The 121,486-nt window shown below is 49.2% G+C and overlaps 6 protein-coding genes and 2 long non-coding RNA genes across 40 annotated transcripts; 3 read left to right on the top strand and 5 right to left on the bottom strand.

The window, feature by feature from the left end:
* Positions 1-1,917: 1,917 nt before the first annotated feature.
* Positions 1,918-7,975, bottom strand: CD19 (CD19 molecule; the record flags this gene model as incomplete). The annotated part of the gene is made up of 14 exons (XM_081299807.1): positions 7,873-7,975; positions 7,378-7,638; positions 6,858-7,061; positions 6,451-6,729; positions 4,707-4,814; positions 4,391-4,439; positions 4,002-4,090; positions 3,520-3,615; positions 3,300-3,395; positions 3,155-3,223; positions 2,995-3,051; positions 2,854-2,910; positions 2,111-2,197; positions 1,918-2,009 (listed from the first exon to the last, which is right to left on the bottom strand). The coding sequence occupies exons 1-14, from the start codon at positions 7,958-7,960 to the stop codon at positions 1,918-1,920; spliced, it is 1,632 nt and encodes a 543-aa protein (XP_081155933.1). The 5' UTR covers positions 7,961-7,975.
* Positions 7,976-14,779: 6,804 nt separating this feature from the next.
* Positions 14,780-26,894, top strand: RABEP2 (rabaptin, RAB GTPase binding effector protein 2). 3 transcript variants are annotated; one of them, XM_081299208.1, is made up of 13 exons: positions 14,780-15,248; positions 15,742-15,951; positions 18,956-19,113; positions 21,572-21,682; positions 21,764-22,105; positions 22,858-22,953; positions 23,052-23,150; positions 23,819-23,974; positions 24,778-24,955; positions 25,207-25,262; positions 25,356-25,409; positions 25,529-25,645; positions 26,048-26,894. In XM_081299208.1, the coding sequence occupies exons 1-13, from the start codon at positions 15,188-15,190 to the stop codon at positions 26,147-26,149; spliced, it is 1,740 nt and encodes a 579-aa protein (XP_081155334.1). In that variant the 5' UTR covers positions 14,780-15,187; the 3' UTR covers positions 26,150-26,894. The 3 variants fall into 3 exon arrangements, 2 of the variants coding, with proteins under 2 accessions (XP_081155334.1, XP_081155335.1); XR_014022658.1 differs by lacking the exon at positions 26,048-26,894 and having other exon boundaries at positions 15,057-15,248; positions 24,778-25,113; positions 25,529-25,555; XM_081299209.1 differs by lacking the exon at positions 25,356-25,409 and having other exon boundaries at positions 15,057-15,248; positions 25,207-25,291; positions 25,501-25,645.
* Positions 26,637-44,345, bottom strand: ATP2A1 (ATPase sarcoplasmic/endoplasmic reticulum Ca2+ transporting 1). Of its 2 annotated transcripts, XM_081299198.1 has the most exons (23): positions 44,037-44,345; positions 43,747-43,764; positions 43,295-43,377; positions 41,742-41,846; positions 40,913-41,051; positions 39,048-39,128; positions 38,180-38,265; positions 37,737-38,034; positions 37,167-37,333; positions 33,261-33,349; positions 32,934-33,036; positions 32,568-32,699; positions 30,723-30,848; positions 30,379-30,597; positions 29,307-29,642; positions 28,939-29,159; positions 28,656-28,858; positions 28,388-28,473; positions 28,170-28,303; positions 27,928-28,045; positions 27,622-27,739; positions 27,306-27,348; positions 26,637-26,885 (listed from the first exon to the last, which is right to left on the bottom strand). In XM_081299198.1, the coding sequence occupies exons 1-22, from the start codon at positions 44,152-44,154 to the stop codon at positions 27,344-27,346; spliced, it is 2,985 nt and encodes a 994-aa protein (XP_081155324.1). In that variant the 5' UTR covers positions 44,155-44,345; the 3' UTR covers positions 26,637-26,885; positions 27,306-27,343. The 2 variants fall into 2 exon arrangements, with proteins under 2 accessions (XP_081155324.1, XP_081155323.1); XM_081299197.1 differs by lacking the exon at positions 27,306-27,348.
* A 4,021-nt stretch (positions 44,346-48,366) lies between these two features.
* SH2B1 (SH2B adaptor protein 1) lies at positions 48,367-56,631 on the bottom strand. Of its 6 annotated transcripts, none has more exons than XM_081299205.1 (10): positions 56,484-56,631; positions 53,487-54,517; positions 53,094-53,195; positions 52,751-52,842; positions 52,465-52,640; positions 50,574-50,777; positions 50,157-50,368; positions 49,804-50,025; positions 49,307-49,406; positions 49,009-49,147 (listed from the first exon to the last, which is right to left on the bottom strand). In XM_081299205.1, coding segments are annotated over exons 2-10 (2,052 nt in total). In that variant the 5' UTR covers positions 54,429-54,517; positions 56,484-56,631; the 3' UTR covers positions 49,009-49,145. The 6 variants fall into 6 exon arrangements, with proteins under 6 accessions (XP_081155332.1, XP_081155333.1, XP_081155328.1 ...); XM_081299204.1 differs by lacking the exon at positions 56,484-56,631 and adding an exon at positions 56,169-56,449; XM_081299203.1 differs by lacking the exon at positions 56,484-56,631 and adding an exon at positions 56,093-56,449.
* A 486-nt stretch (positions 56,632-57,117) lies between these two features.
* Positions 57,118-65,749, top strand: LOC308651762. 2 transcript variants are annotated; one of them, XR_014022663.1, is made up of 3 exons: positions 57,118-57,502; positions 58,120-58,259; positions 65,342-65,749. It is a non-coding gene; the product is annotated as an uncharacterized lncRNA (long non-coding RNA). The 2 variants fall into 2 exon arrangements; XR_014022664.1 differs by lacking the exon at positions 58,120-58,259.
* Positions 63,999-67,379, bottom strand: LOC308651761. 2 transcript variants are annotated; one of them, XR_014022661.1, is made up of 3 exons: positions 67,052-67,379; positions 65,636-65,705; positions 63,999-64,038 (listed from the first exon to the last, which is right to left on the bottom strand). It is a non-coding gene; the product is annotated as an uncharacterized lncRNA (long non-coding RNA). The 2 variants fall into 2 exon arrangements; XR_014022662.1 differs by having other exon boundaries at positions 67,023-67,379.
* Positions 67,380-67,437: 58 nt separating this feature from the next.
* TUFM (Tu translation elongation factor, mitochondrial) lies at positions 67,438-71,138 on the top strand. The gene is made up of 10 exons (XM_081299210.1): positions 67,438-67,596; positions 67,697-67,891; positions 68,478-68,644; positions 68,817-68,921; positions 69,011-69,175; positions 69,305-69,437; positions 69,517-69,621; positions 69,755-69,906; positions 70,011-70,130; positions 70,833-71,138. Exons 1-10 carry the CDS (start codon positions 67,554-67,556, stop codon positions 71,004-71,006), a joined length of 1,359 nt encoding a protein of 452 aa, XP_081155336.1. The 5' UTR covers positions 67,438-67,553; the 3' UTR covers positions 71,007-71,138.
* Positions 71,139-73,315: 2,177 nt separating this feature from the next.
* ATXN2L (ataxin 2 like) lies at positions 73,316-86,008 on the bottom strand. Of its 23 annotated transcripts, none has more exons than XM_081299192.1 (24): positions 84,593-84,644; positions 84,251-84,407; positions 83,745-83,781; positions 83,477-83,533; positions 83,321-83,392; positions 82,859-83,009; positions 82,321-82,445; positions 80,963-81,054; positions 80,041-80,241; positions 78,981-79,156; positions 78,734-78,844; positions 78,009-78,221; positions 77,848-77,919; positions 77,541-77,611; positions 77,089-77,384; positions 76,941-77,010; positions 76,295-76,441; positions 76,096-76,168; positions 75,815-76,002; positions 75,341-75,470; positions 75,130-75,251; positions 74,760-74,972; positions 74,342-74,585; positions 73,316-74,192 (listed from the first exon to the last, which is right to left on the bottom strand). In XM_081299192.1, the coding sequence occupies exons 1-24, from the start codon at positions 84,627-84,629 to the stop codon at positions 74,038-74,040; spliced, it is 3,210 nt and encodes a 1,069-aa protein (XP_081155318.1). In that variant the 5' UTR covers positions 84,630-84,644; the 3' UTR covers positions 73,316-74,037. The 23 variants fall into 23 exon arrangements, with proteins under 23 accessions (XP_081155318.1, XP_081155298.1, XP_081155314.1 ...); XM_081299188.1 differs by lacking the exons at positions 84,251-84,407; positions 84,593-84,644 and adding an exon at positions 85,217-86,002 and having other exon boundaries at positions 73,317-73,772; positions 74,033-74,192; XM_081299183.1 differs by lacking the exons at positions 84,251-84,407; positions 84,593-84,644 and adding an exon at positions 85,217-86,002 and having other exon boundaries at positions 73,317-73,795; positions 74,033-74,192.
* Positions 86,009-121,486: the final 35,478 nt, after the last annotated feature.

The raw sequence follows: 121,486 nt of genomic DNA on the forward strand, positions 1-121,486 counted from the left end.
AGTGCCCCTGGGTTCAATCCCCACTACCACCCCCCCAAAAAAAAAAGATTGAGTAGGGGCTCAGAATTGGATTGGATGGACTCAGCACTTAATACCTTGGCAAGCCTTGGGCTTGTTATCTAACTTCTCTGCCTCAGTCTCCTCATCTATGAAATGGCCATAATGAAGTATACTTATCTCTTAAGTTTGTGAAGATGAAATGTGTTAATATAATCTTATTGATCCTGGGGATTGAACTCAGGAGACTAAAAGGACTTCTGAAAGGACTTCTCCCCATTGGCAAGCGAGCAATTAATTCTGCAGCAGATACCAATTGGGTGTCCCCTAATCCAGCTCTGTTCTGCACTACCTGGAGAGAGCATCAGATCCCACAGGTTAGGACACAGCCCCCCAAGACTGCTCCCCTCCTCCTTCTGATGTCGATGGCAGCCCCCAGCTTGCTGTACCTGTGCTTCTGACCACTGGCTACAAACCAGGGTTCCCACAACCCTCTCCTTGGATTCCATCAGCTTGCCAGAGTGGCTCACAGAACACAGGGAAACGGATTTACTAGTTTGTTACAGAAGACAGATGAAGAGAGGCACAGGGCAAGGCCTGTGGGACAGGGCACGAGGCTTCCACGGCCTCTTCAAGGTACCTTCCTCCAGGAACCTCCCCCTGTTCAGCTACCCTAAAGCTCTCCAAGCCCTGGCCTTTGGGGACTCAAGGAAGCTCTGTACGTGCACATGATTGATTACACCACTGGCCACTGGTGATCAACTGAACTTTAGCTCCTCTCTCCTCCCTGGAGGTTGAGGGGTGGGCTGAAAGTCCTAACCAGAGTTCTAATCCTGCTTTGTTCTTTCTTATGACCCCCATCCTGAAGTTCCCTGGGAGTTGACAACCATCCATCAAGTCAACTCGCTAGATAGAGTTCTGGAGACTCCGAGGATTTCAGGAGTTATTTGTATACCAGGAAACATGGATGAAGACCAAATATTTATTTCATGGAGCTGAGGGGGTAGATTGGTGATAGAACACATGCTTAGCATCCATCAGGCCACAGGTTCAATCCTCAACACCAAAAAAAAAAGGCATAGTGGTGAGTGCCTGTAGTCCAGCTACTCAGGAGGCTAAGACAGGACGATCACTTGAGCCCAGGAGTTGACCAGCCTGGATACATATAGTAGATGCTCAATAAATAAAGACTGTATGATGATGGAAGATGCGTCTAGGTAGTCTGCCAGTCCCTGCAGGGTTTCTTCCTTGTGCATACAACTGCCGAGTGAACAATAGTTGGATAACTGGGTTGTGGGAATGAAGCTGAAGGTGAGGAACAGGTAGATGAGGGCAATGAATGGAGCCACCCCACAGAAGGTACATGCCAAGCCACGCAGTACATGGAATTCAGCCCTCCTGCCTCTGGGGAACTCAAGAGGGGACAGGAGTGTGTCTATCTTCACCTTTCCTTCCCTCCCACAAAAAAGCACTACACTTCAGAGGACTGGAAGAGTTCATTGAGTTTATTTGGGGAAAGCAAAAGGGGTTGGAAGATTCAGTTGTACCGTCACAAAAACACACACATAAGCCTACATGCACGTACACGCACGCACGCACACACACACACACACACACACACACACACACCAATATCCCAAGCAACTTCACTCCAGGGTTTGACACTGTCTGCTGGGAGTCCCCAGATTTCCAAGTCAGGAGTAGGCAGGTGTTGGGGCCTCAGGACACGCAAGCTGTGTAGAAGAAATGGGGGTGAAAATGGGTCCAGGGGCCCTCCCCTGCCCGCCAGGCTCTGGGAACCGCTTTCCCTCTCCTTCTCAGAGTCAATGTCCTCTGCCATCCCTGCGTATCTCCCTCCTCCTCCTCCTCCTCCTCCTCATTTCCTAGCGGCCTTTCCCAGCTCACCTGGTCACCTGGGGGTCACCTGGTACTCCAGGCTCCCATGCGCCCTCCTCCTCCCCATGCTGGTTCTGGCTCGTCGGGATTATCCATGTTCTCATAAGAGTCTGCGTCTGCGAAGGACCAGAAAAAAGCAAAACGCAGGTGGGGGTGGAAGTAGGCTAGGAAGGGAAGTCCACCAGAGGACACCCAGGGACAGTGCAGAAGCCCGTACCTTCCTCATGGTTGGGACCAGTCCGAAGGGGGCGGAGCTGGGGGGCCGTATACAGGATCCCTCTCATATCTTCATAGGACTGGGACCCTGATTGGGCGGGGGATGGAGAATTGGAGGCCAGATCCATGCCCAGGACTTGGAAGGAAGTTGGCCTACCACTGGGAAGGTGGAGGCCCCACCCATGTTGGAATGATTGATTAGGTCACCACCAGGTTTGGGGTCCTGCTTGGTTGTAGGCTCAGGGTTAGGTATGGGTTAGATTATGGTCATGGTCAGAAAAACTGGAGCCAGGCACAGAAGCACATGCTCACCCTGCCTCTCGAAGGCTAAGGAGGAGAATCCCAAGTTTGAGACCAGCCTCAGCAACTTAGTGAGACCCTGTCTCCAAATAAAGTAGAGCTGGGGACGTAGCTCTGGTACAAGACTCCAGGTTCAATCCTGGGGTTTGGGGGTGGGGCAGTGAGCAGATTTGGGAAAAGTGAGAATGAAGAGGAAATTGAGCTAGGGTCAAGGTTGGCAGTGCATTGGGCTTGATGTTGATGTTTAAGATTAGTGACAGTGTAAATACTGAGGGTCCAAATTGGGGATGGGATCATTGTTGAGGTTACAGTTAGGAGTCAAATCTAAGGTCAGAGCTAAGCTTGAATTTGGGGTCAGAATCAGGTCAAGGTTGGGCCTGGTACCAGGGCTGAGGGCAGGTCACCCAGACTGGGCAAGGCAGGCTAGTCCCAAGCGTCTCTCACCAAGGGAGGTTGCTTCCCGGCTGGGGTCCCTGGCAGACCCATGGGGGCTCAGGAAGTCTGAAAAATGAAAAGGGACATCACTATTCCTCCCAGCTTCCAGACCTTTCCCCTTCCCAGGAGTGCGACCTTCTTCATACTCACCCATTGTCTTGGTGACCGGTGGGGCCAGCTCTTCATCCTCGTTCTCGTAAGACTCAGCTGAGGCACAAGGAAAGCTCCAGAGACCACTCCTACCCTGAGGAGCTCCACACTGTGCTGGCCCCTCCCCCATACCTGAAGCCCCACAAGGACCCTAAATTACCGTTGGAGAAGGAGTCTGCGTCCTCAGGACCCAGGGACCCATCCTCAGGGTTCTCATAGCCACTGCCATCTGGTGGAGAAGGAGGGACATCCAGCAGGGGTCCACAGCCCACAGAAGTGGGGAGACGGAGAGTGGGCAGCCTTACCCTGGGAAAGCTGGTCCCGCCCAAGGTTGGAGTCGTTCTCATAGAACTCGGACCCCTCCTCGCTGTCCGGCTCCTCATAGCCCTCCCCTTCTTCTTCTAGTCCTGCAGGTTTGGGGACAGGGGTGGGGAACTGAATCACTGTTGTCGTCCTCCAGCCCAGGCCAGAATGTGCCACAGACAGCTTCAACACCTCTGCGTGAGGAAGGACCCCCTCATTCACCTGCTTCTGGGGTGCCAGCCTCCTGGGCATCGCGGCGCGGGTTTCCGTAGGACAGGGAGGCGCTTCCCACGCCTGCCGCCCAGCGCTTGGTACGTCCTGGAGACGACAATGTGAGGGGGCAGGGGGAGATGGTGCTCTAGGTTCCAGGGATGGCCTCTGGGTTTAGGTACCTGGCCTTGAACCATGGAGGCCAGATCTATATCTGGGGTGGTGACCTCAAGTTCTGGGGCACGGTTTGGTGGTGGAACTGGACATCAGGAGGGGTCGTGGGGGTGGGGCTTTGTGTCCTGGAGGCGGGGCTTGACTCTGGGGGCGGAGCCACACCTGGGTGGGACTCTGCAGCCTCCGCCCACCTGCCTCTCGGGAAGGCCTGGCGCTCAGGGGATTGGAGGGATGAGGCAATGGGTGGAGCTCTCACGCTGGGGCGGAGCTACAGGCTGGAAGGGCTGGGCCTGGCCTGAAGGGCTGCTGGTGTCTCTTACCCGGGCCAGAGGTGGGCGTGGGAAGGGATAGCACGTTTCCATACTGATTCTGGGTCCCGTTTCCCTGAGGAGGCGTCACTTTGAAGAACCTGGTGGAAGCAGGGGACGTGCACTGAGGCTAGACCTGGCAAGGACCCCAGGACACACTTCAGATTCAGTTTGGGGCCTCAGAGGTTGAACGTGGTCACTCGTGATTAGCTAGCTCCTCTGTGGGACAAGCTACAGAGGAGTCGGGATCACTCCAGAGGACTTGACACAGCTTTGGAGCTGCACTTGGAGCCTGGGCAGTAATACTCCCGGTGGAGATGGGGCAAAGACCCCCTGGCGGAGGAAACAGTAAATGCATCACATAAGATAAAAGGGGGCTGAGGGTGCCCTTGCCAGATTACCTCCTGGTGGGGTCAATCATCCGCTTCCTTAACCTCCTCTGGATCAGGGCTGGTGGGAGTTAAGAAGAGGGATCAGAGGAGGAGTGCTTGGCAGAGTGGGGATTTAGGGGGTACTGAGGAGGTCCCCTGGGTCAACAGAGGAGATGAGTTCGAATTCCAAGGAGAATGGGAAGTTTGAAAGGAGTTAGAGAAGTGGGGGGACAGGGTTGTAGGATGGGGGAGGGGTGGGAAGAGAGAAAAAAACAGGTGTCATACTAGCCAGTGTGTGTTATCCTGAGGTAGGGTTCAAGCAAACTGGCTGGGGGACATAACTCACCTCTTCGAAGATGAAGAAAGGCCACCAGGGAACCCAGGCAGAAGATCAGATAAACCAAAGTTACAAGGGGGACTTTCCAGGCACCAGTAGTCAGCAGCCAGTGCCAAACTGCTAAGGAAAGGGTGCTGTGAGTCAAGGACCCCAGGCTGGCGTCTTCCTTCCCAGCCTCAAGAACACAAAGGAGCTGGCTGTGGCAGCACAAGTCTGTAATCCCAGTGACTTGGGAGGCTGAGACAGGAGGATTGCAAATTCAAGGCCAGCCCCAACTTAGTGAGGCCATGTCTCAAAATTTTAAAATTACAAAGGGCAGGGGCTGGGGCTGTAGCTCAGTGGTAGAGCGTTTGCCTAGCATGCGTGAGGCACTGGGTTCAATCCTCAGCATCACATAAAGTAAAATAAAGACATGGTGTCCACCTATAACTAAAAAATAAACATTAAAAAAAAATTACAAAGGGCTGAGGATGTGGCTCAGAGGTTAAGCATCCCTGGGTTCAAAGTCTGGTACCAACAAAACAAAAAAACCCATAAAACAAAAATCCAAAAGGACCATACACCTGGGGATTGAAGCATGACATAGTCTCTTAAGTCCCAAGCTATGAGGAAGACTATTCTCCCTCCCTCTAAGGAGCCATATCCTAGGAGGACAGGGACCATGCCACACAACCTGGTACCCCGCGTGAGGCAGTATTTATTGAGCAAACCAAGTAAAAAGCATGGGTGTGATCCAAGGGGATGTGGGGACTAAGCGGAGTTTAGCAATCAGCTTCTTGCTGCCGTTAAAACAATCAAGGTCAAAGTGAAGGGAAAAGGTAGGTCCACAAGGTTTGGGAGTTGGGATCTAGCGTGTCGCTGTGGTCAAGTGTGGGGTGGAAGCTGAGATGGTGTTTGAGTGTTTGGTTGGGGAGCATGGTGGGCAGGAATCAAGGAGACAGAACCAGCAGAATAACATGACCGAGTGGGTGGGGTGAAGGGGAGAGGATACTCACTCTCCCAGCTGGGGCAGGCGACAGGTGTTGGCATTTCTCATTTACGCAGGGCCACCCAGAAGTCCACACGTGGGAAAGATGCTGATTTTTATTTTATATATGTCGTGTCTAAGGTTTCCATGGGCCATCAAATGGCAATTGCAGGGGTAGCTGGGTATGAAACCCAGAAGAGAGTTACTAAGGCTTGGTGACACCAGGAGCCATGGGAATAAAGGTTCCAGGAGAAGAATGTGTTGTCAGGGATGCGAGTGGGAAGTCATGGAGGAGGAGAAGGCCCAGGGCTACAGCAGTGAGGGGCGGGGGAATAAGGCTCCTCCCAAAGCAGATGGCGAGGAACAGACAGCGTCAGTGGAAGACCCAGAAAATCAGCCTTAGAGACAGGGAGGGAAGAGCTGTGTGGAGAAACTGGGTTTCTGGTGCAGGCTGTCCGTCGCTGGGCACCATGGGGCACGCCTGTAATCCCAGCGGCAGGGGAGGCTGAGGCAGGAGGATCGCGAGTTCAAAGCCAGCCTCAGCAATGGCGAGGCGCTAAGCAACTCAGTGAGACCCCATCTCTAAATAAATTACAAAATAGGGCTGGGGATGGGCTTAGTGGTTGAGTGCCCCTGAGTTCAGTCCCTGACACTCCCACCCCCAAAAGGAAATTGGGTTTTGGGACCAGGCTTTTCGCAACTCTCAGGTCGGGGGTCTAAGATTGTCTGGCTTCCAACTCTTCCAGCAACCCCCACGCGATGACCTACAATGGGCGGTAACTCTACCTGGCTGGGCAGTGACCTTCACGCGTATCTCGATGGTCAGGTTGCCACGAAGACAATAATAGGTACCAGCATCTTGAGCTGTGGCCTGGGGCAGCGACAGAAGAGACTCCCGGACCCACATGTCTCTGGATGGGGCCTCCTTGCTGAGGCTTACGTTCAGCAATGAGATGTGAGATTTAAGAGGACGCCTGAAGATCCAGGAGAGGGGGCCACTGGCCACAGGGGTAGGGGGCACCCCACAGGATAGCCAGAGTGTGGAATTAGGGGCCACAGTGAGATCTGGAGCAGAGAGAGACAAGGAAAGCCCCATGCTTGGGGTCTGATCCCCCCAAACCTTCCAGTTTCCAGTCACCACCCCCCATCAGGGAACCCCACCTCCTGGCATCTCCCCAGCAGAGACCCTTTACCTTGGTTGAAGCTCTGTTTCAGACTCCCCCTTGGTGGGGCACACACCGGCTCTGTATTCCAGATCTTAGGGTGGTCCTTAGCCCACACATAGAGTTGGGAGGCGATGGGGAGATCAGAAGAGAGCCCAGTGCCCCCGGAGGACATGTTCCCCCGGCTACAGTTTAGGGCCTCTAAGTCTGAAGCATTCCAACGGAACAACTCCCCTGGGAAGAGACCCAGAAGCAGACACAGAGACATTAGGAGAGGAAGAGAGATACAGACCCAGAAATAAAGACTCAGAGAGATAGAGACAGAGATGAAGAAGGGCGGGCGGGGTGGGGCAGGTGGCAGAGAAATAGCAACCAATGAGAAGCGTGAGAGACCAGGGGCAGCTGTGTCAGTCGCAAAGCTGCAGGAAGACCTCCTCCAACTCCACTTTGGCCGAGGGCCCACTGTCCCTGGAGGCCTCCCTCTCCTTGGCCAGCCCCACTGCCCAGCCCCACTGCCCAGCCCCACTGCCCAGCCCGGCCTGGCCCTCACCACTGCCCTCCACGCTCACTGTCCAGCCAGGCCGCCAGGTGTCCTTGGAAGGGGGCCCCGACTGGCACAAGTAGAAGCCCCCCATCTGGTGAGAGACATTGAAGACGAGCAGCAGGATGCCCAGGTGCCCCACATGGATGCCCAGGTCTGGTAAGCCCAGGCTCAGCTCTAAGAAGGGTGCCGACTGGTTCCCCCGAGACCAGGCCAGCTGCTGGGAGGGAGCAGAATCCTGGAGGCACGGCAGCAGGATGTCTTTTCCCTCTGTGGAGAGAGAGAGAGAGAGAGAGAGAGAGAGAGAGAGAGAGGAGCCCCTAGTCCCCTTCCCTCCGAAAAACCAGAGGACCCCACGGACTGGGAGTGGATGAGCCTCAGAGTCCTTCTCACCCTCCCACAAGTTGACAACTAAGAAAATGGAGGCCCAGAGAGGGTAAGTACCCAGTCAAGGAACCCAGCCATCCAGACCCCACTCCTTCCCTCTCTGCCCTTCGGACATACCTTCCACCTCCACCAGCAGTGGCTTCTGGGGCCTGACTCCCACAGGGGTAAGAAAGAGGAGGAAGGACAGGAGCAGAGGAGGTGGCATGGTGGCCTGGCTCCTCCGGGCACCCAGCTTCCCCGCGCAGGGGATGCTGGGGCAGGCCCGGGCCTGGTGGGCAGTGAAGCATGGGTGTCTGTGGGGGTGGCAGGCGATCCCCCCAGAGAGGAAGGGGGCGGTCCCCCTCGGCCCTTCTCCACTCACCCTCCAACCTGTGAAGCTTGCCCTCTTCCTGCTGCAGCTCTGTTTTCATTGTCGCACTCACCACCTTGAGAAATGCCCTTATTTGTGCCTCTCCTTGTTCTAATTCCCCCACAAGCTCCTAAGCCCTTGGGAGCAGAGACTGTCCCCTTTGCTTTATGCCCTAAATCAAGTCACCTGACAGAATTTGTTGAGTGAAGAGATTCAGACTAAGGAGCTCCCTGAGACTTTCCCCCCTCCCTCTTTCCTCCTCCCAATCCCGGCCCTGAATCCATTTCCCTTCACGTGTACATCCTCCATTCATCCCACCAACATTTCTTGGGGTTTCTTCCACCTCCAGCGCACTTTGGGGTCTGACAGATCAAAATCTGTGTATTTTTCTTTTTTTGGAACCAGGGATCGAACCCAGGGACACTTAACCAATGAGCCACCTCCCCAGCACCACCTCCCCAGCCCTTTTTATATTTTCTTTTGAGACAGGGTCTCACCAAGTTGCTCAGGACCTTGCTAAATTGCTGAGGCTGGCCTTGAACTTGTGATCCTCCTGCCTCAGCTTCCTGAGCTGCTGGGATTATAGACCTGTGCCACTGCTCCTGGCATCAGAATTTGAAGTTTCTACCTTCACCACTCAGCTAAATTCCTTCATCATTCAAAGCCTCAGTTGTCTTATTAGCTAGGGAGAATATTCAAACTATAAAAAAAATGGTTTGTGGGCTGGGGATGTGGTTGAGTGGTATAGTGCTTGCCTAGCATGTGCAAGGCACCACAAGAAAAAAAAATAAATAAAATATATATATATAGTTTGTGAAGACTAAACAGGACAATATATGTACAGCATTTTTAGCCCTGCACCCAGTAGGCCCTCAGTTAAAGACAGTGTCAATTAATAGCTAAAAGCTGCCTGGGTTCAAAACCATGGACAATTTCCTTATCCACAAACTGGGCATGACAAGAGAATCTATCCCGCAGATCATTCTGGGGATAAATCAGTCACCGTACGTAAAGCTGGGTGGCGCTGGGCAGTTATGTGAGAAGGCAGGAGCCGCTGCAGCTCCTTTGCAGTGGTCCTTAGAAGTGACTAATGATTCAGGTCGCTTTTTCATCCAGTTCTTCCTCCAGGAAACCCCTGCTTCTGTTATAGAAAGGACCCATTTAGAAATGGGGAAATGAAGACCCTGAGAAGGGCAGGGCTTTGTGTGAGGTCACACATCAAGCATCGGGCGGGCTGGTGATACAAGGAGCACTAGAACCCGGGAGTCCCAACTCCTAAATCTCTCTTTCCCTTTCCCTCTGTCCCTCTCTCCGAGTGTGTGTGTGTGTGTGTGTGTGTGTGTGTGTGTGTGACTGCTGAAGGCACTCAGAAAAAGGGCTCAGGGACCCAAGAGACCTGCTTTCTCAGTTGTCAATTCCCAGGCCAGTCTCACTGGGCTGTAGCTTCCTGTTTGCCCTGGGCAAACCCCAGGGGACTCTACAGGTGGCAGGGCCCCCACTTCCCTTTGGCCAAGTTGAGGGGGCTGGGAGGGGACAGTGGGGCATTGGGGAATGGAGAGGGTGAGTAGCTGGATCCCCATTTGCTTCTCACTCAACAAAACAGCTCAAATCCCCAGCATTAGCTCCACAGCTGCCCCGTCCAGCTCTTGCCAGAGCATGGTCGTCCCCTTCTTAAAACACTGCAGTGGCTTTTCATCTCCCTAAAATAAAACTCCAGAGCATGGCTTCCCAAGGTCCAAATGATGCTGTATTTTCCATCTACTCCTCCATCATACTCCTCCTCTTCTCTCACTGTAAAGCGCCTCCCCCCACTTTGCACTTGCTCTTTTCCCGCTTGATCGGCTCCTTTCATCTCAGATTCTGCTCACATATGGCTCCCTCAGAAGGGCCTTCCTTGAGCCCGTGGGAAATTTTTTGATCTCACATTCTTGGTTTTTTTTTTTCTTTCCAGCACTTGACTTGTCTCAAATGACGTATGTGTGTTAGTGTTCTCACCTGCCTTCTGTGCCAAATGTTCACTCTTTGGCAACAGGGATCTTTACTATCCCTAGATGTACACTGGCACCTAGTAGGTGTTAAATAAAGGAAGGAAAGAAGTTACCAGAATGCAAGAAAAGTTTCTTCTCTTCCTGTGCATGTTCTCCGTCCCCAAGGCTGGTTCATTCTATAGTTAACTATTTCTAGAATCAATCTCCTCCTCTCTTTGGACCCTTCCAGAACCAATTCACCAGGCTCTCTCCTGGAGTCCTATGCCCTGAGTATTTTGTTCCCCAATTACGCACCATTTATCAAGAAAGCTTCTTTTGGACCAGGCATGGTGGCACACACCTGTAATTCCAGCAGCTCTGGAGGCTGAGGCAGGAGGACCACAGGTTTGAAGCCAGCCTCAGCAACTTAGCAAGGCTCTAAGGAACTTAGTGAGACCCTGTCTCAAAATAAAAAGGGCTGGGGATGTGGCTCAGTGGTAAAGCGCACTTGGATTCAGTCCCTGGTAGGAAAAAAAAAAAAAAAAAAGGAAAAGAGAAAAAGAAAAAAAGCTTTCTTTGGAAGAAAACAAGGGGGAGGGTGCTGAGGGTGTGCTGAGGGTGCGAGTTCAAGCTCCAGCACTGCAAAAAGCAATTTAAAAAAAAAATTTTTTTTTGGGGGGGTACTGGGGATAGAACCATGGGGCAGTTAACCACTGAGCCACATCCCCAGCCATTTGTATTTCGAGACAGGACCTCACTGAGTTGTTTAGTGCCTCGCATCAGTTGCTTATGTCACACCCACCTACTAGCACCTCTTTTTGCACAACCAAATATTTGCAATTATGTTCTCAGCTGGGCATTCTACACACACAGTAAAATGGGACATAACAACAACAAAAATGCCAGGCGCAGTGGTGCACACCTGTAATCCCAGCTGCTAGGGAGGCTGAGGCAGCAGGATCACGAGTTCAAAGCCAAACTCAGCAACTTAGCAAGGCCTCAAGGCAATTTAGCAAGACCCAGTCTCTAAATAAAATATTAAAAAGGGCTGGGGATGTGGGTCAGTGACTAAGTGCCCCTGGGTCAATCCTCAATACCAAAAAACAAACAAACAAATAAAACGGTGCTACTGCCTAAGTCCAAATGACTTAGAGATTTAGTTCTACAAGTATCTGGAGGAAGCCCTGGACTGCCTTGCCAGTGGACCTGCAATGTTGGCAAGATTCTGCCCACAGTGATGGAACTGGGGTGCCAATGGTCATACATGATTACAGTGAACCCCTTTTTCTTTTTCTTCCCCAGTCCTCTAAAGATATGATCTGGCTGGGACAAAGACAAATTTGTGCTTCTTAAAGATCAGTGGTCATTTGAATAGTCTAATGATTCTGATTCCCAAAGCTTCTTAATTAGTCATGTGCTTCTCTTTCTCAGCAGCCTTCAATGGCTCTCAGGGCCTACAGGATAAAAGCCAGGCCTGAGAGCTCCCCAAATTGATGGGAGGCTCATTTCTAGTCATCATTTTACCTTTTAGAAACCCTGCATGTGGGGCTGGTGCAGGGGCTCAGTGTAGAGTTCTTGGTTTGCATACAGGAGGCACTGGGTTCCATCCTCAGCACCATATAAGAATAAACAAATAAAATAAATGGATTCTGCCCATCTACAATTACAAAAGAAAGAAAGAAAGAAACCCTGCATGTATGTTAAGAATTAAGTCTAGACTTAATTCTGAGGGCAAGAAGCTATTGGGGATTTTTTTTTTTTCAAATAAGAATGCATTCTTTAATTATCATTAACCAAGACAAGATAATGAGTTCCATAATTACAATACAATGAAGTTTATCATTCCCAAGCCCAGGAGAAAATATAAAGAAATAGCTACTTTTTAAAATTTGTTTGTTTTTCTTTACAGTTTACTTTCAATTTATTTATTTATTTTTTTAGTTCTTTTTTTTTATTGGTTGTTCACAACATTACAAAGCTCTTGACATATCATATTTCATACATTAGATTGAAGTGGGTTATGAATTCCCAATTTTACCCCAAATGCAGATTGCAGAATCACGTCGGTTACACATCCACAATTTTACATAATGCCCTATTAGTAATTGTTGTAGTCTGCTACCTTTCCTATCCCCTACTATCCCCCCTCCCCTCCCCTCCCATCTTCTCTCTCTACCCCATCTACTGTAATTCATTTCTCTCCTTGTTTATTTTCCCATTCCCCTCACAACCTCTTATATGTAATTTTGTATAGCAATAAGGGTCTCCCTTCATTTCCATGCAATTTCCCTTTTCTCTCTCTTTCCCTCCCATCTCATGTCTCTGTTTAAAGTTAATCTTTTCTTCCTGCTCTTCCTCCCTACTCTGTTCATAGTTGCTCTCATTATATCAAAGAAGACATTTGGTATTTGTTTTTTAGGGATTGGCTAGCTTCACTAAGCATAATCTGCTCTAGTGCCATCCATTTCCCTGCAAATTCCATGATTTTGTCATTTTTTAGTGCTGCGTAATATTCCATGGTGTATAAATGCCACATTTTTTTTTTATCCATTCATCTATTGAAGGGCATCTGGGTTGGTTCCACAGTCTAGCTATTGTGAATTGTGCTGCTATGAACATCGATGTGGCAGTATCCCTGTAGCATGCTCTTTTAAGGTCTTCAGGGAATAGTCTGAGAAGGGCAATAGCAGGGTCAAATGGTGGTTCCATTCCCAGCTTTCCCAGGAATCTCCAAACTGCTTTCCAAATTGGCTGCACCAATTTGCAGTCCCACCAGCAATGTACAAGTGTACCCTTTTCTCCACATCCTCGCCGCTATTGGGGATTAATAAGCCTGGCCAGATTTATATTTCCCACAACTCCCCCTGGCTGCAACGTGGAGGGAGGCCAGACAGGCCTTTAAGGGAAGCACTTATTCATTCCTTTTCCTCCCAACAGATTTTGGGAAACACAAGACAAGAAAGACAGGGCTCCTAATCTCACAAAGCTTTTTTTTTTTTTTTTTTTTTTTTTTTAAAGAGGGAGAGAGGGGGGGGGGAGGGAGGGAGGGGGAGAGAAATTTTTTAATATTTATTTTATTTATTTTCTAGTTTTCAGCAGACACAACATCCTTGTTTGGATGTGGTGCTGAGGATCGAACCTGGGCTGCACGCATGCCAGGCGAGCTCGCTACTGCTTGAGCCACATCCCCAACCTGCTCTCACAAAACTTTGATGCAAGTTTTGGGGTCAGGGAAGGATAAAGAGAATGGTAATAAACAAGTTAACCAGTAAATAATTGCGGGTGGTGAGAAGTGCTCACCATATAGTAGCCAGGTGACAAAGGTGGCTTCTGTCTTTTTCTTTCTTTCTTGGTACCAGGGATTGAACCCAGGGATGCTTAACCACTGAGCCACATCCACAGCCCATTTTTTTATACTTTAACTAGAGATAGGGCCTCCATAGGTTGCAGAGGCTGGCTTTGAACTCTCAATCCTTCTGCCTCAGCCTCCTGAATCGCCGGGATTACAGGCATTTATAACTGTCCCCTAGTGAGATGGCTACTTTAGACAAGGTAAAGGAAGGCCTCATGGAGGAAGTGACATTTGAGTGGAGATCTGAGATGGGTAAACTTGGTGAGTTCAAGTGAGTGCGTTTACCGAGATCAGCAACTGCCATATTCTTTCCCCAGTGGTTGTACCATTTCACCTTCCTATCAGCAATGTATGAGAAACACTGTTTTCTCCTCATGATCAGCAGCAATTGGTGTTAGCGTTTTTATTTAGCCATTCCCAGAGGCCTGCAGTGCTGTCTCCTTGTGGCTGCAATTTGCATTTTCCTAGGCTAATGGTGTTGAACATCTTTTCATGAGAATATCTGCCACTTGTGACATCAGTGAAATGTCTGTTCTTGTCCTTTGCCCATTTCCAAGATAGATTACTAGAAGGCTTTCTGCAGGAATGAGACACGATTGACATTTTACAAAGATGGCACCAGCAGCTTTGAGAATGAACTACAGTGGCCATCCACACAGAGGCTGCGAGAAGAGTTAGGGGGCATCACGGAAGTTCAGGAGAAGGGCCCTGGGACTAGATGTTAGCAATGGAAGAAAAGGGAACGCATTCTAGAATACTGAGTACACTGGAGGTAGAGTTTACAGGACTTCCAGGTTCCTGAAGTGTCTTTTAGAGGGAGAAAACAGGTTTGGGCCGGGTGCGGTGTCACACAACTGTAATCCCAGTGACAAGGTAGGCTGAGCCAGGAGGATCACAAGTTTGAGGCCAGTAAAGCAACTTACAGAGACCCTGTCTCAAAAACTGAAAAAGAAATGAGGATGTAAGTTAATACTAACGTGTCCCTAGGTTCAGTCCCCAGTTTAAACAAAAACAAAACAAAACAGGTTTGGGGTAAAGAGGAACAAGGCTCTGGGCTTGAATTGTAAGTGCCTGCACTCTCCAAGGGGAGAGGGCACAGATAAGGAGAGCTTGAGCCCGGCTGCGCCAGAGGAAGGATTTGAGAGGCACCGGGAGGGGGAGAAGGGGATTAGCAGGAAGCGGCTTCAAAATGGGGGTGGGGACGTGGAAGTTTCGCACTTCTACGCCTGACTACGTGGGGACTCGGAGGCGCCCAGAAAAATGAAGCCGACCCAGCCCTGGCCCGAGGGACGCTCCACCAGGGCGGCGGAGCAGGGAGGGCCGGGACACGGCTCGCTGTAACGTGAGCCAGGCTGCGGCGGAAGGGCGGCCGGGGGCCCTCCAGGGTTGACTCCGGGAGCAGCGCGACAGGAGCCAGACAGCGCTTCGTCCTCCCGGGCGAGGCCGGCCGGCGTCCCCGAGGTGGAACAGCAGCAGAACTTCCAAGGTCGCGGAGAGACGCCGGGGAAGGACCTCTTTGCCGTTGGAAGGGCAGGGTCCTCAGGACCCGCGCGGCCCAGGAGAGGGGCGGGACCCGGAGCCAGGGCCGGTGTCCACTCGGGAATCTTCGGCCGACGCTCGGCAATACCCCTCACCTCCGGCCTGGGCCGCGGGTACGGGGCCGATCCGGAAACAGCCGAGCGGATCCGGAAACAGCCGAGAGGACCCGGAAGCGGCCAGCGCCGTCACCAGGGAGTGCGGGAATCCGCCGTTTGCGCTGAGGCGATGGCGGCAGCTGCGCCGGCGGCCGCGAGCGAGGACGGGCGGCTGCTGCGGCCGGGGGCCGGTACGCCGGGGAGCGTTCGTGCACGCGGGGGGCGCTGGAGCCCGAGGCGGAGCCGAGCTCGGCCGCCGGGGGGTGGGGGGAGGAGAGGGGAGGCTGGAGAAAGGGGCGGGGTCACGCCGTCGGGAAAGGGGGCGGGGCCTTGAGCCACCGGCGCAAGGGGAGGGGCCTGGTGGCTCGAGGGGAGGGCCAGTGGCAGGTGAGAGGCGGGGCGCAGTGAGGAAGGGGCGGGGCCATTGTGGAGGTTGCGTTGAAGGGAAGAGGAGATTGGGTGAACCGAGGACCGACTGTAGGCATCGCCAGGCAGAATGAAGTGGGAGAGGCGAGGAAGGGGCGGGGACCAGGTGAGTGGGGCGGGGCCAGGTGAGTGGGGCGGGGCCGGGTTGAAGGTGGCGCTGCAGTACCGAGTTGAAGGACTTGCAGATTTGGTGGGTGGCCCGGAGTGTTGGGGATTCGTGAAGTAATGGGCATAGAGACTAATTCCTGTCCTCCACAGCCATGGACCCCCAGCCCCTTGAAGGTGTAAAGGTTGAGACCGAGTCAGGTGAGCTCAGCCGGCTTCGGGCTGAGCTGGCAGGCGCCCTGGCAGAAATGGAGACCATGAAGGCGGTGGCGGAGGTGAGCGAAAGCACCAAAGCCGAGGCTGTGGCTGCAGTGCAGCGGCAGTGTCAAGAGGAGGTGGCCTCGCTGCAGGCCATCCTGAAAGGTGAGAGGGGCTCTCCCCCAGACTCCCCATCAGCCCATAAGAGGGAGTATCCGCAGGATAAGAAGGAGGACAGATCAGTGGTAGGAGGGTTGCAGGGTGGTCTAGCTCAGGGTATGCCTATGGCCCAGAGCTAGGGCCACCCTTTTCTGATTTGCATAGAGGAACCACACGTGATGGCAGCCACTCTTGTTAGTTATAGCTAAGTTTAGCTCCCTGCTCTGTCTCTTTCCTTGTTCTCTGTCATTTCTCGTCCCTCACTGATGACTGATCAACCTTAAAGATAAGCAAGAAACTTTTCAGTTCCCTGAATGAGTCTTATTTTAGTCTGGGCTCTTGGGTTATAGACTCAGCTTGGGGGCCCAGTCTGTGAATGTGATCCTCCAATTTCCCACCTTCCCCAGGCACCCCTGCCCACCCCTCCCACACACATACATCTTCCTCCCTCCCTCCTCTCTACTTGGGAAGCACCAGCTCTCTTGCTCCCAGGGCCCTGAGATTCTTTTCCTAATTCCTGCTTCATCATTTAGTCAGTGGCAAAAGTCTTTGAAACATATGACAGACCTGTCGCCACCTGCTGTAATGGGGCTCTGTCTGCTTTCTCCTGTTGTCCCAGACTCAGATCTCCCTCAATAATCTGGCCTTGACACTGGTTTCCAGAGTAAACCGCCTAACACTCCCATCCCACCATGCGTTTCTGTATCTGGAGCTGTCTCCTACATTTCCAGGCATCCATACTTATGCAATGTAGTTAGATCTTCATACAATTCATCCTCTTATTGACTTCATGTTCTTTAAAAAAAATTTTTTTTTTTTTTTTGGTACTAGGGATTGAACCCATGGGCACTTTACCATTGAACTACATCCCTAGACCTTTTTATTTTGAGATGAGGTCTTACTAAGTTGCTTAGGGTCTTGCTAAATTGCTATGGCTGGCCTTGAACTTGAGATCCTCCTGTCTCAGCCTCTCAAGTTGCTGGGATTAGGGGCTATGGTTGAGCACTTGCCTCACATGTATAAGGCACTGGGTTCAAGCCTTAGCACCACAAATAAATAAATAAATAAATAAAGATATTGTGTCCATCTACAATTTAAAAAAGTATTTAAAAAAAAAGTTGCTGGGATTACGGGCATGTACCACCATGCCTGGCAGTATTTGTTCTTTTAATAGATTTACTTTTTAAAAGCTTACATACATGTATTAAAGGAAGCTTCTTATCTCTATAAAAAATAAAAAGGTGTGTCTCAAGTAATAACAATAACTTTTATTGAGCACTTATATATGCCAGGCACAAAGCTAAATATTTTATAAGTATTTCATTTTCATAACAAACTATGAGGTAGGAACTATTATCCAACTCCATTTGACAGAGGGAACTCTGAGTCCTAGAGAGTTTAAATAACTTGCCCAAGGTCACACAGCTAGACAGGAGCAGAAGATTTGGCAGGTAATCTGGCAACTGAACCTTTACTCCTAACATTAGTACACATTAAGATAAATAAACGTCTGTGCAGATAGAAAATGTTTTTGTTCTACCTACTGTTGGTGCCACAGACCTGTAGTTAAATTCCAAACCTCTTGGTGTGTCATTCGAGGCCTTGGGAGCCATGCACTGCCCTCCTCCTTCCCAGCATCTCTCCTCAGGAGCCTTCACTTGGGCTTTTCTAACATGCCGCTGTGCCCAGACACATTTGCCACCTTCCGCCTCTGGGCCTCTGCTCCCGCTGGCCCTGTTACCTGGACATAGCTCAGTAGTAGAGCACCCCTGGGTTCAATCCACCCCAAACCAAAAACCCCAAAATATTTGTTGTAGCTGATCCGTATTAATAGGAATAGCCATTGTGTTTTCAGAATCTATTATAGGATCACTTGGACAGTTTGTCTCTGAAGATCAGATTCTTCAAATGCTCCCAGTGATTCTTTATCTGAACAGTGTGCCCCTGTAGAAGTCACAGAGATGGTAATTACTGCTTTAACAGAAATTCTGGCCCATCCTGTTGTCTGCATATACAGTTTCCATCGTGAAGTATCCAAGCATTACTTTGAACTGTATCCAAAACAGCTTGGTGGCCCAGAGAATCACTTGGAAATCCAGTCCTGTTTTGACCATAAAATCAAATATCATCACACTGTGCTCCAGAGCACAAAATAAAGGTTTCTGGTATCTTAGGTCCTACCCATCAACCAGCTGTTGGTTATCTGGAAAGTGTTGGCAACTATTCTGCCTAGTCGTGCCACCCACCCTGATTCACGGGCTGCATGTCATCACCTTCAGTCCCTCCTTCACTCTGAGTATGCCCAGATTAGCTGTCACGATGCCAGCTTCTCTGTCCTGTCACCTCTTGGTGAATTTATGTGGTGCAATTGATTTGGACATATGCTTCCAATATAAACCCAGGCAGTGTGGCGACTGAGCCTTTACTTCTAAAATTAGTCCATGTTAAGAGAAATACTGCAGCCAGGCGCAGTGGCTCCATGCCTCCCAGTGGCATGGGAGGCTGAGGCAGGAGGATCGTGAGTTAAAAGCCAGCCTCAGCAACCCCGAAGTGCTAAGCAATTCAGTGAGATCCTGACTCTAAATAAAATACAAAATAGGCCTGGGGATGGGGTTCAGTGGTCGAGTGCCCCTGAGTTTAAAAAATCTATCTATCTATCAGTCAATACTGCATATATCAGAACCATTTCATGCTAACTAAAATGGTGTTTGACTTTCGGTTTTAGTATAAATGTTAGGGATCATGTCTTTAATCAAATACATCTGAGAGATAGATTGGCCAAGGTCCCTGTCGTGTGCCAGGGAGAGGGCTGAGCACCTTACCCATGTCATCTCACTTGGTCCTGTAACCAGCAGTGGGTCAGCAGCACCCTGTTTTGTTGTTGGGGATGCTAAGGCACACAGAGGCCAAGGCCGGCCCAGCTCTGTGTGCAGAGCCCTGTGATGCCCACTGTGGTGGATGGCCTTCCGGAGGAAGGCAGCACATCGAGAGCGCCACCCTTCCCCCGCAGACTCCATCAGCAGCTATGAAGCCCAGATTGCGTCCCTGAAGCAGGAGCGGCAGCAGCAGCAGCAGGACTCTGAGGAGAAGGAGCGAGAGCTGGGCCACCTGAAGCAGCTGCTGGCCCGGGCCCACCCCCTGGACTCCTTGGAGAAGCAGATGGAAAAGGTTGGGGTCGGGGTGGCCTGTGTCCCCCTGGGCCTCGGGAAGGTGTTGGGTGGGAATCGCTGAGGTGCCGGTCCACAGTCACTGGCACAGGATGCGGAGCGACGACTCTGGGCGGAGCACAGAGCACCGCAGACTGCTGGCCCCTTGGCGCAGTCCTGGCTTGCCCCGTGCTGGTGGGGTGACCAACTTCATTACCTCCAAAGCCAGATCAGCCGTGAAAGGGGAAGGGAACTAACACTTCAGGGAACCTCTCTTGTGCCAGGCGCTGGGTGCTTGGTGCTGGGCAGAGCTGGGTCTCTGGTCTTCGCCCACGTGTGAGGCAGGAGCACCAGGTCCAGTGAGCAGGTAAGGGGGGGCCCAGGGACTCCGTGGTGCTCCCAGCTTTTGCAGATAGAAAGAAGCGGAGTTGGCATCTACCAGTCCAAGCAGTGAGGTCCTGAGTTTTTGTTCTTAACCTCTATGGTACAGAGCCTCCTTTATTATTGTTGTTGTTATCATTAAACAAAAATAGTGAGCCGGGTGTAGCTCCAGCCACTCAGGAGGCTGAGGCTGGAGGATGGCGTGAGCCTAGGAGTTTGAGGCCAGCATGGAGAACCCTGTCTCTTAAAAACAAAAAACTGTATCTATCTGTATATATGTTTAATTTATATGTGTGTATGTTTGTACACACACACACACACACACACACACACACACACACACACACACGGGGCTGGGGATGTAGCTCAGAGGTAGAGCACTTGCTTAGCATGTGCAAAGCCCAGGGTTCAATCTCCAGCACCACGTAATCTCTCTCTCTCACACACACACACACACACACACACACACACACAACTAAAAACAACAATAGGAAGCTCCTATTTTCAAATATTTCATCTTTTAAAGTGAATTTAAACCGCTGCCTCGTTTGATCCACACAGCAGCCCTGTGAGGTACTCACTTAATACCTCATTTCATGCTCGAGGAAGCTGAGGCTTGGGGAGATGGAGGGAACTGCCCAGTTAGAAAGACAAGGGTCAAAACAGGAGCCCAAGAAAGGAAAGCCTCCCTCCACTCCTCAGCTTCCGGCAGAGGCTGCTCCTTGCAGCCAGTGTTTCTCGGGGAACATTTGCAGAGTGATAAGGAGGAGGACCTCGCTCGGTGACAGCCACCTGCTATGGAGGAAGGCAGTCCAGTCTGCAGTCAGGCAGGGGCTAGTTTGGGCAACCCCTGCGTTCAGCCATCACTGTCTGTTGCTTAGGCATCTGCAGAGTATATTCGGGGGCCGCAGATGAGATTGGGGTGTTTGTTCTGACCACACAGGTTTATACTGCCCGTTGCAGCTGTTCCTATAAGAGATTTGGAGGGTTAAATTGAGCTCATGTGGAAAAGTGATTCAAGAGATAGATGGCATGGTAGTGCATACCTGTAACCCCTGAGACTTGGGAGGCTGAGGCAAGAGGATCGCAAATCTGAGGCTAGCCTCAGCAACTTAGCAAGATCCCGTCTCAAGATTAAAACAAAACCAAAAAACTCAAAAAGGCTGGGGATATAGCTTAATGATAGAGCCTGGCATGCACAAGGCCCTGGGTCAATCTTCAGCACTGGACAAAAAAAAAAAAAAAAAAGAAAAACTGGATGAATTGGAAGAGGGTGGTAACAGAAAGGATGACTGGCCAGTTTCTGCCTTGAACACCTGGGTGGATGACAGGGCCATTCTCAGTGACCTGGCACTTGTGGCGGGAGGAACTGCATTGGTGATATGGCCCAGTTTGGGTTGGTTGGTTAGAGAAGCCACGTGACACGTGCAGGGGCTCTTGCTCTGCAAGCTCAGCAGGAACAGAAAAGTATTAATCACCCGTAGGGTTGTGTGGGAGTATGGGAGGGCATATCAGTTAGGTTAGGATGAGGTTTGCCTGCATGCAATTGAAGATCCATTTAGCATTGGCTTAAATAGAAGTTTATTTTTCTTAAAGTCCAGACTGGTGTAGCAGCTCAATAAGTCCTTAGGAAGCCAGGCTCCTCCTCCGTGGCTATTTTGCCATAGAGAGCAAATTGCCTCATGGCCCAAGATGACTCCTTGAGTGCCCGCCATCACATCCACATTTCATCCAGCAAGAAGAAGTACAGAAAGACATATCCTCCTGTTCCTTTAAAGAGTTGCCCTGGAAGTTTACATGTGGCACATCTGCTTACACCACATTAGCTGGAACTGAGTCATAGGATCGTGTTATAGGAAAGCTGAGAAATATAAATATAGATGGTGTGGCAGAAGTTACGCCAAGTGCTCGATTTAAGAAGTTTTAGGGTTAAAAAAAAAAAAGATGTTGGAGAGGAAGTGGGCAAAGGGAGATAGTCAGGACCTTGACCCTTTTACCTCCCTCCTGCCCCGAAGCTCTCAGAGGAACCTTGAACAGAACTGAGGGGCCCAGGGGCTGCCCGGTGCTGTCCTACCCACTCACCTCCTGACGTCCTCCAGGCCCACGAGGACTCAGAGAAGCTGCGAGAGATCGTGCTGCCCATGGAGCAGGAGATCGAGGAGCTCAAGGCAAAGCTTCTGAAGGCGGAGGAGCTGATTCAAGAGATTCAGGTGAGGGGCGGCCGGGGCGTGGGGCCGGGAAGGGGCGCCCAGGAGCCAGCTCCCCAGCCTCTTTCCTGCACCCTTCCCTAGAGACGTCCCCGGCACCCCCCTTCCCTGCACGGCTCCACGGAGTTGCTGTCCCGGAACCCATCTCCGCCCCTGGAGCCCCTGGAGGAGCCGAGCGGCGATGGGGGCCCGGCCGCAGAGGCCTTCGCCCACAACTGTGACGACGGCGCCTCCATCTCCTCTTTCTCCCTTGGCGGAGCCGGCAGCAGCGCCTCCCTGCCCCGCAGCCGCCAGGGCCTGAGCCCCGAGCAGGAGGAGACGGCCTCCCTGGTGTCCACGGGCACCCTGGTCCCTGAGGGCATCTACCTGCCCCCTCCTGGGTACCAGCTGGTCCCAGACAACCAGTGGGAGCAGCTGCAGGCTGAGGTGTGTGGACGGGGTGGACGGGGCGGGTGGCCTGGGGCCACATGCCACCCTGGCCCAGGCCCCGAGCTAGAGCTAGAGTGGGGGACCCCACGAGGAGGGAGACACCGTCCCATAGAGAGCGGGAGTCAGACACCAACACACGTGGACACACAGAGTGGATAAGGTCACGGGGCGAGTCGCCCAGGACACAACTGAAGAGGGCCGTGGGGCAGAAACTGTCAGCGTGGGACCTGAGACCCAGATGGTGGCAAAGCGGCACTTTTCAGGGGCAGGGGCAGGGAGGCTGCGAGTTCTAAGGCCCTAGAAGGCAGGAAGGCCGCCAGGAGAGAGGTCAGGAAGGAGGCAGGGGCTGTCCTTCAGAGCCTGCACTTCAGACAGTCCAGGAGGAAGTGCTGCGGCCGGGCCAGGGAGAGGCCTGTCTGGCTTCCTGCCTGGGGAGCCCCTTGGGCCTGTGTGTAGGGGTGGGCTGTGGGGGGCTGGGGAGCAGCTGGATGACCAGGACTGGTTGGGACTGTGGCTTAGGAGAAGGCAGTGACTGGACCAGGAGATGGCAGCAGAGACAGGAAGAGTGGGTGGGGCTGGAGTCCAGACTGGAGGAAGGGTGGGCGGGGCCTGCCAGGGTGGATGCTGGCTTGTGCAGGGAAGAGTCGTCCCTGAGCATCTGGCTGAAGGGGCCAGGGGATGATGGCACGGAGCCTGCAGGAGAGGGATGGCCTCCCTTGGAGACTGAGACAGGTCTGGGTCTCTGGCAGGGCCGGCAACTGCAGAAGGACTTGGAGAGCGTCAGCCGAGAGCGGGATGAACTGCAGGAGGGCCTGAGAAGGAGCACAGAGGACTGCGCCAAGCAGGTGGGTCCCAGCCTCTGCTGTTGCCCTCAGAGGGCCTCTGGCCACCTGCTGCCCCCCAGGTGGCCCTGACCTCACGGATGCCCTCCTTCCACCCCCAGATGCAGGTGCTCCTGGCCCAGGTCCAGAACTCAGAGCAGCTGCTTCGGACCCTGCAGGGGACCGTGAGCCAGGCCCAGGAGCGGGTGCAGCTGCAGATGGTGAGTGCTGGGGACGTGTGGCAGGAGGAAGCAGGGTCAGGCTAGTTGGGGCACCTGTTCCTCCTCTGGCTGCTCTGGCCTCCCCCAGGCATTGGTGCCAGGTAGGTAAAGGGTTTGGGGGCCCCCCAGCCACAGCCAGCGCTCTTGTGATCTTGAACTAACCTGCGACCTCAGGGCCTCTGCTTCACCCTCTGTGAGGTCGAGATAATGGGGCCTGGATTGTGGATTGTGAGATGGAAAACAAGCCCCGTGATTACCGAGGCCAGAGGAGAGGGAAGGGATCAGATGGCACCAGGTGCCTGGTAGGAAGGCGTGGTAGTGGCCTGGCCCAGGAGGAGGGGTCCTGAGGGGCAACTGATCAGTTAAGCAGATCCTTCCTGCCTAGAGTGCCAGCTCCCTGCAGCTAGACATTCTGATTTTTCAAGAGAAGCCAGAAACCCCCATACCTGGGCATCAGCTCCCAATTGTCAAAGTTGGCAGTGACTTGAGGGTTTTAGAAACCTTGTGGACCAAGTAAGGCCCAGCATGGAGTGCAGCTGCCCACCTGTGCTCCAGGTCAACAGGAGGTGTCTAGAGCCTGGAGCCAAAGCCAAGCAGTAAGGGGGCGTCTTCCTGCCTCAGCACATCAGGAGCCAGCCTGCCCTCCTCACTGCCACGTTTGTCCCCAGGCAGAACTAGCCACCTCTCACAAGTGCCTGCACCATGAGGTAAAGCGGCTGAATGAGGAAAACCAGGGGCTCCGGGCTGAGCATTTGCCCTCTTCAGTCCCCCAGAGCCTGGAGCAGCTTGAGGGCGAGGACGAGTCACTGCCCAGCTCCGCGCAGGTGAGCAGGGCGTGGGCACAAAGAGCCCTGGGCAACCTGTGGGCCCTTCCTTTCCAGGCAGAGCAGAGCATCTGGGGATCCGGGGACAGACCCTGGCAGCTGTTTTGGCTGCTTTGCCTTGGCCAACCCACTTGACCTCTTTAAGGCTCCGTTTCCTCATCTGAGAAATGGGACCATAGTGTCTTCCCAGCATTGGCATGAAGAAGAGTTAACAATTCCTGACACCCAGGAGGCAACGATTTGGTTTGTTTCCTGTTTTTGAGAGACCTGAGATCCTTAAACTGAATTCATCATGATCTTTGGTTCATAAGCCGTCATCATTGATCTGTGTATGGCCTTTGTTGATGTAATTTATGAATAATGTAATTTATTCAAAATGCAAAGATCCCTGGGACCTGTCCCTACCCCGCGGTTACGGCGCACATCCACTTCTGCGGTGCCCGTTTTCCTGGATCCTGTTTCATCCTCTCGTTCTTTTTTGATTTACTTTTCAGTCCATAAATAATGGAGGGCTGGACTCTGTTGCTTGGGGGCTTGACCCAGGGGTCTCTTGGTCGTCTGGAACTCCGGCCCCGCCCCATTTCTGAGTCCCTGCGCTGTGCGGCGGGCGGGTGCGGTGCCTTCATTTCCACCACGAATGTGGGGTGTTATGCGCCCTCCCGCCTGGCATTTGGGTTCTTTTCTGCTGGGGCAGTTTCCTTCCTTCCGCTTCCTCCCCGCTATCCCCCTCTGGCCAGCGGCCCCGCCGGCCCCTGTCCTGCTCTTCTGCCCGGTGCCCAGCGGGCCACTCGCGTCCCTTCCAGGAGCTGCAGCAGCTGCTGCACCGCACGCGGCAGGAGGCGCGCGCCCGACTGCAGGCCCGGGAGCACGAGGCCGAGCGCCTGCGGATTGAGATCGTTACTCTGCGGGAGGCTCTGGAGGAGACGACGGCGGCCAGGGCCAGCCTGGAGGGGCAGCTGCGGGTGCAGCGGGAGGAGACAGGTGAGGGCCCAGCCAGCTCCCCTGCCGCCAGGCCCCTGACCTCCCGCGGGGCCACCTGGGCAGAGGAGGGGAGACATGGGAGGACAAGCCTCCACCAACATCTCTCTCTCTCTCTCTCTCTCCCCCTCCCTTCCCCCCACCCCCAGAGGTGTTAGAGGGTAAGTATGGGAGGCGCCCTGGCCCTGGGCTGGCGGGTGGGGAAGGAACCAGTGGGGGCCTGACTTGCAGCCTCCTTGCGCCTGACTTCCCAGCCTCCCTGTGTAGCCTGAAGACAGAGATGGACCGGATCCAGCAGGAACAGAGCCAGGTGAGGCAGAGCCCAGGGAGCAGACCAGGGTGTGAGGGACAGCACTGTGCAGAGAAGACCTAGCAGGCCCCTCCTGTCCTCTGTCTCCTTCAGGCCCAGCGCCAGGAAGGCCTCCTGCAACAGCCAGGCTCTGGCCGGACAGAAGAGGTCAGAGTCAGCTGGTGTGGAAGGGGTGACTGTGTGGGGTCATCTCAGTACTTGACCACACCCCCTCTTGGCTGGCCCAAGGCTGAGCCAGGCCCCAACTCAGCGTCTTGTCCCCACAGGCCCAGCTCACAGACCTCCTCTCAGAGCAGAGGGCCAAGGTGCTGCGGCTGCAGGCTGAGCTGGAGACCAGTGAACAGGTGCAGAGGGACTTCGTGCGACTGTCCCAGGCCCTGCAGGTATGTCCCCCCCCCAGTACTGGTGTGGTTTTCAGTGACTTGCCCTGTGTCTTGTGAGGACAGTCCCTCAGTTGGGGGAGTCCCGGTCCTCCTCCCAGGGCTGGCATGGTACGTAGCCCTGAATTATTGCCCCCAAAGCTGAAGCTCTTTGGGTATATTTTGTGTCGGTCACAGGATGCCCTTAGCACAGGCTTGGTGGCACGGAGGGTCTGTGGCAGGTTGAGCTTCCTCGAGCTGTCCTAGGACCCATTCTTTCCCTTTCCCCTGGTGGCAGCGGGGGCTTGGGGGGGTGGGGTGCCCCTAGGTGCACTGGTCCTGGGCCCTGCCACTGGGGGTTAGCAGGTGGGATGGGAGCTGTGTTTCCCTACCAGGGACTTCTGCGTCCCTTGCTTGATTCCCCAGGTGCGCCTAGAGCGGATCCGCCAGGCTGGGACTCTGGAGCAGGTGCGCTGCATCCTGGATGAGGGGTCCCTCAAGGATGTGAGGGACATCAAGGACACCTGAGGGGCCCTGCGAGAACCCATCGATCCCCGCTTCCACCCCCCCTGGGGAAGACTGCCTTCCTCCAGTCCAGACCCTGAGGCCTGGGCTTGGGGTGTTAGGACGGAGCTCTCACCCTCTCCAAGCTTGGGATTGGGGTGCCGGGGCCACCACTGCCCAGCGCCTCCTCCCAGAGTGGTTGGGCCTTCTGCTCTCAGGGATGACACCGCCCCCTCCTGGAACCAAAGGGCAGGCTGAACCCTGCGGCTCTCTGGCTGCTATGCTGCCTCCAGCGCCCCCGCTGGCCAACAGCCACGCTGGCACAATTGTCCCCGTCGTCCCCGTCCGTCCGGAGGCACAGCCCAGCTGTGTGGTGGCTGGCAGACTCTGTCAGCATCAGTGGGTCCCTCATGCACACCCTGAGACAGGCAGCTGCTTTCTGGACGCATGACACTAAGACGCTTGTCCCTGGGGCCTGACGCAGGCCTCGAGACATGCACGGAGGCGAGGCCAGAATTTTCTGTCATTTATTTTCAATAAATAAGCAGCTCAGCTCAGTCGGTCGCCTTGTCCCTGCAAGCCCCACGGGGTTGGGAGGGGAGGATGTCCAGGGTGGGGAGGGAGGACAGGTTGCGGGGGAGGGGACGTTGTGTTTATAAACAGAAACATGTCGGGGCGGGAGGAGTTGATGCCACAGCCCTGGTGAAGATCAGGGAGGAAGGGGCAGTGGAGGGTCACTTCCTTCTCTCATCTTCTGGATCTGGAAGGAGAAGGGGAGGGATGGAGCAGGTGGGGTGGGGAGAGGGGTCCCTCCCAGTGCTCGTCTGCTGGCGCACAGCCTGGAGGTCACCGCGGCCCCTTTCCTCCCTGCACTTACCTGTGTCCCCAGCTCCCGACCCTCCCACCCGCAGCCCCAGCAGCAGAGGCAGCCAGCGCCACGCAGCGCAGCCCAGCGGACAGTGGTGCCCGGAGGCTGGGCACCGCCAGGGTGCCCGGGCCCTGGCAGCGGTGCTGGGGCCGCCGCAAGGGCAGAGACCAGCCGTGTGGAAGCGCGGCAGTGGCAGCAGTGGCAGTGGCTCCAGGTGGAGCTGCGAGCGCAAGTGACCTGGGATGCGCGGGCGGCTAGGGGCAGGCGGCGGGGCGCAGCAGCTGGCGCGAGGGCAGGGAGGGAGGGTGATACCTGTGACACGGGTTCAAAGACATGGAGGAGGGGGACGGTTATCCTATGGCCAAGAGGACAGAGAGAGCTGGTGTCAAGGAGGGAGGTGGCCTGCGGGCCAAGAGGGCTGAGCAGGCTGGGGGCCGCCCAGGAGAGTGACCCTGCCTGGAGCAGCTGGAGCAGAGAAGGGGCCTGGGCGCCCCTGCCTGGGGACACTGGTCCTACCAGGGCCACAGAGAACTTACCACCTGCAAAGGAAGAGGCGGGGCGGGCGCAGAGGGCAGGGGGTGACCTCAGGGCCTGGGGCTCCGGGGGTCAGAGGAGGGGCGCTCCTTACCCTCTAGGTAGTTCCGAGCAATGAACTTGAGGATTTCGTCCAGCCCGATGACTGGAAGGGAGATCTTGAGGACCATGAGCCACTGGGTGAAGTCCAGGGCCCGCAGCTTGAAGATCATCTGGTGGTGGGGACGGCAGCCGTGAGGAAAGCAAGTGTCCTCTTGGGAGGGAGGTGGAGAGGGAGCAGGGGGCTGGGCACCATCTCAGCCAGTCCCACCTTCCCCTCGTCAGCACCTCTAGTGCAAGTAGCCACAGGCCCTGTGTGGGCTCCCCGGGGCTGGGGGACAGGTGGCAGAAGGGGGCTCACCGGCAGAGGGTCAACATAGAGGATGAGGAAGTGGAGGGACATGGACAGGCAGATGGAGCCCAGCAGCCAGATGTTCACCCAGGGCGGCATCCGCAGCAGGGACTGATTCTCAGACAGGCTGCAGCGAGGGCCGAGCGGAGCCACAGAGGGGGACACAGAGAGAGACTGTGAGGAGAGGAGGGCAGGGGGTGGAGGCCCAGGCGCTGGCCCCACATGGCACTGGGGCGGGCAGGAGGCCCTACCTGTTGAGAGCGTTGCACATCTCGATGGTGACCAGCACGGACAAGGCCATGGTCATGGGCTCAGGGGCCTCAAAGACCTCACAGTCAACGCCATCAAAGTCAGAGTTGTGCTCCGTGCACTGCATGAAGTGGGTCTGCAGAGGAGGGGACAGGAGCCTGAGGTCCCATGGAGGCCTCTACACCACCCTCCTAGGGCCCAGCTCTCTGTCCCCTCTTACCAGCTGGTTGTAGGTGACATGAGGCCCGTCGTCTGCATACAGGAACCACCAGGCAGCGGCTCCCACAGTGGCTGCACCCACGTAGCCTGTGTGGGAAGATGGGGAGGGGTCAGGGCCAGGAGGTGGCCAGCGCGGGAGGGCCTTCCTGACTGGTAACAGCTGGGTGAGAGAGAGGACGACTGGGGTGCTGCACTGGGGCAGCTGGTGTCCTGAGCAGGGGGTCAGTCCCTAGGGCTGGGAAGGACGGTGGGGGTCCCATCCTGCTTACCTCCGATGGCCATGTAGCGGAAGAAGAGCCACCCGCTGATGAGGGGCTCCTTGGGGCTCCGGGGGGGCCGGTCCATGATGTCCAGGTCTGGGGGGTTGAAGCCCAGGGCCGTGGCCGGGAGCCCGTCGGTCACTAGGTTCACCCACAGCAGCTGCACAGGGATCAGGGCCTCAGGCAGCCCCAGGGCGGCCGTCAGGAAGATGCTGCCAGAAGGAGGTGGTCACACACCTGTCTAGGCCCCACCACCCGCCCACCCGTCCACCCGCCGGGCCCTGGCGCTCACCAGACCACCTCGCCCACGTTGGAGGAGATGAGGTAGCGGATGAACTGCTTCATGTTGTTGTAGATGGCGCGGCCCTCCTCCACGGCCGCCACAATGGTGGAGAAGTTGTCGTCGGCCAGCACCATCTCAGAGGCCGTCTTGGCCACCGCCGTGCCAGAGCCCATGGCGATGCCGATCTCGGCCTTCTTCAGGGCAGGGGCGTCATTGACGCCGTCCCCTGTCTGAGGGAAGAAAGAGGGGGCTCAGAGCCCCTTCCACACCCCTCCTTGAGGTTCTTCCCCCAGAGCCTGGACCCCCTCCTCTGTCCCTGTCATCAGGGCCCCCCCCCCGCCCATGCGCCGGACTCCGGGGACACTCAGGGCCCTCACCATGGCTGTGATCTCGTCGTAGGACTGCAGGTACTCCACGATCTTGGACTTGTGGGAGGGCTCCACGCGGGCGAAGCAGCAGGCGCGACGGCAGGCTTCCCGCTGCTCAGCCAGGGGCAGGTCGTCGAACTCGCGCCCCGTGTAGGCACGGTCCGTCACCTGCTCGCTCTCCGAGAAGATGCCGATCCGTCGGCAGATGGCAATGGCCGTGCCCTTGTTGTCTCCGGTGATCATGATCACACGGATCCCGGCATCGCGGCACAGCTGGATGGAGCCTGTGACCTCCTTGCGGGGCGGGTCCAACATGCCCACCACCCCAACGAACGTCAGGTCCGTCTGGGAAAGAGTGGACGGCGGTCAGGGAGGGACTCGGACACGAGCCAGGAGGGGGTAGATTTGAGGAGGTCCTGGTGTTGGACCTCAGCAGGGGCAAGAAACGTTTCTCATTCCTACATGTCCCTGCAGGTCCTCGCAGTGCCAGGCCAGCCACAGTGCCCTTCACAGAATACATGCTAGAGGTAAGAGCAGGTGGCTTCTGCTATCAGCAGGGCCACCTCTTGACCCACAACTTCGAGCACATCCCTGTGACCTGCCAGGCCACAATCTCCCTCTGAGAAACGAAGGCAGTGGGCTTTTGGTGCCATTCAGAGTCCATGACCAATCTGGGGCCTACACCAGAATGCCCATGCCCACCTGGAGACATCCTGGTTATGCAAGGCACATGAGCGAGCCCCTCCGTGCAGTGACACTGATTTCCCTTATGGGGCGAGGACCTCCCTCCCCTGGTCGCAGACCATCCACTGGTCACACTTAACGTAGCCCAGGAGGCTGGGGAGCAGCTCAGCCACGGTATGTTCTCAGCATGTGTCAGGCCCCCGGTTCCATCCCCAGCACCACAGGTCAATAAAATAAAGCAGCACTGGACTGGATGATTGCTAGGGCTCTTTTGAAGACTAGTGTCTTGTGATTCTGTGACCCATACAGAGCTACTGGTTTGAGATGAGAGGGTGCCGGGCAGTGGGAAATCAGCCTCTTGGTGACGTCCAGGACAATGGAGCCTTCCCCCACTCACCTCATACTCCATGAACCTGGAAGAATCATCTAGGATCATCTCCTCTTTCTTGGGAGGGGTATCCCGGGTGGCCAGGGCCAGGCAGCGCAGGGTGTCCCGGCCAGTACCCCACTCCTTGATGACCGACATGATCTTCTCCTTCACTGGGCCAGTCAGCGGCACCCGGGTGGTGCCAACTCGCACATAGTTACAGCGGTCGATGACGCCCTCAGGGGCACCCTAGGAGACCAGAACAGCGTTCAGAGATCACTGCCTGCCCGCCAGGACACAGTGAGAGGGGATGGGCACAGGAGAGGGGGCAGGATTAGGAAGAAGAGGAGTGGGAATACATTCCAATGTCTGACCTTGACAAACATCTTGTTGCCCACAGCAGCCCGGGAAGACTTGGCTGGCGAGCAGTAGACAGACATGGACTTTCTGTCCCGGGAGAACTCCAGGGTGAATTCCTTCTTCATCAGCTGGCGGATCACCTGGGAAAGAGGAGACCAGGCCCCTTAACACAATTAAAAAGGATTTGGAGGTCATAGTGGACCCCCCAGACTAATGCTAAGGCTGATACCTGAAGTACAAATGGAAAGAATTCCAAGGGTAATGCTGCCACAGTGTTACAGTGACTGGTTTAAAGCACAGCAGAAACAAGATGGCCTTGTGGGGTAGGGTCCAACAGGACTCTGAGAGGTGACAGAGATCGGCAGTCCGCACTGTTCAAGCAGGTGAACCATGGCCACTGAGCACTGGGAATGAGGTCAATGTGACTGAAAAACTGCATTTTCCTCTTTGTTTAATTTAAATTAATTCAAATGTAAATAATTGCATGTATTGTTGGTTAGGCCTCATACCTGGCATGCAGAAAAAAGCACTCCTCAAAAATGAGTGAAAGTGGGCTGGGATTGTGGCTCAGTGGTAGAGCGCTCGCCTAGCATGTGCGAGGCCCTGGGTTCGATCCTCAGCACCACATAAAAATAAATAAGCAAAATAAAGGTTTTGTGTCCAGCTACAACTAAAAAATAAATATTTAATTAAAAAAAAGAATGAAAGCCTTTTTTTCACCAAATACACATGGCTACCTCTGCAAAAATAAAAGTCAAAATAACAAAAAATTAAGTAAAAATGAATTTATATTATCATTTGTAAATTTTTAAAATTAATCTTCCCTGGCTGGGTGTGGTGGTGTACACCAGTAATCCCAGTGACTTGGGAGACTGAGATGGGGACCACATGTTCAAGGCCAGCCTGGGTGACTTAGTGAGACCCTGACTCAAAACATGAGGGCTGGGAGTATAACTCAGTGAAAGAGCATGCCTGGATTCCATCCCATGTACCAAATAATAATAATAATAAGAATCTTCAATAGACCTAGATTCTTTTTACTTTTTTAAAAAATTAAATAAAATGGCAATGAGATTTTGCACATGGGGGGAACTTTGCCTAGGATGCTCAGGTTCCTGGGTTCAGTCTCCAGCACCTCATGAAGAAATGGCGGAAGAAATGTAGGAAGCTGTGTGCAATGGCACACGCCAGTAATCCCAGCAGCTTGGGAGGCCAAGGCAGGAGGATCACGAGTTCAAAGCCAGCCTCAGCAACTTAGCGAGACCCTAAAAAATTCAGCAAGACCCTATCTCTAAATAAAATACAAAAAAGAGCTGGGGATGTGGCTCAATGGTCCCTGGGTTCAGTCTCTGGTACAAAAGAGAGAGAGATGTAGGAAAATAATACCTCAGAGAGACTCAATATGGAAATTCAGCAAATATTAATAGCAAGAGCTCAGAGTGAGTATAACGGAATTGGCCTTGGTCATCTGGACAAGGATGGTCCTGCCCTGTAGGTACAATGGCCACAAATGCCCAGTTCTAAATCAGGACCTGAGATCTGATGGGGACGAGTGTGCTTCTAGAGACAAGGGATCAGGTTGAAATGGGGGCTGGCCAGGATGGGCCACTCTGGTGTCTGTATCCACCTCTGTCCATTTCAGCTTGGGACATGGCTGTAAGATGTGACCTTCCAGGGCACTGTGGCCAGGCAGAAGAAAAACCCATTTAACTGCAGGGACAGTGGGTTCCCCTGAAGAGCAGCAGGTCCACCTGTGAGAGCTGGGGTCCCAGCACGGGGTGCAAGGCTCTGCCTGGCCCAGGGCTGCTTGGGGCTGTGTGGCATGAAGCAAAGGCCCAGGGAGGGGTGTCCAGACTCACTGAGTTGCAGGCATTGGCCCTCTCCACCTTGGAGAGGCTTCTCACGTCCGTGTTGAACACGTTCATCTTCTCCACCAGCGTGGTGAGCGCCGTCTCCGTGGCCTCCCCCACCTTCTCATAGACACCTTTGGTCTGAGGTGGGCAGAAGAGGAAGAGGAAGTGGGTGCCCTTGCCCCCACCATCACACCCACCTTCCACTTGGACAGAGTGAGAAGGGAGCCAAGAACTCTTTTCCCTCGAACCCTGGGGCAGTGGCCTCAGCTCCCTGCCCCTTCCTGTGACCCTCCCTCGTGGCCTGCTCAGGAGGCCCAGACTCTGAGCCAGCTGGAAGGGACCAAGGGGCCGCTTTGGGGGTGGGGAGGTTACCTCATTAAAGTCCAAGGATGAGTCATTGCAGAGGGCACAGATGGTGGCCAGCTCCACCAACCCATCATACTGCCCTGACCGGATTGGCTTATCGTTCTTCATGCTGGCAGCAGGGTGGGGAGGAAGGAGGGAGAGAGACAGTGGAGAAGAACCCAGAGTGAGACGCAGAGAGCAGGGCTCAGGAGATGGCAGTGAACTTGGAGATCAGAGATGGGCTGGGAGGGAGAAGGGGAGGGAAAGGAAGGGAAGAGAGAGAGGAGGGCAAGAACAGAGGAGGGCCACTGAGGTGGGGGCAGACACCGGTGCTGGGGACTCCTGGTGACTTACACCTCTCCCTCAGGAGCATAAGTGGAGCCAGTGATGGAGAACTCGTTTAGCTGGCACAGGTCCCCGTCCACCTTGTCAACGATAAACATCTGCAGGGGAGAAGGACACGCATCCATGTCGCCTCTCCCCCTCCTGGAAGGCAGGCATTCGCACTGAGGCCCACGCCCCGAGGTCCAACCCCCTGGACCCCACACTCCGAGCAGACTAAGCAAACTTCCTGGCATCTCCCCCGCCCCACCATGGCTAGAAATCAATCATGCTCCACGTTCTGTCTCCATGGACTTAAAACAAAAGTTACTGCAGGCCACGTCGGGGCTAAAGAAGATCAGTTAATAAAACGGGACAGTCCGGGAAGGTATGGGGTGGACTGCAGCGAATCCACCCGTGAGCACCTTGCCCACCTGCAGTTCGAGTCCCTTTTGGCCAGATCTTCCGGTTTTGCGGGAAGAGCTAGAAATTCAGGTTACTTTTCTATGCAATCTCATCTCTTCAAATGTCAGCAATTAATTTGTTTTTATGAAAGAGGACAGGAGCCAAGGTACACAAGCCTGTGGCCTGGCTTTGAAGCCTGTGCATTAGAGGGATGAGGAGGAATGACTTCCAGAGGGCAGCAGCCCAAGGATCCCACACAAGCTCCAGGGGACTGGGTTTCTCACTCCTGAGAAGAAAAATCCTTTCCCAGGTTCCTGGGAAACTCTGGTTAGACAAAGTGGAATCCATCATTTCTACAGCTGGCCTCTCCAACGCTTTCAGATGCTAAGAGGGCTCTTGTGGGTCTCCACAAGGGGCCAAGGGCACAGCCTTTCTTGCCCTGATCTGACCACATAGTCCTCACCCTTCAAAGCAGGTACCTTCCCCACCCCCACCCCCACCCCGTTCTGGGGATCAAACCCAGGGCTTTGCACTTGCTAAGCATGCCCTCTGCTACTGAGCTAAACCCCAGCTCTACAGAGCAGCAATTTCTATGTCAAGAACAGACAATTCCACAGAGCTCTGTTTAGGGCAGGGATTCTTTACCTAGGGTCCATAGTCAACCTCTCAGTCTGTGAACTTACTCAGAAAAAAAAAAAAATTACATCTTTTATTTTGTCTCTGACATATAGCATTTCCTTTCAGTTTGGGGTTGGTAGGCTGCATTAGAATTAGTGAAACCTAGCTGGGTACGGGGGCACAGGCCTGTAAGCCCAGCAGTTCACAAGGCTGAGGCAGGAGGATCCTGAGTTCAAAGCCAGCCTCAGCAAAAGCGAGGCGCTAAGCCACTCAGTGAGACCCTGTCTCTAAATAAAATACAAAATAGGGCTGGGGATGTGGCTCAGTGGTTGACTGACCCTGAGTTCAATTCCTGGTATGCCCCCCGCAAAAAAAAAAAAGAATTAATAAAACCTGTGACTTTGATCTGGATGTGGTCCCAGCTACTTGGGAGGCTGAGGTTGAGCCCAGGAGTTCAAGACAAGCCACAGCATTACAGAGACCATCTCAAAAAACAAACCAAAAAGCCCCCAAACTAAACTTTGTCATAAATATAATCAGAGCTGGGGCTGGGGTTATGGCTCAGCCGTAGAGTGCTTGCCTCACATGTGCAAGGCCCTGGGTTCGATCCTCAGCACCACATAAAAATAAATAAATAAAGTTATATATATATATATATATATATAAAATGTCAGCCTGCTGGTCTTCAAGGAATAGTATTTTAAAAAAATATATAATCAGAGCTGCTTCCTGTCACTTTACCTTTGCTGTGGATCTCTCAAAAGAGCATAATCAACACTTCAACATTGTTATAATTTTTAAACCTGCTGCCAGAACTCACTATTTAAATGCATTAATAAATAAACACATGTTACCAAATTACATGTTTTTAAAATATTTTGAAGAGGCTGAGGAGGGAGGATTTCAAGTTCAAGGCCAGCCTGAGCAATTTAGTGAGAACCTGTTTCAAAATAGAAAGGGCTGGGGGTATAGCTCATGGTAAAGCATCCCTGGGCTCAATCTCCAGTACCCGCCCCCAAATATATATATATACCTGTAGATAGATAACTATATTTCAATCATTAGTTACTTCTGTAATTCTAGGTATTTGTTCTGTTTCTTTTCTTTCTTTTTTTTATTTTTTGTATGGGCAATTGAACCCAGGGGTGCTTTACCACTGAGCCACATCCCTAGCCCTTTTTATTTTTTATTTTGAAACAGGATCTTGCTAAATTGCTGAAAGCCTTGCTATGTTGCTGAGGCTGGCCTCAAACTTATGATCCTCCTGCCTTGGCCTCCCATGCTGCTGGGATTACAGGCATGCTCCACCATACCTAGCTGTTTTTTTTTTTTTTTCATACTTCTGAAACAGAATCCTGTGTATTTTGTTTTACACATTGAAAATTTTACACTGAGGAGTTCGGGGGTCTATCTCACTGATAGAATGCTTGCCTAGTAAGCATGAGACCCTGGCTTCAATTCCCAGCATTATAAAAGAAAAGAGCTGGGTGCAGTGGCGCATGCCTGTAATCCCAGTGGCTTATGAGGCTGAGGCAGGAGGATCACAGTTCTAAGCCAGCCTCAGCAACAGCGAGGCGCTAAGCAACTCAGTGAGACCCTGTCTCTAAATAAAATACAAAATAGGGCTGGGATGTGATTTAGTGGTTGAGTGTCCCTGAGTTCAATACCTGGTAGCCCCCACAAAAAAAGAAAAAAATATATATACAAACATACATATTATACTGAGAAGAGGTCCAAAGCCAAGGAGCAGTTGGACCTCTTCTCAGTATAATATGTATGTTTGTATATATAATATATTATATGCACAGAAAAGATTAAGAATTCTCGGTTTAAGCCAGGTCACGGCGGCACACGCCTGTAACCCCAGCAGCTTGTGAGGCTGAGGCAGGGGGACTGAGAGTTCAAAGCCAGCCTCAGCAATTTAGCAAGGCCCTAAGCAACTCAGCGAGACCTTATCTCTAATAAAATACAAAAAGGAGCTGGGGGCTGGGTTGTCGCTCAGTGATAGAGGCTCGCCTCTCATGCATGAGGCCCTGGGTTCAATCCTCAATACCGTATAAAAATAAATAAATAAAAATAAAGATATTATGTCCATCTACAGCTAAAAAAATCTCAAAAAAAAAAAAAAAAAAAGAAAACAAAAAGATGTTGGGGATGTAGCTTGGTGGTTAAGTGCTCCTCAGTTCAATCCCTAGTACAAAAAAAAAATCTCATTTCACAAATGCTGCTCAGGAGCTGGGGATGTGGCTTAGGGGTGGAGTGCTTCTCCAGCACCCTGGGCTTGACCCTAGTAACCACAAAAAGGAAGGAAGGAAGGAAAGAAGAGAGGGAAGGAAATGCTGTAATGCTGGAAATGCTGTCCAGGGCGCGGCTGGGCCTGCTGGGGGCGGCCGTGACCTGAGCTCTCTGGAGGCAGGTGCTACGCAGGAAGGAGCTCGAGGGCTGCACAGACTTGGGTCTGGCCCTCAGATCTGCTGCCTGTCTTTTTGAGATGGGGTCTTGCTATGTCGCCCAGGCTGGCCTCAAACTCCTGGCCTCAGGGACTCTCCTGCCTCAGCCTCCTGAGCAGCAGGGACGACAGCACGCAGCTGTGCCACCTGTTACCTGTGCATCTTTCAGCCGGCCACTGACTCCCAGAGCCTGTTTCCTCCTCTGAAAAACTGCGTGACTGAGCCCTTCCCCTGGAGGGGCTGTCACAGAGGATGCGAGGACACGCAGCCTTGACTGGCAGGGGATGGTGGCCCCAGCGTGCTGGCTGACTGGTCCCTTTCAGAGCTGGCAGGATGGGTCCCTCTGCCCTTTGAGCATATTCCAGGCCAGGCAGAGAAGCTGCCAATGAAGAAGGGATCACCCCATGTTTGGAAGGCTCATTTCACCCCCAAAACAGGCTTCTCTTCTGCCCACACTGCTCCTGACCTTGCAGACAGACATCTGGTTGGTGGTGAGGGTGCCGGTCTTGTCGGAGCAGATGACAGAGGTGCAGCCCAGGGTCTCTACGGAGGGCAAGCTCCTCACGATGGCATTCTTCTTTGCCATCCGACGAGTACCCAAGGCCAGGCAGGTGGTGATGACTGCAGGAAGACCTGTCGGGGGAGAGAGGGGGTGCAGGGTCAGTGCAGGGCAGGAGGGAGACCTGACGTGGTCAGCTAAGTACCTACTGACCCCAAGGCGATCAGCTTTGTATTTATTTATTTTTTTGTGGTACACAGGGACTGAACCCAGAAGCTCTTAACCACTGAACCACACCCCAGCCCTTTCCTTTTTTTATTTTGAGACAGAGTGTCACTAAGTTGCTGAGGCTGGCCTTGAATTTTCCACCCTCCTGCATCAACCACCTGAGTCGCTGGGATGACAGGCATGCGCCACCACAACCAACAAGATATCAACTTTTAACCCCTGGAACTGTCACTGTTTACCTTATTATGCAAAAAGAGTCTTTGCTACTGAGATTAGGAAATGGAAGGAGACAGAAAGGCTGCCCCATACCTTCTGGGATCGCAGCCACAGCCAGGGCCACGGCAATCTTAAAGTAGTAGATGGCACCACGGAACCAGGATCCCCCGTGGACGGGATCATTGAAATGGCCAATGTTGATGAGCCAGACAGCCACGCAGATGAGGGAGATGACTTTAGACAATTGCTCTCCAAATTCATCGAGCTTCTGCTGCAGTGGGGTCTTGTCTTGTTCCGTAGCCGCCATTTGGTCTCGGATCTTCCCAATCTCAGTGCTCACACCAGTCGTGGCCACGACGCCCAAGGCCTTGCCGGCAGCAATATTGGTGCCCTGGGTAGGTGAAGAAGAAGCGACAGGTGATCCTCATGCCACCTCTGCCCAGGTAGAGGGCTTCAGCTCTTCTCTGGCCACCACGTTACTCTCCCAAACCAGGCCCTCGGCTTGAGGGCATGACAGCTGGCCCTGGATCGCTCACCGAGAAAAGCATGTTCTTCTTGTCCTGGTTGACAGCTCGGGGGTCAGGGACGGGTTCTGTGTGCTTGATGACAGATACGGACTCGCCTGTAGAGAAGGGGCCAAGGGGACATTGAGATGACAATATGTTCTTCTCCTTGACTTCCTGTCCCTAAGTCCCTCCCTGCTCAGAAGGACAAGGTTGCCAGGACCAGGTAGCCTTCCTGGAGGGAGTCTGGCCTCCGGAACAAGCTGGGCAGGGCAAACGGAACTCCATGGCACTTAGAGGAAAAGGACTTTGACCTGACTCTGATCGGTTAACCACCTGCTCCCTGAAATGCAGACAAGATGGGGTACACTTGAGACAAGTCAAATGAGCTGGTAAATGTGGAGGGCGCTGTACCGTAGAGCAGGCTCCTGGGAGGAGGGCCTGTCCCCGGCTGGGATATGGCCTCCTCCTCCCCAATGGCAGGGGCTCAGGCATCTTTGCCTTCTTGGACCTTGGGGAATGTCCATGGTCCCCTCTCCCCCCAGTAAAGGGAGAAGCAGCCATGGTTTGAAGAGCATCTGAACCCTCCACCTTGTCACAGAATCTTATGGCTTCTCACTTGGGCACTTTTGAGCTTCTAGAGGAGACAGGACAGTTCTTGGGAATGTGTGTCCCTATGCCTGTGTGGAAAGGGTGGGTTGATGGCCATATGGGGAGTGGGCACGAACATCCAGCTCTCCCCCATGACCCCTGTGGAAGAGCGAAGGCCGAGCCGTGCTGTCTTTGCTACGGCCAGCCAGGAGGAGGTCTGTCGCTGGCTGTTCTACTTTGTCCACCTGGAACCTCGTCCCTGTCCACCCAGCTTCTCCCTCACTGCGTCCTCCCACCCCAGCCAGCGGACCTGTCAGGATGGACTGGTCGACCCGGAGGGTGGTGGATTTGATGGAGAGGATGCGGATGTCTGCGGGGACTTTGTCCCCCACTGTGGAGAGATTAGAGAACAGTGAGATCAGTTGGGAATGGAGTTGTGTTCTTTCCTAAGAAAACCCCAGTCCATGTTTGACTCTTCACCTCACCCATCCTCAGGTCTGGGTATCCACCCCGGGCTTTCCTTAGGCCCTTGGCATATATATGCTCCGGCCACCTCAGCAAGCACACCCCTCTCACTGTATAGCACCATTCCTTCTGCCTCCCTTTGTTTAATGCTTTTCTTCCCACTAGCTCGAGCCTGGGAAGGGAGGGTCTGGTGTATTTCCTGGCACATAGTATGTGTTCATTAAAACAACCAAGGGGGGAAATCAGGGACAATCGAGCTAAAGCTGGACAGAGAGGGAGACTAGGGTGAGAAAGCTGAGGAGGGCAAGGCAAGAAGGTAACTCAGAGAACAGGCTGAGTTGGAGAGAAGTGGCACCAGGCAAGAGAGGAAGTGGACAGTCAGGGAAGGTAGAAAGAAACAGGAAGAAGTCTAGAGTTGAGAATATCAAGGTCAAACTAGAGAAAAAGTACAGTGTGAAGCAGGAGAGGAGTGCCCATGAGGGAGGTCAAAGGAGGATGTGAGAGGAAAGGAAGGGGCACCCGTGGTCACAGAGGAGACCACGCATTAGAACCTGGCAGCCAGGCCTGAGCATCTGGGGGCATGTGGGAGCCAGGGGAGAGGAGGACAGTCTGCAGGAAACAAGGTTCAGGGTTGTGGGCAAACCCACAGGAGAGCCAAGAAGGCTGTGGTGGGCGAGGGAGGCGCCCAGGTAGGAGGCCCCCACACCAAGAGCACCTGGGAGGAGCTGAGAGGCAGATGCCCCTCAGACTCAGAGACCTTTGCGGGAGGCTGAACAGTTCCCAGGGCCTCTGTCTAATTCCACCCTGGTCCCGCAGATGGCCCAGGGGAGGTTCACTGTCTCTCCTTCCCTCAGTTTCTAAGGTCCCTTTTCCTGGGCCAGAGGAAGCAGACGGAGGAGGGAGGCGGTCAGTGATGGAGTCTGACACCCTGTCACCCAAGCCCCGGTGATATTTATAGATATCCATGGCGCTGACTCCAAACTGTCACCAGGGCAGGACAGCATCGGGGTCCTCGGCCTGCCTGCCCTCCTCCCTGTGTTTCCCGTGGTGGTGCCATGGGTGTCTGGTGAAGGGAAGGAGGCCTAGAAAGATACCTTCCCCATGCCAGGGGCCTGGAGACGCGGGAAGGCCTGTGCAGGGCAAATATAAAAACCGCTGAAGGGGGCAGAATACCAGTAATCTTAGCCACCCGGCCCCCACCCCTCCCTGGGAAGGCATTAAGTGTCCCTTGCTGGGGGCGGGGCCCTCCTTGAGCTCCCCTCCTCCCAGGTCCCGTGCTCTGAGCTGGGACCAGAGTTTCCCTTACATGGTCGGGGGCTTGATCCTTGGCTCCCTTCTACCCTCGCTCCTTCCCCTTTGAGAGGCCTCAAGGGCACTGGGAGGTCAAGACTGAAAGCTGACCAAGCTTGGGGGTGGGTGGAAGGAGAGGGAAGCCAGGCCCCACGAGGGGGTGGAGACGGGGCCGTTGGCAGAGACTGGGTTCCACCTGTCACTTGCAGTGCTGGGGGAGAGGAGGGGGAGCAGGGGGTCTGCCTGCAGACTCAGGGACAGGACTAGCTGTTCCTGCGGAGGCTCTGACGAGAGACTGCTGTGACTGGAATGTCCCGGGGTGACCTCTTAAGGAGTCTGGGAAGGAGAAGCCACCCCCACCTTCTTCTTGGCCTCAGACCCAAGACCTCCCATCCTGGACCACTCATTCCCATCACTCACCGGCCACCTCCACAATGTCCCCGGGGACGATGTCCCGAGCCTTGATCCTTTGCACTGACTTGCGGTCAGCCCGGTAGACCTTCCCCATCTCGGGTTCATATTCCTTCAGCGCCTCAATGGCGTTCTCTGCATTTCGCTCCTGAGGGACACAGGTGGAGGAGGGCAGGGTCACCAGAGGGAAGAGGAGAGTAGGGAGGGAGGGGACTGGTCTAGGAGGATTGTGGGTCACCGGTGAGGGGTGCAGAGATGGAGGAGCAGGGACCCAGATTCTAGGGGACTTAAGACCATCACAGGCAGAGATATGTAGTTCCAGCTGGGCACAGGGAGTAGACAAAACCCCACAGGTGTGTGTGTGTGTGTGTGTGTGTGTGTGTGTGTGTGTGTGTTAAGAAAGCTGTCACCTATGGCTAAAAACAGGGAAGAGACTTTTGAGCAGAGAAAAAAAAAAAAGAAAAACAGGAAGCAGAGACAAGGTCAGTAGAGGTGGTGAGATAAGAGGAGGAGGAAACCAAACTAGACCACTGAGCTCCTACTGTGCACCAGGCACTTTCACACTCATTGTGTGCAATTCCACCACAATCCTGAGGGACATGATTATTGGCCCTATCTTACAGATGAGGAAACTGAGACTCAGAGATATGAAGGAACTTGCTCAGGGTCATACAGTGAACAAGTGACAGTGGATCTCAATTCTTTCCAACACTCCATCCTATTTACAAACTAGGTGACAGGACCCAGGGGAAGCCAAGGAGGAGGAGGAGACTGGAGGGAGGGTGGGCCTCATGATGGGTGTCAGGACTCAGAGGAAAGGGGAGGGGTCAATGCTAACCTGCCAAACCCCCACGATGGCATTGGCAATGAGGATCAAGAGGATGACAAAGGGTTCAACAAAGGCGGTGATGGTCTCTTCACCTTCCTCAAACCAGGCCAGCACCTGGGGAGCAGGGCAAGGGAGAATAACAGATAATAAAGACCTCCCCCCAACCTGGGCAAAGAAAGGAAGTGCAAGGGTTCCAGGTACCACTGCAGAGGTCCCTGTGCAGGAGTATATGGGGACTGCAGACCCACGTCTGTGGGAAGTTCTACCCACTCAGTGCATCAGCAATGGCCACTGCAGTGATTCAGAGCGAAGAGGCCAGCACAGACATGCACAATTTCAGGATTAGCTGGGAGTGCTTTCAGGTTTTCCTCACTGAATTGCTGGCTTGGGAGCAAAGCTCAGGGGACACCCAGGCCAAATACCCCCACAGCCACATCCATCCCAGGGGAGCCAAAACCCATAGGAAAAACCCTGTGGTCCTCAGAGGCAGGCGCCCAGCCCACCCGCAGCCCTCCCCCACAGGCGAGGTAAGGAAGCTCCAATTTCACGAGGGAGCAGGAGGGGGGATAGTGTTACCCGCCTCCTGTACACACCCCGCCCCAGCTGTTGCCACCGCCAGGCAACAGCCACAGGCAAATGTCAAGGAGCAAATCTGAGAAGGGAGAAGGGAGGCCCTGCCAGCTTGCGCTCAGGGGCGGTAGGGCCTCCATTAAGGAGACCAATTGGACAGGGAGGCTTCTAAGCCTCCAGAGCCTTATCTTCCAGCAGGACTAAGAAGTCAAAGAAAGTCTGAAATACAGGGTGGCCTGCTGGGATGGTGTCTGCGGAGGAGCCACCTGCAGGGTTCGTGGACACTAGAGGAGAACCCTCAGGGCAGGAGAGGTGGCAGGGGTCTGAAGAGGGGTGGGGTAGCCCTGAGGATGCGAGGGGCCTGGGGCGGGGGAGAAGGGGTAGGGGTGTCAGCCTGGATGGGTGAGGAGGAGTCCCAGGTTCCAGCCCTGTGGGGGTTGGGGTGGGGGTGACTCGTAGAGACAGATGAGAAGTTGGGGTGTTGGGGGCGCCTTGGGAGCCACCCTCGCACCAGCAGCGCTTTCCCGCTTCTCTGAGCCGAGTCTTTCCCTTGACCAATCAACGTTAGAGAACGGGGAGGGCGGGGCAGGGGCGTCGGGGTGCTCGGTGATTGGTGGAGCGGAGTGGCCCGGGGCATGCCGGGAGTGGTCATGGCCCAGGAGCCTCAGCGCGCGGGCGTCTGAGCCCCGAGTGCAGCGCTAGCGGGGTAACCCGAGCCCTCGAAGCCCTTGAAGCTCCGAGGGTGGCTTAACTTCAGTGTTTTGGCTGAGAACAGCCTTACAGCTTAAAATAAAACCTGCCTGCGGGGTGCGGGGGAGGACGGAGGGCGCGAATCAGCACCCAGCCCCCCCCAACTCTGGTCTGGAAAATAAGGATGCTCAGGGCTTGGACTAGTGGATCCGCGACCGGGAGCCTTGCTAACCTCCGCCGCGAGCAGACTCCTGATCCCCCATCACACCCCAGCCAGCCCCCAGATGCCCTCCTACACTTACAAAAGAGATGCAGGCGGCCAGCAGAAGGATCCGCACCAGGAGGTCTTCAAACTGCTCTACCACCAACTCCCACAGGGACTTCCCTGGGAGGGGGGAAGGGAGAGGCAAGGGGAAGGGTCCCCCGGGTTAAGATCCAAAGGATGGCACTCTGGGACTTTGCATATAGGCTGAGGTCCAGGGAATGTAGTGCCCTGAATCCCTAGGATGATGGGCAGGGGCTTGTATGAGAGAATGGCAGAGGGAGCTGCCCGGAGTCCAAAAGGCAGGCTCCTCAAAATAGTGGGCAGTTATTCAAGGGTGGGATGCCTCAAGGAGAAAGTGCCTGGAGACTTCTGCCTTGGATACTGCAATGTCTGGGAAGGGGATCTTTGCCTTTTGGAAAGGAGTGTGGGGTCTGTATGGCAGGGAGAAGGGTGGGTCATTTATGAGGGCTCAGGGCTTCCAGTACTTACCTTCCTCTGCAGGGAGCTCTATGCATGGAAAAAGGAGAAAAGGACATGTTCATTTGGGGTTCAGCCTCCTGGCCCCCACGCCCAAGAGTTTGTGGCTAAGGCCACCAATAGGGCACCTGAGGTTCACAAGGTCATCCCGTAAAACCTCCCCAAACTCCACATCTCAGACCCAGTTTGCTCAGTATCCTCTCCCTGCTGCAACCATCAGACCATGTCCCTAGGATACTCTGAAGGAGCAGCTCCGAGTATGCATGTGGGTGCTACCAGTCTGTTCTCCAAGGGACACTTACCATTGGGGCCGTATTTCTCCAGATGCCGCTTAACTTGGTCCTGGGAAAGGCCCGTGGTCTCGCTCACCCCAAAATAGGCCAAACATTCCTCTGTGCTCTTGGCATGTGCAGCCTCCATTGTGCTCCCTTCTTGGGGGCCAGGGGGCGGTGTGTTCCTTCCGGGGGACTCTCAGGCGTGGGGGCCTTCCTCAGTGTTTCTACCTGCCTATAGTCTGGGTTTCTTCCTTTTTCTCGCCTGGCCCCCCCAGGTTTTCCTTCCCTCCACGAAGCTCTGACCCCCGTCCCACTTGCGGCAGCCAGCCACCCCCCCAGCCCCCAGCTGGTCCTTATGAGAGAGTGGGGAGGGCCAGGCTCCCCCCTCCCCCAGATCAGGGATTGGCTGGCTGAGACTCTAGCAGGAGGGGTCAGAAGAGAGAGATATTTCTGCTGACAGAGGGGAACAGTGGGGCTGCAGCCTGAGATGTCACTCATGAGGGAAGCAGAGGTGGCCCTGGCCCTGGGGGGGGGGCAAGGATAGACTTCATTATCATCTGTTACTGACCCCACCCCCAATGGCCTCAACTTCCCCTGATGACTGAATTTCCAGTCCCAGACTCATCCCCCCAGTTCTTCCCTTACGTCCTCTTCCACTCTGGGGCCTGGCCCTTTGTTTCAGTCACACCCTCTTTCCATCTCAGTCTTACCTACCCCGAACCGGTTTCCAGGGCCTGCCTACTGTCTCACCTAGTGTGTTGTGGGAGTAGCAGCAAAGATACTCCAAGCCTTCAGGGGACCAAAGCAGGGAAGAACATCTTTTGGGGACCAGAGGAAGTAGTTCTAGAGGGACAAGGGGAATAAGGGAGGGGAGAGGGTCAAGGGGACAGGGCTGAAGATGGTAACCCTACCCTAGGGAGGGGTTGCTGCAGCCATCAACAAGGGATTTAGTGTCCAGGGCCTGGTGAGCAAAGCCAGCACTGCCTGTCTCTCCCCTAAACCACCTCCCCCCATCGCTCGAGCTCAGCCTCTGGGAACACAGCCTTCAGTGCCCCCCCATCCCTGACAGGGAATCCTGACAGGAAAATGGGACACTCAGGCAGCCAGGTAACCCAAGAGGCTACAGAATGTGCTGATGGCAGAGGGGGAGGGATAACTGTTTCAGGATGGGGGCGGGGGTCACCCCAAGTCATGCAATGAGTGTCGCTTCATTTCCCACTGTGCTCGCTCTGACCCAGGGGGGTTATATGGTAGACCCCAAAGCATGTCGTCATCGTCATCACTGTACTCTGGCACTGATGCCTCAACACCCTTGAGAGGGAATGAGGATCAGACCCAGGCTGTGCGCAGGGGCTGGGCCTGCCCCACTGACAGGCACCCAGGAAGCTGGATAGAGCAGAGGCTCCGGTCCAAAGGAATAGGGAGGGGGCGGACTTGGGGAACAGGTCTGGGAGACAGGAGGAAAGGACAGAGCTGGGAAAGACGGAGCCAGTGGAAAGATGGGAAGTGTGAGAAGCAGTGGGAAAAGGGACAGCAGGAGCTGGCTAGTGGCCGCCAGGTGGGCGGGGACCCCAGGGTTGGGTGCAAAGCCACAAGTTGTTGCTGAGCGGCTGGCCTTGGTGTCAGCTTCCTGAGAGGAGCAGCTGCTCTGAGCTGCCCTTCCCCACCCTGCGTCGAGGCAGCTGCTGGAGAAGCAGACTGGGTACCAGGGCGCATGTGGGCAGGGGAGGGAAGCCAGCAGAGGTTCCATGGGAGCAGTGTGAAAGGTGAGTGACAGCAAGCAGCCCAGTGACCCTGGGCTCAAGTCCTTCTGCCTGGGCCTCAGTTTCCTGCCGTGAACAAGGAATGTACAGATGACTGAAAAGTTTTTATTATTATTATTAATTAATTAATATAATCAATTAATTTGGTACTGGGGATTTAATCCAGGGGTGCTTTACCATTGGTCACATCTCCAGTCCATTTTTGTTTTTTTATTTTGAGATAGGATCTCATTAAATTGCTGAGGCTGGCCTCGAATTTGCAATCCTGCCTCAGCCTCCCAAATCACTGGGACTGAGATTGCAGGCTGTGCTACCACACCTGACTTTTTTTTTTTAGTACTGGGGATTGAACCCAGGGTGCTCCACCACTGAGCTACATCTCCAGTCCATTTATTTTATTTTGATACAGTCTTGCTAAATTGCTGAGGCTGGCCTTGAACTTGTGTCCTTCCTACCTCAGCCTCCAGGGTCGCTGGGATTATAATCTGAAAGGGTTCCTAAGGCTGCTTCTCCCCCTGGGCTCCAACTTCCAGACAGGACCAGGAGGCAGTGGGGCAGGGCACAGGGAAGCCCCTGCACTGGGGAGGGTATGGCCAGAAGAGATGGATGCAACCGAGGGATTTGGCCTCCTAGACTTAGGACTTGTGCTTGGAGTTGGGGAAGCTTAGCCTTCAGGGTTAGTTGAGGACAAGGTGTTCCCTCCCCCTTTTCACAGTTCCCACTAAGCCCTCCCTTGGAGTCCTGCTGTGACCTGGGAGGTGGATGCCTCAGACAATGGGGTGTGTATGTATTGGGGCTCACACCAACAGGTACCTCCACCTGGCCCAGCACCCTGTCTCAGGCCAGAGTCAGGCCCAGTACTGGCCAAGCTTTTTGGCACTGGCTGGCTTCTGTCCAGCAACACCTGGAGGAGTGACAGGGCCACTGTCTTACAGCAGCAGGATGCCCAAACATGGAGAGGGGGAGACAGGAGATGGGTAGCTTCAGGGGAGTCAAGTATGAGACAGGGAAAGAGGCAGGCTTTACAGGCCGCTCCTGCCAACGGGGGCCCTTTGAGGTTATTTGTTTCTGCCTCCTCCAGCTTCCCAGAGGGGCAGAATGAAACCAGAGAGGGAAAGCCACCAGCCAGGAGCTGCAGGAGGCCAGGGAGCCATGGCTGCGGTGGGGACTGGGATGGGGAGAATGGGCAATAAAGGGCTCTCTCAGACTCTCAACGGTGGGCTCTATGCCCAGGGTTGAAGGTGTTCTTCCTCCTGCTTGAGGGCTGAGCTGCCCATCCCCTACAGGTTCTGAACTTTAGTTTATAAAGAAAGGCTTAGAGGGAAGTTGTCTGAGGCCCCTCAGCTGAGATGTGCTTGTCTGCAGAGTGGGTAGGTATCTCTGCGCCCATCCCTGCTTCATCTCTGGAAGGCAAGTCCCTGAAGTCTAGCAGGGTTTGGGGGGAAGGGGAGCCTCAGAGGACCAGTTGCTGCTAAATTAGGAGGAGATCAGGCCCTGCCTACCCGGGGGTGCCATCGGCCATCTTGCTTTGAGAACACAGCACCCAGGTCTCCAAAGCACTTCCCCACCCTTTGATAGCCAATTCTATCCTGTCTCCTGAGGCCAAGTTTTGGGGGAGCCCCAGGGATGAGACAAAACAGGGAAAGCCAGCAGGCTTCCCCCAGCCTGGGTGGCCTGTGTGCCCAGCTGTCTCCTGTCCATCTCCTACAGGACACAAGGCCCAGAATAGCAAGGTCATGAGCATGGGTAGGGCCTCCTGGAGCTGGGGCAGAGGCTGGGGGCTGAGGGGTGGTGCTGGGGTGGGAATGAGAGACATGGTAGGAGACGGGGAGAGGGCTGAGCACAGAGGTGGGATTCTCCAGAACCTGAGTGTCCCCTTGTTGGCACCCATCATTCCAGCATTGCAAAGTCCAGGGGTGCCCTCTGTTGGAGGGCACAGCTGTAGCACAGAAGATCAATTCAGAAAGCCAAGTTTAAAAATGGGGGCACTGCAAGAGAGGCCTTGTTAGCTCCATGCCCACAGGCCAGGCCTGTAGGTGCAGGAAACGAGCTGGCAGGGATGTGGCAGATGTGGAGTCTGGACCCACGCGACTGGATCTTCTGACTTTCAAGGGAAGCCAGTAATCTGAACGTGTTTGTGACACTCAAATGGAAACATTATCCAGACCAAACAAATCACTTCAGCAGCATGACTGAGACGAAACCTCATCTTGGTTAAGGACACCAGGGCCCAGAGCAGGAACATCTGGCCCCCAGGGCACACAGCAAATGAGGAAAGAGCCAGGGCCGGAAGCCAGTGCTCCGCCAATCAGCTTGCCGCATCCCTCTGCCCATTAGCTCTCTGCCTGCTTTCTCCTCAGGCAGGAAGGACCTTCAACAATCACCAAAGTCCTGTCCCATTAGGAGACCTTACTGGAGACCCCAAGAAGCACTGCTGAGCTTAGCACTCACCAAGTCAGACAGGTGGAGAGCGACAAGGACCCTGGCTCTCCAGCCTCCCAGCTCTGGAACTCACAACAGTGAGTGAGTGGCCTTCCCGACTCACCTGTCCTGCTCCCCGCCACAAACACTAGCCATAGCCATCACGGTGGAACTGAGATAAACCCTTTTATTTATTTATGCTTCTCCATTTTGTTTAAAACAACAACAACAACCACCTTAATATAACTGACAGCCCTTCCCCCCATCACCCTTGCTTGGGCTGGGGGTAGTTGATGGGGAAATGGCCCCCAGGGATGGGGCTGACCATAAGAGCCCCTCAGGGAGGTAATGGAGCCCAAATCCCCTGCCTAGGGGATGGGCGCCTGTAGTGTACGAACTAGGGAGTTGACAGGGCTCTCGAACCTCTGCTTGTACCAGCACGTATGCCCTTGACTGACAAGGTCAGGAAGCCTGTGGGAAGGGGACTCCCAAGTCTCCTCTATGTCCCTACCCAGCCCACCTCACGACCCGAGGACTGAAGAGCAAGAAGAGTGGAGAGAGGGTGGGGTGGGGTGTCTCACACCAAAGAGTACTGGTTGTTAATGGCTCTGGGATGACCCCCTTCTTCTCCGTTGCCCCCTAGTGGTAACTGCTGGAGCTGCACAATTGGGGTCACCCCAATGTCCCCACCAGAGCCAGCACCACCCTGGGCCTCCATGCCTGGTGCTATGGCCTCTTCCAATTCGACCACGGGGACCAGCTCAACCACGGGGACCAGCTCTTCCTGGACCCCTCCACTGCCCGTTTTCTCTTTCTCTTGCCTCTCTTTGGCTGCTGGGGCTGCTGCTGCCGCCACTTCTGGCGCCCCCGACGCCTCTTCTGCCCCAGGATGTGGGGAATCTGTCCATGAAGGGGGTTCAGGGGGCTGGGGTAGGTCATGGGAGGTGTTCGGTTCTGGATAGGAATGGTAAGAAGACAGACTGATGGCTCCTGCAGGACCTGCCCCTTGTTCATCTCCCCAGGAGCCATGTGCTATCTCCCCCCAGCCCATCTCCTGAGCACCCCCCATGGAAGATGGATCATGGGCGGAGGTGAGAGGAGGACCACACTTACACACAGTCACTCGCTCCGAAGGGCATGAGGGTGGAGGAGGCATCGGGGTAGCATCGATCTCCCTCGCACACCCCTGCATGGCTCCCAGCCTGCTCCCGGCCTGGGGGGGAGGGGCATCGTGGGGACAGATGGGACATTGGGGTGGGGGAGAGGGAGAGATCAGACAGGGACATCAGACATCAAGGGAGGAGGGAGGGGGATCAGACCAAGCATCCCCCAGGAGGGCAGGCCCAAGGCAAGGTAGTGATGAGGGGCAAAGACAGGGCTGGGAGGATGGACCAGGAGACAGACGGACGATGGAACGGAGGAGTCCGATGGAATGGGGATGCACCAGCCCAGCTCTCTGCTGCCGCCCGGCCCTGGCGAGGAGCCCTCCTTCCTACGCCCTAGCAGCCTTCCTCCATCCCTTCCAGACCCCTAGCAAGGAGCCTCTGCTGCCCTGTCTCCCCAACAGCCTCTCCTCACAGCCCCCCGCCCCGGCTTTCTGGCACACACACCTCACTTCTTGGGTGCACGGGCACCTCCTCCCCTGCAGACCTGCTCTGCTCACCCTGCTGCCGCTGGGAGGGTACATAGCTGACAAGGACAACATCACTGGAGCCTCCAGACTCCAGAGGGATGGGGTGCACCCGGAAGTGCTCGAGCATGTCGAAAATGGACTGGAACCACAGGTGCTGGACCCGGCACTGGCCCTCCTCGTTCAGTGACAAGCGCAGGTGCTGAAGGCCAGATGAGCAAGTGAGGTGGGAGCCAAGACCCCTGCCGCCACAAAACCCTCCTCCCTTGGACAGCGGTGTCCCCAAGCTCCCCAGTCTGCATAGAACAGAGCCTGTGCCTCAGGGGCGCTCACCTTGGCCTTGCCCTGGAAGTTGAAAGTGAGGACATATTCACCCCGCCTCGTTTCGCTCTGACGTACCAGGAAGACACCGTGGGAGCCGGTGCCTCCTTCCAGCACTAGCTGGGCGGCCTTGAGTCGAGAGAGCATCCCGTGGAACCAAGGATATCCTGAGAGGGGCTGGTCCCCCTCACCTCCCTCTGACTCCCCCTGGAACAGGAAGGACCCTTCAGGGAGGAGAGAGGAGGGAAACCTGGGTGTCAGGGAAGCTTCCCCATCCCGAGAGGAAAAAGCCTTGCCCGCCGCTTGCAGTGCCTCCTCCCTTCATGTGCCACCCCTTCCGCCAGGGTCTCATCCCTTGGAATCCCACGACAGGAACGTCAGGAAGGCAGGCAAATGGCCTGGAGAGACACCCACGCACCCCTCTGGTACCTGTGGCTGTTTCCGGAGTGTCCAAGGGAGGGTAGGGGGTTGAGAGGGGATGAACTGTTCCTGCAGGGGGGCCCTCCTCAATGGGGATGCGGGGGGGCAGCTCTGGGGGAAGCAGTTCCATGGAGTCAAAATGGGAGGCAGCAATGGAGGCCGAACTAGGGGAGATGGATGCTGAGGGCCGGTCTGAGAGGCCCCCATATGCCCCTGGAAAAAAATAGGAGGGCAAAGTTGAGAACCGGAGAAGAGTCTGTTCTGCAGGCCTGGCCTCCTGCCCGTTCTCCACTAGCGATCTACCCAGACCCCTCTGAGGCAGTGACCCCTGCTGATTTCTAACTGATGGCTCCTGACTTCCACTTTCTGCACTGTCGAGGGACTGCAGTTGTTGTAAGAAGGTTCTAGAATCCAAATGTGCCTATAGCTTTTCTGAATCAATAGCTGAAAAATTGCTGCAGAGGCGTGGGGATAGACTCTCTCAAAAATTCTCACATAAAAAAGGAGTCCTTTTTTTGGAATATAGGACAAAGTCCCCAACTCTCAGAGGCATCAAAAAGCCTTCTTCTAGCTGGTGTGGTGCCACATGCCTGTAATCCCAGCACTTGTGAGGCTGAAGCAGGAGGATTGCACATTTGAGGTGAGCCAGGGCAACTTAGTGAGACTCTGTATCAAAATACGAAGGGCTGGGGGTGTAGCTTAGTGGTAGAGCACTCTCGAGTTCACTCTCCAGAATCTCAGCAAAAATTAAGACTCCGCCTACTTCATCTTTACCTTAATTTGCATCCATGTGGCTTTCACTTCAGCCTATCCAATTTTTCGAAGTATCCTGAGCCCTCCCCACCTCAGGTCTCTGCACTGGCCTTCACCTGCTCCAAGTCATGTTCTCTTGTCTCACCTCCTCTGTGTAGCACTCCGTCTACTCCACCTTCCCTGTGCTCTTCCTCCTGAGCTCCTAAGGACTTCCTGCTTGTGCTGTTCAGAGGACACTAAGCAGACACTGTTCTGGGACCTGCTTTTTCTCAGGAGTGATGTCGTGCCAACCCATGGAGGGCAAAGAGCTCATCTCAGACATCTGAGTTGCCCCATCCATCCTGCCCCAGGGCTAGCACAGGGCCCTGTACGGACTAGGGCCTGCCTGAATGTCTGCGCGTGGCAGGCCTGGGCCATGCTGAGAAGCCAGGCAGGTGTGGCGAGGAGGGCTGGGGCTCAGGAATGTAGATGATGTAGCCCATCTTTATCAGTGACTCTCAGGTGACCTCAGAAAAGCCACTCCCTCTCTCTGATCTCCGCTACCTGAGTTCTGAGGCTGTGTGAATCCATTCTAGCTCCAAGAGTCTATGATTTCTTTGTTCATTTGCTGAACAGAGCCGTGTGCTAGGTACTGTCACACTGAAACCCAGAACAGCGGCCAGAAGAAAAGGGTAGAGTGGAAGTCAAGTCTAGAAAGGCGAGCCGGGCTAGGCAGACACGTGTCTTTGTGTTTGGTCAAGCCAAAAGATACAAAGACAAAAGAAAATTTGGCGACCTCAACATATACAGAGTAAGAACAAAACAGAAATGTCTACAAAGTGTTTTGGAAGCTTGGAGAAGAAAACCATTATCTCCAGTAAGAGTAGTGGCCTGTGGGAGACTTAGGGAAAAATGGACAAGGCTGGGCACAGAAGTTGTCAGGGAGTTTCCTTGGGGCCTGTGTGGGATGGTAACAGTGGTGGTGCTAAATGGCAAGCTGTGGCTTAAGAGTGCTTTGCGTGTTTGGAGACAAGAGACAAGCAATTGATGGGGCAGCTGGGGGAGAGGATGGGGTGCCCAGGAGAACCTGGAAAGAGGGTGTGGGACCTAACAGCAGGAGCCTTGCACAGAAGCTCAGAGGCTCCCAGGTCCGAAGGCCCCACCTTACCTTGCGAAAGGCGATCATTGCTCTCACTGGGTCCCAGAAGCAGATCCTGGCTGGGCAGACTCTCTGAATGGTTCAGGCAGGGCAGCTCCAGGCCATCTGTGTTCTCTTTTGTGAGGAAGGAGGTCCCAGGAGCCAGAGGGAGGGTCATGGGGCGGGGACTGGTAGCAGGGCAGGGTCTGCAGAAACAGGAAAAATGGTGTTGGAGAGAAAGTCACCAGCAGAGAGGCATAAGGCTGCTCCCCACCCCCACCCCCAGGTCTTCTCAGCGACAGAGGCAGGTCCTCACCCTGGGCTCAGGCATTCTTGAATGTCAGACACCCAGGCCTTCACATGGAGAGCATCAGTTGTCTCCAGGATGTACTCCGAGGGGCCTTCCACCTGTGGGGTCAAGAGGAGGACCTCAGCCTGGGCAGGGGCCAGGGACGTAGTCCCAAGGCCACATCCACCCCTAATGAAAACATCTCCCACTCTAACATCTCCTAGGGAAGCCACAGTCCTGCAGACACACTCCTGAGGCACCTGACATATAAATACTTCTCGAAGACAATGATGCTTGCTCAAAAGTGCTGAGAGCTTTCTCCTGGCATAAGCACTGCAGAGAGGCGGGGTGGAAGGCTCGGAGCTCCTACCTTGACCACAAACGTGTTTTCCCGGTCAGGCATCTCCAGGGCTGTGGTTGTCCGAACATCGGTGATAGTAGAGCAGGGAATGCTGAGCCGGGGCCTGGAGGCCTAGGTGAGAGGGAATGGGATCCAGCCTTCCAGTGTGCAGAGGCCCGCTCTCCCCTCCCTCCAGACATGCATCTTTCCTTCCTCAGGCCTTTCTAAGGCAGTTGGGCAAAAGGCAGGAACACTGCTGTCTCAGTCCTGCCCACAGCTACTATCAGAGACTCAAGCCCACTTTGAAAACAGTCATGAAGCTATGATTGTGGGCCGGCAGAGCCTGGGCTTATGTGCAGGGCTGAGTAAAGGCTCTGGCTGCTCCATCAGTGCTCCCAGGGGCCCACCCTCCTCATGCCTCACCTTGGGTGGTACAAAGAACTCCAGGCGACTTCCTCCTCCTCCTTCGCCTTCACTCCGGAGCAATAAGCGACACTTCTGCCACTGGGGCTGCCCTCCTCCCCCTGAGGTAGGCCCAGCTGCCCCTCCTCCCCGGCCTGCTCCGGCAGGGTCAGGGGCCGCCTCTTCGGCCCCCATGAAACTCAGCAGCTCTTCCCTCTGCACCACCCCTGCTCCATCCTTCAAGGTCCCCCCTCCCCGACTTAGTCTCAGCCTCTCAAATCGGTGAGTCCATCTTTCCCCAGGGGACGTGCCATCACTAACCAGTCCCCGACCAACAGTCCCAGCCCCGCCAGAGGAGTTGGAGTTGCTGTTTCCACCCAGGACTGGGGGGCCCGATGAGGTCTCCAGGGGACTCGCTGGGGAGGGAGGGTCAACAGTTCCCCGCCACTGCAGGATGCCACGGACAGAACCTCGGACCGAGCGACCGACTGAGCGGAGGGAGAAGCGTTTCTTGAGCTTCGGCTTCGAGGAGGTCGTAGAAGAGGAAGAGACTGAGGAGGGGAGGGGGCCGGCCAGGTCCTCGGATGATCGAGAGGGGCCCAGCACAGCCAGGGGCCCGCCCACCCTGCAGCTCTCGAGGGACAAGTCATGTGGCGCAGGGATCTCCACACCGGGACTCAGGGGAGCTATAACTGGTGGTGAGAGGGAGCCGGAGGCCCGGGCCACCTCAGCTTCAAAGTGCTGCAGGAAGAGCTCAGCGAAGCGGCGAGAGAAGGCAGCCTCCGCCCCAGGCCCCGCGTACTGGGGGTGGGAGGCCAGGTAGAGGCGAAAACGGCGGGCAAAATCCAGGGCTGCAGCCCGGGCGTGGGACTCACAGAACTCCCGCCAACTTGGGGGAGGGGGTGGTGGCAGGGGGGGAGGGGAGGGGGAGGCCCCATCCTCTGGGGAGGGGGCACCATTCATGATGGGCCCCAGGAGGTGGAGAGGGGGAGCCTGTGGGGAGGGGCAACAAAGAGGGAAGCGGCCAGAAGACACGGGGTGAGCGGCAGCAGCTGCAGGAGAAGAGAGAGGTACATACATGGAGTCACTGCAGAGGTGGGACTGGGGGGCATGTCCCACCCCAAGCCAGGGACTCCCTACTCTGGTTCAGACTCCTCAGAGGGCAAGGGTGGAGAGAACCAAACTGCCTCCCTTTCCTCTCCCAGATTTGCATGCTCCCCATGCCCCAGGGTAGTGGCTTCCCGGTGTCTAGCCTGAATCTCTCCTGCTGCCTTTCAGGCCATTTGCCGTGTGTGGGATCCAGGAGCAAGAGGACCATGGAGCACCTTCCTCCACAAAAGACTTTCCCCATCACCATTATCCCTTCTTTAAGATGGATCCTCCACCATCTACCGCACAGTCCTCGTGAGCCATACGAGAGGTTTCCATGGGGTCATCTTACCTTTCCCTGTGAGAGAATTTAATAACCTCTCCAACAGATGAGGAAACCAAAGCTCAGATAACTTTCAGAACTCGGAGTCTACTGTTTTCCCACTGTATAGTCCTTGTCCCCAGAGACTGGCCGGACCAGCCTCAGGGACAGCTCCTTACTACCCCAGCTCTCAGGGGGCCAATGCGGTGCTTAGAGATCCTGCCTCTTGCACCCTAGGGTCCAGCTCTGAGGAGGGAGTTCACACATTCAGAACCATGGATGGACAATGAATTCAAACAACTGTTTTGGAAGTTGACTCCAGAGCCCAGCACCTAAGCACTGCATGAAGGAGACTTGGCATGGCTAGGACCCACTTGAGCTCCCCATCAGTCTAGGGGCACAGCAGCAGCAGCACCACCAGAGGAAGAGATGGTGGGTTGCGTCAGGGTAAGTCTTTGCTGGCCACAAAACAAATCATTACAGAGCACTGGGTCCTAGGATCTGCCTCCCTTTTCTCTTCCAGGGGAGTGTGCCATGAAGGCTGGTTAGCCTAATGGTTAAGGCCAGGGTTCTGGAGTAAACAGATTACACATCCTCTCTGAGCTGTGAAACAGCTAATGATCTCTACTCCCTACAGTCCTTCGGAAAATGGAATAGAACATGTCAGTGCTTGACACAAAATAAGCACGTGAAAAATGACTGCCCTTACTGCTATCTCTATGAGGGAGAGTACTGGGATTCCAAGTTTTTAAAAGAGAAATTGGAGAAAGGAAGAGGCTTCTCAAAAGTCTCACCACTACAAAGTAGCAGAGCTGGTGAGGAATTTACAACCCTTGGATCTTTGGTTAGTGCTCCTCCCCCATGCCACACTGGAAATGACTGGCCCCAGGTCTGGGCCAAGGCAGCTCAGGAAAAGTGTCCCTGATCCATCAGCAATCCCACACTCCTGCTCAAATCCACAGCCAGGCTGCAAGTCTGCGACCCTCCCCTTCCTCTATGGCCTAGGCCTTACATACTCAGATGGCCCCAAATACAGGGACTACTCCAAACCCACAAGAAGCGGCCAGGAGATGCGGGAGTCATGGAGCACAGGGGAACCGAGCCAAGAGGTGCAGACAAAGCAGAGACGGGTCCCCAGCCAGAGGCTACCTCGGCTCCTACAGGCCCACCCAGTCCTCTGCACCAGGCAGACCCAGCCCCCTTCAGGCCTGCTGACCCTGTGGCTCCTGAGCGGGTGGCTCAGTTTCTCTTCTGCCAAGCAGGACTCAGAAACATTTTCCCGGTGCACCTGCCTCTTGGCTCAGTTCTGACATTTCCCGAAGGGCGGGTGGTGGAGGGTGCAGGCTCCGCTCCCGGCTCGGACCCTCCGGGCCCCGTGGTCAATCCACTCCGACCCGACCCGACTCGCTGGACACCCCCTCACGCGCATTCCCCCGGGCCGCAGTCTCCTGGGGACCAGCCCAGTCTGCTGCATTCCCCGGGGCAAAGTGCCCCTCCTGCCCCCGGGTCCCCACGCCCACCCCCACCCTGGGCTCTTCTCAGGCTCCAGGGTCGGGTCGCCGAGAGGGAAGAGGCACTTGAAGGGGGGGTTCCGGTTCCGGTCCCACCTGCATCTCGGTCCCCGCGGTTAGCTCCAGCGGCGGCGGCGGCGGCTCCCGCTCCCTGCGCCCCCCCCCCCTCCGCTCCGCGACGACAGCCCAGCCCGGTGCTGCGCAGGCGCCAGGACCCCTTTTCCCGTCGCCGAAGGAAGCGACCATAGAGAAGAGCGGCGAGAGGGAAGGGCAGCTTCTTACTCACTTCCGCCATCCTCCTACTCAGTGCGGACCCCTCGGGAGCGAAAAGCGGGTGTCTCTCGTAGGGTTGCAGGGGCTTCTCCGGTTGCATCTAAAAGGGGCCGCAGAGGCAGCCGTGGGGAGGGCTTGGGTTCCACCAGAGCGTCCTCTCGGAGGAAATTCCGGATAAAGGAGAAAAGTCAACCATAGAGAAGCCACCTTAGGGGATAGAGTCTCGAGTCACTGCTGAAGGCTAGAGTAGCCGCCGAGTCCTGGAAACCAGAGAGATGCCAAGGCTCTCAGAAGGTCCCGCCGCAGCCTAGAGCGCCTGGCCCTGCAGCTGAGGGACGTGGACATCGCCCCCAAGGAGCTGGGCGAGGGAAGAAGCAGGTGACCTTGGGGAGGCCCCGCGAGGAGGCGGATCCCGAACTTAATTTGGCTGCTTCTGTGAGGAAAGGGGCAGGTGGTCCAGGAGATTACGTCCCAGACGGGGGGGGGGGGGAACGGGGCCCAGAAATAATGAGGTGTGTTTGAGGACATCAGGAGGTATAAAATCTATGGCTCAAATAATTGAAAAGTCCAGAGTGAGCCAGGATCGGCTGAATGCAGGGGCCGAAAGATATGAGGAACCTGTGGCTCACCATCCCTAATTCAGTTTTCCCATGCATTTAGATTCACCCTCAGGCAGGGTGTCCTCTCTTGGTGGCAAGATGGCTTTCCCTATCTCCAGACGTAATTCCCAACAGCTTAGCAACTTGGTAGAAGGAGCACACTTTTTTTTTTTTACCCTGAGATTTCCAATAAAATTTCCATAACTAACTGATTGGATCAAGTGCCCATCCTGGAACACAGAGGTAAGTAACCCAAGAGATGGAGATAAATGCTCTGACTCGCATAAGACTGAGGGCAGCCAGATGGGGCTGGAAGAACTTACTGTGAAAAAGTAATTTCTGACCTAGCCAATCTGCTGGCTCTAACCAAGCTATCATCATGTCAGAGACGGCCTTTGTTAGGTTCTTCATCATCAGCTTTGTCTACCCTGCTTCAGAGAGAGATGCCAATGGGAGGGAATCTCTATCTGTGATCTACCCCTGCATATCTTTATACACCTTCTGTAGTTGGGCCATCCACCTGGGAGAGACACAGCTGAGGAATACAGAAAGGCAAAGGGCTGTTGATGAGTTAGGTTTGGAAGTGTTGTGTCTAAACTGCCCAGGAAAGTGTGTGTGTGTGTGTATGCTGGGAATTGAACCCAGGGCCTCACACATGTGAGGCAAGCACTCTACTGCTGACCTACATTCCCAGCCCCCAATAAAACCTTGAGATTACTGAAATATTCTACATTAACATTTTGTATTGCAGCCATGACCACATATGGCTAATAAGCACTTGAAATGTGGCAAGGATGACTAAGGAACTTAAGTTTTAATTTTTTAAAATAGTCACATGTAATGAGTGTCTACTGTATTAGATGCATCAGGAGGTGTTCTTGAAGAGCTAGGTGGAGCTGTCCAGCAGAGATGAATTTACAGTCTGAACTGTACAAAGCAGTTTGGTGATCAGACATGAGGAACAATGGTTGAAGCCATGGACATGAATGAGACAGTCCAGGTAATATATGTAGAGAAGAGACCTCGTTCTGGGAAACAACCCTAAACAGGCAGAGAAATAGAAAGTGTTGAGATGATGTTTTGAGTCATATTTCCCAGAAGTGTTCTGAGATGAGGGTTTGTGTTCAAATGTATTCAAATTATTTATTAAGAAAGTGCTACCTGGAGCTGGGCATGGTAGCACATCCCTGTAATCCCAGAGATTCTGGAGGCTCAGGTGGCCTCTACATTTTAACAAAACCCTATCTCAAAATAAAAAATAGAAAGGACTGGGGATGTGGCTCAGGGGTAAAGTACCCTTGGGTTCAATCCCCAATATCAAAATGCAACAAAGCTACCTCAACTTGGGGTGTAGCCCACTAATAGAGCATGTGCATAGCATACTTGAGGCCCAGGGTTCAATCTGATTGCCAACCCACAAAAAAAAAAAAAAAAAAAAAAAAAAAATGCTACCAAGAGAAACCAGTAAGGGAGCAGGAGGAGAAAAAGGAAGCCAAGCAAGCACATGATTATTGGGCAGAGAGTACTTCAGTTAGAGCCACAAGGGAGCCCTGGAAGTAAGTTATGCCTCAGATTTGTCCAGAAACAAGGGATTTGGCCCTTTTGTACTTTCACATCCCTCAGAAGTCGAGTCCCAGGCACTTCTGTCAAGGCAAAGCCCTCCAGCAGCATGAGGATTAATGAATTAATAAATTATAAAAAGGCGGGAGTTCTAAGTGTTGGAAGAGAAGCCATATGCCAAAGGTGGGGACTGTGGTAATACAGGACGTGTGAGGGAGAAATGGGCAAATGCACAAGTGCATACAGGACATGAAAGGATCCATGGGAGTGGTGCTACGTACTGCCACTGTCTCTTACAGAAGATGTTGATACGGAGAGATTGCTAAGTGACCTTGGGGAAAGTAATTTTAGGGAGGTGGTGGTAGCAGATGCCAAGTGTTAGTGCTTTAAGGAGTGAATGAAGTGGAAGGAGGAATGGGGAGAGCTGTTTTACAGGTTTGCTGAAAAGGGAAGGTCAGAAATGGAGGATTGGAGTTTGAGAAGGTAGGAAGGGGCTGGCGGGGTAACTCGGTGGTAGAGTGCTTGTCTGGCATGCACTGGGTTCAACCCCCAGCACCACTACTACCACCCCCAAAGGTGGGAAGGTTTGCTGAGGGAGTCTTGGAAGTCTAAGGGGAAGGAAGCTAGTAGACAGAATGGCCATTGAAGGAAGGAGTTTGGGGGAAGATGGGACAGGATGGCATCTTGTGCCAAGTTAAACCAAGGTATTAGTATGAAGGGGAGAAACACTTCTTCCTCAGGAATAGGTTAATACTCAGGGTACCACAAATGATATAAACCCCAATTCAAGCTAGTTTAAACATGAAGAGGGAGTAGTTTGTCAGTTAAAAGAATTAAATAAGAAGTAATGACTTCAGGCATGGCTGGATCCAGGGATTCTAACAATGTCATTTTGAACTTGGCCTCTGGCTCTTTTAGCTCTGCTTTCCTCTGGGCTGCCTTTATTCTCAGACAGGTATTCTCCTTGATAGCAAGATGGCCAACAGCAGCTCTAAGCTTTGTTCTACAAGCTCAAGGGAAAAGATCGTAGCTTTCCTGATGGCTTCACCAAAAGAAATAGGGCAATCATCAGCTCAGCTTTTAGTCACCTTAAGACCATCTCTTGGATCATAATTTGTCACTGGGTATGGTGGGACACACCTGTAATCCCAGCAACTTGGGTGACTGAAGCAGGATGATCACAAGTTCAAGACCGGCCTGGGCAACTTAGTAAGGACCTATCTCAAAATAAAAAATAGTGCTGGGGATATAGCTGAGTTGGTAGAGTGCCTGCCTAACATGCACAAGGCCCTGGATTCAATCCCCAGCACCACACACACACACACAAAAAATAAGAAAAAAAAGGGGGGGGGAAGGTGGGGGCTAGGGATGTAGTTCAATAGTGAAGTGCCCCTCGGTTCAATCCCCAGTACTGAAAAAATAAGAATTTGTTTATTCTTTGTCCCAGGTTCCTAGCAGAGCTGCAAAAACATGCACAATTTCCTAAGTGATAGAAACAATTTATGAAGAATCCCTTTGGTTATACTGAAGTTTTTGCTAATGAGTATTCATGGCAGCCCGTATGTAGCTTCAGTATGGGGTGAGCACCAGAAAGAACCTGGTGATTTGTGGATTGGAATTTGGAGCCTGTGGACCTGGGGATTGATCAGTGATTTATTAATCACCCATGCCTAAATCATGAAACCCCAATAAAAATTCAGGATGCTGGAGACCAACAGGTGTGAATGCACCGATGTACCAGGAGGAAGTACCTGGAGTTCACAGGGACAGTGTGTGGAACTCTGCCTTTGGATTCTCCCAGAATTTGCCCTGTGCCTTTGCCTGTTATTACTTGGCAGGTCTTAATTTGTATCCAATGAAATGAATCCCAAGTGTAGCACTTCCTGCATTCTGAGTCATTCTTGTGACTTACTGAACCTGAAAGTGTGGCCGCCTCTAAGGCAGCCATGCATGGCTAAGCCACCTAGGCCACCTCTCAAATGCCTTTGATTGAGCAGCTTTTGTGATGTTCACAGTATTTCCAATTTGGATACCTTCTTTCACAGCTGAATGACACGGGTGTGGTCAGCACTGTTTGAAGGGCACCCAGGGTTGGCGTGCAGGGGTGGAGGGCAGGTGGGTAGGCCTGGGGACAGACAGGAAGTTGGTGCAGTGGTCCAGGAAAGGCTGATGCTAACCTGACAAAGGCAGTACAGTGGGGCCTGTACCCAGGGGAATATCCAGAGATTTTTGAGGACATAGTGCCAGGCTGGCTGGTGGGAAAAAGAGTGCAGGATGCCACTGAACTTCTGTAAGGGCCTGATGAGTGGCACTGAGGACAAAGTTTTGGGACCTCTTCCTCAGTTAGCTACTATGCACTCATTCAAATGACAATAACAAGGCAGGAGAATCACAAGTTTGAGGCCAGCCTGGGCAACTTGATGAGACCGTATCTTAAAAAAAAAAAAAAAAGGGGGGGGCTGGGGCTTAGCATGTAGAGGAGGCACTGGGTTTGTGCCTCAGCGCCACATAAAAAAGATAAATAAATAAAGGTGTCCATCTACAACTAAAAATATATTTAAAAAATATTGATGGATCTTTTATTTTATTTATTTGTATGTGATGCTGAGAATCAAACCCAGTGCCTCACGCAAGCCGGGCAAGCGCACTAACGCTGAGCCCCAGCCCCAGCCCACAACTAAAAATATTTAAAACAACAACAACAACAAACTTGAGAGGGTCTCTAAAAACTTTAGAAATAAAAAAATCTTAGAGATCATATAGTTAACTTCCATCCCCAATTTGTAGATAATAGAGCCAAGATGCTGCAAATCATTTTTATTTACGAAGTGGATATGAATACAAATTTTGTTTTCCATTAAAAACATCAAGAAACTTAAAAAGCCCAACAGAAAGGCTCAACTGAGTGATACAAGTCATTTCTTCATTGAATGACTTGTTCATCTAAACGTCACTATTGTTAAACAATAAATTCTTGTTGTCATAAGCTGGTGAGACAGGATAGCAGAAACAGAACCAAGCAAGCTAGTAATTTGGGATATCTAGGTGCTATGAAAAAAATCAAAGGACAACTGACAAGAGGGCTACTTGAGATAAGAAGTGATGTCGTCCCAGGTAGACTGTTGAATGAGGACAAGCCATGGGGAAAGCTGGGGGCAGCATTCCAGGAAAGGGAAGAACATTTGCAAAGATCCTGGGGGAATGGGCTGGGGCTGGGGCTCAGCGAGCACTCATCTCGCACGTGCAAGACCCTGGGCTCAATCCAAGTGAAATAAAGGTGTTGTGTCCAACTACAACTAAAAAAATATTTAAAAAAAAATATCCTGGGGTTAGACAATCTTAGGATGTTTGTAAAACAGATGACCAGTCTGGCTGCGGGGAGAGTGAGTGAAATGAGTGATATTAGATTCAAAGGTGGGCAGGGGCCAGATATGCAGCCACAGGGAAGAGTCTTGATTTTGTGTTGACACCAGCCATATTAAGATATAATTCAGGTAAGATGGATGTTTGTTTATTTAATTACAGTGCTGGGGATTGAACCTAGGGCTTTGCACATGATAAGCATGTGTTCTACCACTGAGCTACACTCCAACCCCCTGACCACATTTTAAAGACTGTGTGGAGAATGGACTTGACAGATATTAAGAATAAGAACAGAGCCTACAGGACCTACTGGAGAGCTCTTGAGGTAACCTAGATGATGGATGATCCCAAAATGAACCACAGTGTTAATAGTGGTAAGGGTGACAAATGGTCACATTTGAGATCTAGTGTAGGGAGGAAACCTACAGGTCTGGGTACTGTGTTAGGTGTGGGAAAAGGGGAAGAGAGTGTGGTATTGCCTTTTATTTAATGTATAAGAGTGTCAGAAGCCAGGTGTGGTGGGCACGTGCTTGTAATCCCAACGACTTGGGAGGCTGAGCACGGGGATCCCAAATCTGAGGCTAGCCTAGGCAACTTAGTGAGACCCTCTCTCAAAAATAAAAATTAAAAGGGCTGGGGGTAGAGCTCAGAGGTAGAGTAGCCCTGGGTTCAATCCTACAATACCCAGTAATAGCAGGGGTAAGGGAGGAGAGTGTGGGAGAAAAATGAGCCCTGTTTTCCATATATTGAGTCTAGTACCACAATACTGGCCCCTTCAGTTGGGAAGACTGATTAGTAGTTCAAGTGCACTGCGTGCATGACCGATGTGATTCTGCAACATGTACAATCAGAAAAATGAGAAATTATATTTCATTTATGTATATCAAAGTACATAAATGATTGTCATGTGTAACTAATTAGGAAAAATTAAAAAATTAATTAAAAAAATAGTTTTAAGGGTGGGGTTGTGGCTCAGTGGTAGAGTGCTTGCCTACCATGTGTGAATCACTGGGTTCGATTCTCAGCACCACATATAAACAAATAAAATAAAGGTCTGTCGAAAACTAAAATATATATATATATATTTAAAAAATTGTTTTAAGTGCAACATACTCACAGAGGCCTACAGATGAAAATGGCCAGGCACAAAGGACAGAGAAACAGATGAAGCCTACCCCCAGCTCTTCTTAAGTCACTGTCTCAGGACCAAAACCCAAGAAATACATCTTGGTACCACGCCCTGTTGAGAGATGGTAGTTAAGGGGGCTGAGGATGTGGCTCAAGCGGTAGTGCGCTCGCCTGGCATGCATGCGGCCCGGGTTCGATCCTCAGCACCACATACAAACAAAGATGTTGTGCCCACCGAAAACTAAAAAATAAATATTAAAAATTCTAAAAAAAAAAAAAAATTCCATTCCAGGGACTGGGTTGTAGCTCAGTGGTAGAGTGCTCGCCTCACACGTTCGAGACCCTGGGTTCAATCCTCAGCACCACATAAAAATAAATAACAAGTGAGAGATGGTAGTTAGGATGTATTTGGCTGCAAAAAAAAAAAAAAAAAAAAAATGATCCTGTTTAAACCATAAGGACACTCCTCATTTCACATCAGTAGTCTTCTTGGGCATTCTTTGCTTTGTCCTTCTCTGGGATTTGGCCTTGTCATCAACTGGGAGCAAGATGGGCACAGCAGTTCCAGGTTTCCTATCCAGACCTTACAACATCCAGAGAAGGATGTGCATCTCTTCAATGCCTCCTTAACAATAAGGAATCCTTGCCAAATTATTTTGTTATATTATGTGCATGTATAGATACATAATGGAGCTGGGGAAAAGGCCATCCTGAACTAAATCAGAACACTGTTGGGAGAAAGAAAAATGGCTGTTAAGCAGGAGTTCAAAGTCTGCCACACAGTAGAAAAAAAACAGATTGCTGGGGTTGGGAGGCGGAAAGCCATTTGATTTTAAGAGCATCTTTTTAAGGAGTTCAAGATTCTAGGACAAGCAAGGTGGAGCAAACCTGCAATCCCAGTGACTTAGGATTTTGAAACAGGAGGATCACAAGTTCAAGGCCAGCCTCAGCAATTTAGGGAGACCCTCATCAACTTACACCCTGCCTCAAAATAAAAAGGACTGAGGATGTAGCTTAGAGGTAAAGCTCCCCTGAGTTTGATCCCTAGTACAACAAAAGTTCAAGATTCTGCATAAAGAATTTTTCTTCCAACTGTAAACACATAAATGTTTGAAAGAGAAAAATCTCCAAGCAAATTCAGCCTTCTAAAGTTGCAATTATTTCAGTTTCCTTTGTCTCCACCCCTTATACACATGCTATTTTTCTACAGTGGCTAGGAGCTCTTCATTTAACGTTGTTCACAGATGTTTTCACAGGTGTCTGGCTCTCCTGGACTCTACCTCTGAACCTACATTTCACCCCAGCTGCTCAGGAGGCAAATTTGAGGCCAGGTGGTGCAACTTAGTGGCACCCTATGGCAAAATAAAGTGCTAGAGATGTAGAGTTCTTGCCCAGCATGCACAAGGCCCTGGGTTCAAGCCCCAGAACTGGGCAGAGCGGGGTGGGGGACCATGTAACCATATCCAGACTAGTCTGGACCTTTGTGCTCTTTCCACTCTTTCACAATAATATGGTCGTAAGTACAGAGGGACATCTTGAAGAGACTGTACATCTGAGGAAATTCTCTGCAGTCAAACCTGTTCCCCAATATCAGTGTCAGTCAACTTCTCAGCCTCCACTGATATGTCATTTAAGGTCCTTTGATAAGACACAACCATGTGAGGCTTTGGATTTGCTTGGTTTTGGGGTTGGGGAGAGGGAAAGTCACTTTCTTGATGCAGAACAAGCTTTAGTGCCACTAGCAGTAACTGTTAGAGATGAGTCTAAATCCTGGCTTATAGTATTTGTTGGCAGTGGCAGCAGTTTTTTTTTTTTTTATTGGTTGTTCACAACATTACAAAGTTCTTGACATATCATATTTCATACATTAGATTGAAGTGGGTTATGAATTCCCAATTTTTACCCCAAATGCAGATTGCAGAATCACGTCAGTTACACATCCACAACTTTACATAATGCCCCTATTAGTAACTGTTGTATTCTGCTACAGTGGCAGCAGTTTTATTTTCAATTTCTTTTTTTTTTAAGCAGTTACCAGATGAGATCCATTCTATGGCCTGGAACTGTTCCTCAAACCTGTGTCCTAAGTCTGTAAGCTGCCTAATACCCTTAATAAATCCCTCTTTGCTTAAATCAGCCAATGTAAGTCTGTTATCTGTAAATCAAGATTCCTGATGTAGGGGGAAATGCTGGGGAGTGACATTGGTCCAGTTATGAAACAAATCATTACAACAAGAAGGCACGAATTAAAAAAAGTGAAAGAAAAATCCTTTTATAGAAGTTGCTATGGGGCTGGGGATGTGGCTCAAGCGGTAGTGCGCTCACCTGGCATGCGTGCGGCCCAGGTTTGATCCTCAGCACCACATACAAATAAAGATGTTGTGTCCGCCGAAAACTAAAAAATAAATATTAAAATTCTCTCTCTCTCTCTCTCTCTCTCACTCTGTCTTTAAAAAAAAAAAAAAGAGTGTGAGATGCTTTATTAAAAAAAAAAAAAGAAGTTGCTATAGTCAGCAGAAAATATTTCCCCCATTTTGGACTCTTTCCTGAGCACTGTGTTTCTCAAATTTCAGGCATTCACACTCAGCTTTCCCCAAAATGTGTCATAGGTTCATAACACCCATTATGTTACCTACCAAATAGTGTACTTTAAAAATAAATTGGTTTTTTTTTTTTTTTGAGGGAGTGCTGGGGATTAAAGCTCATACATGCTAAGCAAGTGCTCTAATTTGTTTGTTTGTTTTTTTTTTTTTAATTTGGAGACAAGGTCTCACTAAGTTGCTTAGACTGGTTTCAAACTTGGCGATCCCCCTGTCTTAGCCTCCTGAGTCGCTGGGATTACAGGAGTGCAATACTGCACCAGGCTTCCCTCCTCCTTTCTTTCCTGTGGTGCTAGTGTCAAAATCAGGACTTTGCACATACTAGGATAGTACTTTACCACTGGGTTACATTCCCATGGGTATATAATGAGTTCCAGAAACATAACTTAGAGTTAGGCAGCCACTGTCACCACCTCAGGGTGAGGTCACAGAAAGCTTCCATGAGATGATGGATGTGAAAGGTCATTTACTACCTTGCACTCATTCATTCAATCGAAATTTACTGGGCACTCACTCACTGCGAGCCCCATCCTGTGTTAAGCGCTGGGGCCAGGGCGGGACCAAGACTCAGGGCAGTCCTTAAAAGGCTCCCCAAGCCTGGCGCGGTGACGTATGTCTGTCATCCCAGCGGCTCGGGAGGCTGAGGCAGGAGGATCGTGAGTTCAAAGCCAGCCTCAGCAACAGCAAGGCACTAAGCAACTCAGTGAACCCTGTCTCTAAATAAAATACAAAATAGGGCTGGGGATGGGGCTCAGTGGTCATGAGCTCGAGATCAATCCCCCTTAACAACAACAAAAGGCTTCCTAAGGTGGTCCTTCACCCTCGGTGTCATCTGTAAAAAATTCTGTGGGTGGAAGACGACCAAGGGAATTGCTTCTTAGGCTGCAGAAGGGTCCCAGGGGAGTCCGGCAAAGTTGTCCTGGTGGCTCTATGTGAGGTCAGCGTCCCCGCAGGTTGTGAGACAGGAGCGCTGGTATCTGAGGTCGGGACTGGACGCCCCGGGAACCCTTCCCAACTCCTCCCAGTTCATTCCTTCTCAGATCTCCTTCTGAAGTGGAAGCCACTATTCCCATTTTGCAGCTAACAGTTTAAAGAAGAGAGACGAGTCACACCTGAGCCCCCGTCCAGGCACTGGTCCTACCTCCAGCTGCGGCAGAGGCCGCCAGATGGCTCAGGTAGTTCGGTGCCGCTCTGCGCCGGGCCCAGGATGTTCCCGAGCAGTCCTTGCGGTGGCCGCCCGCAGGCCGGGGCCTTCTTCCCTTTGAACCCAGCCTAGCCCTACCTAACCCTCGAAGTCCGCTGCCCTGGGAACTAGAAGCTCATGAGCGGTCGGGCCCCTGGTACATTACCGGGCGCTCTTCACTGCTCCGCCGTGCCGGGGGACCTTCGTCTTCCCTCAGCTTGCCAGGCCTGAGGGAGCTGTGGAAACTTTAATCCTTCCCCGTCTCCCTGACACAAACACCCTCCTCTTCCGCCCCACTCCCGGAAGTCGGCTATATGCCCATAGAAACTGGAGGCTAGAGGAACCCAGACCTGCCCTCACTTCCGCCGGATGTGACCTGCGGCCGCAAGTGCCCTTCCTCGGTTGCACGCGCGGGTTTCCGATACTCACTACTGGCTCTCGGGGGCAGAATACGACCACAATGGCGGCCACCACCCTGCTGCGCGCGACGCCCCGCTTTAGTGGTGAGGAGGCAGGGAGGGCGATGGTGGCCTGGAGGCACGTGCGGGCTTTGCGGTAGCTGGGCTCGGATTCACGCCCTGACTCCGCGCCCTGTCTTGGCAGGTTTCTGCGCCAGCCCGACCCCATTACTGCAGGGCGTGTTGCGACCGCTGAAAGCCCGGGCATTACCCCTCTTGTACCGCAGTCTGGCTGTGGAAGCCAAGAAGACCTACGTGCGCGACAAGCCCCATGTGAATGTGGGTACCATTGGCCATGTGGACCACGGCAAGACCACACTGACTGCAGCCATCACGAAAAGTGAGCAGGCTTGGGGTGGGGGCGTCCGCCAGAGCCCTATCTACTTGAGGGACTGGGAACCAGGGAGGTGGGGCCACCACGGTGTCAGTTTACTGTCGCCCCAAGAGAACTCGAACGTGGGGGAGGTGATTTGGAAAACGTAGAAGCCAGATTTCCCTAAACTTTATACATTAATTATGTAAAAATTCTAAGGATGTACATTTAACTATGTATATCTTTCCTTTGGCCTTGGGAAATGCAGATAAGAGGCTTCCCCAGAAGTCACTGGGTAGGCCCTTGAGGCCTTTTAAATTTTTTTCTGGCCCAAAGTGGTCCCCGCTGGAAGAGACTTTTTAATTGGTGCATTATAGTTGTATATAGTGGTGGTATTTGTTGTTACATATTGTATGTACACACAAAATAACTAATTTGCCCAATATCATTTCCCAGGATTAACTCTTGCCCCGCCTCTCCCCCCACCCCGCCCCTTTTCATCTACTGATCTCCCTTAGGTTTACTTAGATGGGAGGGACCCAGGGGTGTGGCCTGAGTTCTGCCTCTAGCTTTGAACTTGGGCTGAGAGGTGTGTTCTCTTCCCTCCAATTAGTTCTAGCCGAGGGAGGTGGGGCTAAATTCAAGAAGTATGAAGAGATTGACAATGCCCCGGAAGAGCGAGCTCGGGGTATCACCATCAATGCGGCCCATGTGGAATATAGCACTGCTGCTCGCCACTATGCCCACACAGACTGCCCGGGTCATGCAGATTACGTTAAGGTGAGGGTTGCTAGGAACAGGTCCAGAATCTGCCTCCTCTCAAGATGATAGGCTTTGTGGGGAGGGGGTGCTTTAGGAGAGATTCAGATGTTTGGATGTGAGATCAAAGGTTTGCCATGGCCACAAGTAGTGGTAAAGAGCTGAGGAGGTTGTTTTCTGTCCTTCTACCCAGAATATGATCACAGGCACTGCTCCTCTTGATGGCTGTATCCTTGTGGTGGCAGCCAATGATGGTCCCATGCCCCAGACCCGAGAGCACTTATTACTGGCTAAGCAGGTACTCAGGAGCCTGGATGGGGATGGAAAGAGGAAGAGTGGGAACTTGAGTGACTCTGAACATCGACTCTATTCCTTTCCCATTTACAGATTGGGGTGGAGCACATTGTGGTGTATGTGAATAAGGCAGATGCTGTCCAGGACTCTGAAATGGTGGAGCTAGTGGAGCTGGAGATCCGGGAACTGCTCACAGAATTTGGCTACAAGGGGGAGGAGACACCAGTCATTATAGGCTCCGCTCTTTGTGCCCTTGAGGTAAAGGCAGGGGTTAGTGCTGATGGATGATGGGGCTAGGAGGGTATTCAAGGGCTTTGCTGTCTAGGGGAATGGCTCTTGGTGAGAGAAACAAAGGAAATTTCAGAATCCTACCCCATCCCCCAACAGCAACGTGACCCTGAGCTAGGTGTGAAGTCGGTGCAGAAGCTGCTGGACGCTGTGGACACTTATATCCCAGTGCCCACACGGGATCTGGAGAAGCCTTTCCTGCTGCCTGTAGAGTCAGTTTACTCTATTCCTGGTGAGGACTCTGCCTGTTCATCACCTCCCACAGCAACAGCCTGACCCAGGGTCTGACATCCTGTCCTCCTTTCTCCTAGGCCGAGGCACAGTGGTGACAGGTACATTGGAACGTGGTGTTTTGAAGAAAGGAGATGAGTGTGAATTTCTGGGACATAGCAAGAACATTCGCACTGTTGTGACAGGTATAAGAAGCAAACCCTGGCATCCAGGGACTGGCTCCAAGATGACTTTCTCTTGTGCCTTCCTTTTGCCTGACACCCCTCCCCATTTTCTCTTGTGTCTTGTCTACTCCCTCCCTTTTCTCTTCCCCATTAGGCATTGAGATGTTTCACAAGAGCCTGGAGAGGGCAGAGGCAGGGGATAACCTTGGAGCCCTGGTCCGAGGCTTGAAGCGGGAAGATCTGAGGCGTGGCTTGGTCATGGCCAAGCCAGGTTCCATCCAGCCCCACCAGAAGGTGGAGGCTCAGGTGAGGGCACTAAGTAATGGTGGCAGGGCTGAGCTAACCTGTCCCCTGCAGAGCAGCAGGGCTTCTAGCCAAGCCCAGCTCATCCTCATTGCTCTTTCCTTCAGGTTTACATCCTCAGCAAGGAGGAGGGTGGCCGCCACAAGCCCTTTGTATCCCACTTCATGCCTGTCATGTTCTCCCTGACTTGGGACATGGCCTGTCGTGTTGTCTTGCCTCCAGGGAAGGTATGGTGGGTATAGGGAACGTGAAGGCGGGAAGGGAGTATTATTCCTACCAGCTCTCATAGTTCAAAGATGTCATAGAAAGCTTGGGTGGGTCTGTTTCCTTGGGTTAAGAGAGGCTGGCGGCTGCTGCTGAGAGCACTGGAGTTGGGAGTCCTCATCGAGCATGCCCTAGGCTGAACTAGGTCAAAAGCCCAGCTCCACCACCATTTACCCACAACATTTCCCTGGAAAGGATGCCTCTTGACGAGTGTTGTTAAATACAAAGTCTTCTGACAAAGAAACCTGTTAAAAGCAAAGTTTCTAAATAGTTTTCTTAAGAATGTACCTCAAGCTGGGTGTGGTGGTGCATACTTGTAATCCCAGCAACTTGGGAAGCTGAGGCTGGAAGATTGCAAGTTCAAGGTCAACCTCAGCAATTTGGCAAGACCACCATCTCAAAATTAAGTAAATATAAAAGCTGGGCATGTGGCTCAGTGATTAAGCACCTCTGTTCAATATCCAGTACCAAAATGTGGTGGGGGGAGTACCCTACCCTAGAAGCACAGGGTTTCTTGAATAACATGTCTGTGGTCTGATGGTCAGAATACATGAAGCTGTGCCCAGACAGATTCATCACCCTGCTGCATTTTCCCATGACTTAACTCCACAGCAGCCAGCAGTTAGACTAAGTCTGTGTCTGGTCCATCTCTCCACCTCTTCTAGGAGCTTGCCATGCCTGGGGAGGACTTGAAGCTCAGCCTAATCTTGCGGCAGCCAATGATCTTAGAGAAAGGCCAGCGTTTCACCCTGAGAGATGGCAATCGGACCATTGGCACAGGCCTCGTCACAGACATACCAGCAATGACCGAAGAGGACAAGAACATCAAATGGAGTTGAGTGTGGACTTCTGCTCAGGTTCTCTTAATTTTAGAGCTGCAATCTAGCCCAGTGCAGCTAGATGGACACTTCCCCTGGTTACATGGGGTGGCCTGCCAGGCAAGATAGGGCAATAAAATTTGTGAATAGTAAGCTAGCCTTTGTGTCTTATGTCCTTTGCATAAATTGAAGTGACAGGAGATTACATAAAGGAAATGAAGCCCAAGATGGATGAAGAGCTTAGTTCAGTCCATTTCTATGGGGGTTATATAAACTAAAAGCTCTTCAAAGCCATTTTAACTGCTATTGAGTTTGAGAAGTAGAATCTACTATTGGTGAGCTTATGATTCCTAAAAGATTTGCCTGTCACTTGGAGACACCATGGAGTCAGCTGTCATTAAGCACTCTTCTTCTTTGACCACCCATTTAAGTGCTATGTTAGTGGGGACTATACTCTGGACCTAGCAGCCAGTGTATAAGAAGTACTAAGTACATATCTCAGAAAGCCAAGTAATCATTCCTGAAGAGTACTTGAGTGGTCATTACCGCTATGACTGTTTCAAGTACAGGAATGAGAACATTTAAGAATGCAGTTAGGGCTGGGAGTGTAGCAAGCTCAATAGTAGAGTGCTTGCCTGGCAGCATGCAGCCACATGTTCAGTCTGAGATTTGAAATTAAGGAAAAGGGAATGTATTAAATATATAAGGAATGAAATGCTGAGATCTTTAAAAAAACAAACAAGATGGTATGACTGCCACAGAAGCTGATCCCAATAAAAAAAAGTGGGGATTTTTATAAATGGACAGGCTTGTCGAGCTTGCATCCTGATGCCTGAACATCTCATGATACCTGCCCATTCAACGGCAGACTCAAAACCTGATCTATGATCCAAAGCAGAAGCAAACTAAGAAAAAATGGGAAAGAGGCAAAGAGGATGGATGCAAGGAAAATCTTTGCAAAAGCAGCATCCTAAGACAAGGCAGGTTTGTTTCAGCACCCTCCTGTTCAAGCAAGGCTGAGTTTTCATGGGAACTGCTGACTCCATGAAAGCTAAAGCTCCAACTTTTGAGATTTCTGCCTAAAGATGATAAATCAATCTACAACCTTCCCACAAAGCATCAAAAACTACTCCATAATATCCACACAAATACCTTCCACAATAACTAGACATACATCCGGAGCCCAAATGCATGCAGGCTTTACAGCTGTTTCTATTGCTGGCCCTGCCCCTTTTATACTTGGGGTTGAACCCTGGTGCACACACTACCACTGAGCTACATTCATAGCCTTTTTATTTCAAGACAACATCTTGCTAAATTGCCCAGACTGGCCTCAAAACTTGATGCTCCTGCCATAATCTCCTGCATTGCTGAGATTACAGGTGTGTACAACCACACGGGTTTATTCCCATCTGGAGGGCTCTTTGCTTAGAATTCCAACCTTGGCCAATGGCTCACATTTTTTTTTTCCCCACTTAAAATTTTTATTTAAAGCCCCTCCCCTCCTCACGCACCCTCAAGTTTTTGTTCTAAGTGGTTAACCCTGACACTGAGCATTGGTCCCATCTTCACAATCCTGGAAAGAAGGAATAATCTCATTTTATGGACAAAATCACCGAAGTCAGATCACAAAGAATTCCAAACTGCCACCTTGAAAAAAACACCTCATCTGAAGCCCATGCTTCTTGTCCTAACCCCTACTCTCTCCCTAAACTGGTTCCCCAATCCACTTCTCTCCCCCTTCTAGCAGCTTTACCCACACCCGAGACCTCTAAGCTGTGCACCAACCAATAAGGCTGATTATTTATATATAACTTTTCAATGGCCAGAAACAAACTGCATTCAATAAAGAGATAGACACAACTGCGTGGAGTGGTACAAGAGTATAATCCCAGCACCTCAGGAGGCCAGTTTTGACAACTTAGCAATATCCTGTCTTAAAATAATAAAAAAGGCTAGAGCAGTAAGGAGTTCAGTAGTATAACATCTACCTAGCATGTGAGGCCTTATGTTCTGCCCCACTACCAAAAAAAAAAAAAAAAAAAACTACTCCCCTGATACTTGTACTTTTCACCATCCAGTAACACAAAAACTCCATCAATAATCACAACTCCACATTAAGACTGGAACCCACTTTTCAAATGACCAGCACACAACTCGAGGTGTTTCCTTATCCTAGGTTCAGAGAAACTGCTACTTTAGACTAAAGAAGAACAGGTGACATGATGAATGTGATTCTAATATCACCTAAGACTGAACAACTAACCAACCTCTCATCTCTAAAGAGCAAACTATAAGTTAAGTTAGTTTAAAATTTTATTTTTTTATTTATTTTTTAATATTTTTATGTAATAAAAAGTAAAAGTCCTTGTCCAACCATCCTTGTGGGGCATCTGTCTGTCTCTCACGCAGGTCACTCAAGTTAATGGGGAAGAAAGAACAGGGGGCCCAAGTCTGAGGTTATAAATAATAGAAAATAAAAGATCTTCCATCTTGGGGGGGGGGAATAGATGAGAGGATGGGAGGGCAAGATTGAGTGGGAACAGGCAGGGGCAGAGCAGGAACCCCCCACCCCTGCAGGACCCTGGCCCTGCCCACTTTGAGGCCCCTCCCATTCAAGGTGCTTGGCAGGAATTCCCCAGCTCCCCCAGGGGAAAGGGGGGGTTGGGGAGCTGGGACTGGTCCGAGCTGCTGGGGGAAGAGACATAGATCACTCTTCCCTCCACTCATGGAGGTCTCAGGTCGCGGCCAGGACAATCTTCAGTTCCCCGGGGGGTGGAAGGGGAGCTGCTGGGAGGGATGAGATTGAACTGGTTGGAGGGGAAAGAGAAGAGAGCAGGAGCATTAGAACCCAAGCAGCTGTCCCTTCATCAATGCGTCCAGGGGCTGTGGGGGTGTGTGGGTAGGAGCGGCCTCCTCAAGGTGTCTCATGGGGCTGTCAGAAGCACAGGTCAATCGCTGTTTCCCAGTAAGCCAGAGCCCTTACTCGTGTGCCCAGCTCAGCCCCCCACACCCCAGTCTGGCCCTGTCTGCTGCGCTGACCTTACCTCGGCTAAGTCAGGAGACAGTCGGGGTCACTGAGAGCTGGGGAGGCAGTGGGGAGGGGGGCTGCTGGATCACAACTGAGCGAGGACGGAGGGAAGCAAAGGACAGAGCCAGGAGCAAGCCCCTGGCGGCGGCGACTGTGGCTTCTGCCCACCCTACATACTTCACAGACAGGTGCAGGTCGGCGGGCGCCCTGTGGGACAGCCCTGCCTCCAAGACCCCTCACTCCCCACCCAGAACCCGTGCATCCTGCCCCACCTGCAGCCCCTCAGCTCTTCCATGCCAAATTCCCCCAGCTAACGAGAACTCACGAATCCTGTCATCGGCTCCTCCTGGAAATCCAGGCGCCTGGCCAGGCTGCTCACCTTGGGGGTGTCCGATGTAGGGGTAGGGTGAGGGTGTGGAAGCTGAGAGTGCAGGCACCCCACTCTGGGGCACCGCGCCTTGGGGGGGCCCCCCATGGCTCTGGGGTGGGTGCAGCAGCATCACCTGGGGCGGGTGGGGAGCCCCAGGGTGAGGGGGCGGGGCTGCTGTGATTCCAGTTTGGACATGGGCCTGTCAAGGAGAAAAAGCACCTAGGAGAACCACAGAAGTCTGAGATGGAACCCGAGAATCCTAGCATTGGGGATACTCCTGCAAAAGAGGTATAGTGTCTCTGGAAAAGGTTAATGTCAAGGCTCATTTCCATTGGCACAGAGACCCAGCCGGATCAGTCCCTTGGGTGTTTACCTGGGTAACATGGGCCATATTGGTGAAGCCGTGGGGCAGCTGCTGGTGGGGATGGATGGCATACACAGCGGCTGGCTGGGGGAAGCTGCTCTGAGGGGACTGGGCAGAAGGTCCCGGTGGCAGAGAGGGCGGCGTGCCTGTCAGGGCCCCTGGGTGGTACAGATTCTGCTGTGGCTGTCCACTGCCCAGGTGTGGGGCCTGCCCCGCCTGGTGCTGTTGGAGAGGTGAAGGGAAATATGAGTGCCATGTACTCCTCTGGTACCAGGCCAATCACTTCTGACCCAATCTCCAAATGGGAAATAATGCCAGGCTCTCTATTCTTCTAGCCACCTTTCCTGCCCCAACCATTCAGATTCCCAAGAGCAGGCACCTGGACGGGACTGGGGGCCGCATGCTGTGACTGCGGCTGGCTCCCAGTAGGTGTGGTGGCCGGCTGTGGCTGGTGGGCATGGAGTGGCGTGGCATGGTGTGGATAGGACTGGTGAACAGTGGCTGCAGAAGAAGAAGGAGAGAACCAATGCTGAGCACGCCAGAAGCCACTAGGTACAGCCCAGAGCAGACAGGAAAAGCACAGAACTCACCATAGAGGGCTTGGGGGGTGGGCTGCTCTGCAGAAGGGTACTGAGGAGTGGAGGATGACACAATGGCCTGGGGATGGCTACCCGACGTCAGCATGCGTGGGCTGCTTTGAAGCATGGGGGCAAACACCGGCTAATGGGACAGAAAGAATTTAGTTCAGCCAACTAGGGAAGTTGGTCAACGTGTGCATAGCACTGCTTGGGCCTTAGCAGATACCTTATTTATTCAAGGTTTACAGTAATCCTGTCAAGCAGATGCTAATTCATTTACCCTTCAGAAGAATAAACTCAGAAGTAGGTGTTCAATGACTGTTATAGGCATTAAGCCCTGTTAGAGCCTGGATTCCAGCACAAGTCTGACACTGTCAATCATGCAACTATCTCCCTCACCCAGCACCTAAGTGGTGGAGACAGAGAAGGGGGGATCCCTTGCAAGGGCTGTGTACCACCCCCCCTTCCCTCCTGTGCCATGATCACCTGTGAGGGGTAGTGGGCCATAGGCTGCATCATGGCAGGCTGGCCTGGGAACTGCTGCGGGTTGTAGGGGATGTAGGAAGAATAAGGTGTGGCAGCCACCAAAGGTGGGCCAGCAGCTGCAGCAGCCTGCATCATCGGAGGGGCTGAGGCTGGCTGGTGTTGGTCTGAGCGCTGGGGCGGGAGGGAGCCTGAGGGTGGGGGGAAAAGAGCGCAGAGCTCAAGCTCCATCTGCCAGGAGGTACCAGGCAGCCCCACCAACTGCCCCTCCTCACCCTGCTCACCTTTTGCTCCTCGGTACTTGCCCTGCTGCCCAGGCACCGAATTGGATACAGGATACGGATACATCTGAGGTGCCTAGGACAAGGACACATGAAGCTTGGTTTGTTTATTGACATTCAGGACTGGCCTGACCTGGTCCATTGGTTTGCACGACAAAACTCTACTTCTCTTACCCTAGGCCCCAAGGCTCTTCTCTCCTACCTGTACAGCTGGTCCCATATGGATCTGAGGTATGTAGGAGATGTACTGGGGGCTGTAGAGCCCACTCTGGCCTGCTGTCAGCACCGGGATGGAGGGAGTTGAATGAGTTCGGGGCCCTGGAGAAGTTGGGGTACTGGTGGATTTGTTCTGTAAGAGACAAGGGAGGACAACATTTTATTTCTATATCTCCACTCCTACCCTGGCCGTAACAGCCATTCACAATGTCGTGTGCCAAACACATTCTGCACATTCTAAACTTCCCATCAAACCCTGACATGGGCAGTCACAAATTACAGGTGGGAAAACAGGTTAAATGGCTTGTCCAAGACCTATAAACTATGTAAGCATACAGGTTCAAGCCAAGTCAGTCTAAATGAAGCCCAAGCTCCGAACAGTCTTGCTCAAATACTCCAAATGCTAAGAACTTCTTGGAGAAACTAAAGCCTATCAGACTCACCCAACCCTCGAGACTCCTTTCTTCCCAAACCAGCATAACTGCTGCTGCTCTACATTTCTGTATTATCTTTTTTGCACTGCTGGACAGCCCAGTGGTCCTGGCAATGAAGTGCTCCCCTCCACTGTGTAGTGCCTGCTCCCAAAATTCCCTCATGGAAACCCAAGTCCCCACTTTTCATGCCCATCTCACCACAGACAGCAGAGGCTTTGTGGGATTAAACTCCTTGGCATTGGGGTTCAACGTTGACTTCTTTACTTGTCTGTGAGATAAAATAAAGCTAAGTCCTCATGGTTTCCCCTCACCACCCGACATCCACCCAGCTCCCCACCTCGCTTACTCAGCAACAGGGCCCTCATCCTTGTCATCTCCCTTGATGAGCCCCACCGGGGGGCTGCCAGTTTGATTTGGGCAAGGTGGTGGGGGCTGCTCTGGCCCCTCAGTGCTTCCTGCTGGTGCCAGGGGGGGTTTGTCTTCCTTATCCGATACGGATTCTGTCTTAGATGAGACTGGGGACCCCATAGGTTCTGAAGTCAATAGACCATCAACCTCCTTCTCCTTCCCTTTGACCTCCTCCTTTAAAATCCGAGGAGGAAAAGGATCCAGGCTGGTCTCAGGGGAACTACTGGGCTGAAGCTGGAAAAAGAAAGATATGTATCACGATCCAGATCCCAGGCCGGACTCCTCTTGTCAGCTTCAGTTCATCTCTTCTACCCAGCTGGCCCTTTTGTCTCTTCTATAAATCCTCCATACCCCCTGCTGACATCCAATTCATTTCCGCATTTCACGTACCTTAAACTGGGCCCCAAACTTTCTCAGTTCTTCTAGTTGAAATCGTTTCTGCTCATTCTGAAGGCCAGGGACTATGAAAAAAATGATGGAAAAAGGAGAAAATATAACATACACCTTTCTCAAAGGTGTCTACACAATACTAGTAGCTCAAGGACAAGAAACCAAAGACAAATGAGGAGAATTCCAAAGAAATAATTATAAGTGAAGGGGTAACAGATAAATGTCTGTTCCTGAATCCCAACAAACTTCCGGAAATGCTCTCCTCAACAAAAGGGCATCAGACCGCAGCACAACAAATCACACTCACCTTTCCCAGCTATCCGGGGCAGTTCCTGGGATTCCAGAGTTCTGCCAGGTTCCTTGGTTGGGAGGTCTTTTACTGACAAGGAAAGAGAGAGATACCTGAAGGTCCTCCTGTCCAGAGCCACATTTTACATTGTCCACAGCACTCAACCATCTGACTCTTACCATCAGTGGGGGCCAGTGAGATCTTTGGAGAAGCTGGGGAAATGGAACCCACTCCAGGATCCACAACTGATGATGTTACAGGAATAGGGGCTGAAGAGGTCGCCACTGCAGAGCCGATAGGAGGTTCAGGACAAGAAGCAGAGATTGGGGCAGGGGCAGCAGACTTTGGAGAGCGTGGAGGGTACATCCGGCCCACTGGAAGAAAAGGGAGAGCTGTACAATGGTTACTGCTGGCCAATAAGCAGCCAAGTACAGAAAACTTACTAAAACCCAAAGCATATACATTTATTACACCTCAAACCAAGGCCAAGGTAGATAACAGAAAGCAGGTTGATAGCCTCTAGGGCACCATGAAGGGCTGGAATGCTTAAAAGAAACAGGTGTGCTTCTGGGCCAGCTAGAGCTATGCAGTAAGACAGGCTCAGTGTTGGCAGAATTTCACGTATTTCAAAAATGGTCTTAAAAATTTCTGTGACTTTTCATGTTTTAAAACTGTTGGTCAAATTCAAATCTAAACAAACAAAAAAAGACACCTGCCAACCAATATACAACCCATGAACTGCTAGGTTAGATTTCATACTAGGAAAACTGAAAAATTTCTTCGCCTAAAGGATAAGACCAAGCTCTCTAAACTTAATTCTCCCATCCCAGCATTCCAAGGGACATGTTTATCTCCCTGTACAAATTTCTACCCATTTCTTCATATAACAGCACTGAAGCTTTACCTGCAGGAGGAGGTGGAACAGAAGATTCTCCAGAAGGCCTGCTGTTGGGTGAAGACAGAGTCTTGGCACCTCTCAGAGGGCGCTGTGCCTTGGGGGACATGCGGGAAGGACCTATTTTCAAAAGACAGAGAATATGAAGGGACAGAGAACCTGCATTATCACCAACTCATCTTTTCCAAATGGTCTAAATCTTTTCAATCACCTTTTCCATTTTCTTTCCATCCCATCTGTCTGCTTTATAACTTACCTCCATTGATACCACGTGCCTCAGAACCTGGGCCAGGGCTGCTATTGTCGAGATGATGAGGGCCACGAGGTGGCAAAGAGCTAGGGCCAGGCCGGCCACCCCGAGAACTGCTGCACCGAACTCCTCCCCGGGGACCTTCTCGAACTCGTTGAGGCAGAGGGATATACTTGCCCTCCCTGGGAAAAGAGTTTAAATAAGGGAAGTCAGCCGCAAAACCCACACATTTTGGCTAGGGTAATGTAGCTCAACAGTAGAGCATTTGCCCACTTGCCTAGCATGTGTGAGGACCTGGTTTCAATTCCCAGTACCAAGAATACCTCACACAAATTGGCAACATGAGACCTTTCTGAAGTCCCCCTATGGACACACTTCCTGGCTCCAGCTTTTGTCACTATTCTACCTGAAAATCACAAGAGTTAAATATTGAGGCTATAGGCTTATGACCTTGTGTTACATGAACTCTGACCCAAACAACGTGGTCAATGCTCCACAATTCTACCACTCCTGACTCTTAGGAGGAATCAGACTACATTAAGGAGAAGCTTTCACAAGAAACTGATGGTACAGTTTGATTTTTTTTTTTTGGCGGGGGGGGGGGGACTGGGAATTGAACTCAGTGGGGCACTCAACCAACTCAACCACTGAGCCACATCCCCAGTCCTATTTTGTAGTTTATTTAGAGACAGGGTCTCACTGAGTTGCTTCGAGCCTTGCTTTTGCTGAGGCTAGCTTTGAATTCGCAATCCTCCAGTCTCAGCCTCCTGAGCTGCTGGATTACAGGCATGCACCACCACGCCCAGATGATTTCATTTTGATAAACAGAGAAAACACAGTATAACATTTTTTTTAAAAAGGCTCTTTTTCCCTAAATCTATAAGCCTTGGCCTTGTTGCAAATTAATCTCCCTAGTTTCAGTCTCCTAACTTAAAAATTGAGAATAACAAGGCATTAACTTTTATCTAACAAAGTGGTGAGATTTAACAAACTGTACAAAGGTCTTAGACCAGGTCCTGAATCCTATTGTTGAGCCTCAAAGAGTCCTGGCTGCCCCCACAAATACCTGGATGCCAAGCTGGGGCTCTCTCGCCCTGACCCCTGCCGCTGAACTGCACTGTGCTTCTCCTCCTCAGTGCGCCCATCGTCATTCTCCATGGCGATCCGCAGGCGGTACTGCGGGCTTGACTCAATCTCCCGAGCCAACTGGGCTGCACGCAGCTCCCGCTGACGGAACTCTTCGGAGTTGTCCTTTTCTAAGGGCACCCTGGGCAAACACCCACAGACCACCATATCCCATCACCCACCAGGGAACAAAAGAAGAAAATAGAAAACATTCCTATCAGTCCCATAACCACTTCAGGCATTCAGGCATACGGTACTTAATTCCTTCAATAACAGTTTCTCTTCTGCAGTGCTGGGAATCAGACCTAGGGTCCTATGATGCTAGTTAAGTGCTTCATCACTGAGCCACCCACCATCCCAGTCAACAAATATTTAAATGAGTATTTACTGGGTATTAGGCAGAGAACCAAGTTATGGTCAAAATCTTTTTTTCCAGCCCAGGTGATTGAACCCAAGGGAGCTCTGCCACTAGGCCTTTTTACTTTTAGTCAAGATGTCACAAAGTTTCCCAAACTGGCCTTAAACTTGCCATCATCCCGTCTCACCCTCCTGATGAGCTGGGATAACATGAATGCATCACCATGCCCAGCTAGCATATCCTAAATGTAATGCTTATGTTTTTTATACTCCAGAGAAAAGGTATGGGTAGATGATTAAGCAAGTAGCTAGTTCTATACATGGGTGGCCTAGAATCAGAATACCTTTCAGGGAGCAGTTCATAAGGCAGCCAGGAAAGGAAAGGGGGAGGGTTACCTAGATACCCAGAAAAGCATGTGTAAAAACTATGTTCCACCTAGAGATCTGCCTTCTGTCGGTGATCCCACAACCCCAACTGTACCTCCTGGAAGTACCAAAATACTCACGTGTAAGAAGAGAGACTACTATCATAGGTGGTCTTTACACCATAGTTCTCCTCATTGAACTTGAACATTTCATTGGGGTCCCATCCATTGGACTAGGGAAGGGAAAGGGAGAATGTTTTAAAACTCAGCAAGAAAAGGAACCTGGTTTTTCCACCTGGTAAAGAACAAAAATGTAACCAATCCAAGAATGTAATAATAGTATAGGGCTGGTGAGAGCATCAACTAATAATGCCAATTTGTAGCATAAATAGGCAATAACTAATAAAAGTGGAAAGTCCTAACAAATCCATTTCCAGGTTTATGTCCTTGAAAAATTCTAACTTGTATGTATGAAAATACATGTTCTAAGGTCCAGTAAGACACTATTGGGCAAGCAGTACTGGGGCCTGAACTCAGAAGTGCTTTAACATTGAGTTAGATCCCTAGTCCTTTTTATTTTGAGACAGGGTCTGATTAAGTTGCTGAGGCTAGACTCAAAATTTGTAATTCCCTTGACTCAGCCTACTGAATCACTGGAATTACAGGTGTGCACTACCACATTCAAAAAGATGCTATTTTTTTTTTCTTTTCGGTACTGGAAAATTTAGCCCAGGGGCCCTATTTATTTTTTGAGACAGAATCTCGCCACATGGCTTAGGGCCTTGCCAAGTTACTAAGGCTGGCCCTGAACTTGTGACCATCCTGTCTCAGCTTCCCAAGCCACTGGGATTACAGGAGTGCACAGCTGTGCCCAGTGAGACACTATTTTTAATAGCAAAATAATGGTAACAAACCAGATAAGTAAAAGAAGAAATACAATTTGTTGTGTATATACACTGATACATGTATTTAGTGTTAACAACCAACTAGGGCTGGGGCTCAGCCATAAGGCACTTCCCTGGCATGTGTGAGGCACTGGGTTCAATTCTCAGCACCGCATGTAAATAAAATAAAGATCTATCAACCACTAAAAAAAATACTTGAAAAAGCAACCAACTAGACCTGTGTATGAGTATGAAAAGTTCAAATTAAAAAGACTTTTTGTACAAATTAAACATAAATTTTTCATTCAGAAGATTCTAAAAGTATGAAGGTAGTTGTTTTACAAAGACAAATGGATCTACATTAGTCAATCTCACTTCTACTTTTTGTCATATTGGAAAAAATAATGCCATAAAGCAAAGTTAATCATTGTCAATTACAAAGAGTAAAAGAACTGGTACTTTTGTTTAGCTGTTTTCTATTTGACCACACCAAAAAAACCAGGCAGCAGTCAATATTTTCCTCCCTCATTTTCAAGAATCAACTCCTTGTTCCAACAATGTCACTGTCATCAACCCACACTGTAGCTGCCCGGTTCTCAAGGAAGGAAACTATACCATGTCAGACTCGAGGTCATAATCATCACTGTTGCTGTCACCGCCCTCCCAGCGCTGAAGCACTTTCTCTTTGTGCTCCCCATTCACCTTCGAGTTCATGGCAATGGCTGAGTCAGTGAACTTGTCTGTAGGGGCAGAGTTGAAGATCAGAAGGAGTCAGGTGACATTTGACAGCTTTCTTTCCCCTCACCTTTACCCCCTCCCCTCATAAATAGTTCAGGAACAAAGGTATTCTAACAACCCAGATTTAGGGTATCTATGCTTATGGGGCATGGAAGGTAGGGTAGAGCATGAAAACCCTGATCTTGATAGTTCAAAAGGAATAGTAATTTGAAAACTAACCAGAGAAAATATGAAGAACCACAACATAGGCCGGAATTTGCCCCACCATATATTAGATATCAAGACACATTTTCAAGAAGAAAAATTCAGCCATCTCCCTTAGTTATGAAGGGTAGTAAAGAAAAAGTTAATACATTCCACCTGCACACAAACTTCCCTCTACAAAGCCTGACACAATAGCTTAGAGCTATAATACCTTTAGTAGCATAATTGAAGTCAACATTCCGGAAATGGACAAGCATGACATCACTCGGTTTAAACACCATGGTGTCTACAATGTCTTCTCGGCGAGGGCCACCTGCTGGCTCAGATGCTTTCCGGTGCACAGCGTCTACTGCCAGTTCAAACTACAAAAGCCCCATTCCCCAACACCCAAGGGTCAGTATCAAGAAATGCAAAGGCAAAATATGACTTGTATTTCTCTTAACCCTTTCCATATTTTGCCCTACATCTCATTCTCATGTGCCTGTATTCAACATTAGCCATAGGACTCAGCAAAGGCTTAAAGTTAAGATTTAAAATTTTGGAATTTTAAACATACGTTCTACATAAATGATTGACAGTACTTTCTAATACCACTGAAAACACACCCGAAATGTCATTCTCTCCCTCCTTCTCACATGCAGCACCAAAACCAAACTAATTCGAGTACACTGACCTTTGAGCTCAGAGTCTTGAAAATGCCTTCATAGGTGGTGCCATTTTTCACCTTTACATCACAAGTGGAGCCCTAGGAGAATGGAAGATTAAGGAGAGTGACTCTAGAAAACTGATGCACTGCATTCCTCAGTCAACCTAGGAGTTAAGTCCTCACCACAACAGCTGTCAGGAAATGCAGCATCCTGGAGTTGTTATAAACACCTTCAAACACCTGTCAGTAACATAAGAAAGAGAAATAAAGAAGCAGTGAATAAACACTCCACTTTCTAAATGGCCACACTCTACCCACACCCACCTTATTTGTGCAGTGCCTCTGGCCCTTCTGAGTCCATTTGACCATCTCAACACCTATTCTGCCCTATATTCCCATATATTTCGCTTTCAGGTTTTTGAATCTTATATAGGAGGGAAAAGGAACTCACAGGTGATTGTGGGGGTCCCTTTCCTGTGCTCTGTCCCCTAGAAGAGAGGGAAACAAGAAACTAGTTACTAATCGGCATTGATGATTTAGCCTACAAGGCAATTAATCAAAAATATTCTTATACTCTAAAAAAGGAAGAAAGTAGACATTAAATGCCAATAAACACATTTAATCTAAATGCCCATAAAAAAAAGACCCCAGTCAACAATGGCTGTCAACTGCTATAACAGCCAATGCAACACAGCCCTCTCAATTTTTCCAAGGGGACAGGGCTGCATGCTTCCAATAGACAAATGCTATAGCATTCAATAACCAGTAACCCTCCCCAGATGTGAAGGTGAATGCTCAGGGGCGCGATGCAGAACTACTCAGCTCAGGCACACTACCTCCCAAACGGTTTAAAAAAAAATCATTTTCAGTAGCCTTATGCCCCAAACCCTGGGAGGAGGGGTGTTCCCTCCATACCCCACCCCATCACCCTTATTATTCATTCAGCCTGTTACCCACACTGCAGGGGTCACCAATCGACAGGTAACACTGCTCCTCGATGGCTGATGTAACCGGCAGTTGAGGAGGGCGATGAGGGGGCCGTTGGCGGGGCTGGGGGACAGCGCAGCCGCAAAAGCCATCCACCGGGAGGCCTCGCCCGGTCTGCGCCTGCGCACTAAAGCCCACGGGCCTCTTCAAAATCCCCCCTCCCGTGATCAGAACCCACTGCGCCTGCGTGCACCGCGACTCTCAATCGTATTAGCACACAGAGAAGAAACTGAGTGGTGCGTCCGCTACTCATCCACCCAACACCAGACGAATCCCTCCATGCACACTCCCAGCCCCTGCCCTAAGAGTTACCAGGACACGCGAATGCCCGGGTCATAAGACAGAGCATCCGCGCGCACGTACGGGAAGGGCGCGCGCGCGCTGGAGGTTCCCGGCCCGCAGTCCTCCCAGTAGTCGCTCCTTCCGTGCCCCCTCCCACCCCGCTCCCCTCCTACTGGCCAGACCGGCAAGGGGGAGGTAGCAACCCGCTCCCAAGTCCCTCCCTCCCCATTGGCCAAACTGTGGGCCGCGCGCCCCCCTCCATTGGCTACGGCCGGGGACCCTTTCCCGCAGCTGACTCCCCATTGGCTGAAGCCGGGGACCGCGAGACCCTTCGTGGTAATGGAGCCGGGGACCTCGAACACCTCCTCACCCCCCCCCCAACTCCCGGTTCCGACGGCGCTGGCGGGACGCGCCCCGCCTCCTCTCAGGGCCCGAGCCCCGAGCCCCAATTAGGCTCCGAGAGCCAAGCATGGCTCTTAGATTTCCTGGTGGTCGCTTAGGGACCCTTTCCCTTTGACCTGTTGGGACCGGAGAGGCCACCCCTAGCTTTACGGGGATCCTAGGCTCCCGGCTGGGGCCCGCCCCGCCAGAACCGAGGCGCCGCCGCCTCCTTGGAGCCTGGGTTCCCGCGCCAGGAAGCCCACCCCTCCTCACCTGGCGCTGCCGATGGCGGCTGCCCCTGGCCTCTCTTGATGTTGCGGCGGCGGCGGTTGCGGTGCCAGGATGCTTTCGGCTCCCCGGCGAAGCCCGCTGCCGGCAGCAGCCGCAGGCCCCAGGCAGGGAGAGGCAGCCGCGGGAGTCCCTAGGGGAGCAGCGGCGGAGGCCAGTGGCCCCGGGAGACCGCCGTTGGGAGGGCTGGTGCCGCCGGGAGGCCGGCGGGCCACGGCCTGTTGCGTGGGGGGCGGCTGCTGGGGCTGGGAGGTCTGTTGTGGCGGCTGAGGCTTCAACATGATGGCAGCGTCCGGAAGGGGAATCGGAGGGAAGGGAGGGAGAGAGGGGGCCGGGGCTGGGTCCCCGCCAAAGAGCGCGGGAAGCGAGGAGGATCGGGAAGCTGGGGACCCGCCGTTGGCGGGCGGGGGGAGCCCCGCGGTGTCGGGGGTGGATAGAGAAGACCGCGGCGCGAGGCGGAAGGGGAGGGGGGTCTCGCGGGCCGGAGGAAAGCGAGAGGGCGCGAGCCGGTCTGGCGCGCGTGCGCGTCGCCGGGGAGAGGAGAGGGGAGGAGCGCGCGGGCGGGAGCTCCGAAGGGGGGGCGGGGAGGAGGGAGCGCGGCGCGAGGTGCCCGCGCGCACCGGGCGGTTAGCTCCGGCGAGAGGCTGGGAGAGAATCAAATAGGTGACCCTCGCACCCCTGGCCTTTGGTGTGGGTAAGGAGCAGCGCGGGCGCTCACGCGCGCCAAGGATTTAGGGTCTCTAGGGCTCAAACCGCCTTAAAGACTGGCGGCCGCGGTCGCTTCACAATGAGCGTGTGAAGCTCTGGGGGAGGAGCCGAAGGAGCGGAGAGGAAGGACCGGCCGCCCCGCCCACGCCTCCGGCGTAACGTCAGGATGCCTCCGCTGCAGTGTGAGGTGTCACGTCGTGGCGTGAGGTTCTTCCGCCACTTGAGTACTGGTGGGCGGAGTTAGGTGCCAAAAAATCCCTGGGACTGGACGATTTAGCCGCTGCTTATTTAGGCAGGTGGTAGGTTTCCCAATGAGCTATGCTTCATTGTATCTACTTTAAATAAAAAGATTGATGCATATTAAAGTAATTAGTTTGAGCTGGGTGTGGTAGTGCACGCCTGAAATCCCCCCGACTCAGGAGGCCGAGGCAAGAGAATCACAGGTTCGAGGTCAGCCTCAGTAATTTAGCAAGTCCTTGCCTCAAAAAGGACTGGCGATGTAGTTCAGTGGTAAAGTGCTTCTAGATTAAAAAATAATAATAAAAAATAAATTTTTTTGAGCGTGCTGTACCTATGCCCAATCCTAAATTTTAAATTTCAGTAAGTTTAAACCTAAATTGTCATTTCTCCGTGCCTGAGAATGAACCCTTGAACCATAACATGGAAGGCCAGAGTTCCTAGGGTCTACTTCAAAGCCCTACACCTGATGACTGGGGGTATCCGTAGCTCAGCGGTAGAGCCCTTGCCTACCATGTGTTAGGACCGGGGTTCGATCACCAACATCGCAAAACAAAACTAAAAATCCTTTGCCCAAGTCTACAATGAAGGCAGCCTTTAGATTCATTTGAAATGAGTTGAACATTAATCTAGATGCCTTGCACACAAGAGTAATTAAACCACTTTCTTGTTCTCAAAGAGTTCAAGTTAGTGGGGGTTTAACTAATTGATGAAATCTGTGAGCTGAAGCAGGGAGCACTATGAGAGTAGGTAAGTGTATCACCTAATCCAGCATTAGGTGACATCTAAATTGAGAAGCGGGCAAGGAGAGGATTTCTAGGCAGGAACAGGATATGACAAGATATGAAAAATTCAGCTTGGCTGGAGCATAAAATTAAAAGGAGAAAAGAGAGAGTTTAGATGAAAGACTGGAGCGGGGCAATGATGGTGCTTGTCTGAATTCCAGAGCCTGGGAAGGCCAAGGCAGGAGAATTGGAAGTTCAAGGTCAGCCTTGGTAATTTAGAGACCCTGACTCAAAATAAAAAATAGAAAGCGATCTGGGGCTATAGCTCAGGGGTAGAGCACCCCCGTGCTAAACCCCCAGTGCCGCAAAAATATATACATAAATACAAATTTGAAAACCACACTAGATGAGAGGAAAAAGGAGAACAAATATGGAATGAAATTAACAAAATCATATTATATACATATATAAATGTACTAAAGGGAATCTCACCTTTAAGTGTTATTTAGAAAATATCAATCAAATAAGGGTGTGGAAGGAAGAACAATAAAGGAGGAAGCAAAGAGTGGGTGCAGGGGTGCTAGCCACTGAGCTGACAGAGGGATAGAGGAAGGGTGGGCAAGAGAGAATAGGAATTGAAATCATTTGCATATATAATTTTACCAAAATGAATCCAAATACTAAAGATGGAGGTAGCTTAGCCCAGGTTTTTTGTTTGGTTTTTGTACTGGGGATCGAACCCAGGGGAACTGAGCAACATCCCCAGTCCTTTATTTATAGGCATGGTCTTAATAGGTTGTTGAGGCTTGGCTAGAATATGGGATCCTCCTGCCTCAGCCTCCTGAATTGTGAGTCGCTGGGATTACAGGTGTGTGCCACCTCGCCTACCGTTTAATCCCAAAGTCTCACTCTTTCTGCTCTAGGCACCAGCACTGGGATTCTTCCCAACTCCTCCCTCCCAAACACAAACACGCCTAGCTATGAGTCTCTCTTACTCTTTGGGAAATATTGTCACCTCTGCCTCAGTCAAATGTGTTAGGTTCCTCTCATGGGTGCCTGCCCAGCAATTTACTCTCTTTTTTTTCTAAGCCTGCTGAATTCTGTCTTCCTGCTAACGTAAAGTAAATTCCCTAATGGCTGGGGCCTTGACACTTATTCCCTCCTGTGGTACCGGCATAAGGTAGGCAGTCAGTTGAATAATTGTAAGGTGAATGGATCCAAATGGTATTTTAAAGACCTTCTCATCTCCCTTGTACCATAACAGTGCAGTTTTTTTGTTTTTTTGTTTTTGTTTTGTTTTTATCTGTACCACTTGTGAGGCACCAGCTCTCCAGCCTCTCTGTAGGTCTCTAACTGCTCCCCACCCCTTCCTCCTCCCACACCCAAGTTCTAAGTTTTAGCAGGTTCAAGTCCTTTTTCCACAAGCGTTGTCCTTATTCAACTCTGCCTGCCTGAGTACTATTTCTACACACAGAATTCCCTTCTGGTTCTCTGCTTTCTCATTTCAAGCTCAGGTGTCAGTTCTTTCAAATGTTTTGACTCCTTCCTCCAGGCCTCCAAAGCACTATGTTTTTGTGCATTTGTTTCTCTTGGAGTCTGGTATCATGAAGGGCATTTCTCTATTCCTCTATCAGCTCAGTGGCTAGCACCCACGCACTCACTAAATTGGTAATTGCCCTCTTATTGTATGCGATTTAAAAATTAGAAAAGAGAGCTGGGCACAGTGGCTCACGCCTATAATCCCAGCTACTCACGAGGTTAAGGCAGGAGTATTGCAAGTTTGAGGCCAGCCTCAGCAACTTAATGATGATTTAAGCAATTTAGAGAGATCCTGTCTCAAAAATAAAAAGCACTGGGGGTGTAGCCCCGTGACACAGCACCCCTGGTTCAATCCCCAGTTAATAACAACCACCGAATTAGCTGAGGGGCATACACCTGTAGTCCCAACTATTGGGAGTCTCAGGCAGGAGGATTGCTTGAGCCCTGGAGTTTAGAGCCATCCTGGGTGTCATAGCAAGACACCATCCCTTAAAAAAGGAATAATAATATGCTACAATGATTGACAAGACATGTTAAGAAAGCAAAGGCTGGGGCTGGGGCTCAGGGATAGAGCGCTTGCCTAGCACATGTGAGGCACTGGGTTCAATCCTCAGCACCGCATAAAAAAAATGAAATAAAAATATTGTGTGTCCACTTACAACTAAAAAATAAATATTAAAAAAAAGCAAAGTTCTGGGCTAGCTTTTATATAAGAAAGGAGAAAAAAGAAAGCAGATGGATATGCAGGTTTTTACAAAGAAAAATACAGAAAGAATAGACCAAAAATGAGTCCAATGAGTTACTTATGGGGAGAGAGGGGGAAGTGAGGATTTCTTGGGTTACAGTCTTGTTTTTTTATATATATTTTTTTAATATTTATTTTTTAGTTTTCGGTGGACACAACATCTTTATTTTATTTTTATGTGGTGCTGAGGATCAAACCCAGCGCCTCGCGCATGCCAGGCAAGCTTGCTCCCGCTTGAGCCACATCCCCAGGCCTACAGTCTTGTTAAAGGAAGCTGTAGAGCACCGACTGGGGCGGGGAGACACTGCTTTCAGTAGATCTTTCCATGGAGTTTTTACTTCAAATCGTGTTAACATATTCCAGAATATTCCACAAGTTAAAATCAACAAGGGTGGGGTTAAGTACTTTAGAAACAATGCATATATAAACAAAGAAACTCAACTCTTTTTCTTTCTTTCTTTTTTTTTTTTTTTTGGTGTGTGTGTGTGGTACTGGGAATTTAATCCAGAGGTGTACTCTACAATTTAGCTTCATCCCCAGCTCTTAAAAAAAATTTAAGATTTTGAGACAGGGTTGGGGTTGTGGCTCAGCGGTAGAGCGCTTGCTTAGCACGTGCTACGCCCTGGGTTCGATCCTTAACACCACACAAAAATAAATAAACAAAATAAAGATATTGTGCCCATGTGTAACTAAAAAAATATTATAAATAAATAAAATAAAGATAGTGTGTCCAACTACAACTAAAAAAATATTTTTAAAAAAGATTTTTGAGAGAATTTCACTAAATTGCCCAAGCCAACCTCAAACTTGTGCTCTCCTGCTTCAGTCTGCCAAGTTGCTGGGATTACAGGCATTTGCTACCAGGTGACTTAACTCTTTATTTTATTGGTACTGGGAGTTGTACCTGGGGCCCTCAATCACTGAACCACATCCCTGCCCTTTTTTATTTTTTATTTTGAGACAGGATCTTGCGAAGTTGCATAGTCCTCACTGAGTTGCTAAGGCTGGCCTCGAACTTGTGATCCTCCTGCCTCAGCCTCCCAAACTCCTGGGATTACAGGTGTACCCAGAAATTCTGTACCTATTTTGCCTGTTTTATAGGATGAAGCACATGAGTAAATGTGGATGTTTTTGAGAACCAGAGACCTCAGCTGGAGAGAAGGGAGGCACAAAAATTTCTTGTGATTGAATTGCAAGAAGTATCAGTACAAAACCCGTGGATAGACAGATACCTAGGGCTCAGATCTTGCTTTCTAAATTCCATTATCCTGGGCTGGGGATGTGGCTCAAGTGGTAGCGCGCTCGCCTGGCATGGATGCGGCCCGGGTTCAATCCTCGGCACCACATACAAACAAAGATGTTGTATCCGCCAAAAACTAAAAAATAAATATTAAAATTCTCTCTCGGGGATGGGGATGTGGCTCAAGCGGTAGCGCGCTCGCCTGGCGTGCGTGTGGCCCGGGTTCGATCCTCAGCACCACATACAAACAAAGATCTTGTGTCCGCCGATAAAATTAAAAAATAAATAAATATTAAAATTCTCTCTCTCTCCCTCTCTCACTCTCTCTTTAAAAAAAAATTCTCTCTCTCTAAGATAAATAAATAAATAAATTCCATTATGCCCTAAGAGCACCTGCAGCTCTTTGAAGAAAGGCTGATTCTAGCCAGGACAAGAGCAAGGAAGGTATGAGATGAATTTGGAACATTTTGTTGTCAGAAACAAAGTACGTAGGCTGGGGGGTTAGCCTCGTGGTAGAGCACTTACTGTGCACATCTGTGAGGTCCTGGGTTTAATCCCAGCACTAGAAAGAAAGAGAGAGGGAAAGGAAGGGAAAAACTTAAATTATGTGACAAAGAAACACAAGGGCTAACTTGAAAAGTATCCCACCAGTCAAATCTGGGACAATTTAAGCTGCAAAATAAATAAGAACAGAAATAGGTGATACCAGTAACTGTATAAAACCAAATGCATCTGATGCTGGAGACCAGAACTTTTGACCCAGTGACAAATAGAAATGAAACCAGGCCAAAGAGTATTATTAGCACACAGGTAAAGCTCTGATTGAGGGATTTTACCTCAAGGATGGGAAAGACAATGGAGAAACAGAGGGGAGAGAGAGATATGGCTGCTCCCCAAACATGGAGAAGAAAGCCTTTTATTGGAGTGGCCTGGGGTCTGGTTGCTCATTACCTCATTCTGGTTTTTCCAGATGTCTCTGGAGAAATCCTTATCACTGAGGGGTAACCTCCATTTGTTTTGCAGAGTGTTTATCAGTGGGTCCTGAAAAAAAAGGGGACAGGCAACTTGGTTCCCATGAGGTGATTGTTTCCACCTTGGGGAGCAGTCACCACCATCTGCCTGCAAGGCTGCACTGTTGCTCAAAGTGTGGGGCATGACCGGAGGATTCTAGGTGCCATTCCAGAGTCTGGGAAATTGTAAGAGCTGGCAGTTGGGTATCCTGAAAATCCATTAATCACTCTTTTTTGTTGTTGTTCTGGGGATTGAACCCAGGGGTTTTACCACTGAGCCCCATCCCCAGCCCTTTTTATTTTTTATTTTGAGACAGGGCCTCCCTAAGTTAGTAAGGCTGGCATCAACCTTGTGATCCTCCTACTTCAGCCTCCCAAGTCGCTGGGATTCCAGGGGTGCAGTACCATGAACAGATGCAGTAGTTTCTCTTGATTCTTCAGCCTTGAAGCCGGTGGTTGTCAGCTTTAGATGAACATCCCTCAAATGACTAACATGCCCGTGTGCACAGCTGAGTAGGTATCAAACACAAGGTTTAGAATAATAAAGAAGCCGAGTGCGGTGGTACGCGTCTGTAACCCCAGTGACTCAGGAGGCTGAGGCAGGAGGATCGCAAGTCCAAAGCCAGCCTCAGAAACTTATTGAGGCCCCAAGCAACTTGGTGAGACCCTGTCTCAAAATAAAATATAAAGAAGGGCTGGAGATGTGGCTCAGTGGTTAAGTTTGATCCCTGATACTAAATAAATAAAGTAATAAAGGGCACAGACGGATAAGAATAAGGCAGAGATGCCAAGCTTTTATCCTACTTTCAGTAACCCATCAAGCATCTATAAAATAAGAGAAGAGTGAGCTTCTTAGCAAAAGAAACCTCTATAAGTCCTTGTTATAGTCTAGTTTTTGTGGTACTTTTTTAAAAACACATTTCTTATACCTTTATTTTTATTTATTTTTATGTGGCACTGAGGATTGAACCTTCACGTGTCCTAGGCAAGCACTCCACCAGTGAGCCACAACCCCAGCCCTGTGGTGCTTTCAATTAGTAGATCATGAGTTAAGGACTTGGGAGGGCATCTGCCCTTTGACCTTGTAGTAGTCTCTAATCATCTCACATCTCTGTTGTTAACAGGTGTTAACATCCACGATGAATACATAAAAAGAAAACCAAGCCTAGGGCCATAGCTCAGTGGTGGAGTACTTGCTTTGGATTTATGAGGCACTGGGTTCAATCCTCAACACCACATTAAAATAAAGGTATTTGCAGGGCATGATGAAGCATGCCTTTAATCCCAGGGGCTTGGGAGGCTGAGGCAGGAGGATCACCAGTTCAAAGCCAGCCTCAACAAAAGCAAGGCACTAAGCAACTCAGTGAGACCCTGTCTCTAAATAAAATACAAAATAGGGCTGGGGAAGTGGTTCAGTGGTTGATTGCTCCTGAGTTTAATCCCCTGTACCCCCCCCCAAATATATATATTCATCTATAACTAAGAATACTTAACAAAACATTATTCTAGTGAATCTACCAATCAGATAATGGAGATAAGTCAGCCAGCCTGAGGATCCTGAGAACTCTTGGACCACCATCTTCTCTTTTGGTCACCAGACTGATGTCATTCCCACATACCTTCTCATGCCTGCCCTCACCAAATTTCCTTTAGTAGCTGGGCTTGGTGGCACACCAGGCAACTCCAAAAGCTGAGGCAGGAGGATTGCAAGTTCAAAGCCAGCCCCAGTTTAGCAGGTCCTAAGCAACTTAGTGAAACATTTCAAAATAAAAGAGTGGCTCAGTGGTAGAGCACCCCTGGGTTCAATCCCCAATAATAAATAAAAATTAAAAATTAATCATGCAGGAGCTCACTGGTCTTTAGAATTCTTCCCTTTTCTTTTTTCTTATGCTGCAGTTGTGGAATTAGCTATAGTAGATTCTCAGTTCTCTACCTGGTATCTGTCTCCTAAGGTCTGTTATCTTAATCAGGAACTGGAATGTAAACTTTGTGTGAGTCATTTCTCAGATTCCTTTGAGATCAAAAGACAAATAAGGGGTGTGTGGGGGGTTCTCTTAAAAATCCGGAGTGCTGCTGAGCACAGTGGCACAGGCCTGTAATCCAAGCAATCAAGGGAGGAGGGTGGCAGAACCCAAGCCAGCCTCGGTAGTTTCACGAGGCCCTAGGTGACTCAGCGAGACCCTGCCTCAAAATAAACAAATAAAAAGGGCTGGGGATGTAGCTCAGTGGTAGACGTGCCTCTGGGTTCAATCCCCAGTACAAAGACAAACTCCTTTAATACTTAGGCAGGTGCTCTTAATTTATTATTTAGGATAAGAACATCAACCATAAATAGATCATCTTCTGTTGAAGTTTCCCTAACTCTGACCTACCCTGGAATGCCTCCAAATCCTCTTTAAAACTCTGTAAAAGGTATTTGTGTCATCATCTTAAAAATCATAAATTTTCAAGTGTATTTAGATGATTTCAAGTCTTTGTGATATTCTTTTCATAAAGGACTAAGATGACTTTTTCTCTTTTTGGTACCATGGGTTGAAGCCAGGGGTGCTTTACCACTGAACTACATCCCCAGTCTTATTTATTTATTTATTTTTATTTGATACAGGGTCTCACTAAATTGCCAAGGCTAGCCTCAGACTTGGGGTCCTGCTGTCTCAGCCTCCCAAGTCACTGGAATATAGGCATGTGCCACCATGCCCAGCTAAGACTTCTTTTTCTTGAGGACATCAAAAGTATAGTTTGATGGATCCTGAGGCTATGTCTGCTTTTTGGAGGTGAAGATGCTCAAACCACCAATAATTTGCAAAAAGAATGATCTTGTTCTTGTTTTGTTTTTTAGTTGTAGGTGGACACAATAACCTTTATTTTTATGTGGTGCCAAGGATGGAACCAGTGCCTCATGCGTGCTAGGCAGGTGCTCTACCACTGAGCCACAACCCAACCCCTTGTTCTTTTTTCTTTTCAGAAAATTTTCAAAGTGGATAAACTTCAAGATAATTGGTAATTCAGTGTCTATCCCTGAGATCTCACCCCTCAGGTACATAATAATAACTGAGATTATTTATTTACTTATTTTGGTGGCACTACAGATTGAACCAGAGACCCTATACCCCTAGCCCTTCTTTCTTTCTTTCTTTCTTTTTTTTTTTTTTTTTTTTTTTTTGAGGCAAGGTCTTACTAAATTTCTGAGGCTGGCCTTGAACTTCTGATCCTCCTGCCTCATTCCTTAGAGTAAATGAGATTACAATAATTGGTATTATTTTAAAGCAGAAGTTTTAAAATAATTTTTTTTCTACCAAGGATTGAACCCAGGGATGCTTAAACACTGAGCAACATCCCCAGCCCCCTTTTTTTAAGTATGTTTTTGGTTGTTGATGGACATTTATTTTAGTCATTTATTTATTTTAAAATATTTTTTAGGTGTAGGTGGACACAATTTTATTTATGGGGTACTGAGGATCAAACCCAGGGCCTCACATATGCAAGATGAATGCTCTACCACTCAGCCACAGCCACAGCCCCTTATTCATTTATTTTTATTCAGTGCTGAGAATCGAACCCAGTGTCTCACACATGCTAGAAAATTGCTCTACCACTGAACCCCCCCATCCCTCCAGCCCCCACCCCAGCCCTATTATTTGCTATATTCTGAGCCCGGGCTTGTTTAATTGCTGAGGCTGACTTTGAATTTGGAATCCTCCCACCTCAGCCTCCTGAGCCATTGTATTACAGGCATGTGCCTCCACACCTGGGTTGATTGTTTTCTTTAACACAGTTTGGACCAATATAAATTAGAGAGTGAGGAAACATGGCCTACACATGGGACTGTACATTTTAATTTAACATTTCAGTTTGACTTGTTCTGTAAACAGGAAGGAAAATGGACAGATCTGACTATCTACCTGGTTCTTTTCCCTGATATTTTTTCTTTTTTAAAAAATGGTTATTCTAGTTGGGCATGCTGGCCTATACTTGTAATCTCAGCAGCTTGGGAGGCTGAGATAGGAGGATCTGAGATAGAAGTTCAAAGCCAGCCTCAACAACAGCAAGGCGCTAGGCAACTGTCTCTAAATAAAATACAAAATAGGGCTGGGGATGTGGCTCAGTGGCCTAGTGCCCCTGAGTTCAGTCCCTGGTACCACCTCCCAAAAAAAAACAAAGTTATCGTAGTCAGGCATGATGGCGCATGCCTGTAATCCCAGCAGTTTGGGATACTGACGCAGGAGGATCACAAGTTCAAAGCCAACTTCAGCAATTTAGTGAGGCCCTAAACAACTTAGCTAGTCCCTGCCTCAAAACAAAAAATGAAAAGGCCTGGGAATGTAGCTCAGTGATAAAGCACTCCTGGGTTCAATCCCCAGTACCAAACAAACAATTAATTATTCAAGGGTTATTATTTTAAGCAATTATTTAAGGGCTAACTAATTCCCAAATGAAAAAAAAAAAAGAAGCAGGGATCTTCCCCTTTAGAAAGCCCTAAAGAGGAGGGTAAACAGGGGGATGTTGACTTGGATCTGCCTCGTGGCTAATAAACAAGTAGTCACCTGAACCACTGCTTCATAGACTCTGCTCCGACCATCCCCAGCTAGATGGGCCTCCTCCATATCTGTGTCCCCTGTGGTGTAATCTGTTGCTCAGTGTGTCATTTGATAACCTTCTGTGTCAGAGTATGTTTTGATTTTTGGTATTCTAAATCTGGTGCATGCTCCTACCTATGAGGACCTAAAATCTAGTAAATGATAATTATAAAATATTTGTTTTCTGCCTTTTTATGCATGTTTGCATACCTGTATATATTGTATGTCTACTTGTGTGCTTGTGTATATATGTGTATTCATGGTACCAAATTGGTTTAGAGATAAAGGAGTGATGATCATTTTAAAAAACTGAATCTAAAAATGTCTCTTAGTGGGCTGGGGATGTGGCTCAAGCAGTAGCGCGCTTGCCTGGCATGCGTGGGGCGCTGGGTTCGATCCTCAGCACCACATAAAAATAAAGATGTGTCCACCGAAAACTAAAAAATAAATATTAAAAAAATTCTCTCTCTCTCTCTCTCTCTCTCTCTCTCTCTCTCTCTCTCTCTCTCTCTTTAAAAATAAAAAAATAAATAAAAACAAAAATGTCTCTTAGTTCATTTGACTTAAATAAATCTTTGACAAATAAGTTAATTTAAAATTTTTGGTAAAGTCACAGTAAAGATGTTTTTAGAATTATTGACATGTTTTTGCCCAGATTGCTACCAATCAGGATTACATTTGTCTCCATTAGGATGTTTAAAATATTGTGTTCATTGCTTTTAGGGATTTCACTTGACAAAAAATTAATAACTATTAACTATGCTTATCTGAGATCTTGGTTTTCATGGGTAATTTTAAAGTAGGTGTTGAGCTGAGCATGGTAGCCCATGCCTGTAATCCCAGCGCTGACTGAGAGTGTCAGGCCGCCTCAAACAAAGGACAAAGGTCTATAGCTTTATGGCATCTGCCAGGTAGGTAAGAACTTGGTCTCAACGTCATCACATGTAGAGGTGGAATTTTAATAGTGTCTGAGCTGCTCTTTATCATATTTCTTTGTTCAGCCTGTGTCCCATTGCCATCTTAAGTCTCCACCCAGGGGTGTGCATTTTACTAAGCTAATAAAGTAAAGGTAGCTGCGCGTATGTATGTGGCTGATCCACACGTGCATTTGCCCTCATCACTGGGAACTGCTCCTAATCATCTGAGAAAATCTCTAATGTTATTTTCAAAACCGGGCAGATTATTTATTGTTCTGTCTCGGTGAGTTGGGTTTTAGAGACCTTGGCTTTCTGAAGTTTCTGCTAACCACATAGTTTCAAAAGACTGAGCTGGCTTCTCGGTCTCCCATCTCTTGGTGTGCTCTTTTAATTCCAGAACTTCCACACTGGTCCACTTTTCTAAGTCCTGATTCTATAGTATGTCTCTTAACCCTGTAAGACTGCACTAGCTTGTCTTTCTCAAGTCCACATTCAGGATCTTTCCCTGTTCAGCCCCATGTCAACCAGCCTTTTTTCCTTAAATACTATTCTCATTCTCAGATCTGTAATAACTTCCCCAGGGCCCCTCCTATGTTTATTTGATTTCATTTTTTTTTTTCAGTGCTAGGGATTGAACCCAGGACCTTGTGCATGTTGGGCTCTTCCATTGTACCACATCCCCAGCCCTCTGCCCTCCTATTTTTCATGGCTCAGATGCCACACACTGAGAGTTCACCTCTTCCTTGACTTCAGACGCCTTCTGTTTTATCTGGTTTTCTACTAAGCTCTCCTTCTCTTCAGCTCCCCATTCCCAATTCTCTTCTAGTTATATTCATGTACTTCAAAACATTTTAAGTTTTAATTGATGTGTGATAATTGCACATATTTGTGATGCACAATAGGATATCTCTATAGATGTAAACAATGTGTAATATCACATCAGGGTAATCGGCATATCCATCACCTCAAACACCTTTCTTTTGTATTGAGAACAATCAAAATCTCTCTGGGGCTGGAGATGTGGCTCAAGCGGTAGCGCGCTCGCCTGGCATGCGTGCGGCCCGGGTTCGATCCTCAGCACCACATACCAACAAAGATGTTATGTCCGCCGAGAACTAAAAAATAAATATTAAAAATTCTCTCTCTCCCTTTCTCTCTCTCTCTCTCTCTCTCTCTCTCTCTCTCTCTCTCTCTCTCTCCTCTCCTCTCTCACTCTCTCTTTAAAAAAAAAAAAAAAACTCTCCATTAGCTTTTTTTAAAAAATCAAGGGTCTATAAATATCAGCACATTTGGTTATTTTGAACTATTTAATTAATTGTTGTCAAGCTTAGTTATCCTACTGTACTTAAAATAGAAGATATCCCTCCTATCCAATTGCACTTTGTACTGTCAATCATCCTCTCTCCACCCTTCCCATTCCCATTTGTGTGAAGAATAAGTGAAGTTTTCACCCTTTCCCTAGAAGGAGTCCCATAGTCTCAAAGGTCAGCCATTGTCCTTCTGAATATTCTGCTACATAACACTAAATTGTATAAACATAAAATGAGGAGAGAAAAAGGAAATAGTTTGCATATACAAATAAACACATGCCTATTAGGAAAGAGAAAATACATCAAGCTGCTAGAGTCCCCATTTCTGTAATTGGTCATAAGTTCCAAGTTGGATACTATGGTTCCTTCTTTAATTATTCAGGTCATATTTACCTGGACATCATCTAGAATCTTAGATAACTAGAATTTTACCTGGCGAAATGAAGCCAAGCTCCATTCCTGAAGGTCAGCCATCATCCTGCTGCCTTTAGTTACTGTAGTCTTCCACTGACCTTTGCCATTGGGCTTGGAAGTAGTCAGATCTACCTGGCAGAACCCCTGGGTTCCCATATACCATTCTTGCCCCTACTCATAGTGGGGCCCACTTTCCTCCTACTCAAAAGAATCAATGACTCTTGCCAGTAGAGTTATCCTTTTGTCTACAGTTTGTTCAGTGGCATGAAAAGTCCACAATGGCCAGGTGACAGTCTCATCTTCCAATACAATGAAACCATTGTTGTATCACCTGGAGGAAGAATTTCTCCCTTGGGAAATAAGACCTCCAAATCAGCAAAGCTCAAATTGGACAAGATGGGAAGCAAAAGTTCTACAAATGGGTTGTTCAATAGAGTAGGGAGAAGAACAAGATCCAATTCCACTCCTTGGTTCTGACTCATCTGTTCGGGCTATACAGGAGACAGCACCACATAATGGTCTCTGATTAAAGTACATCCTGCTTCCTATAAAACAGAACCTCATTTTTTAAGGATGTGATCTCTCAAGTAATGCCTACATGAAGTTATTGATTAATTGATTGATTGTGGAACTGGGGATTGAACCCAGGCCTAATGCATGCTAGAGCCAAGCATTCTACTATCGAGCTATATCCTCAGCAGCATCCCTAGCCCCCATTGACCTTTTTTGTTACCAGAGATCAAATCCAGGGTCACTTCATAACAGCCACATTCTCCAGCCCATTTTATGTTTTTATTTTGAGACAGGGTGTCACTAAGTTGCTGAGGCTGGCTTTGAACTTGCAATCCTCCTACCTCTGCCTCCTCAGCTGCTGGGATTACAGGCCTGTGTCACCATACTCAGTGTCACCATGCCCAGCTTCTTGGCCCTTTTTAAAAGTTTGAGACAAGAGTTTTTGTAAATTATCCATGCTGGCCTCAAACTTGGAGTCCTCCTGTTTCAGACTTCTGAGTAACTGGGATTACAGGCATGTGCCACCACCCTGATTATGTCTGGGTTGTTTCTTCTCCCTAATGCACAGTTACTCTACTAAATGGGCACTGTCCCTTTATCAAGGAGACTCAAACTTCTCTTCAACTGAAGGACTCTGGATATATGCTGACTTGGGTCTGGAAACTGGGAGAGGGACCATGAATCTCCACTGTGGCAACTCAAGTTGGGCTTTTGGCTACCAGGGTAAGATTTCATTCTGTTATAGAAATAAAACAATTCTTTGGTGGCTGCCCATCCATTTAATCCTAGGAACGTGGTGAAGAGTTATCCACTGCCAAAGATGGTTACTGGGATGTCCCTGCTGCCCTTTAACACATGCACCTATCTCATTTTGGGTGACAACGTGCTTGATCTCCGCTGTTTCAGGTTCCCATCATACCACTGACATTTCGTTGGTGGCAACCCTGTGGTCATACCTTGCTTACACAAACACTGAGCAACAGCAGGGCATTTCAGAAATACAGATGTTTTCCTCAGTGATCTATTTCTCAATGCCTTCATGAAAGAAGTATCTTCTAGGTCTTCTCAGCGAAGTATTTAAGGGATGATTATGTCAGTTGCACATGATGTAATCTCCATAATATTGGAGATCAACTCCAGCATTCCTATTCCCTTAACCCTTTGGAGTCCCTCCTCCAAATCTTGGCAGGGAAGCTCCAGCATCTCCATTAAAGTTATGCCATCATTGAGCGCATTTTTTTCAGTAAACTGGGCAAATTATTAGAACCCCCTCCAACTGCATGAGTTAAATTAAATACAGACTTCTAGTAAATGCACCGATGTCCAAGACTTCGACCCAATATAGTGCTCTGTTTTGCTCTACTTAGTCTAACACCCTTTCATATGAATTGCCCAGCATTCTGTCCACATATTTTAGTAGTCTTGCAGTTATTTTGTTGTGCAAGTTATTTCTTTCTAGATGATACCATGTGTATAAACCTAAACCCTCCAGAGCGTCCTAAGATTTTACTCTTGGCAGATTAAATGTTTTAGGTTTTTTTGTTTTTTTGGCTCTGGGTATTGAACCCAGGGGAGCTTAGCCACTGGGTTCAATCACTGAGCCACATCTCCAACTCTTTTTATTTTTTATTTTGAGATAGGGTCTTCTTAAGTTACTTAGGGCCTCACTAAGTTGCTGAGGTTGGCCTCTAACTAGCAATCCTCCTGCCTCAGCCTCCCAAGTTGTAGGGATTACAGGCCTGCGTCACCACCCCTGACTTTAAAGATTTAATTTAATGGCAATATTTGTGGTAAGCTTGAGAAGAACGCTTTTTTTTTTCCAAGGAATATGTTGCTGATGAAGTTGTCACAGAGATTTTTAACAAAGAACCTCAGTTACTAGAAGGCAAGGCAAGATCTTCTTTTCTTAACATTTATTTATTTTCTTTAGAAATAGCTGGACACAATACCTTTCTTTTGTTTGTTTGTTTGTTTATTTATTTATTTAAAGAGAGAGTGAGAGAGAGGGGGACAGAGAGAGAATTTTAATTTTTATTTATTTTTTCTTAGTTCTCGGCGGACACAACATCTTTGTATGTGGTGCTGAGGATCCAACCCAGGCCGCACGCATGCCAGGCAGCGTGCTACCGCTTGAGCCACATCCCCAGCCCTGTTTATTTATTTTTAAGTGGTGCTGAGGATCGAACCCAGTGCCCCCGCACATGCTAGACAAATGCTCCACCACTGAGCCACAATCCCAGCTCCAAGATCTTCTTCTTTTACTTCTTCTTCTTTTTTCTTTTCTTTTCTTTTTTTCCTTTTTGGTACCAAGCATTGAACCCAGAGACACTTTGCCACTGAGCTACATCCGCAGCCCTTATTTATTTATTTATTTATTGGGTGCCAGGCTTTGAAAGCAGGGGCACTCGACCTCTGAGCCACATCCCCAGCCCTATTTTGTATTTTATTTAGAGACAGGGTCTCACTGAGTTGCTTAGTGCCTTGCCCTTGCTGAGGTTGGCTTTGAACTCATGATCCTCCTGCCTCAGCCTCCCAAGCCAGTGGGATTATAGGCGTGCACCACTTGCTTATTTTTCATTTTGAGACAGGGTCTCACTAAGTTGCTGAGGCTGTTTTTTGATCCTCCTGAAGGCAAAATACTAAGGATGGCAAGAGAAGCTCAGAAAACTTGAGTGATCACGTTTTCAGTTGGGTCCATGTTCCACAAGGCATTTCTCTTCTAACTTTCATGGTTCCATCGTTTGCTAATGGAACCCTTGAAGTTTCTTCATGACCTTTCGTAATCTTTCTTACCTGCCCATATTCAATTGCTCACCCGCTAGAGACCATTGATCTGCTCTCTGTCACTATAGATTGGTTTACATTTTCTGGAGCAGGAGTTTGGCAGATATTTTTTAATAAAGGGGCCAAATAGTAAATATTTCATATGTTGTGAGACAACAATCAAAAATTAGGATTTGTAGCCAGGTGCAGTGGCACACACCTATAATCCCAGTGACTCAGGAAGCTGAGGTAGGAGGACCCAAGTTTGAGGCCAGCCTCAGCAATTTAGTGAGACCCTGTCTCAAAAAAAAAAAAAAAAAAAAAGGTGGGGGGGATGTGGCTCAGAGGTAATGTGCCCCTGGGTTAAATCTCCAGTACAAAAAAATAATGGATTGGGCTGGGGATGTGGCTCAAGCAGTAGTGCGCTCGCCTGGCATGCGTGCGGCCCGGGTTCGATCCTCAGCACCACATACCAACAAAGATGTTGTGTCCCCCGAGAACTAAAAAATAAATAATAAAACTCTCTCTCTCTCTTTCTCTCTCTCTCTCTCTCTCTAAAAAAAATAATGGATTTATATAACAAGAGAAAACAAATTTTGTTTGATGAGATTAGAAGTATAATAATTGAGTACATTTTTTTTTCTCTTCAGTGCTAGGGATTGAACCCAGAGTCTTGCCCTGCTAGGCAAATGCTCTACCACTGAGCCACAAACCAAGCACATAAGTAAATACTTTTGGAGTGGGCAGGGATTGAGGTTTCTTTTTTCTTTTCTTTTCCCTCCTTCCTTCCTTCCCTCCCTTCTCCTCCTCCTCTGCCTCCTCCTTCTCTTTCTCCTCCTTCTCCTCCTCCTTCTTCTAATTCTTCTTCTTCTTCCTCTCCTCCTCCTCTTCCTTCTTCTTCCGTCTTTTCTTTTTGGGAGCTGGGGGTCAAACCCAGGGCTTCACCCATATGAGGCAAGTATATTACTACTCAGCTACTCCCCAGAAAATTAAGTTGCTGAGGCTGAACTTAAACTTGTGATCCTCCACTTCAGCCTTATGAGTCTCTAAGATAACAGGTGTGTGTCCCCCATGCCCAGCTACAGTTAGTGCTTCTTATCACCAGAATCGATCACAAATTTTTGTCTGATCTATAATTGTTTTATTAAAATGTTTTTCCATGGGGAGAGGTAATGCTAAATCCAAATACAACCTACAGCTGTGGTTTTACTTGAGCACATTCATCATTTGGAGGCATATATAGAATTTTTTTAGATCATTGTGTTTTAACATGACACTACACTGCAGTTTCATCACTTCCAATTAAAAGTTATGCATAAGTTCTTCAATTAAGCAGTTTAAATAAATTTTGAAACATAGATATTTCCTTCCTTGCATTCTAAAAAGTTCTTAAAATGCTACCATAACTGTAGTTTGATCTTGGAAAATATAATTACTGCAAATTTATGTTGGAATGGAAATCTTGCTTCTTGTTGTAGATTTTGATGTTGTGGGATATGTAGAAAGCAGCTTGATATATTACATGTGTCTCAAACAATATTATATCATTAAAATTGCCTTACAGCACCGTAACTTATGTGTAGATGTACTATTTTGTTTTTTGTAATTTTAGGAAATATTATCAAGTCTATAGTTACCAAAGCCATTCAGTTAGGAACGGTTGAGTGTGGTTCTTCTCATTCAGAAAAATTTCAAGAAAAATCCAGTCCCAAGTTAACAACAACAGGGCTGGGGATGTGGCTCAAGGGGTAGCGTGCTCGCCTGGCATGCATGAGGCCTGGGTTCGATCCTCAGCACCACATACAAAGATGTTGTGTCCGCCAAAAACTAAAAAATAAATATTAAAAAATTCTCTCTCTCTCTCTCTCTCTAAAAAAAAAAAAAAGTTAACAACAACAGCAAAAATCAACAACAACCAAAATCAAAAAAGCAAAAAAAAAAAAAAAAGCAAAACCATGAAACTTCAGCCCAGTTAAGACATCAAACAACTGTGTGATAGGGCAGGTCAGGGATAATCAGCTTCTATTTCTAATAGAAATTCATAGAACTGATGATGGCTAAGTCTATACAAGCAAACAAAGTTCACAACACTGGTTCAACATCATATGACAGATTTTAAATTTCTTGCAAAATGTGGTGAACTAATGAAAAACAATTATCAGAAGTTTTAAACATAGCTGGGCATGATGGCGCACACCTATAATCCCAGTGGCTTGGCCGGTCTCAACAATTTAGCGAGGCTCTAAGCAACTCAGTGAGAACTTGTTACCCCTGGATTCAATTCCTGGTAACAAAAAAAAAAAAAAAAAAAGAAAAGAAAAAAGTTTTAAACATTTTACATTTTAGTAAGCTTTGTACATTTGTCCAACTAAGGCTTTCTCTCCTTTATATCTTTTTACCAACATTACTTTTTTTTTTTTTTTTAAAGAGAGAGTGAGAGAGGGGGAGAGAGAGAGAGAATTTTTAATATTTATTTTTTAGTTCTCGGCGGACACAACATCTTTGTTGGTATGTGGTGCTGAGGATCGAACCCGGGCCGCACGCATGCCAGGCGAGCGCGCTACCGCTTGAACCACATCCCCAGCCCCCAACATTACTTTTAACACGTCTTTGTAGATTCCACTTCCATTCATACTGAATTAATATTTTCTCAGTTTCTAAAAGAATATTCTTGGGCTGGGGTTGTAGCTCAGTGGTAGAGCACTTGCCTCGCATGTGTGAAGCACTGGGTTCGATTCTTAGCACCGCATATAAACAAATAAATAAATAAAGGTACATTAATATCTTATAAAAATATTTTTAAAATAATATTCTTTAAGACTATCCATAGAGACTTTTTTGGTGTCATTTCAATTTCAACATTGGTTCTTCAAATAAACAACTCTAGCTGAGCAGTATTGATAAAATCTGTTAAATCAAGAGTCAAGAAAAATCAAAATAATTCACCTTTTAAATTGTTATTGATGTTTCTCTTGATTTCTTCAACTCTTTGAGCAACTGTTCTCACATAAGAATTTTGAACAGTTTATCTTCTCTGGATACTGTAATCAAGAGTAATTTAATCAACTTACCATCAAAGAGTTTTTTCTTGCTCAACTAGCCACTTGGAATCTGACTTTTGTTGTAGTCACTTTGTTTTTCTGTTTTGTTTTGTTTTCAGGCTGGGTTTGAAACTAGGAGCACACTACCAATGAGCCACATCCCCAGAGCCATTTTTATTTTTTGTTTTGATACAAAGTCTTGAGATACAAAACTTGAGATCCTCCTGTCTCAGCCTCCTGAGTAGCTGGGATCACATATATCACCACTTGTATCTCACTTTTTTCATTTTTTAATTTTTGTGAAGAATTTCTCCTGTGGTTAAATATTCTATTTCAATTTCCTAAATTTTTTGACTGTTGCCTTCCTATGAATTAGGAATATTATGATGAGTGCTTAGTCTGGTAAGGTCAATGTGTATTATATCCTTCTAGCATCTTTATAATGTTTGTTGTGTAATAAACACAAGGACTTTCCATTGAATTTAATTACAAAATAACCTACTCTTTGAGTGCCACTTTTCTTTATTGACATGATGGGTATGAATCGGTGTTTGGGGGAAAAGGTCGCAGTATGATGCCATGCATGGCGTTTGAAACACTGTCATGTTAAATTGTGCTACTGTGATTTTCAGTGCCCCTTGGATCAGTATGAAGTGGTGAGAACACCAGCACATACAGTCTCTTCAGCAACTGTGGAAGTCATTGTTGTAGCTCAAGAACAGCAATAGACATTGTGGCTGTCTCTGATAAAATTTTAATAGATGCTAACGTTGGAATTTCATGAAATTTTCATGCGCCCTTCTTTTGATATTTTAAAAATATCTTTGTTTCATTTTTTGTATGTGGTGCTGAGGATGGAACCTACTGTCTCACGCATGTGAGGTGAGGGCTCAGCCACTGAGCCCTAGCCCCAGCCCCTCTTTTGATTTTTTAAAACCAATCAACTGGCTGAAAAAAAACATTGTTGGTTCACAAACCATTAAAAAAAAGAGAAGAACAGACAGTAGGCTGGATTTTGCCCACAGGCTGAGCCCTGAATGTAAACTCAGTACACTTATCCCTAAATAGTTCAGGATCTATATTGTTAAGTAGAGTGCAATGTTTCTTTACATTTTTCTTCTTTTGAGGTATAAGTCACATACAATGTTCTAGATTTTAGTAGGGTGTGGTGGCACATGCCTGAAATTCCAGCAATTTGGGAGCCTGAGGCAGGAGGATGGCAAGCCTGAGGCTCTGAGGCCAACCTCAGCAACTTAGTAAGGCCCATCTCAAAATAAAAAATAAAAGGGATGGGGATATAGCGCAAAGGTAGAGTGCCCCTGGAGTCAGTCCCCAGCACCACACACTCACACACACATGCACACACACACACACACACACACACACACACACACACGCAAATGTTCTAGAGTTCATATAAATGCAGTCATGCACTTTTATGTCTGGCTTCTTTCACTCAGCACAATTATTTTGAGATTATTCCATGTTGTTTGTAAGAATAGCTTAAATCATGGAGTAAATACTCCATATTGTGAAATTTTCACAGTTTGTTTATCCATTCATTTGTTGATAGACATTGGATTGTTGCCAGTTTGGGGCTATTCTAAATAAAATTCCTGTGAGTATTCATGTACAATCTTTACATGGGCATATGTTTTCTTTTTCCTTGACTGGCGCATATTGTAGGTATATGTTTAACTTTTTAAGAAACTGCCAAACCATACCTATCTCCAATGCATGAGGGTTCGGTTGCTTTAAATCTTTATCTGCACTTGACATGGTTAATAACTTTTTTTTTTTTTTTTTGGTAGTGGGAAATGAACCCAGGGTTGCTCTACCACTGAGCCACATCCCCGGCCCTTTTTATTTTTTTGAGACAGGATCTCACTAAGTTGCCCGGGCTTGCCTCAAATTTGTAATCCTCCTGCCTCAATCTCCTGAGTAGCTGAGATTATAGGCATGCATCACCACACCTAGATATTATTATTACTGTTGTTGCCATTATTATTTTTATAAATATTCTCAGTTGACAGCTTATTTTTTATTTCACTGGAAATCTTTTAAACAGCATATGTTTTTGACTTTAATAACATATAATTTGTGGATTTGTTCCTGATCTATTGTAGTTTGGGTGTCAAATCTAAGAAATCTTTCCCTAAACAAAAGTCACAAAGATTTCCTCCTATTTTCCAACTCCTCCATGTCTTCCTCCTCAGACCCCGTCTCTTGTCCTCCTGTTTTTCTAGACAGAGTCTTGCTATGTTGCTTAGGCTGGTCTTAAATTCCTGGATTCAAGGGAACCCCCTGTTTTAGCCCTGTGAGACACTGGGACTACAGGGTAAATTGTAATTATGCATAATAGTGGGATTTATTGTTACATAGTTGTACATACACACAATGTAACATATAATTTGGTCAATATTACTATTATTTTTTTTAGTTGTAGTTGGACACAATACCTTTATTTTATTTATTTATTTTTACATGTGGTGCTGAGGATTGAATCCAGCCTCCTGCACTTGCTAGGTGAGTGCTCTACTGCTGAGCCACAACCCCAGCCCCAATATTATTCTTTTTAAAAATACTTTATTTGTTCTAATTAGTACAACTGATTTTTGTACATTGAGTTTGTATTCTACAATCTTACTAAAACCAACCTCTTAGTTCTCATAGCATTTTTTAGATTCCACTGGACTTTCTGCACACTGATTGGGGGTCTGTGTGGGGAATCTCTGGGAAATTAGACAGTTTTCCTTCTTCCTGGGTAAATCTGTTCCCTGTTAATCCATTTTAGAAACAGAACTCTTCCACACAATGTTTATTTTTTTATTTATTTTCACCAAAATCAGCTCTGTGGCTATAAAAAAACAATGAATACTCTTAGGACTGTCATGAGATCGCTCTTGTTCTCAGATCAGGACATGAGCTGGGAGTTCAAGAACCTGAACTTGTCATGTTCATTCTGGAGCCATCTAGTGCCCTAGAAGAGCCCACTCTAGCCCACAGCCCTGGTGGTCAGCACTGCTGACCTAACAGGTGCAGCAGCCCTTTGGCTCCCAAGGCGCCTGCTTTATTTGGTAGTTCCTCAAAGTAAGCAAAGGCGATAGCTCTACCGTGATGTCACTATAAAGTGTGGATCACTAACCTCACATTTCCACTGTCAAGGAACTCAGCACCACACTCACATTGAAGGTGAATATTCAATATATTCACTTATATTCAAGGGCACGACCAAGATGACTTCCAGGTTCTTCCCTTGTAGCTCTAACTGTGGGCTACACACCTGGTACCGGTTCTTCTTTCTGCCTTTGAGAAAGGCAGAAACCCCAGAGTCATTTATTTTCTTAGTAAGAGACAGAGGTTTGCTAGATGCCAGGCTGAACGTCCTGCCTCAGTTTCTCAAGTAGCTGGGACTATAGGCATGAACCACTGTGCTGGGTGCACATGGTAATTTAAACAGGGAAGGTTTAGCAGGAAGAATAATGAACTAAATCAAACCTAGAGGCTCAGGAGGCTAAGGCAGGAGGATCAGCAACTTAGCGAGACATTGTCTCAAAAATTTAAAAAAGCCAGCCTCGGCAAGATAGCAAGGCTCTAAGTAACTCAGCAAGACCATCTCTAAGTAAAATATTTTAAAAGGGCTGGGATGTAGCTCAGAGGTAGGGTGCTCTCAATCACCAGTGCCACAACCAAAAGAAGAAAAAAAAAGCTCTTTACAAGGATACTACTAACTGTGAATAAGAGAGAAACGAAACAAAACCAAACCTGCGGTAGAGCACTTGCCTAATATGATGAGACCCTGGGTTCCATCCCAAGCACCGCAGTCAGGAGGGAGAGCCATACCCCCCCCACACACAAAATGCCCCAAAGCTAAGGGAGGACCCAGGTAAAGCAAACCTGAGAGGGCACAGGTGCCCTCCCCAAGGCTGGGATTCAGACCCCAGTGGAGAGGTGTGACTGCAGGCCCACACTGGCCCACAGCCAGCAGAAAGAGGCTAGTGGTCAGGGAATTGCAAGCAGGAAACCTTCCCACTGAAGTGCTGTCTGGCAGGGAGCAGGGGCCTGAAGGCCACTGGGCATCACAGACAGGGGTGCCTGTCCCCAGGGTGAAGGAGGCTGCAAAGGAAACAAGACCAAGAGAAGCCTCTTTCTTCCTGCTGCATCCCTCTGATGCCCTCTACTGGGAAGAAATAGTTACCAATTTCACATCTAGTAGCAAGCAGAGGAAGAAATGGGTACCAGACCAAAAGGCAATAAATTGATAACTGGCGTGAATAAGTACTCAGGAAAAAAGAAAAGAAAAACAAAACAGTTTCACTTCAGAATGTCCTTTTTTTTAATACCTTTATTTTATTTATGTGGCGCTGAGGCTCAAACCCAGAGCCTTGCACTTGCTAGGCAAGCTCTCTTCCACTGAGCCACAACCCCAGCCCCAGAATGTCCTTTTTTTTAAAAAAAATTTTTTTATTTGGTACTGGGGATTGAACCCAGGGGTGCTCTGTCACTGAGCTACATCCACAGTCCCCTCTACCTTTTGAGACAAGTTTCTCTAAGTTGCTGAGGCTGGTCTCCAACTTGCAGTCCTCCTGCCTTAGCCTCCAGAGTCACTGGGATTACAGGTGTGAGCCACTACACTGGGCTCCCCCCATATTGTTAACTAACTTTTTAAAATATTTATTTTTTAGTTGTAGTTGGACATAATACCTTTATTTTATTTATTCATTTATTATTTATTTTTATGTGGTGCTGAGGATCGAATCCAGGGTCTCGCATGTGAGAGGCGAGTGCTCTACTGCTGAGCCACAATGCCAGCCCCTTAACTAACTTTTAAAAACAACTCTGTCAACTGTATGGTAGTATATCCACAGTTATTTGAAAAATATCCTTCCTTTTCCAACTATATATCTGTGTGAGGCTGGATTTTCTTTTCTTTTTTTTTTTAAGAGAGAGAGTGAGAGAGAGAGAGAGAGAGAGAGAGAGAGAAATTTTCAATATTTATTTTCTCGTTTTCGGCGGACACAACATCTTTGTTGGTATGTGGTGCTGAGGATCGAACCCAGGCCGCACGCATGCCAGGCAAGCGCGCTACCGCTTGAGCCACATCCCCAGCCCCTTTTCTTTGTATTTCAACTAAAACAATACGCAAACCATATTGTACACAAAAGCATATATAAGAATTCATCTTTTATTAGGCAAGACGTTAAAGAGATTTGCAAAAAGATAACATGTAGTTAATTTGCTATCTGTATTATTATTATTATTATTATTATTATTAGGTACCAATGGTTGGAGTGCTCAACCACTGAGTCACATCCCATCCCTTTTTATTTTTGGAGACAGGGTCTCACTAAGTTGCTTAGGGACTCGCTAAGTTTCTGAGGCTGGCTTTGAACTTGCGATCCTCCTGCCTCAGCCTCCTGAACCCCTGGGATTACAGGTATGCACCACTACACCTGGCAGACTAGAATTTTAAAATATTTCTCTGTTTCTCTGGGACCCTCCATCTCAGGCAGGCAAGCCGGGGAGAGGTGGGCTGTGGGGAAGTTGAGAGCCATGGAGAAAGGATCTCAGAGGTTGGCGGGGATCAGTCTCATTTTCAAGAAGAGGCTCATCTTGGGCTGGGGATGTGGCTCAAGCGGTAGTGTGCTCGCCTGGCATGCGTGCGGCCCGGGTTCGATCCTCAGCACCACATACCAACAAAGATGTTGTGTCCGCCGAGAACTAAAAAATAAATATTAAAAATTCTCTCTCTCTCTCTTTAAAAAAAAAAAAAAAGAATACCCACTATGGCCACTTCTACTCAACATTAAAATCTCTAGTTTGAGCAATTAGGCAAAGAAACAAGTAAAAGGAATCCAAACTGGAAAGGAAAAAGTAAAGTTATATTAGTTTGCAGATTACATGATTTTATATGTAGAAAACCTTAACGATCTCTCTCTCTCACACACACACACACACACACCCCTGTTAAAGCTAATAACTGGGCTGGGGATGTGGCTCAAGCGGTAGCGCGCTCACCTGGCATGCATGCGGCCTGGGTTCGATCCTCAGCACCACATACAAAGATGTTGTGTCCGCCAAAAAAACTAAAAAATAAATAAAATATTAAAATTCTCTCTCTTTCTCGCTCTCTTTCTCTCTCTCACTAAAACAAAAAAAGCTAATAACTAATTTAGCAAAGTTTCAGAATACAGTCAACACAACAAAAATGAGTTGCAATTCTATATGCTAACAATGAATAATCCATAAATCAAATTAATACATAGTGGCACACATCTGTAATCCCGGAGACTCAGGAGGCTGAGGCAGGAAGATCGCAAGTTCAAAACCAGTCCAGCAACTTAGTAAGACCCTAAGCAACTCAGTGAGAACCTGTCTCAAAATAAATAATAAGTTATACTCTGGGCTGGGGTTGTAGCTCGGTGGTAGAGCATTTGCCTAGCACGTGTGAGGCCCTGGGTTCGATCCCCAGCATCACATAAAACTAAATAAACAAAATAAAGGTATGGCATTCATCTACAACTAAAAAATAAAAAATAAAAAATTTTATACTCCATGTATGTGTAATATATCAAAATATACTCTACTGTCATGTATATCTAAAAAGAGCAAATTAAAAAAATAAAGGACTGGAGATGTAGCTCAGTGTTTAAGCACCCCTGGGCTCAATCCCCAGTGTGGACACACACACACACACACACACACAAGAAGAGAGTCTTGAAGAAAAAGAAAATTTGGAGGACTCACATTTTCTGATTTCAAAACTTATGCTCGTGGACAGACAGCATAAGGACAGACACACAGATCAATCGAATTGAGTAGCCCAGAAATAAACCCTCACACAGATCGGCACTACTGAGCTTTGACAAGTATCCCAAGACCATTCATGGAGAAAAAAAGTCTTTTCATCACATCTCAGTGGGACAACTGGACACTCCCACACAAAACCAGGAGATTAGAACTTCACCTAAAACCATGAATGAAAGTTGTGAGGCACTGGGTTTGATTCTCAGCACCTCATAGAAATAAATAAAACTAATATCCATTGACAATAATTTTTTTTTAAAAATCAGTTGACTGTGTATGTGAGGGTCTCTCTCATTTCCCTATTCTATTCCATTCGTCTCTTTGTCCTTATGCTCATACCACGTTGAGTACTGAAGCTTGTGGTGGCAGTGGTGCTGGTAGTGGGCATTGAACCTGGGGCCTCTTGCATGCTAAGCACATTTCCTTGTCCGATTGCTTATTTGTAGTATACAGAAGTACGGCTGATCTTTGTCTGTTGTCCTCATCCTGCTAATTTGTTGAATTAATGAAGGAGCTCTAACAGTTGTTTGTGGCATCTTAAGTATTTTCTACCTATAAGATCATACCTTCACCTTTCAGTCAGAACCACCATCTTCCAATAATTTGCCAAATGTCAAACACAAAGGGAAAGGGGAGAGGCGCCCACTCCGTGTTCTTCAGACCTTTTGGAAAGCACTGTTTCTTCGTTTTCTGTATTACTGTCTTCCTTTTTGTTCAGTTAATTTTTGGAGAGTAGTGAGATAATTTAATTCCTTTCTCAATTTGTTTTATGTATATTCTTTTTTAATTGCAGAATGCATCACAATTCTTATTAAACATATAGAATACATTTTTTTCATATCTCTGTATATAACGTATGTTCACACCAATTCGTGTCTTCAGACATGTACTTTGGATAATGATGTCCATCACATTCCACCATCATTGCTAACCCCCTGCCCTCTCCCTTCCCCTCCCACCCTTCTGCCATATCTAGAGTTTGTCAATTCCTCCCATGCTTCCTCTTCCTACCCCATTATGAGTCAGTCACCTTATATCAGGGAAAACAAATTTGTTTTTTTGGGGATTGGCTAACTTCACTTAGCATTATCTTCTCCAACTGCATCCATTTACCTACAAATGCCATGATTTTATTCTCTTTTATTGCTGAGTAATATTCCATTGTGTATATATGCCACATTTTTTAATTGATTCATCTACTAAAGGGCATCTAGGTTGGTTCTACAATTTAGCTATTGTGAATTGTGCTGCTAAAAACATTGATGTGGCTGTGTCCCTGCAGTATGCTGGTTTTAAGTCCTTTGGGTATGGTCCGAGGAGAGGAATAGCTGGGTCAAATGGTGGTTCCATTCCCAGATTTCCAAGGAATCTCCATACTGCTTTCCATATTGGCTGCACCAATTTGCAGTCCCACCAGCAATGTATGAGTGTGCCTTTTTCCCCACATCCTCACCAACACTTATTGTTGTTTGTCTTCATAATAGCTGCCATTCTGACTGGAGTGAGATGATATCTTACAGTAGTTTTGATTTGCATTTCTCTAATTGCTAGATGGTGAACATTTTTTCATATATTGGTTGAGAAGTGTCAAGTGTCTGTTCATGTCCTTGGCCAATTTATTGACTGGGTTATTTTATGTATATTCTATGGCTTTTTTATTTTTGATTACTATGAGGATTACAATTGATATCTTTAAGTCATAACATTCAGCTGGGTGCAGTGGCACATGCTCATAATCCCAGCAGCTCAAGAGGATGATGTAAGAGGGTCCTGAGTTCAAGGTCAACCTCAGCAATTTAGCGAGTCCCTGTCTCTAAATGACATATAAAAAAGGGCAGGAGGTATGGCTCAGTGATTAAGTGCCCCTGGGTTCAATCCCTGGTACAAAAAAAAAAAAAAGAAAAGTTATAACATTCATTTGAATTTATAACAGCTTAATTTTAGTTACATACAAAAGTTCTTCCTTTACAAATCTGTCCTCACCTCTTTCATATGTTAACATCATAGAATTATATCTCTTTGTATTGTGTGTACAAAACTGCAAACTAGTAATTGGGTCCCCACTCACCCTCACTGCCCCATGGTATTGGGGATTTTTTTTTAAGAGAGAGTGAGAGAGGGGGAGAGAGAGAGAGAGAGAGAGAGAGAGAATTTTTAATATTTATTTTTTAGTTCTCGGAGGACACAACATCTTTGTTGGTATGTGGTGCTGAGGATCAAACCCTGGCCGCACGCATGCCAGGCAAGCGCGCTACCGCTTGAGCCACATCCCCAGCCCCAGGGGGATTTTTTTTTAATATTCTTTTTTTTTAAGAGAGAGAGAGAGAATTTTAATATATATATATTTTTAGTTTTCGGCAGACACAACATCCTTGTTTGTATGTGGTGCTGAGGATTGAACCCAGGCCGCACACATGCCAGGCGAGCGCGATACCGCTTGAGCCACATCCCCAGCCCATGGTACTGGGGATTGAACCCAAGGGCACTTTACCACTGAGCTACATCCCAGCCCTTTTTATTTTTTATTTTGAGACAGGGTCTCAGATAAGTTTCTGAGGCTGGCCTTGTACTTGTGATCCTCCTGGCTTAGCCTCCTGAGTTGCTGGGATTATTGGTGTGTATCACCCACCTGGCTTCCTTTAGTATTTCTTGCAGAGCAAATCTAGTGATAACAGATCTTTCAGCTTTTGTTTATCTGGGAGCATGTTAATTTCTTCATCACTTTGGAAGGATAGCTTTGCTGAATTCTTGGTTAACAGACTCTTTTGTTTATTTAGCATGTTGACTGTATGAGCCTACTACCTTTTGTTTCCAAAGTTTGTAAAGAAAAATCTATGGATAAGAATGTTGTGCATCCCTTGTATGTGACAAGTCACGTCTCGCTGCTTTTAAGATTCTGTGTCTTTGACAAGTAAGATTCTGTGTCTCAGTCAATGTAATAGTGATATTTAGGTGTATGTCTCTTTGAGTTTATTCTATTTGAAATTTATTGAGTTTCTTAAATATTTATGTCTTTTATCAAACTTGGAAAGTTTTCAGTCATTATTTTTTCAAAGAATCTCTCTGCACTTTCTCCCTGTTCTCCTTCTGGAACCCTAAAATGTCTATATTGGTTTCCTTGATGATGAGCCAAAGGTCCCTTAGACTTTGCTTGCTTTTCTTGAAACCTTTTAATTTTTGTTCCTCAGGCTAAATAATTCAAGCATACTGTATTCAAGTTCACTGATTCTTTCTTCTGCCTTCTCAAATCGGTCTTTAAATTCCTCCAGTGAATTATTCATTTCAGTTGAGACCAGATCTCACACCTAACTCCACATTCAACCTCACATGAGATACTGTGAGTTTGACGATCAGCAAGAGGGCCTCAGGACAGCCACCCTTGTAGCCTACCCATTGGACATCACGTCAGGAACTCCGAGTGGGCAAACTAATTGGTGACAAGCATATCCTAAGGAACCTCACTATGAGGAAATTAGGATCAGATTGTATCATCTGGCCCACCCACAGTGAGAAGGTACCCACTAGTCTAGGAACACTCATCAACCACGTGAATAGGCCACACCTAAAAGCTTCCTAGCAAGATGTACTTTGGACAGAAGTCTTCCATCTTTTTATCCAGTCAGCTTTTCAAATAGTCATCCTCCTTGCCTCAACACCTTGTCTCTTGATTTAAGTGGCCTGTCAAGTGGCACACAGCTGGACTTGGGTCCAAAGACACAATCACTGTGTGTCATTTCAATTTGTTTTCTGTCTCTTTGTTGACATATGTTTTGTCTGTCCGTTTTTTTTTTTAATTTTACTTTTCTCACATCTTCCTTTAGTTATTTAACTTTTTTAAAAGAGAGAGAGAGAGAGAGAGAGAGAGAGAGAGAGAGAGAGAATTTTTAATACTTATTTTTTTTTTAGTTCTCGGTGGACACAACATCTTTGTTGGTATGTGGTGCTGAGGATGGAACCCAGGCCGCACACATGCGAGGCGAGCGCGCTCCCGCTTGAGCCACATCCCCAGCCCCATTCCTTTAGTTATTTAAGTATATTTCAGAGAGTTGTTTTAGAATCTTTGTCTAGTAGTAGGTATATCATCTGGCCTTTGTGAGGGACAGTTTCTATTGTTTTGCATTGCTCCCCAAAAAGTGGGCCATACCTTCCTGTTTCTTTATATACTAGTGATTTTTTTTTGTTGTTGTTGAAAACTGAACTGTTATTCTAATAATATGGTAATTCTGCTCCAGGGTTGCTGTTTATTGTTTCTTGTTGTTTTTTTCTAAGAAGTATTAGGCTATAAATCTTTCTTAGTGTGCACTGGTCTGAAAACTAAGCACAGAAATAGCTACTTCCTCTTTGCCTTGATGTCACAGGCAGAGCAAAGCAGTCATGTCTGTGGTGTTGGCTGTCCCAGTCCAGCATCTGCAGGGCAGCTGCTTTTGTTTATTAATCGTTGTAAGTGATCTCTGTAACAAGGATCAACTGAGGTGCAACGTTAAAGTATTAGGTCTTTACAAAACCTCCTTTAACCCACTAGGATAGTAATAACAAAAAAAGAGATAACAAGAAGTACCAACAAGAATATGAAAAACCTAAAATCCTTATACATTCACAATGGGAATAGAAAATGTCAGTCTGGCAGTGTGTCCAACAGTTATGACCCAGAAATTCCACCATGAGGTCTATACCCAAGAGAAATGAAAATGTATGTCCACACAAAATTCTGTATGTGTGTTCACGGCAATATTATCTATAACAGCTAAAAAGTGTAAACAACTCATCTGTCCATCAACTCTTAAATGAATAAATAGAATATAATATATTTGTACAATGGAATGTTATTTGGCAATAAAAGGAATGAAGTATGAAAAAAAAAACCTCCTTTAATCTGGGCATGCAAGGTGTCTTTCTAATCTTCCTCATACTTGTGGTGACTTTTGAATGTCTTAGTCTTTCATGTCTAGATCCCAAAAGGGGAAAAAAAGAAAAATGAAAGGGAAAAAATATCCTGGCATTTAAAATCCTCTGGAAGTGCTTAAGCCAGTGAGGGATGGGTTTGAACAATGGTGTGTGTCTGTGTGTGTGTGTGTGTGTGTGTTTGAAAAAAATGGTCTCTGTGGACAGAAGTGGCAATCAGGGGTTGAGGTGTGGCACAGAGGTAGAGCACTTGCCTGGCAGGCATGAGACCCTGGGTTCCATCTTCAGCACCACACCCTACACAAATATGGCAATTTTTTAAAAATGTGGCAATTATTCATCAGACGGTAGTTCCCCCATATTTAGAGAGTGGGACCCTGAGTGCCCACACCCTGGCTCTGATGTGACATCCATGCTGATGTCTATCAGCAGTATAACTGCCTGCAGAGGGCTGGATAGCTGCTGCTAAGAGCTGAAATTCATCACAAGTCACCATACAAACTTTCCCTGTGACACCAGTGGGAGGTCCAGTTAGGGTTCAGGTTCTTGGCATCGTGAACAAAGAACTGAGCAAGACAGACAGAAGCAACAGGCAGAGCATAGATTTGTTCAAAGTGAAAGTGACACTCCATAAAACAGAGCAGAGTGGGCCACATGAGACTGGCTCAAGGCCCAGGGTCGAGGCGAGTCTTATCCTATGCGGTGAGCTGCACTGGGATACCTCTCTGCACACACTGATTGGAGACCCTGCCCCATTTGTTCCCATTGGTTACTTGATTTTTGCCTAATTAGAAGACAGTTTCTATTGGTCACTTGATTTTCACCTGATTACAATACAGAACCTATGGTGGGCGTTGCCATGGTGATACGCCCTTGGGGGCGGGAGTTGTCATGGTCATAGTGTAAACAGGGACGTGATGACTCTTCTCCTACTCCAGCCCGGTACACTACCTCTGCCATGTGGGCATCCCCAAACTCCTATCTCACCCTGGAAGTCATCAACTTTCAATGGAATCCAGAGCTCCAAGATGTTACTCTGGACAGATTCTGCTAGTACTCTTGCCAGCTGGGTTAGGGAGACCGATGGTTGGTGCTTCCTAGTCTGCTATCTTCCTCCCCATCTTTCAACTTTTGGAGAAGTTGTAAAGGATCCATGGTAATTCTGCAATGTTTAGTAGAATTCAAAACAAAGCCATCTGGTCTGGAATTTTCTCTCTATATATATTTTAGTTGTCAATGGACTCCTGGAATTTTCTTTACAGAAGTTTTATTTTGTTTTGTTGATACTGCAAATTGAACTCGGGGTGCTTTACCACTGAGCTACATCCCCAGTACTTTTTATTTTCTATGTTGAGACAAAGTCTTGCTAAACTGCCCAGACTGGCCTCAAACTTGTGATCCTCCTGCCTCAGCCCCCTGAGTTGTGATTACAGGCATGTGGGAAGTCTTTTAAATCAACCATTCAATGCCTTTACATTGATATACTCAGATGTTATATTTCATAAATTAATTTCAGTATTTTGAATCGCCCTAGGAATTTTTCCATGTCATTTAGGTCATCTAATTGTTGACACACAAATGTTTTCCCTTATATTTTTTTTTTCTTTCTGCAATGTCAGTCATGATGACTTTTTTTTTTTGGTGGTGGTGCTGGGGATTGAACCCAGGGCCTTGTGCATGTGAGGCAAACACTCAACCAACGATGTCTTCTCTTTTGTTCCTGTTTTGTTTATGAGTCTGTTCTATTTCTCTCTTGGTTGGTCCATTTAGATTTGTCAGGTTTGTGATTTTTCAAAGAATCAGCTTTTGTTTCATTTACTTCTTTACTTTTTAATTGTTGCATTTCTTTGTGCTCATGTTTATGATTTCCTTCCTCTGCTCTCTTTAGGTTTAGTTTCTTCTTTTTATTGGGAGGCTTAGGTTATTGGTTTGAGGTATCTCTTCTTTTTGAATATGTGTTTATAAATGTCTGAGAACTGCCTTAGCTGATTCCTATGAGTCTTGGTATGTTCTCTTTTTGTTTTCATTCCTCTCAAAGCGTCAGTGGGTTCTTGTCCACTCCATGAGAAGAATCGGACAAAGGAACGACAAGAGGGTTACAAGATTCTTCCCTGGGGGCTTCTGCTCGAAGAAGGAGGGAGAGGGAGTCAGTTTGTTTCAAACTAAAGACGAACACGTATAGCTTTTCTGGCATCCACAGCATAGACAGGACTGGCCCCTTGATGCCACCCTGCGCAGAGGAGAGCCTATGCTCTTCATCATTCCTCATGCCCTACAGCATGTCTTGTAACCACCTGAAGTCCCCAATAGGGCTGAGCTTTTTACTCTGCCCACAAAGGTAAGTGTGGGCTACTTTAGTGACCGTTCTATGCATACATCTGCCCCTGGCCACCTGGGGTTGCTCCTTATCATCTGGGAAAGTCCCTAATATTATTTTAAGAGCGGGGCAAACTATTGTCCTGTCACGATGTGTTTTAGTGATGTTGCTTTGTCTGGCTCTGGCTTCTTGATATGGTCTCAGAAGGCAGAGATGACTTCTCAACATCCTGGTGTGTTAATTCCATAGCCTCAAAGACTGGTCCTTTTTTTAAATCCCAATTTTCTGTTATATCCATTAGTTCTATGGGATTGAGAGTAGCTTGCCCATCTCATTCCCCCTTTAATTTTAAGGGGTTTTGTTTTTCATCAAGGAGGGTTCCCGTCTTGAAAGCACTTTCTAATTTTCCCCTTGATTCATTAATTATTTAGATATGTGTTAATTTCCACAAATTTGTGAATTTTCCAAATTTTTTCCTCTTCTTCTCCCCCATCTTTCTTTTTCTTTTTCAGAGAGAGAGAGAGAGAGAGAGAGAGAGAGAGAGAGAATATCTTTAATATTTATTTTTTTAGTTTTTGGCGGACACAACATCTTTGTTGGTATGTGGTGCTGAGGATCGAACCCGGGCCTGGCTGGCCTGAGCTCACAGGGAAGGCCGAGGAGAGTGTGAGGGAGGAAGGGACTGGTAAAAGAAACAGAGGCTGCTGTGGTCCTTTCAGTCCCGTTTGCTGATTTAGTGAAAGAGGGAGGAGAGTGGGTCTGGGGCTGTGTTTTGCGAAATGGCAGCGCCCCCTGGAGAAGTGGAGAGCAAATGTGCCTTTCTACTCTGAGACTTGAGGGCTGGTGGCTGGATCTGAGACCATGATGGGTCCTGAAGAGGGGACCAGAATCTGTTTTGTTTGTCATCTGGGCTGTCCCTGCAGCCCCTTCCCCTCATCTCTTCTGACTGCAGAAGAGCCTTCCTTGAGAGTAAAGCCTGCTCCTAGCTGAGAGTAAAGCCTGCTCCTAGCTGTGCACGGTGATGGTCTCCAGTGACGAGGGAAACGCATGGAAGCGCATTAAATTGTGGGTCTATAGTGTTTAATTGACATTTAGTATTTGCAATGAGAGCAGAATTCACAAATGGATTTCTGGGCCCAATCTGGCCAGCAAATGTTTTGTTTGTCCTCTATGGTACTAACTTTTTTTTTTTTTAAAGTAAACCCAACATATTAGGATTAGAGTTCACAATAAAATCTAAATTTCTGCTTCTCTTTAAATTCAGCCCTGGTAGCACTGTGTGTAGGCGCTGCTCCCTGAGATGAGGGCATCAGTTCTCTAGTTGTCACAGTCTCCCTGATTCTATGTCGCATTTTTTTCCGTTTGTCAGCACCGGGAATTACACCCAGGGCTTCGTACATGTGAGGCAAGCACTTTACCACAGAACTGTCCCCAGACCTTTTTATTGTATTTTCTGAGACAGGGTCTTTCTAAATTGCCCAGATTGGCCTTGAACTTTTGATTCACCTGCTTCAGCCTCCTGAGTAGCTGGGATTATAGTTTGTACCATCACACCCAGTTTCACTTGATCTTTTTTGAGCCTAGGTTTCCCCCTTTTTAAAATGGTTTGAGCTGGGGTGTGAAGCTCAGTGGTAGAGTGCTTGCCTATCCTTTGTAAAGCCCTGGATTTGACCCCCAAGCATGGCATTTAAAAAAAAGAAAGAAAAGAAAAAAAAGGGAAAAAAAGATTTGTTGAGAAAAGACATAGTGATGGAAACAGCCCAAATGTCCACCAATGAATGAATGAATGGTTAACTGTGGTATATCCATACAATGGAATATTAGTCAGTCATGAAATGATTGAAGTATTGATACATGCTATATGATGTAGATGAATCTCCAAAATATGCTAAATGAAAAGTCAGAGGGAAAATGTCACTGTTGTAGTATTCAATTTACATGAAATACCAGAGTAGATCAGTTGATAAGACAGGAAGCTGACTGGTGGTTACCAGAGGCTGAGAGAAGCTGCACAATGAGGGGTTTCACTTCGAAATGATGTTTTTTAAAACAAGTCAGGGGTGGCAATTGCACTGCAGTGTGAATATACTAAACACCACTGAATATTTTTAAATGGTTGTTATTTTAAGCAAAAATAAAGATTGTATAATTTCAATTAAAGGCATAAAGTGCTAAAAAAAAGTTTGTTCTCCATCCTTTGAAAATTGTCCCCTCCATTTGAGATATGAGGAGCCTGAAGTCCTGGAGGGGAAGTGACTCACAGGGCAGGTCAGTGGAAGGGCTTGAAGGTGGGGATGGCCTCAGCCTGCTATCCTACTTCCTAAGGTGTGGCACACTTAGGTGTGGCCCAGGACAGTCTGCTCATGGGTTATACCCATGTTTTCGGTCCAGAGCCTGGCACACAGATGGGGCTGTGCAAATGTTTGTGGGTGTGAACGGGGAGTTACGATCACCATGTAATCGCCTTTCCATGAGGGCTCCCACCCTGGC

This window comes from Spermophilus citellus (assembly GCF_964194105.1).
Source record: "Spermophilus citellus genome assembly, chromosome: 6".
NCBI lineage: Eukaryota > Metazoa > Chordata > Mammalia > Rodentia > Sciuridae > Spermophilus > Spermophilus citellus.

Excerpts from the sequence above, each read along its gene's own strand:
- RABEP2 (XM_081299209.1), top strand. The coding sequence starts at position 15,188 with ATGGCGGCAGCTGCGCCGGCGGCCGCGAGCGAGGACGGGCGGCTGCTG. Across the intron at positions 22,954-23,051 it reads CAGAGGACTGCGCCAAGCAG|ATGCAGGTGCTCCTGGCCCA; the intron begins GTGGGTCCCAGC and ends TTCCACCCCCAG. Across the intron at positions 25,292-25,500 it reads AGCCCAGGGAGCAGACCAGG|GCCCCAACTCAGCGTCTTGT; the intron begins GTGTGAGGGACA and ends AGGCTGAGCCAG.
- ATP2A1 (XM_081299197.1), bottom strand. The coding sequence starts at position 44,154 with ATGGAGGCTGCACATGCCAAGAGCACAGAGGAATGTTTGGCCTATTTT. Across the intron at positions 30,849-32,567 it reads GGGCCAATGCCTGCAACTCA|GTGATCCGCCAGCTGATGAA; the intron begins GTGAGTCTGGAC and ends CCTCTTTCCCAG. Across the intron at positions 30,598-30,722 it reads GCAACAAGATGTTTGTCAAG|GGTGCCCCTGAGGGCGTCAT; the intron begins GTCAGACATTGG and ends CTGGTCTCCTAG.
- SH2B1 (XM_081299206.1), bottom strand. The coding sequence starts at position 54,428 with ATGAATGGTGCCCCCTCCCCAGAGGATGGGGCCTCCCCCTCCCCTCCC. Across the intron at positions 50,369-50,573 it reads CACTCCGGAAACAGCCACAG|GGTCCTTCCTGTTCCAGGGG; the intron begins GTACCAGAGGGG and ends TCCTCCCTGAAG. Across the intron at positions 49,148-49,856 it reads ACCCTCCCAGCGGCAGCAGG|AACCGAACACCTCCCATGAC; the intron begins GTGAGCAGAGCA and ends ATTCCTATCCAG.
- TUFM (XM_081299210.1), top strand. The coding sequence starts at position 67,554 with ATGGCGGCCACCACCCTGCTGCGCGCGACGCCCCGCTTTAGTG. Across the intron at positions 67,892-68,477 it reads GACTGCAGCCATCACGAAAA|TTCTAGCCGAGGGAGGTGGG; the intron begins GTGAGCAGGCTT and ends CCCTCCAATTAG. Across the intron at positions 69,438-69,516 it reads GTCAGTTTACTCTATTCCTG|GCCGAGGCACAGTGGTGACA; the intron begins GTGAGGACTCTG and ends CCTTTCTCCTAG.
- ATXN2L (XM_081299172.1), bottom strand. The coding sequence starts at position 85,512 with ATGTTGAAGCCTCAGCCGCCACAACAGACCTCCCAGCCCCAGCAGCCG. Across the intron at positions 83,782-85,216 it reads GCCGCCATCGGCAGCGCCAG|GGGACAGAGCACAGGAAAGG; the intron begins GTGAGGAGGGGT and ends CCTCTCTTCTAG. Across the intron at positions 80,242-80,962 it reads AGTAGTCTCTCTTCTTACAC|GGTGCCCTTAGAAAAGGACA; the intron begins GTGAGTATTTTG and ends GTGTTTGCCCAG.